General features: G+C 33.4%; 7 protein-coding genes and 1 long non-coding RNA gene across 8 annotated transcripts in view; 2 read left to right on the forward strand and 6 right to left on the reverse strand.

Annotated features, from left to right (window-relative positions):
- The first annotated feature begins 21,770 nt into the window (after positions 1 to 21,770).
- On the forward strand, positions 21,771 to 27,629 carry LOC105330277 (uncharacterized). The gene is made up of 6 exons (XM_066070007.1): positions 21,771 to 21,906; positions 22,246 to 22,304; positions 22,464 to 22,589; positions 25,269 to 25,380; positions 25,524 to 25,579; positions 26,034 to 27,629. Exons 1-6 carry the CDS (start codon positions 21,815 to 21,817, stop codon positions 26,504 to 26,506), a joined length of 918 nt encoding a protein of 305 aa, XP_065926079.1. The 5' UTR covers positions 21,771 to 21,814; the 3' UTR covers positions 26,507 to 27,629.
- A 1,397-nt stretch (positions 27,630 to 29,026) lies between these two features.
- On the reverse strand, positions 29,027 to 30,654 carry LOC117690397 (FMRFamide receptor-like). Its single transcript, XM_034474604.2, has one exon. It carries the CDS (start codon positions 30,585 to 30,587, stop codon positions 29,448 to 29,450), a length of 1,140 nt encoding a protein of 379 aa, XP_034330495.2. The 5' UTR covers positions 30,588 to 30,654; the 3' UTR covers positions 29,027 to 29,447.
- Positions 30,655 to 32,604: 1,950 nt separating this feature from the next.
- Positions 32,605 to 44,941, forward strand: LOC105330278 (protocadherin-like wing polarity protein stan). The gene is made up of 11 exons (XM_011431890.4): positions 32,605 to 32,767; positions 36,378 to 36,548; positions 37,444 to 37,608; positions 37,877 to 38,014; positions 38,237 to 38,359; positions 41,921 to 42,103; positions 42,817 to 43,013; positions 43,166 to 43,529; positions 43,667 to 44,021; positions 44,314 to 44,363; positions 44,734 to 44,941. Exons 1-11 carry the CDS (start codon positions 32,704 to 32,706, stop codon positions 44,784 to 44,786), a joined length of 1,863 nt encoding a protein of 620 aa, XP_011430192.3. The 5' UTR covers positions 32,605 to 32,703; the 3' UTR covers positions 44,787 to 44,941.
- Positions 44,942 to 57,618: 12,677 nt separating this feature from the next.
- LOC109619003 (probable G-protein coupled receptor 139) lies at positions 57,619 to 58,823 on the reverse strand. Its single transcript, XM_020068097.3, has one exon. The coding sequence runs from the start codon at positions 58,815 to 58,817 to the stop codon at positions 57,621 to 57,623; it is 1,197 nt and encodes a 398-aa protein (XP_019923656.2). The 5' UTR covers positions 58,818 to 58,823; the 3' UTR covers positions 57,619 to 57,620.
- Positions 58,824 to 64,577: 5,754 nt separating this feature from the next.
- Positions 64,578 to 67,482, reverse strand: LOC105332089 (uncharacterized). Its single transcript, XM_011434529.4, has 2 exons — positions 67,387 to 67,482; positions 64,578 to 65,511 (listed from the first exon to the last, which is right to left on the reverse strand). Exon 2 carries the CDS (start codon positions 65,498 to 65,500, stop codon positions 64,763 to 64,765), a length of 738 nt encoding a protein of 245 aa, XP_011432831.3. The 5' UTR covers positions 65,501 to 65,511; positions 67,387 to 67,482; the 3' UTR covers positions 64,578 to 64,762.
- Positions 67,483 to 73,923: 6,441 nt separating this feature from the next.
- LOC105345058 (adhesion G protein-coupled receptor L3) lies at positions 73,924 to 88,998 on the reverse strand. The gene is made up of 29 exons (XM_034473926.2): positions 88,354 to 88,998; positions 86,456 to 86,535; positions 85,643 to 85,759; positions 85,255 to 85,337; positions 85,098 to 85,162; positions 84,730 to 84,875; positions 84,362 to 84,616; positions 83,843 to 84,199; positions 83,643 to 83,744; positions 83,394 to 83,500; positions 83,108 to 83,305; positions 82,514 to 82,579; positions 82,096 to 82,207; positions 81,946 to 81,993; positions 81,783 to 81,849; positions 81,591 to 81,690; positions 81,367 to 81,419; positions 81,149 to 81,275; positions 80,553 to 80,662; positions 80,264 to 80,366; positions 79,219 to 79,375; positions 78,424 to 78,505; positions 77,985 to 78,051; positions 77,778 to 77,863; positions 77,205 to 77,328; positions 76,422 to 76,463; positions 76,178 to 76,231; positions 75,725 to 75,752; positions 73,924 to 74,484 (listed from the first exon to the last, which is right to left on the reverse strand). The coding sequence occupies exons 1-29, from the start codon at positions 88,728 to 88,730 to the stop codon at positions 73,994 to 73,996; spliced, it is 3,804 nt and encodes a 1,267-aa protein (XP_034329817.2). The 5' UTR covers positions 88,731 to 88,998; the 3' UTR covers positions 73,924 to 73,993.
- A 31,099-nt stretch (positions 88,999 to 120,097) lies between these two features.
- LOC105345023 (probable G-protein coupled receptor No18) lies at positions 120,098 to 121,924 on the reverse strand. The gene has a single exon (XM_011453007.4). The coding sequence runs from the start codon at positions 121,739 to 121,741 to the stop codon at positions 120,518 to 120,520; it is 1,224 nt and encodes a 407-aa protein (XP_011451309.3). The 5' UTR covers positions 121,742 to 121,924; the 3' UTR covers positions 120,098 to 120,517.
- Positions 121,925 to 141,620: 19,696 nt separating this feature from the next.
- Positions 141,621 to 144,179, reverse strand: part of LOC109620822 (uncharacterized) — a 7,165-nt gene continuing 4,606 nt past the window's right edge. The window contains exons 3-4 of the long non-coding RNA XR_010708915.1: positions 142,886 to 143,039; positions 141,621 to 141,842 (exon numbers count right to left, since the gene is read on the reverse strand). This is a non-coding gene — a long non-coding RNA (uncharacterized lncRNA). The remainder of the gene's footprint in view (positions 141,843 to 142,885; positions 143,040 to 144,179) is intronic.

The following is a 144,179-nucleotide window of genomic DNA, read 5'->3' on the forward strand; positions in this document are numbered from 1 at the left end:
ATATTGCTTTTGGAGCACCCGTATCCGATATATAATAATGACATTTAAATGAAACTTATTGTTAATTTAATATTGGTATAACAAATGCATCTGCATGCAGGATAACTTGAAGATAATTAAGTTCTCCCTCCTGCATAGTTATGATTTTTCCAGACGACTTCTCCATGATACGACTTCTCCAGCATCCGCCAGTAGGTGGTGGCATATAGGAAACGCGAAAACGAAAGTGGAAGTAGATTTAGAAATCTGGCGACAAAAAAGCGCTGCAGCTATGCTTAGCGCTTTAAAAATCCCTTAACATTCTTACATGTATCCCACATGAATCATCAAATAGTTTATACATGTATTTACATTATTCTTTTAACAAATTAATGTTTTGGCTGTAAAGAGTAAGTGAAAGTATCTAAATTATTGCTAACATTATTATATCAATACGTTAGATAAAAGAAATAGCCGTCTTATATAATACTTGAAGTCTGACGTCATAGTGATTATTAATTGCACAATCCGTTTTTCCCTAGTAAGATGCTAAAGGTTTTTACTGATAGAAATTGGTATAAACTGGATCGTGTAGTTTTCAGCCTGCAGGTTCCATATAATTATGAATCAGTCAGTTTTCTGATAAGAAATAGAACAGAAAATACTCCGTAGATTTAAATATTTAATTTCATGAAACAAAACGTATGATAACATTCGCTAAAAAATTTGACTGTAATGTTGATTTAAAATATGTTTAGAAAGGCTCTTAAACATTTTAACCTCGTGTTTCAAAATCTATTGTTGTTCTGGAAATTGGTTATTTAAAATCAATTAATGATGCTTTAATATTAATCAAAGGTCTAACTAAAAAAAGCAAACAAACACATTTCTTAGTAAAATAATTAATAACCGTATAAATCATTGTCTTGCAAGATAAAACCATCAAATTGATATAATGATATGTTGTTATAGTGGCTAATACATACATTCTAAAATATCATATTTTCATTTTTTGCATCTTGAATTGTGCAAGTTTTCATATGTTTTGTATAATTGATAAATATCCATTGCTGTATGAAATCTGTAAAAGATTGTAATAGGAAGTACAACATCGTTTACTGCTTTCAAGTAATTATCTCCATAAAAACTTTGTTCAATGTGCATAACACTATCTACCACTTTTCCCATGTAGCTATTCACAAGCCACATTATGATATTGATTGTAAACAATACACAGTGTACTTTATACACAGGTATGTATCTTGAGACATTTTGAAGATGGACAATTTTGTTCGATGAATGTTGTAAGATAAGTATTGTTTGGAAATAGATACAGGCTATCTCAAATATCTTTTGAATAACTAATACTATGGACAGCATCCTAGAATCATCTTTATCATACAATAATCCTGCAATTAATCCGAATGTACTATATGCAACTGCTCCAGCAGTACAGAAGATCAGAATAAACCTACTGCTATTGATTCTATCTATACTATAACTAGCTTCCTTATATTGTTTATTACATAGAAAGAAAGCCAACATAATGACAATAAAAAGTTCAAGTTTAAACATACATTGAATGATCTCAGATGAGAGCTGGTAATGGTAACTTTGGTTTTCCATTGCCGAGGACATTATTACAGTGGTTAAAATTGGCAGACATAATACGATGGCAACTAAGACGCAGATATATACTGAGGAACTCCGAACAGCGGATCTTAAGCTAAGCATTCGGATGATCCTTTTATGTATATTCACATGATTGCTTACTTTGGGAGAACTATCACAAAGCAAGGGGGTTCTTTCGTCGTCTAGAGGAGGAACAAAAGATGGTTGACTATCCTTTTTCTCGAGCGATATCCACATTCGCAGCATCAATGAAACAGCAAGAAGACTGTACTCTGTCAAGGTCGGATTGACGTATACTTCGACTGATTTTCGAAAACTAGTTAAATCTGAAGTCCAAAAACAATCGTTTAGGTAGATTTTGGAATCGTTTGTCAAATATATTAAGTCATTGCTTAAGAGTGACCTAAAAAGTGTTCGAAACCACCGTATCGCATGGGTTAAAATTATGGTCGAAATTCCGTAATTTACAAGAGTAGAAGACGTTAATCGATATGCAGAGTAAGAACTTATAAAGCCGAGTTGTCCTGTTAGAAATATTATCTCAAATGTATGCGTAACAATACTGACTACGTAATCTCCTTGAAATTGTTCTTTGCCTTGCTCGTCTATGCACTCAAAATTTATTGCCATATCGACTGCACAATGTAGAATATTAATGATTCCAAAGATCCAGAGAAAGCATAATTTCATCCGAATTGTGACATCTTCTGCGTTTTTTTCCAGGGACTGATCTCCATTTTTATGTACAACTATCCAGATAATGTATGTAAACAGCCCACTGATGGTTGTTAAAATGGCTTCTAATCCCCAGACTACAGGACTATGACCGGCATACTCTTGAACGGTTGAAAATACTATGATAATAACCAGGCAAATAGAACAGGCGCACGCCGAAACTACACCTGAAAAAATTCTTTTCCGTTGCTGACTATTCTCGGGTATCCTTTCCGAACTCATTATGTCCCTTAAATCGTCTAGGTTTGCCATTAGTAGAAACTCAAATCTTCTATTATCTTTTTTATCTGAAAAAAATGTAATGAATATGATCCATATTATTTAAAAGCATAATTACTTTGTGCCTTTGACTTACATAAAAACAAATTTTTAAAGAACGAGTCCAAATTTAATAGACATTGTCTCAAAATATAGAATAGCCTTACTTTAAAAAGTTACCTTGATTCTTGCTTCGCTCTGTTGTATGGTTGTTTTTAAAGTTTTCCTCATAAATGTTTTCACCTTTACTTAGACAATATATGGACACGTGATTGAAAAGGAAGTTAGTTGTGTTAAAGGAAGTTTTTGTATTCTAAATTCCTAATAAAGAAAGTGACAGTAAAAGAATCTGAGTAAATGGCAACATCTTTCTGTCGTTTTGTGGTCGTGAGCATACTTTTCAACTCTAAAGTTGTTTATACCCTTTCTTAATTTCAACAGAACTTTATACAAAACAGTGTTCTTAAAATGATTAATTTTCGGTGGGTTTCGTATACCCAGTTTTTATGAAATTCAAAATGCTTAAAATCAAATTCGAAAAAAAATTATAAATATCTTTTGGATATTTGAATTTTGGTATTTATTGAAAGGCGCGTATGGGGACCCATCATTGTGGTTTCTCAAACAAAATAAGAAAACACTGATAGTTTTCTTCTCAAGTTGTATGTATGAGAAAAATGTCTTATATGGTGTTATGTACAATTCCAATTTTGCTACAAAATTAATATCAATTGTTGGATTTGAACCCTATTCTTTGTTATAAACTGGGTATCTACATGTATACATTTGCGTTTTGAAACTTCTAATTTTATATTTTTAAGTACATGTATCTGTTAGTATCCCATTTTCTGGCATTTTTTGGTACATTTCATAAGGACATATTTTTGATCCAGATAAATTACAACTACTGAAAAATCAATAAAAATACTAATCTTGCCAAAATTCTTCCTCAATATTTCAATTTTGAGTGTTTTGAAAGTTCCTCTAGAGGAATAGTAAAAATAAAATAGACTAGGAAATATTTGAATTGACTTCAGTATGTTGATAACCGACCACGTTGACAGTTTAAATCAGCTTTTATCGGACACATTTCTCACTGTCTTTATATATCATTATAATATAGTTGATACAGTATGTAACGAATGAATGACATTTATACGGTAGTATCAGAAACTCGATCCGTATTGAATTATATTTGAATGAGGTTTAAAGTTTTTCAATAATATTATTATGTTAAAATGAAAAGGTGGCTTAAATGATATCCCCAGTGGGCGATGAACAAAGATGGGCGACGAACAAAGATGGGAGACCAATTCAATTTCAAGGACCAAATTTTCTTTTAAAGTTTAACTAGAAGAAATTTAGAAGCTATAGTAATGCCGCAAACTTTTTCTTTTTGCCGCAAGATTTTCTAAACCTAAAGGTATCAAATTTTGCAAAGGTAGAACTAAACTGACACAGACTGCTTTTTCATTTGGTTCAATCGATTTAAAACTCGCTCTTTACGATATGCTGAAAAAGATCAGACAACATCCCATACAAAAACATCTCAGCGACCTTTTAAGGTAGCAAGGGACAGTTTCGAATAAAGTACCCGTCAATATTTTTGTAAAATTGAGAGTTGCTGTACTTGAAGGCTTATGAGTGTTGCTAAAATTCATGAAATGATTTTTAATGAATATCATTAGTTAGAGGGGTGTCTCTTGTTGAAATTGATATGCAATATGTAGGCCCCTTATGTTAGGTACATGAGAATCAGAAGTAAAATGCGAAACCTGCGGCTTTGACTGTTGTGCTGACTTTACACAGTGAAATTGCTAGTTACAGACGGGAGGTAAAATAACACGAAAAGTAGGTGGATGGGACATTGTACACTATACACCGGTAAGTTTCTGACATGTGATAGTGCAGCATGCACGCGGTACGGAAGGTCAACCCTCTGCAGGGAATTAGCTGGGGGAGGTCTAAAGAGCTGAAAAATCATGAAAAATTAGCAAAATATGAAAGGGTCAAAATCTCATAAAAACCAGTATGTAGAGAATTTTACAGGTTTTGATTAGCAATTTTCTTCAGAAATTGGTGATTGGCCTTATAAAGAGTGAATTAAAGGTATTTGTGCTGAATGGGAACTGAGGAAACTCTAGTTACAGAGTTCCGAAGACATGCATCCCTTGGCTACAATGAATTGGATCAAAAAAACTGTCCCCTGCCACCTTCAAGACTACATGGTATTTTCATATTTCTCCTTTAAGTGTAATTTTGAGTGGATTTTGTACCATAAGTAATACATTTTGTGAAAATGGATGATTTTCTTGGCTATAGATGTCATGACATCATTTATTAGCTAAAATATTCAAGGGGAGTAACTCCCTCTTAAATGTGTAGAATGACCACCACTAGAGTAAATTGGCTTAGAGAGTAGGCATTTCCTATCCTGATGACAATTCATAGGCTTAAGTTAATTACTGAGATAAGAATAAAGACTTTAAAACAGTTTTTATCAATTAAATCATTAAATTCATGAATTGGCAGCCATTTTGCTGTCTGATTTTATGAAATAACATTAGTCCACCTGACTTATATCACCCAATTTTTTTAAAACAGCATATTTTTATTTCAAATGAACTTTACATGTAGACAAATGCAGTTATCAAAGTATACCATATGTCAAAAAACTCAAGTTTTTGCTCCTTCCTATCAAAAAATGGTATTTTAGATGTATTTACAGAATTGAAAAAGCCACCCCCTCTTTCCAATGGACTCCATTACCATTACATGTAGGATATGTAACTGTACATTTGACCTTGAAATAACATCTGCTATGATAATTACTCTTGAAATGAACAAAAAACAACATATGTTTACCCTTTTATTGTATATATGCATCAAAAATGTAGAAAAACATGTAAAATTTGAACCTTTTTCATGGAATTCTCATCCGTCCCCAGGTACCCGGGTGTGTTTGAATTTCATTTTAATTAAACGCACATGTCACACTTGTAGGTCTTACTAATTTACCAGGCTGAAGCTAGCAGCCACAAACAGCAGCCACTAAGACCGTAGAAGCTAGCAGCCAATAAGGAAATTCATCAAAGTACTGAGAGTACTCGAACAAAAGTTTTTATTTTACTTAATTATCGACATATTTTAATTAATATCAAAATGATTAATGCTCAATAATTTGTACGAGCATTGGCGACTTCCAAAGCAGTAAAGCTCGCCTGGATAAGAGTTATAAATGCGTCTTTGTTGGATAAAAATGAAATACGTTTATACGGGTCATAAGTTATGAAAATAATGTTATCCCAAGTGTAGTCTTATTGATACAAATAGAAAAACTATATACATCGTATAAAGTGATTAAAAATTAAAAAGACATCGTATTATTACAATATGAGACCATAGAACACCCAGCATTGTGATTTTATTCTCATAAAAAAATTATCATATGTATCAGTCAAAAACAGCGAAAATCATCAGGTGAAATTGGGAATTTTTTGTCTCAGCCATGTTTTGACGTGAACCTTCGAAGAATACAACAATGACAATGAAAAAGGTCGGTTTAGCTCACCCGAACTTTGTCATATTTTAGCATTTCACACTGCTATATGGGTGAGCGGCGGGCCATTATCTCTTTTATCTTTGAAGTGTGCATTAAACGGATACTAGGGCAGTGTAGGGGACCTATGGGGCTATTATTTCCCGGTCTCAAATTTGGGCTGTAGGGGTACGACCAAGTGGCTCCCATGGGTTCTGGCTCATTTCAGGGGTTTATATCTAACTTGAGATTGACCACAAGAACTTGATATCACTAGGATTAGGTAGATGACCTCAATAGGTATTCATAATAAGCGATAGAGGGCACCTATGACCCCTGCAAGGGTCCAGTTAGCTCACCCAAACTTTGTCATATTTTAGCATTTCACAATGATATAGGGGTTAAAAGTGGTCCATTATCTTCCTTATCTTTGAAGTGTGCATCAAACGAATCACAGGGTAGTGTAGGGGGCATATGGGGCTATTAATTCCCGGTCTCAAATTTAGGCTGTAGGGGTACCACCAAGTGGCTCCCAGGGGTTCTGGCTCATTTCAGGGGTTTATATCTCACTTGAGATTGACCACAAGAACTTGATAACACTTGGATTAGGTAGAGGGCCTCAAGAGGTATTCATAATAAGCGTTAGAGGGCACCTATGACCCCTACAAGGGTTCGGTTAGCTCACCCGAACTTTGTCATATTTTAGCATTTCACACTGCTATATGGGTGAGCGGCGGGCCATTATCCCTTTTATCTTTGAAGTGTGCATTAAACGGATACCAGGGCAGTGTAGGGGACCTATGGGGCTATTATTTCCCGGTCTCAAATTTGGGCTGTAGGGGTACGACCAAGTGGCTCCCATGGGTTCTGGCTCATTTAAGGGGTTTATATCTCACTTGAGATTGACCACAAGAACTTGATAACACTACGATGTAGAGGACCTCAATAGGTATTCATAATAAGCGATTGAGGGCACCTATGACCCCTGCAAGGGTCTAGTTAGCTCACCCAAACTTTGTTATATTTTAGCATTTCACAATGATATAGGGGTTAAAAGTGGTCCATTATCTTCCTTATCTTTGAAGTGTGCATCAAACAAATAACAGGGTAGTGTAGGGGGCATATGGGGCTCTTATTTCCTGGTCTCAGATTTGGGCTGTAGGGGTACCACCAAGTGGCTCCCAGGGGTTCTGGCTCATTTCAGGGGTTTATATCTCACTTGAGATTGACCACAAGAACTTGATAACACTGGGATTAGGTAGAGGGGCTCAAGAGGTATTCATAATAAGCGTTAGAGGGCACCTACCTATGACCCCTACAAGGGTCCAGTTAGCTCACCCAAACTTTGTCATATTTAACCATTTCACACTGCTATATGGGTGAGCGGCGGGCCATTATCTCTTTTATCTTTGAAGTGTGCATTAAACGGATACCAGGGCAGTGTAGGGGATCTATGGGGCTATTATTTCCCGGTCTCAAATTTGGACTGTAGGGGTACCACCAAGTGGCTCCCAGGGGTTCTGGCTCATTTAAGGGGTTTATATCTCACTTGAGATTGACCATAAGAACTTGATAACACTAGGATTAGGTAGATGACCTCAATAGGTATTCATAATAAGCGATAGAGGGCACCTATGACCCCTGCAAGGGTCCAGTTAGCTCACCCAAACTTTGTCATATTTTAGCATTTCACAATGATATATCATATAGGGGTTAAAAGTGGCCCATTATCTTCCTTATCTTTGAAGTGTGCATCAAACGAATCACAGGGTAGTGTAGGGGGCATATGGGGCTATTATTTCCCGGTCTCAGATTTGGGCTGTAGGGGTACGACCAAGTGGCTCCCATGGGTTCTGGCTCATTTAAGGGGTTTATATCTCCACAAGAACTTGATAACACTTGGATTAAGGCCCTCTACCTAATCCCAGTGTTATCAAGTTCTTGTGGTCAATCTCAAGTGAGATATAAATCCCTGAAATGAGCCAGAACCCATGGGAGCGGGAAATATTAGCCCCATATGCCCCCTACACTACCCTGTTATTCGTTTGATGCACACTTCAAAGATAAGGAAGATAATGGACCACTTTTAACCCCTATATCAGTGTGAAATGCTAAAATATGACAAAGTTCGGGTGAGCTAACCGAACCCTTGTAGGGGTCATAGGTGCCCTCTAACGCTTATTATGAGTACCTCCTGAGGTCCTCTACCTAATCCAAGTGTTTGCAAGTTCCTGTGGCCAATCTCAAGTGAGATATAAATCCCTGAAATGAGCCAGAACCCCTGGGAGCCACTTGGTGGTACCCCTACAGCCCAAATCTGAAACCGGAAAATAATAGCCCCATATGCCCCCTACACTACCCTGTTATTCGATTGATGCACACTTCAAAGATAAGGAAGATAATGGACCACTTTTAACCCCTATATCATTGTGAAATGCTAAAATATGACAAAGTTCGGGTGAGCTAACTGGACTCTTGCAGGGGTCATAGGTGCCCTTTAACGCTTATTCTGAATACCTCCTGAGGCCCTCTACCTAATCCTAGTGTTACCAAGTTCTTGTGGTCAATCTCGAGTGAGATATAAACCCCTGAAATGAGCCAGAACCCCTGGGAGCCACTTGGTGGTACCCCTACAGCCTAAATTTGAGACCGGGAATTAATAGCCCCATATGCCCCCTACACTACCCTGTGATTCGTTTGATGCACACTTCAAAGATAAGGAAGATAATGGACCACTTTTAACCCCTATATCATTGTGAAATGCTAAAATATGACAAAGTTCGGGTGAGCTAACTGGACTTTTGCAGGGGTCATAGGTGCCCTCTAACGCTTATTCTGAATACCTCCTGAGGCCCTCTACCTAATCCTAGTGTTACCAAGTTCTTGTGGTCAATCTCGAGTGAGATATAAACCCCTGAAATGAGCCAGAACCCCTGGGAGCCACTTGGTGGTACCCCTACAGCCTAAATTTGAGACCGGGAATTAATAGCCCCATATGCCCCCTACACTACCCTGTGATTCGTTTGATGCACACTTCAAAGATAAGGAAGATAATGGACCACTTTTAACCCCTATATCATTGTGAAATGCTAAAATATGACAAAGTTCGGGTGAGCTAACTGGACTCTTGCAGGGGTCATAGGTGCCCTCTAACGCTTATTCTGAATACCTCCTGAGGCCCTCTACCTAATCCTAGTGTTACCAAGTTCTTGTGGTCAATCTCGAGTGAGATATAAACCCCTGAAATGAGCCAGAACCCCTGGGAGCCACTTGGTGGTACCCCTACAGCCTAAATTTGAGACCGGGAATTAATAGCCCCATATGCCCCCTACACTACCCTGTGATTCGTTTGATGCACACTTCAAAGATAAGGAAGATAATGGACCACTTTTAACCCCTATATCATTGTGAAATGCTAAAATATGACAAAGTTCGGGTGAGCTAACTGGACTCTTGCAGGGGTCATAGGTGCCCTCTAACGCTTATTCTGAATACCTCCTGAGGCCCTCTACCTAATCCTAGTGTTACCAAGTTCTTGTGGTCAATCTCGAGTGAGATATAAACCCCTGAAATGAGCCAGAACCCCTGGGAGCCACTTGGTGGTACCCCTACAGCCTAAATTTGAGACCGGGAATTAATAGCCCCATATGCCCCCTACACTACCCTGTGATTCGTTTGATGCACACTTCAAAGATAAGGAAGATAATGGACCACTTTTAACCCCTATATCATTGTGAAATGCTAAAATATGACAAAGTTCGGGTGAGCTAACTGGACTCTTGCAGGGGTCATAGGTGCCCTCTAACGCTTATTCTGAATACCTCCTGAGGCCCTCTACCTAATCCTAGTGTTACCAAGTTCTTGTGGTCAATCTCGAGTGAGATATAAACCCCTGAAATGAGCCAGAACCCCTGGGAGCCACTTGGTGGTACCCCTACAGCCTAAATTTGAGACCGGGAATTAATAGCCCCATATGCCCCCTACACTACCCTGTGATTCGTTTGATGCACACTTCAAAGATAAGGAAGATAATGGACCACTTTTAACCCCTATATCATTGTGAAATGCTAAAATATGACAAAGTTCGGGTGAGCTAACTGGACTCTTGCAGGGGTCATAGGTGCCCTCTAACGCTTATTCTGAATACCTCCTGAGGCCCTCTACCTAATCCTAGTGTTACCAAGTTCTTGTGGTCAATCTCGAGTGAGATATAAACCCCTGAAATGAGCCAGAACCCCTGGGAGCCACTTGGTGGTACCCCTACAGCCTAAATTTGAGACCGGGAATTAATAGCCCCATATGCCCCCTACACTACCCTGTGATTCGTTTGATGCACACTTCAAAGATAAGGAAGATAATGGACCACTTTTAACCCCTATATCATTGTGAAATGCTAAAATATGACAAAGTTCGGGTGAGCTAACTGGACTCTTGCAGGGGTCATAGGTGCCCTCTAACGCTTATTCTGAATACCTCCTGAGGCCCTCTACCTAATCCTAGTGTTACCAAGTTCTTGTGGTCAATCTCGAGTGAGATATAAACCCCTGAAATGAGCCAGAACCCCTGGGAGCCACTTGGTGGTACCCCTACAGCCTAAATTTGAGACCGGGAATTAATAGCCCCATATGCCCCCTACACTACCCTGTGATTCGTTTGATGCACACTTCAAAGATAAGGAAGATAATGGACCACTTTTAACCCCTATATCATTGTGAAATGCTAAAATATGACAAAGTTCGGGTGAGCTAACTGGACTCTTGCAGGGGTCATAGGTGCCCTCTAACGCTTATTCTGAATACCTCCTGAGGCCCTCTACCTAATCCTAGTGTTACCAAGTTCTTGTGGTCAATCTCGAGTGAGATATAAACCCCTGAAATGAGCCAGAACCCCTGGGAGCCACTTGGTGGTACCCCTACAGCCTAAATTTGAGACCGGGAATTAATAGCCCCATATGCCCCCTACACTACCCTGTGATTCGTTTGATGCACACTTCAAAGATAAGGAAGATAATGGACCACTTTTAACCCCTATATCATTGTGAAATGCTAAAATATGACAAAGTTCGGGTGAGCTAACTGGACTCTTGCAGGGGTCATAGGTGCCCTCTAACGCTTATTCTGAATACCTCCTGAGGCCCTCTACCTAATCCTAGTGTTACCAAGTTCTTGTGGTCAATCTCGAGTGAGATATAAACCCCTGAAATGAGCCAGAACCCCTGGGAGCCACTTGGTGGTACCCCTACAGCCTAAATTTGAGACCGGGAATTAATAGCCCCATATGCCCCCTACACTACCCTGTGATTCGTTTGATGCACACTTCAAAGATAAGGAAGATAATGGACCACTTTTAACCCCTATATCATTGTGAAATGCTAAAATATGACAAAGTTCGGGTGAGCTAACTGGACTCTTGCAGGGGTCATAGGTGCCCTCTAACGCTTATTCTGAATACCTCCTGAGGCCCTCTACCTAATCCTAGTGTTACCAAGTTCTTGTGGTCAATCTCGAGTGAGATATAAACCCCTGAAATGAGCCAGAACCCCTGGGAGCCACTTGGTGGTACCCCTACAGCCTAAATTTGAGACCGGGAATTAATAGCCCCATATGCCCCCTACACTACCCTGTGATTCGTTTGATGCACACTTCAAAGATAAGGAAGATAATGGACCACTTTTAACCCCTATATCATTGTGAAATGCTAAAATATGACAAAGTTCGGGTGAGCTAACTGGACTCTTGCAGGGGTCATAGGTGCCCTCTAACGCTTATTCTGAATACCTCCTGAGGCCCTCTACCTAATCCTAGTGTTACCAAGTTCTTGTGGTCAATCTCGAGTGAGATATAAACCCCTGAAATGAGCCAGAACCCCTGGGAGCCACTTGGTGGTACCCCTACAGCCTAAATTTGAGACCGGGAATTAATAGCCCCATATGCCCCCTACACTACCCTGTGATTCGTTTGATGCACACTTCAAAGATAAGGAAGATAATGGACCACTTTTAACCCCTATATCATTGTGAAATGCTAAAATATGACAAAGTTCGGGTGAGCTAAACCGACCCTTTTCACTGTGAATGTTGTATTCGAAGGTTCACGTCAAAACATGGCCGAGACAAAATAATCCCAATTTCACCTGATGATTTTCGCTGTTTTTGACTGCGATATATGATAATACGATGTCGTTTTAATTTTCGATTGATGTTGTTTCCGGGGGAGTAAAAAGGCCCGAGGATAAATTTTTAAACACCCACATGTTCAACTTTGATGTAAACAATTTATCTTGCCACACTGAGTTGGCTTTGGGTTTTTATTGTATTTGTATCGTTTTATGCCTTTTAATTTACTTTAATTGATCATTTCTTTTATATCATAATACGCTTGCATATCACTTTATACGATGCATATAGTTTTTCTATTTGTATCAATAAGTCTTCGCTAAGTATTATTTTCATAACTTATCACCCGTATAGACGTATTTCATTTATATCCAACATAGAAGCATTTATAACTCTTTTCCAGGCGAGCTTTACTGCTTTTGAAGTCGTCAATGCTCGTACAAATTATTGAGCATTAATCATTTTGATATTAATTAAAATATGTCGATAATTAAGTAAAATATATTTTTTCTGTTCAAGTACCCTCAGTACTTTGATGAATTTCCTTATTGGCTGCTAGCTTCTACGGGCTTAGTGGCTGCTGTTAGTGGCTGCTAGCTTCAGCCTGGTTACTAATTTAGCAAAGTTAAAATGAGACTAGAAACCAGAATATATAAGATATCCACTAAATATGATTATAGGCTTAGTTTTTCATGAAAACAAGAAATCACATGTAGGGCGACATGACTTTTTGTGAATAAAAATGCTACGAATCATCCATTTACCAAAAAAGATCAATTTTAAATATCAGTGATGGTTGTTTTCAAATATGTGTAAGAAATGACTCAAGGAAACTGCCACAAGTTTCATAATATTAGGTTAAAGTGTTCAAACTAATGCTTCTTGTGAAAATCAAAAGATAGGGGGAGGGTATACATGTAAAGGGATTTCTAAGTGATGTGATGCTTTTATCATGATAATATCAAGCAGATGCATGTAGTATTCAATAAGGTTTCTTATTTAAGGAGGTTGAACAACAGTTGACCTCTAAAAGATTAGGTAAAGATGCTTTATTTATGGAGAGCCCTGTGAATCTGTGTTAAATAGAGGAAAGTGGAAATGGTGGGTTCACTTAAATGGCCATATTTTTCTTAAACCTCAATGGAATTGGCAAAATGTGGTGTACTTTTTTTCAGAATAGCATAAGCTTTGTAATTTTAAGACAAGATGACTTTTCAGAGAATGTGAGTGTATGTTAAAGGTAGCAAGGGACAGTTTCGAATAAAGTACCCGTCAATATTTTTGTAAAATTGAGAGTTGCTGTACTTGAAGGCTTATGAGTGTTGCTAAAATTCATGAAATGATTTTTAATGAATATCATTAGTTAGAGGGGTGTCTCTTGTTGAAATTGATATGCAATATGTAGGCCCCTTATGTTAGGTACATGAGAATCAGAAGTAAAATGCGAAACCTGCGGCTTTGACTGTTGTGCTGACTTTACACAGTGAAATTGCTAGTTACAGACGGGAGGTAAAATAACACGAAAAGTAGGTGGATGGGACATTGTACACTATACACCGGTAAGTTTCTGACATGTGATAGTGCAGCATGCACGCGGTACGGAAGGTCAACCCTCTGCAGGGAATTAGCTGGGGGAGGTCTAAAAAGCTGAAAAATCATGAAAAATTAGCAAAATATGAAAGGGTCAAAATCTCATAAAAACCAGTATGTAGAGAATTTTACAGGTTTTGATTAGCAATTTTCTTCAGAAATTGGTGATTGGCCTTATAAAGAGTGAATTAAAGGTATTTGTGCTGAATGGGAACTGAGGAAACTCTAGTTACAGAGTTCCGAAGACATGCATCCCTTGGCTACAATGAATTGGATCAAAAAAACTGTCCCCTGCCACCTAAGGGGAGATGTCCGGTTATCTTGTACACGTAAACTAATGTGTAAACATTTCAATTCTAAAACTGACTTATGTATACCAAATATTGACCAAAATTGCTTTCAAAAGTTCAAAAGCAATAAATATGTGGTTTAAAATGTTGTATTACACCCAAACTGCTCACAAGTGCAGAATTGTGACTTTAAAGTCACTTGGAAAGTTTTCGGCAGAAACAAACTAGTTCAAGAAATGTTTAATTTTTTGTCCTCATTGTACAAAATGGCAAACCTAAATAGGCAATGAAATCTATCTTGTTAAATATTGGCTGGTAGCTCGAACGTGTGGGATTTTTTTTATCATCGATAAACCTTAATCCCAGGGGTGCTTCGTGTAGTAAACAAGGTCATACAAGTGCATGTTTTAATTCTAAGTGGGTGTTTTTGTTGTTCACGAAAAAAATTACGTTGGACGAATAATACACACAATTTTGCCTCGAAAAAACTTAATTTCGCATGACCTAGACAGATAATTATTGGACTTATAAGGTCTATCAACTATTTCATGACAGTCACCATTTTATTGATGCTTGGATCTAACTGGTTGCCATTTTTAATGTATGTTCATAATTAAAGGTCGTTCTGAGATGACGTTGTTAAATCTTGCAACAGAGTGGGTTTACAAGTCTAAATTAAGTTCGGTGACAGTAGGGCAATTATTGCCAGATACAGTGTAGCGATTATTTTGAACATTGGTTAATATCCAATTTGAAGCGATTGCTGGTCGTATTTTACCAACATTAGGCAATTATTTTCTGCCAAAAATTCCGTATAGCAGAAACCACAATACAGATATATTCCCTCTGTCTCCCTATTTTCATTGACAAATAATTTTAATAGAAATAGCTTGCGTGATAACTTTTCAAATCAATATATCAAACATTTCAATTATGTTTATATTGTATACATGTTATAATAAAAAAATTAAACATAGTAGATATTTTAATATAATTTTTAGAAGTAAGCAATCTATGTAGTATAGATCTAAACCAGTAAGATTTCAACAATAATTTTTCAATTGAAAGCATCAATTAAACATGTGCGTTGATTTTCATTTCATTGGTATTGGAAGATCGAAATACACTTGCTAGACTTGAATCATTATGACAATTAACATGTAATCAGTGCATGATGAATCGAAAATCTTGCAAAATTAAAGCTTAAGGGTTTATATATTTTGTCCCCTGCTTTTTCTCTTACTCATTCTTTCGTTCCTTCTTTTTCGTTGTAAAAGAAATACCCTTCACAATATAAAAATATTTTTAAATGTAAAATTTTATGTGAACAATTCATTTAAAAAACGAATTTATCTTAATGTAAGAGTCGCATTAAAAAAAATTATAAAAAGTCATATCATCTTAAGTTTATCTATTTAGTCAATTCTAAATATTTTAATAAATCTCATACTTAAGGACATCTTTAAAAAAATATTTTGTGATATGTTTTAAGAAATATTCCAGATTCAATTCAGTAAAACACAAGATCAATTTTTGTTAAATCATAATTGGGGAACTCTTTGAATAATCTTTAAGATTTGAGCAACTGGAAATAAATCCTAGGAATAATCAAATCAGGCATAATTATTCAAAAGTAGCTTAAAATGTGGGGTTTGAGAGGGCAACTACCTTTTAATCTAGCTTTACGTCAATAATTAAAACAACTGTCTATTTTTTTCTTTATACTCTTATGAATGCGTATTCATGTTCATTACAGTATCAAGTTTAAATTTTACGGAATTGGTTTAGGATCAAAGACATAAAAAAGGATATCTTGGTTGAGAACTACTGATCAAAGTTGCCTATATTATACTTCACCGGAATGACACTTATCCATAATGATATTTCTACATATATTGTTTTGCATGTAATCTTTGCGTTTCCATTTTGTCAATAACAGTAAATTTCATTTTTAATAAATGGTTTTACTTTGTGGTCAATCATATAATTATTTACTTTTATTGATTATAATTCCAAAAACAGTCATAATGAATAAAATTATTTCCTGGACGTGATCGTGTATTTGATACAAAACATTTCCTTAAAATGTCAGTTTCTATACGCAACATAACGGTAATCTCGATTTTAAAAACTTTGAACTCTGGAAGTATTTTGTTAACGCCCGTCTTCTATGTTTGTGTCGACTATTAAAAATCAAATGTTTATAAACCATTAATGAAAATCGTCCATATTTGAAATTAAAATGTTTGGCTATAATTTTATATTAATATGCAGTACCGATCAGACTAAACCTAACAACATCAGAGTACTAGTAAACCTCAACTGAACTCCAGGTTTACTTTTGAGGTGTATTTGGAGTTTACTCTGGGTTTACTTTTTGAAAATATGGGTCCACTCGGTGCTTGCTTAAGGTTTACTCGGGGTTTACTTTGGGTTTCCTTGGAAATTGCTAGGGAGATCAACTGTACGTATTTAAGTATGAAGCAGACCCGTCTTTTATCTTACCATCCTACTTCCTGTACTTCTTGCCCCTTGTATATTCTGAATACACAGTTAGCGTCTGCTTTCAGGGGTATATTTCTTACCGTTTTTAAAAAATACACGTAAGAGAGTTAATTGTAATTGTAAATTATGTTTAAATTACAAAGAATTGAGAGCTCTGTGTTTTCCTTATATCTCTACGACTGACACTAAAATTTGGTAAACCGTTTGAAATTTATAAAGAAAACAGAAGAAATTGACCAAAATCGTGACCATGTTCTTTTGAAACCACTTTAATGCCTTAAATCGTTTGCAATGTTGCTTGGCAAAATATTAAATAGTGAATTATGATAGCAATACAACTGTCCCAATTACTCCAAAGAATAAAAATAAATAACTTTTAATGTGCAATTTTCGTACACATTTATAAATTCAATTAATAAACGAAATATATAAATAAGCTGGACAATGACTTTTTTTTTTTTTATTAATCATTCCAAACAGTATATTTATTTCAAGCGCAACTTACATAAATATAAATACATCCCATTTAGGAATATTAAAATAAATAATACTTATTATAATATCAATTATATTTTCTGCAGCGTTCGTAAAAGTGCATCGATGCGTGAAAACGATAGAAGATTGTTATTGGTAACAGGCCACTACGAATTCTGTTCCAGTTTTCCTTTCCAAAGAAACAGACCTCTATCAGCATAGTGCGGGTCTGAGTGTCAAAGAGAATGCTAACCACAAGCCACAGAACCAAGTTTATGAGACAAAGAGTTCCAAAAAGCCGTTTGATGGTTTGTATTTTCTTTGGATCTGTACATTTCTCCATGTGCCATGCCTGTCGAATAAGGATCGTTTGTAAAAGCATTGTGAGCAATTCAAGAATATTCTTTGCCAAAGCTGTTGAGCGAATTTTTGAAATGGATAGGTTAGGAACATCCTCGATGCATTCAGTCACTTCGATTGTAGCCAGAGTTTCAAATGTGCAATACACGATAGCACCTATCAAAGTCATTACAAGAAGAAAACTTGTATTCTTAGAAAAGGTTGTAATCCTGATATTTCTCCACTGGGAGAAGTTTCGTAATTGAACAAATGTTGCAACTATCAAAGCGAAGTGTTCAATGTAAAATATTAAAAGTATTGTGACAAATGCTTCGTAATATCTGAAACTGGATTGCTCGGAGTAGAGAATCACAACGCTTGAAACCACATACGGAAGACTTAGAAGAGTTCCAACTAATATACAAATGTAGAATGTGTTAGTAATTACGTATTGGCGCCGAGGTGTGCTCGATGAATTGTCAACAGGTTCACTAATTAGCGATGTTGTTTCATCAACTCCTGTTACATAGTTGAACTCGTCCTCCTCTTCGTCAGGAGTACCATTCCAGGAAGAAACTAGCATCATCATAAACAGTTCAGCCGCTAGCAAGCTAAACTCCGTGATGGCTGGTTTTGTAAAGGGGTTTAACTTATTTCTAAATTCTTGATTACTTTGCTGAAAAAAGCATGAATTTTGAAAAGTAATTGTTTTGTTGTCAATGTTCAGGGTTGTTGGTGTTGTCCTGTAAAAATTCAAAAACCATATAACTAAATGTGATAGGATAACACAAGAAATCATGTAATTCTGGATTATTGAAGTCACGAAGGAATAACTGGCAAATGAACTTAGAAAACCTAGCTGTGCCAAATAAAACAAGATTTTAAAAGAGTGCGTTGCAACCCCTAGTTCAAAATCTCCTTCAATAATGTATGGTCGATTTGAAATCAAACAGTCGACGTTTACAGCAACATCGTAGCACGCCATGATTATGCACATCAATCCAAATATCCACAGAAAAACGATCTTTATTCTATGGGTTAGATGTCTGTTTGAATCGTTTCGCAGTTGCCGTCTGTTCCGTCTGAGTACTGAGACCCATAATCCAATGGTCGAGAGAACTCCTAATGGAATCACCATTCCTTCTACAGTCCACGACTTGGTTTCGATCTCGCCGGGATGTTGAGAGGTATTGACAATGATAAAGACAACACAGAAAGAAGTTAACACTAGTCCGAAAGCACCCGATGAAAAGCGCCCATCTTGTCCATTAATGGCATGGTTTAGAGAATTAACGATATGCATTTCGTTTTTTGCGGAACTTAAATAAATGCGTTTAGTCTTGAACTATTGATTTCTTAAACTGTTATACTTTAACCGAGTGCCTTATTCATATTTCCCGTCTGTGAAATTCCTTCCTTCATTTTATTGTTTTTTAAAGCATGATTTATATCTATTGTTTAATAGAACCTAATAATTTCCTCTTTAGACTGTTTTATTCTGTTGTGTTTGTTAATCTAAATAAAAATGGTGCATAAACAATGCATAACCAATAAAATTAAGGACGTGACCAAAACATGTTTATAAACATTTCTCGTTTTAGATGCGTCGCAGAATGAATGGCGGAAGGGAACTAAGAACAGATGCTATAATTTCAATTAAAACATAATTTAACCCGATTTGTATTTGAATTACACTGTTTTACTAAAATGCAAGTAATCAAAACCCAAACAAAGCCTGAAGTAAATGTAACTTAAGATCCACCTCAATATGTCATTTGACGTATCTCAAGACATATCTTAAAACCACATGAGCTTTGTTTATATAACAAATATAAAGAATTGTGAGCTTTGTATCTCGCTTATAAATTCAAATTGACATTCAAATTTTGGATGACTGTTAGAAATGCTTTCAAAAAAACCTTTGTAAACTTTAATAACATAATACATTTTAACCAAAACTTGGACCATGCCCCTTTAAGTTTTGTCAAATTTCTGAAATAACAAAATATCAACAAAAATGTGTAAATAGTATTGTGAGTGTTTAACATTTGATATTACTTCAATAATCAATTACATTTTTAAAGACTATGTGACTAATGTGATGTGTTGATTTGATTCACCTATGGCGGTAATTCATTTTCGTATCACATATTACATGTGTAAATACGATCAGTAATATTCGTGCCTTAAAAATAACTTTAAAAATGTTATCACCCATTCTAAATCTCACTGAGCCATGACCACCTATACTAACAAAATGAAATTGTCCGAAATTGAGTTCCAAGCATTCAAACAAGTAGTTACATGTATAAGATACAAAATCAAACTCGAGTAACTGCAGGCCGGGAGGGGAATAGATTGAAGATTTTCAAAGCTAAGAGGAACTGTCTCTGTGCAGTGGACACTTTTAGTCCTACATGTGAAGACTGTGGAATTTGTATAATCATATACATGCACATGTCATAATGCTGTAGATACCTTGTTAAATGCGAGGAATTAAAATTCGCGTAAAATCGTAAGAGGCAACCATCACGAATTTTAAAATGTCGCTTTCATTCATCAGACATTCTTTTACTTTGTAATTTTTTTAAATGATGCTCGCGATTTTTATATTCTCGCAATTTGGTACAAAACAGGGAAATCGCGGAATTAAGAACCCAAGTAGAATAAGGAATTTACAGTATCTATCATGCAAATGACGAAAAGCTCAGTTAGATCTTGAAATATTTGATTATTTTAAGGAATTTAGAAAATGAGTTCTGTACTCACTGTTACGTAAGCCATGCGCAGATCGGGTGTTTGAGACCCCCCCCCCCCACCCCCCCAAAGTAGCTTCGTAAACATACTCACAGGATATAATAAGAAAAAAAAATGAGATAAAACTTTTTTTTAAAATTACTTAATGATACTCGTAGTACTTGAAATTAACCGTAAGTAAAATAACGGATCTAATTTTTCTTATTCAATTTATAGTTACTTAAACTTTCTTAAAACGATTTATAAATAAAAATACTGCATTGTAAGTATTAGGTCTCTCTCTCTCTCTCTCTCTCTCTCTCTCTCTCTCTCAAAATTTGCTTCAAAGAGTTACTAGTGATGGTGACAGAGGGGACTTTTCTTTTGATCCAACCTTAAGCTTTGTCCTTCTGTCATTGACGTAACCATTGATGTCAGATCCGCCGACTGTCGTTCCTTCCGGGGAAGCCGTTGTTGAAAAAGTCCCTGCTAATTATAATGAAAGAACTACAACAATTAGGTTGTTACAATCTCATAATTAAAGTCTTTTTCATAACTTTTTCATTAAAATTATATAGATTTGACATAATTAAACGAGGTTGTGACAGAAAGAGGGATTTCTATTTTTTAAACAATTAATCATGGTCATGTCAAAGTGTTATCATTTACCAAAATAGTAAGTTTTTAAAAAATATAATCTGATATTATTTGTAATTATATCAAATGTTCAGGAACTAAAGTGTATGGGGAAAAGAATGAGAGTTCTATATAAATGTTGTAGAGCAGTTATAAATTTCAAAACAAGTCTGACAATGGCTACCTTATTCCTAGCAAACTATCTATCTAATATCTTTCTTTACTTTTCATTTGATTCAATTTCTTGAACGTTTAGACCATGCACATACCATTGATTTATGATTGCTATTTACGATCATGATTTCAAGGAAACTACGGTTACACAAGGAAGACATGACCAGGAAACTATTGAAAATAACACTATTCCCTTTATAGATGAAAAATATATTAAGACTTAGTTTAGAAACATGGAGTGACTTTAATATGTACATGTATTGTGACCCTCATTGCAATCATGTTTGAAAAAAATCTGTTTATCTGTATAGATGGTATTCTCTAGTTACAACCAATTTTTACCCAGCGCTGTACTTGCATTGCTTTTAAAAATTGTTGCCGTTGTGTGAAAGACACGCTTAAAGGAAATTTAGTTAACATTGTCTTAATCATTAAATTTTACCGATCAATTTTTCGAAGAACTTACATCAATATTAAAAATATTTTACATGTTTGGCTGTTTTCTGTCTTTCTGTCAAACATGTTCATGACGTTGTCAAATTTTTTAAATATTGGCTTTCAACAAGTACATGCATCAATTTCAAAGAAGATTTGTGTTCTTTGATCGTTGACGGTTGATAGTTGGGTGTTATTTGTTTGATTGTTTTTTAATGTTTTCATTTATTAAAACTGGTAGAATGGTAATATTCATGCATATGCTTTGTAAAATTTCCGCTTTTCTAATTAATGCCTAAATGGGAAATGTCATCATTTCCTTCATGTACTTGTATGTTTTAACAGTGTTTTAATAATGTACATCATTCTTTGAAAAAAATGTTTGTAGGAGTAGAGATTTTACTTATTTTTCTTACAAAATGTTGCATTACCTTTAGCAATCCAGATCTAGGTGATTGTGATAAAAATAGGTAAGATCTATCTATCTATCTATCTATCTATCTATCTATCTATCTATCTATCTATCTATCTATCTATCTATCTGTCTGTCTGTCTGTATGTCGGTCGCTCGGTCTGTCTGTCTGTCTGTCTATCTCTGTGTCTGTCCGTCCGTCCATCTATCTATCTATCTATCTATCTATCTATCTATCTATCTATCTATCTATCTATCTATCTATCTATCTATCTATCTATCTAGTTTACTGTATCAGTAAGTGAATCAGTATGTTTTTAGTACTTCGCTTATTTTTCCGTTCAGTATTGTATCTACTAGTATTTCGAATAAAAAGCCGACTTTTTTGTGTTTTTAGAACAAAGTCCACTAAATGTTGTTTTAATTACTACATCTCTGACGATGAAACATGTAAAGGTAAGCTGTTTTTTTTCTTCTGGCCTTATTGAAGAAGAAGCTATTATTTTTTAAAAATTGTTTTTCGTGGTTATTTTTATATACATGAATAAAGATTAAATTTATGAGTTGATAAATTACAAAACCGAACTGGTAACAGCAAAAGCATGCTATTTATAGAGTGTCCACAAGGATGGTGGGGCGAAAACTGCTCCAGCCTCTGTCCTGTGGGAAAATATGGTAGACTGTGTTTACAAGACTGTCAAAGCTGCAACGAATCATGTGATCCAGTTAATGGTTGTCACGGTAACCACACTTTGATATCATCCAGTGGGTAACCAATATACATGTACAAAGTGATGTTTATCTTTCTTAATTTTAGCGATTGATGAAGTATTTTTATTTTATGTAATGTTGAATTAAACTATTTTTCTTAGGAACAATTCTTCAATCTATATCGTGCAATTTATTTATGAATGAGGAATTTGTTACAACAATTTATCCCAGAAGATAACCGTAATAATTTTCAAAAATGAGCTGGGCACAGCAGTTAGATTTACGTCGTTCCTTTTGGAAGCAATGCAACATTACATACGAGGAAGCATGCTAGATAGTGATTTCAGTTAGTTGAACAATTATAATATTTGATACTGACACAATGTTGTGGAGGGTTGTGCGTTTGCCAAGACACCAATCATAAAAGTGGTCATCGAATGTCTCCGGCCAAGTTAAATCTTTAAAATTGTAAAGATTTTACTTCAATAGCATTGCTGATAATTAGTTCACCGAGTAGGCATAGTAAGAGGAAGGAAGTGACTTATATCGTGACAGAGAATACATACAATTACATCCCTCCTTCAAAAAAAAACACTTCTGAACCTCTAATATGCAGCACTTGACTTCATTTGTTTGGTTAGTGACAGTTTTAAAAACCCTTAAAAATTAATTTTAATAAATCTGACTACAGCCCATAATGAAGATAATTGAGTTTGTAATCGAAATCATTAAATAAAGCATACAGTTTATGCCCATATACTGGCAAGGAGAACGATAGCAAGTTTATTGTCCCCATCGACAGCAACCAATGCTTGTACTCGGGAAATAGCTGCAATCTCGGGCGACAATAAACTTGCTTTTGTCCGAATAGTCAGTATATAATCATTTTATTGTACAGAAGAAAATATTTGTCGGAGATGCAGTTTGTTGATAGTTAAAAAATTCGAATTATCGAACATTGAACTAAATAGAGCCTCGAATAACTGGAAAGCTTTGTTGTGTGTTGTGATTTTTGCATCAATGCTGTATATTGTATATTGGGTAACTGTAGAATGCATTTACAAGTTCAGAAAAATTCCACATTTTACTATAAAACTAGCAAATATCTTTTCTTCCGGCATTTCGTTTGTACAATATGCAATGACATTGTTGTATTGTTAGAAATATGGTATGTTTCATTGGTCTTTGAATGAAACAGTATACCACAGTAGTATTTTCCTCAATAATGATTTTTCTTTGGAATTGCTGATCAAATTAATTCTTATCATTTAGAATATCCTTTTGCTGTGAAACTCTGGTAATAAACTCAGTAAATGGTACCTTAACTAGAGAGAACAATTACTAAAATACATCGTAGGTTAAATTGCAAGTGTATAAAATTAAAAGGTTTAATATGTACATTATATGAATACACCGAAGTAAAATGGCTCTCAGTACTCTCAATATTTTGTATAATTGAAGGTACACGTCCGGTATTGTAATAGTTTTGGTTACATGTCGTAAAGTGTCTCGCGTACAGTTAGGGTAACCGCTGAAAAATGAATGCCTATACTGGGGCAAATTGCACGGAATCTATTTTACGATTAGATAAGATGAAATAGCATGTTTTATTTATTTCATTTAATTATGTCATTATTTTACAGAAATAAGACAAATAGGTGGGATAAATTTTACTTCTCTTCTTTTCAAGACAACGTAACATGCATTATTAAAAAATTTAGTGGAAACGTAAAGTTGACAATAAATTAGGGCCCTGCTCTGCGGTCTGTCCGTCCGTCCCTCCGTCCGTCCTTCCGTCCATCTGTCCTTCCGTCCGTCTGTTCGTCCGAGATCTCTTGTCTGGACCATGTTCCTAGGTTAAAGCTGAAGAATTATAAATTATGAAAAATTCTTGTCCAGAATGCCCATGGTCAAAGGGTTTGCAGTGATCTTAAATGAAGTTTGTAGGTCAAGGGTCAAGGTTATATTGGATCACGCAAAATATTTTTCAGAGCATATATATTCTCCTTTTAGCTCTATTTTAATCATACTTAACATTAACAGAGCTTTTGAGTAAAGGTTGTGCAGTGACCTTGAACCAAATTATAAGTTCAAATGTAAAAGTCAAAGCAGAATTATATGAAAAAAAATTTCTGGAGCATATCTTTTCTCCCCTTGATCCAATCAACATGTAGCTTATACTTCATTCAAATAGTGCTTACGATCAAAAAGTGTGCATTGACCTTGAATGATGTTTGTTTGTCAAGTGTCAAGGTCTTTAATAGTTATTGGATCACGCGAAAATTCTTTTTACAGCAAGTATATACTCTTCATTTGGCCATACTTGATATTAAAAGAGCTTTTCGGTTAATGGCGTGAAGCAATTAAGTGACTTTATAATTTGAAGCAAGGCAATGTGAAGGTCACGGCAGAACTCTCTAAGTTTTAGGCCGTGAATTATTTACCATTTGCTTAATCTTGCTCAGGTTTAAAAAATGCCTGTATGTAAGGGGTAATGAGATTGAATTAAAAGTTTTATACAAGCTGGAAAATTTCTAATTTATAGGTCAAGGTCAAAGCAATTTTTTTCTAAAATGCGTTTAATCCTATTGTCCATTATTTAAGCAGGACCCTTTGAGATGGCCATGCTTGTATAGATGAGTAATTGATCGAATTAGATATCAATGTATATTGAATTAAAAAAATATAATCTTATTGTATAATTGTCAGAAAACGCAACCAATGGGACGCCTTTCTTCCAATCGTTTGAGTGGATAGCTACGTTTTCTGTGACAGGATGCATAGTCTTTATTGCAATATTCACTGCATCGTGTATGGCCTGGTACTGTTAATCACATATGTTCATAAATATTCTCCTTACTTTTTGTCATCAGATTGACTTTAAATGACAAATTAAATTTATAAATGTAAATTATGATAGCATTATCACAATGTAATGATCATAATGATTGTTGATCTTTTTAGTTCGTGTGTCAAAAACAAAAGGAAACACTCGTGGCAGCCGGTAAAATCTAACAAAGGTAACGTTGAATACTAGTCTCGACTACTTTCATTTTGTTCTTTTTTCCGTGTGGGTGTGCATGAAAAATCTATTTAATTGCAATAGACCAACCCACACTTGACAAAAGTTATGTCCCTTTGCCGCCATCTTCGGGGAAAACCCAAATATTTCTCACAGTAGTCTTAGTAGTTTGGAGTATTGTGACGTTGTCATTTGACATTAAATGAAACCCGTTTCCATTGTGTATTTTGATTGCCCCAGGATGGGACATTCCACACAACGAATGAATAAATTAAATTCAGAAATATTGCATCAAAGTACATGTACGCTCAAATGTTGTACATGTATAAAGAAGAGCAAAGTAAGTTTTTTTCCCTTTTGACCTTTGGGTTGACCCCACAATGGGAAACAATTTTTGCAAAGTGTGGATTGAATTATTGTTAACGTTTTTCATTTTTCATAAATGCTTTCAGTAGAAAAAAAGAGTGCAAAGAAACCACAGGGAACCTGTTGTGACGTCAAAAACAGGACAACTAGTACACGTCTACCGTGCAAGAACTGTGCAATGAACCCTACGGGAAAAGTGATTGTGAGTGACCTGCCTAATGTTCAAACGATGTCTCAAGAAGAGGCGCAAGCAGAGCTACCGACCCACCTCTACTCAACAATTGGAGCCGAGGAAGCAGTCAGCGGCTATCTTACACCAGCCAAAACTGCGACGTTCTCAAAAAACCCGTACGGGAGAGGAAAAGACAACTGCAACAACCAAATTCATTTAGAAATTGACGAAAAATACATAACGGTCAACAAGAACTCTGCCAACAATGGCCTTGGAACACCAGATGTATATAACACCTACTTTGTTTTAGAAAAATCGGAAAACCAAAACAAGAATTCACTTCAGGACCTTCGTTTTACTGATGACCTACCGCCTCCAAGATTTTAGTGCACGGGGTATCGTGTCTTTGAGAAACACAGCACTAATGACCGATAATGAGATTTTGTGTTTACGTGTAGATACTGGTTCATTAGAACATGAAACGTTTATGTCAGATGCATACATATATATCGAGTATGTTGACATAATCTAGCTGATATAAACTTATTCAAAATATTACAATATGTATGGAAAACCAAAAATATATAACTATAGCAACTTTGTTTACCGATGATATGTTCAAAAAATAATACATGTAGTATGTTTGGCATATTATTTTCTAATATCCTAAGGACGTTGTTTACTCAGGATTTAGGTTATCAAATTCGGATTGTTATAAAGTTCAATGTCTTGAGTAAAATGATCCATACACAAAAAGTACTAATGAATTGAATCATAATTGATATAACACTCGAATTTGGTGCAAACGAAATTGAGTTTTTAACAAAACAAAGAAAATTCGGACTAAATTTTCCAGATTTTGTTTTTCATCGAAATGTTTTTGGCAGTTCTGTAATATTAATAGTTAAGATTTTATATTTAGTCAACATTATTTTATATGTTTTCTGTTGGTTTTATCTCACCTTTTATTTAAGATAAACGTATGGCACGCTCTACAAAATTATTGAAAAATGCTGAAAAACGATTTAAGGCAGCATATCTATAAATTTTGATCATTGACCTCATATTAATTTCATAGAAGCAGAAAAAGGTTAATATAAATAATTTAATACTATAATAAGTGTTTAAGTATTATCGTCGTTCAATTTTTGTTAAATAAAATCAAAAATGGGAAGGGATTTGTAATCTGATAAAGGTATATGTAATTTGGTCTGGAATATTCATAAAAATTGCCAATGGAAACTTTAAAATGCCTTTTATCTATTTAGTTCCACTGCCATTCATAAACTGTATTTCATTTTTGAACAACTTTAACAATTTGTTTTAGTTTTACAATTAAGAAAATTTCAGTCATAGTGTAAAACTTCAAGGGATTTTAAATTTTCTAAAATTTGCCAAAAATATTCAATGGCCATTAACTAAAAAGGCAGGTCAATGATCTACTTTTCTGAAAGTGAAAAATAAAACTCTGTGAACAACTGTAATAATTAAAGGTCTGCAACACACAATATATCATCAATGGATTATTTTTTTCATTCTGAGTAAACATAATGCCAAGGGTCGACGAAAAATCACGGCTAGTCTAACTGTGGTTCTAGTTTTTCTAGGTTAAAGGAATAAATGTCGTTTTTGATTGCCTCCAACTGAATTACGAAAGGGAAATTGCATAACTCAGGAGTGTTAACACGTGCTCATAACCTCTCAGTGCCACCTTTTTATACTGATATTTATTCTGCATTTAATTTGGAAATACCAATTTTTTTAAAAGTTGAATTTTATCGTTTGTTAATTTAAAAAAATGATCATACAACTGGAGAGCTAGTTGATAATTTTAGATTCGGGAAGGAATGTTCCAGATTTCCGACGAAATTTTTGTTCCGCCATTGTTACGGCCTGGCTTTTTTACAAACTGTTCAGTGTTTTTATAAAATATATTTTACATTAACGTATCCAATATTCATTTTAAAAAGCACAAAAGACCCTGTATAATGAAATTGTGCAAAAAAAAAAAATATGGAGAATTTTCTCTATTATGTATAATTCTTTAAAAGTTACTTGAAGCAGCCCCTTGTACTTAAGAGTGTCAACATTTTAAGAAAAGTAATTATCCTTTAACCTTGTTGACTTTCATCAAAAGTATCCATAAAGGGCACGCGTCTTGGAAGTATAAACAAAACTTATCCATTTGCTTTCGTACCCCTAATGCTTTGATTGATTCATCACATATTTACATCGTTTCCATAAACCTAAAAAGGTTTCAAGATGGGTTTTCCTGCCCTCTCTGCATGGAGCAATCTTAAGGAGGTTGGTCAACAAATTAACTATATGCATCTGATCTTCTCTAGATATTGAATCCGATGTCATTCACTGTAAACTATCATATAATTAAGGAACATCCCGCTAATTTTAACATTGAAGTTTAATATTTTGCAACATGTATATAATTTCTTTTTAAGGATATTAGTAATGTGGTTTCATCAATATTCGTTGAATATAAATTTCTTGGATTTCATTGTTAAGTTGATCCATGAAATTAAATGTTCATTGAAGTGTCATTTCTGTTAACAGTTTGTATTGATTAGGTCATTGGCCACGAATTTACGTATCCTTGAAACTGTGATTTTCACTTTATCCACAAAAATTGATACCCTTGAATATTAATGAAACCACAGTATTATGAAAAAATTGGCCACGAACATTAAGCTCTCTTGAAACTCTGACACCATCTTTTATTGAATTTTCCTATAAAACTCTCTTCATTCAAGTTCATTTTGAAAACTAAATCTGCACAACATTACATGTATCAGCATAAAAACTTACCTAAGGACCACAATTAATGTCTTTACTACATTTCAACAGAAATTCCAAAATTCATTGCTTATACATGTACAGTATGCAATGGCGTCAGGCACTTTCAAGTTCAATTCATTTTTCTCTAATTATCAAAGATGATATTTTCATATCATAATTTTTCAATCTCGCATATACAGTTGAACTTTTGAGCAATTATTTTTCTAACCATGATGTGGTTAATGAATATTTTATGAACTAGTATTTAGAACCATTTTAACTTGGCCTTGGACTTTCAATAGGACGTGACTATCTATTTATTGCGTCAAAATAAGTTAAAATGACGCTGGTTTCAAACGAAATATACTTCGATTGCGTAACTTTCGCTCGAAAGCCAGACAAATCTTCTTGATTTCAAAGCGCCATGGCCGAGTGACATACAATGAAATAGACAGGCCTACGTCACATTGCCGTTTGACACAACTACCCAAAGTCCAAGCTCTTGTTAAAATGATTCTACATTGTAAAACAGGTATCATCAACAACCCGTCTCTTTGATGTTTATCATGATATTTGACTTCTTCCTATTTGAAGACTGCGATAAGGATTGATACCTTAATCTAAACGTAATCAATTTCAAAAATATTTCAGTAAAATTCTGCCCGCTGATACAGTACAGAAAAAAGTTAATGGAATGGTTGACATACATCAACAGCTCGCAGATGGTTCGCGCAAGAAGCAGTGCCGCTGATTTTCTGGGTGATGCGTTCTCTTGGAATAGAACCTCTGTCACCATTAAGATAACCATCGGAGTGGAAGATATACAGAAAGTAATAGATACAGTCAGTAACATTACATTCAATTTAATGTCACGCCACCTAGTGTTTTCCGAAGCAGTTGATGTTTTCCGTTTTGGATGATTTGGATGTTGTAGTGATTGTCTCTTTTTCTTTGCGGAGAAGACTTTTGAAATGATTGCCGAGTTAAGCACCGAAATGACAAGCAAAGGAAGAAGACAATATATGGTTGCATCAACCCAGGTCCAAACTTTTCTGATGAACATTTTGTAACCATCTAAGGCGTCACAAACTCTACCTTTGTCAACTTCGACCATCCCCGTTGTGAAGAGGAAATGTGCATTGAAGCAAAGGCTAAAAATAAGAAGAAAAGTTATGATTCTTTTGGCCCTGTTTTTGTTGCAAATTCTGTGTGCAGTCAGAGGAAAGCAGACGACTATAAATCTCTCCGCAGTAATGGCAACTATCAACCACACAGAGAATATACTGGAAGTAAATGCAATCACATTCCAAATTTTACACAAGATATCGACACTTCTGAAGATATCCACACCGCTCACTTCATGAACCCATGTGGAGAGCAACCCAAACATTAACACACTGATGTCCGCCAGAGCTAGTACCGACAAATAAGCATTGATGGACATTTTCTTCTCTTTGTCATGCCTCAGGATCACGAACGAAAGTATATTTCCAATCAGACCGATGACCAAAAGAACAGGTGAAACATACATTTTCAGGTTGTGCTGCAGATTTTGCATCCAGACGTAGTCAGTGATGCCCGCGTTGGTGAAAACTTTGTTATCCTGTGACGATAGTATTGCCTGCACTTTAGTGTGTACCTCCTCAAGTACAACTAGTGAAATATTTGGGGACATCATGTAGTCTTGAAGACGTTGAAAGATAACAGAAGTATTTTGATGGTCGTAGAGAATATAATCTCTTAAGGCACTGCTACTTCTGTAATAAGAATACAAAAACAAAGTTTTAACGTTAAGAATGAGATCTTTAGAACAAAAAAGTACTGTACAGCTATCGTTTAACGAATTTAATCTAATCGAATTAAATACACTAAAATAGTCGTGTACTTATTTTAATTTGATTAAATAAAATTGAGTAAACGACACAAAATGGTATAATTGTTAAACCGATTGGTAACGAATTCAATTCGCCCAGTTCCGAATAAGCCTGATTATATAATAATAAACTGGTTTCTACCTTTTCTGCATCATCTTCTGAAGTGTTTGTATGTTTCATTGACATTTTATCCTTTTATGCATTTCAATCGCCAGACGTTCACAGACATTAATTAAAAAGGAGAAATATTACTATCAATCAGTGTTAAACTTTCTACTTTCTTTATAGAACATGGTTTTTGATTGGATGATAGCATTATACAAGTACAATTCAATTTTCTAGGGTACACAGCCTGATGTTCGTTAAGAAGATGATCAAATGTCAAAAAATACTGAATGAAAGGAAGGGTCATACAAATTAAATAAAAATGATTCTTAACTAACACATCTATCAAAGAGTAATTCATTTTTTCGAGGAATATTTCAAAAGATTGATTCTGAGTAATATTCCGTCGCATCATTTTGACGTCTTTGCCGAGGTAGAACATTATGCTTTACAGGACAAAAAGCCGGACCTGCGTGAAGAAATTTGAAACATGCTTATTTTAACTTAAAAACTACACCGCATTATGAAGTTTACGTTTATTAAATGATACCTTATCAAATCTATGGAGATCCCCCTAGGAACTCACAAGAATTGATACCAAAATTCATTTTTTTTTTAATTTGGTATTGGTTTTATTTTTTTTTTCTTGCTCTTTTTAGAAATATGCAGGTCACAAAACCATATAACGTTAATATGTTTTTGTCATAGCCATTTTAGACATTTAAGTTATCATGACATAAAAGACAGAGTCATCTGGAATAACATTGATATATATATATATCCGACATGGGACTTTTAAAACTTCACATCGTGTATTGATAGACTCGCCTGGTTGATGATTTGGCTTGCCTTTGATTTACTTGCGCACTTTTAAAGTACATGTATCACGCCACTTATGGTATCTAAAGTCAAAGAGGAATGGCACATGTATTTCTTAAGAGGGTTAGACGGTAGTGGCCATTTTTAGACTGTTTTAATCTCACGTGGAAGAAGAGTTCTATATGAAAATAAAGGAACGTATCCAAATTTTAAAGGTGAAATATATGGACATTCCCTTACAAAATGATTACAGCTACATATGTAATAGCTGCAAGTCGTATCTTCAAATTTTAGGTAGATCTGGCGGTTAATTTGTTAATTACTCAGCCTCTTTAAAATTAGATTTAAATATTTAAGAGGATATTTTATTGATGTGCTATCCGTTTCACCAGCTAATTCTAAATAGGAACTCTCCAAATGGCGGTTTTTAATAATTAAGATGAAAATAGGTCTACTATCATAACAAGCGTTCATCGTTTATTTGTAAATAGTCTGCAAATTCTTTCAGTATTTCTTTAAATGCCATATCAAACGCGTTTTATATATATAAAATTTATATTAGGATATGTGATTTCTTAAAGCGATCGATCGAACTCCAATACACATCTTGAGCAATGACATCACAAAGGAGAAAGAAAACGTCTTTTAAAAATTCGTTTTATTTCTTCCTTTCTTTTTCCCTTACAAAAGAGGAACCATTTCTATGGTCATAACTTCTCTTCGCCAAGCGATTTCACTCGAGTAATGCAACAGGCATTCATCATCTTTTCAACACTACATTGAATTCCTTTTAAATACCATTATTTACCCTTTAACAAAAACCTCATAGATAGAAATGGAGTCAACAAATTTTCGTCAGTTTAAATCGATCGATCGAATAATCATCGGTGTAGTTTATTTCTATAAAACTTTTGATGACTTTATATTTAAATTTATTCTGAACTTGATATCACGACACCTAAAAAAACCCGCAAGGGAACAAGCAAAATTGTTGTGATGTTTAAACAAGGAATTTGTTTTGTTTTCATTATTTTCTTCTTTGCGGTATACTACAGTGATGGTAAGTAAATCTCACTAAAATACATGTAATATAATAATGTAATATTGTAACGGTATGATAATGTAATATTGTAATGGTATGATGACTGGCGTTTTTCATACTTGTTGTTTGGCCATTATCAATCACCAAATTGTCTATTTTTTTTTTTCGTTTTCTCGATTACGACAAAGAGCATACGGCGGGTGTGACCTGCTTACTCATCCATGGCACCTGATCATACCTCTAAGTTTTGTCGAGGTCCGTGTTGGCTCTCCTACTGTTTTGATTTTTCCTTTGGACTACACTGTTCGTTGTCACCGCCTCATTTCTTTTTGTAAGATTGTGATTGTATTTATGCGAAACAGGTGTACAGAAAATAGTGATGTGTAAGCAGTAGATTTCTTTGCCTTTTCCGTGTTCATCTCTGTGATAAACAACAACCGCAATTGTAAACAATTTGCTGTAGATCTAAAGCTTTTTAATTAAAAGATAAAAATGTTGTTTACACATGTAGTGACATTGAGATAAACACTTCTATAACAAAGATGGTATAGCATATTGCAAAACTGAAATGAAAACGTTAAAGAGCCTTAAAAGAACAGTGTCTTCTCGGGTAGGCATTTTCAGAGATGACTTGCCTGTAACTCAAAGGACGCTGACATTAATGACAAGATCAATAACTTTTGACATTTTAACCACCTACTAAAGTTCAAAGATAGATCGCTAGGCCCCATGATTATGAAGCAGTCTTAGACTTTAAGTCAATTAAGTCAAAACTTTTGTACTTTGTTTGTAATTTGATTAAAAACATCGAAAATATGAAGTAATATTAAACGTCTCCATATGTTACGGCCATTTAAAGTGTCATTTCTATGATTAATATTCATTTTATAAATGACTGAAGTCGTCTATGTTATATAAAATACTGCATACTCATAAAACAAATTAAATGTTTTTAAATTGACATACAAGCTATACTTGATCTTAAATGATCTTAAATGAGTGGGGTACCATGGTTTCCCTTGGACGTCTTCTTCTGCAGGTTTAGATACACGTACATGTAAAATCAAACGTTTTGGCATTTAAAGATTGAAAATTCACCGATATATCTGAAGTAAATCATGCAATTAACGCTAGTTAATTATTAATTCCAACATCAAATAATGGAAAGGAGTCGCAAATTAAAATTTTCGATTTCTTGTCCTAGTTTAAGTATCATTAGTATGTAGAGGATGACACAACTTGAGGGCACTAAAGGCAGCTAGAGCCTTAGTCACAATGTACGTGCGTCTACGGGTGGTCTACAGGCGGATTTTTAATGAAAATCTTGCTAGACACGTAAGTGCATCATACGATTTTGGAAGCACATACACCTCCCGTAAGCACGCAGGTGGCTGTTGGACACGCACAACAATCGCCATGACACAGTTTCCTTGTGATATCTGAAAACGTAATATGTTGGCTCTGCAATTCACTCCAGAAACCCGTAAGATAAGCTAACGACTTGACTTGCAGGAATGACGTAAGAAGATCTCACTTGTCCCGTGCGTTACACGTACACTGACTGCAAGTCGCTTGTAGACGCCATCATCATAAAAACTTAAATTCCAAAACAAAATACGTTCTTATCGACAAAAAATGGAAGGCAAAAAAGAAAAACAGAACAAGAAAGAACTAGATATTAAAGTTAATTGTAGAGATTAGAGAAAGGGCAAAAGATTGTCCGATCATTTTGACTTGCAAGCGTGCTAGGATAGAATAATATACATTTTCGAAATAAGGAGAAGAAAAATTATATTTACGCGCACAACGATATTTTTTAACTAAAACTACTACACAAACACTTGAACACATCCTACTGAAGAAAGTTGTATTCGTGAGGATGATGATTTTACTTTGTGAATAGAATACTTCCTCCATTTTGAAATATTCATTATCTTCTCATATGACCGCTAAAATTTTATAGTATCATTTTTATAATTGTATCAAAATCAGAATATACCAGAATTTTAAAAAAGTGTATGTACCTTGATTTTTTAAATGAATGAACGAAGCGTAAATGTGTTACTTTTTTAATCATAACATTAAAATATTTGTAAAAGCAAAGTAATTTGATTGAAAGTTTAGTCGAAGCTTTTTTGAAAATATTGTACAGTTAAAAAATAGTCACAAAATTGTAACTTATTTAAAAATATCACATTGGCCTGGAAAATTATTTTAAAGGATAATTAATTGGCTGAAATCAGATTTTTTCGCAAACTTTTTAAAAATAGATTTTAGAAAAGTTTTCAATATTCTATGGTATCAAATTTGAAAAATTAATTATGTTTTCAAGACAATTTTAATTTGTGTCGTCCAGTTAAGCTAGTCTAATCACCAAAGCAGCAATTTTAGAAAAATAGTTATAATATTTACCTGCTTACGGTAGATATATTTCAGTACATGTCAAAAAAATGATCTATTTTTAATATGAAAACCAAAAATTGTCCGTGCAGCTTTCGTGGGACACAGAGACACATCAGTACTATTGACTTGCAGGTGACCTACGACGCGAACGTTACATTGTATTTAAAATTACTGCCGTTCCCAAAGTAAACGTACTTGTACGTCTGGGGCATTTAATTAATTGTAAAACAAAAGTACGGTGCCTACAGGAATTGCACACTGCGAGAGCCAAACGTCCATTTGTCTTACATGTACGTTGCACTTTCTATAACTTCAACTGTTTCGATCATGAATAAAACAATTGTATACCGTAGACTGTATTTTCTAATAATAAAAAAAAATTAGATATTCTGTTGTTTCGTCCATAACTAGCGCAATTTTTTTTTTCGCCGTAGACTGCATTTTTTTTTTTATATGGGAGGCACTGTAGCTCCCAGGTCGTCCATCCAAATAATTTCAGATCAGGAGTTACAGACCTGCAGCTAACCGTGACCATTACTATACAAAAATGTACATTGTAATTATGGTTTTCTTGCGATAAAGAGCTTTGTCTGCATTCAAATTTCAAAGAGGGGTCTCTTTAAAGGGGCATGGTCACGATTTTGGTCAAATTCTGTTTTTTCTGTTTTCATTATTTACAATGCTTAAGGAAAGCATTTCTAATGATCAAATGAAATTTGAGAGTCAGTCCTAAAGTCATAAGCAAGATAGAACTGAAGGCTCACAATTCTTTGTCATGCAAACAAGGCTCGTGCCCTGTTTTTGTTTACATAGGTTCAATATACAGGTAAAAAAAATCTTTTTCAAGCTGATTTGTCTGTCTTCTTATTCATTTTAAGCATAAATAAACAGTTCCTATCGTTTAACACATACATTTTAGGTCTAAAATTGGAATTTTTACCTCAACATTCAAAATGCAAACAAAAGCTTTGTTTACACAGCAAAGAATTGCAAGCTCTGTAACTTGCTTATAACTCAACGAATGACACCCAAATTTTTGGTTACCTAGTAAAAATGCCTGACTGAAGCATTGTAAACATTACAATTGGAAAATAATTTTTGACCAAAATCGTGGCAATGCCCCTTTAAAACCCCAGTCACAACAGGAATCAGTTAAAAAACGCGAACATTAATGGAGCCAAAGTAACCACTTATATTCGAGAATTTTTTTTTTCATATTTTATAGCTCAGCCGCTTGCTATCACGAGTCTACCGACCGCCTATGATCTCCCAGAAGACACCATAGCGGAGACCCTTATACACACGGTGGTGTATTCCGGGGTCACCGCGGGGGACACCGTGACCTGTAGCATGAACACCGTGGCCAACTTCTTCATGAAAATAGTGTCCGGCTCAAGTAGGTGTTACTCTCTCTAGACCTAATAATAAACTTGTTCCTGACATCGTTAATTAATTTTGAGTTTTCATTATGTAAGAAAAAAAGATAAAATGGCATTTTCTTGTAAAGATGAAAATCTAAATCAATCTCAATGCCATACTTATCAATGCATAAAAATCAGCATTATCGATAAAAATATGAAAAATGAAAATTAATTATTAATAATTTAACCATAATTTGTGATAGATACTTTAATGAACGTATTTTACTGTTATTCAGTTATATTCTCTTTGAATACTTTTTTTTAATTTGTTTACCTGGAATGGTTGAAATCGTTGACGTTCATTTAGTTCCACAGAAGGAAAAGCCAAAACCTCCAAAAATGGTTAATACTAAAACTGCTATGTCTTTGGAGGTCTGATCTGAGTTCTTGTATTCAACGTTTTGAATGTAGCTGAACGTTTCAACGATTCAGACCTATATGTAAATACTCATAAAAACTTAAAAATACAAAATGAGATCTTGCCAACGTAAATAAATGATTTCAATATCATTTATTAAAAGTACTTGAATGTACGCTGTCAGTAAACTTAAGGTACTTAAGCTTAATACATGTATTTCCATATTCTTACTTATGATAGAATGTAATATTTAAAAGATAAATAAGGGAATGCATAACTACATGTATATATTTATTAAATATGCAGGCAAATAGCTTTATACTGGTAAGATACATTTATACATTCTGTTTTTGTGCATGTATAGTAAGACTAGTAGCAAAAAAAAAAATGAAGGAGAGGAAATGGAAGGACATTTAAAAAAACGGAGAAATTTTCAATGGAAAGAAAAGTCGTACATTAAGGCATTATAGTGTGGTATTTAGATGTATGATAAATGGTGTCATATTTTACAGCAAATTATGGCGTGTATGTAAACGCCAATCCAACGGGCCTGACTTATCCCAACCGCTACGATATAACGGTCACGTGTACTGGAGCGCCCTCTGGTAGCACTGTCTCTCAGATTCTACAGGTCCACATGACCAAAAACACTCCACCGACCATCAACAATGTCCCAGGTGGGCTAAAAAAAAGAATAAAATGTATAATTCTTGTTTTGGGGTTTTGATATATGAGGGGTGTTTTTTTGTTTGGTTGGAAGGGGGGTGGGAGCGATGGAAGTCAGGGTAGGTTGTCACAGTCTACGTTTCGTACATTATGAAATCAATGAATTTTTTTTGTACGTTTAATCTTTTGTTAATACAATTCATATATGTTTTCAAAATCGGTATATGTTGATACATGTGTACCAGTGAATAAGAATTGACTTTGATTTCATTAATTTAGCAAGCATAAGTGTCGATAGCACCACCACCGGAAGTGGCGTCACCATATTTACCATAAGTGCTTCCGACACTGAAGGGGATCAATTGTATTTTGAGATAATTTGCGACCCAACTGGATGTCCATTTGAGGTTTTTGCCTGTAAGTTTTAGCATTAAATATATGCAAAATGTACAAAAAATGTGTTTGCTTTTTAAAGAAATTCTTAGATTTTACATTTCATTTAGTATGGATTTGATACGCGACATTTACGTATCAATTATTAATCGACAGCAACCTTTCATAAGTGTCAGACAAATATATCAAGTTCATACAAAAACGATAATTATATAATAGTTGCTGTAATTCTTTCATTGTGATTAGCGGGGGCTATCTTAACGACGGCCTCTCTGGAAGGAACGACCGTCGGCGGATATGACATCAATGTTTACGTCAATGACAGTAGGACGAAGGTTGGCCCCAAAGTTCTCTCCGTCACCATTACTAGTAAGTAGATCCAAAGAAAAAGGAGAGAAATTTTCAATGAAATTTTGTTTTGTATTTTAATAGAGAAATACCGTACATTCAATTACCGCAACTTTTTTTTTACATGAGTGCACAAAATTTGAAATAATGCCGCTTGTCATACAAGTTTTGAAACAAGATCACCCCGTTTGATTAGCGAAATCGTTCGAGCGTATTCTGGCCAGGACCTTAAAAGTCCGTTCACTACATGTAGCAAAGTACATCATTATGATCTTTGATATCTTCCGCTATATGGTGAAGGTGATGACTTCTATTCAAAATTTTACGGTTTTTTTTATTTTGCTGATGGGAATAATTAATTCATTATACTCTGTCCCAAGATATCCTGGATTCACATTTGGCTTAAGGTCAGACGACACGTTCCTCAATTTTAGATAACTTTTTCCAGGAATTTGTTAATGGTTTACAAATACTTTGACAAGCTTTCTTGCAAAAAATTAGGGTACCTTACCAGGCATTTCTGCAAAATACTAGAATATGCAATTTCCTATATAATCTCCTTGAAGATACACTTGAATTGCTGATATGAAAATAAATACATCTACAGCAAAGCTAAATTCTCTAAAATAGAACTATATTTCCGCCGGGGCGGGGCTTTGAACTCACGACCTCTAGAACCTATACGCTACTGGAAGTGAGCGGCCACGGTTCTAACCACTCGACCATGTAGGCATATAACCAAATACAAGTAAATTTTGATCATTTTAAAAGTAATTATAAAATTAAAATTTTTTGTTGGAACTCTTTATGACGAGGAGATACAAAAAAGATTCTCGAGGAACGTGTCGTCTGACCTTAATTGCTTGATATTTATAAATACCTCAGGGTTCAAACGATGTTCTTTCAAAAGTATGAAAAATTTCCAAGATTACTCAATCGAAACGCCCCTGTTAGCTTATCAGGTTTCAATACAATGCTAAAAAATGTGATGTCTACGGGGATTTTGTATTGCAGCAAGCCCGGATGATAAAGTTGAAAAATTGCGCGATGTATTCCGAATGGAGAAAAGATGTAAACATTCCCCATTATAAATCTCCGTAAGGAATCTGTTTTCGCTACTGTGAAATTTTCCGAGTGAAGGCTGATGATGTAACAATGAAATTATCTTAGAAAACCTGAGGAAATTAATGAAAGGACAACCAGCTTCTTACCTTATCAATTTAAATAACTGAAAGTCTTTCTTAAACAAAGCTTCATTTGCCTTCAGTAGTCAAGTAATTAGAACTACTATTATACCTTTGAGTAAGATGACGAAATCCATCCTAAAATAGCCGCCTGTACAATCTACACTCAGTCTTTTTTTTCATGCAATTATAAGTTATGTAGTAACAAAATTATAGCCATTTTAACAGGAGATTGGACTTTGAGTATATTTGTCAAACAGCAATGTGACATAGGCCTTTCTATTTCATTACTGGCCACTATAGGCCATGACTCTTTGAAATCGACAAGATTTGTCTGACTTTTGAGCTATGACTATGCAATCTGTGTATATTTTGCTTGAAACCAGCGTCATTTTTAACTTGTTTTGACGCAAGAAAAAAATAGTTACACCCTTCTAAAAGTCCAAGGTATTGTTAAAATGGTTCTTCCTATAGAGCACGACAACAGTACTGTTACAAAGTTACGACTGAGGTTCTAGATTTTGTAGAAAACATTGTAATTAACATTTTCGTATGTAAGCGTTCAAGACCGCAGCTGGTTGCTATATATAGACTGCATGTCCTGAAGACATTAACACATGTAGAAAAAACATGTAAGCCCTGCCCCCACAAAATATTTTTACCAGCCGGTTCGACCTGCAACAGAAAAGAATTATCTGCTGCTTTGTGTCACACATTCCGTCAGAAATATTAAAACTGGGCGTAATTTTGTCTGCTGGTATTTAATTTCGACAGCCATCTGTCATACTATTATAATAACAGTCTTACAATTAACCCATTTACAGTAACTGCGGTACTGATCTTTTGCAGTGCATTGTTTCATTTAGTAAACGTCATTTAATTAACTACCTACTGAAATTTCGGCAAAGTATATGATTTTGCCCTGCAAGAGAGATGTACCGCAGTTATGTGAAGAGGTCTTTTATGAGGGCTACATGCACATGGTCGTGGTTATTTTTAGACTATATCGATCTCATTTAGAAGAAGAGCTCTGTAAAAAAATGTAGAAAAATCCTGAAATTATATTACTTAAATATATAGAACTCTTTTACGGTATAATTGATTAATGCACTTGTAGCCAGTCAAATGATATCAAAAGTTTAATGTAGATCTGATTGGTTATAACTGTAAACCAACTTTTATTCGCGTTTGAAAATTTTTCGCGAGGTTAGCGAGGGCCTTGTCGTCACGGATATTTCTCGCCGCGATGTCGTCTGGTTGTTATAACAAAACGGGTCTGGTTATGGCTTGATCGCAAACATAAGTCGTCGCAAACCATTTGTGCATGAGTAAATCGCAAAATAATGTCGTCGCGAATTATAGTTGGTTTACAGTATATTGATGACCACACAGCCTCCAAAGATGTAACAAACGTCATCAATTTTTATGATTTACAATATTTTGGTGAAAATCTACAAAGACTGAGCATAGAACCTCCGATCTTGGAATCTGCATAGTTACAGAATTAAATGGTATCTCCCTCCCCTTGGAAATTCGGACCCCATAAGTGAGTCTCCGTAGGACTTTAGGTGCATGGTACATGTATGGGGAAGAAAGTCCTCTCTGTGAAGGAGTCGGATTCACCAATATTGCATCCATTATATACGTACACGTAGCAAACTATACAACAAAAATGATTAAAACATGTTTATGTTGTACAAATTGTACACGCTAAATATTCCCATGTAGGACACGTATGTATAGTTTTACTGACACTATAGATAGGTATATATTTTACATGTGGTTTCAAAACACACGATCAGTATATCTATCCAGTATATACATGTATACTTCGAGTTTACTGAATTCCAAGGCAATGTAAAATGATAATTACCGACTACCACATCATATCAGCTAAACCTCAGAATAATTGATGGTTATATCATAAAAGAGACTCGCCCATGAAAAACATGCGGTCCAAAATGTACACATTTTTTTCATATTTAATTTTATCTCTCGCGTTACTCTTGATAAGACACACAGACTAACTTATTCACTAAACAACAAAAATGAATATATTTCGAATATCGTTTTTTTTTTTTTTTGCTCATAAAAACCCCCTTTGCCAAACACGCATTTACAAATTTTCTACACCAAAGCTGTCTTTTCTAATCAGGAGTTGAAAAGGTCGTACTTTATCCATATGATATAACTACCGGTACAGTATATCATTGATCATGATTTACTAAACATGCCACTAATTTTTCAACGGAATAAAAAATCTAGACCTTGGGTGTGCACAAACTTTTCACTAGATATTGTTATTTATTTATTGAAATAGCTTTTGATTTTATAAATGTTTTTTAATATATTTAGAGTGCATAACTTTTGATAGCGTGTATATAAATATATTTTAAAGATGTGAACTCGGCCCCAACGATCACCAACAAACTAACCACGCCGGTGTCAGTGTCAGAGAATGTGGCTGTGGGCACCACCGTCAGACAGTACACCGCCACTGACGTCAACGGTGGCACACTAACCTACTCCGCCACCTACAACCCCACCTCAGGGGGAACCTACTTCAGCATTGTGTCAACGTGTAAGCATTATTTATCAAATTTTTACCTATATAAATTGATAATTGAACACTTCGAGTCTCTTTTTCAAAAACAGGATTTGTTCGTAAAATTTAAGGTAAGAACATATACATGTTTTGTAGTGCTATGAACTGCTTCTAATATGTTTCACAATAGCCAATTCATTTCCATTCTGTTTATTTCTCGAAATGTAGGAAAAGATTGACAGCAATAAAAAGTAAAATAACAAAACTTACTATGATGTACATGTATAAATCTGACAGAAAGATTAGCCATGATAATAATAATAATGCCTGGTCTGATGATATTGCGTCTGACTGTTTATTTTTTATGTAATAAACAAACAATATACGAAAGTAGTAGCGAAGAAAATATCAAATATGACATTTAGACCTGACCGATGTTCCATACCCTTTGGTTTACATATCGAAACTTGTATAAACAACAAAAACACACCATAGGGGAAACGCAAATAGTTATTACTGTGTATAAACAACAATGCAAATGGTAATTACCGTGATTATTTTCTGATACATCAATCGTAATTCAATAAACAACTCAATCTTCACTACGAGTCTTACAACCTCGTGCATAGGTATGGCGGCCTTGCATCACATTACAAAATAAACAAATAACAGAATTGAAAATGTGTTCTGATAAATTTGGAAATTATGAAATCAATTCTATATGTTTTGTGCCGCTTTATTTCAAACAGCCGGTGTTGTACAAACTGCGAGCTCTATCAACTATGAGACCCTGACTGTGGCGGAGCGGACTGTGTTGATAACTGTCACTGTCAGAGACACGGGCGCGCTGTCAGACACAACAACACTCACTGTCAGCATCATCGACCAAAACGAGGCTCCTGCGTTTCCAAAAACCACCTACACATTAGTTACGGATGAAGCAGGGGTAAATTTATTTACAAACCTATATTAGTTTTTCCAATTTTAAAATCTGTTTTTGGTTGTTTATCTAAAGAAAGTTTTCACTGAATTAAGACAGACACGACTTTTAATCTGTTCCAAAAATCATTTTCTTCATTCATTCTCTCATTGCGTCAGGCGGGAGCTTCCATCGGGAATCCGAATTTTCAGGCTACCGATCCCGACGCTTCTTCTACGATAACGTACAGCACGACCTGTACAGAGGTGACAATCGACTCTTCAACCGGAGCCGCCAGTTTTACTTCGGCCTACGACATGGACGTGGCAGGAACAACTGGGTCAATCACGTGTCCAATCACTGTCAGTGACGGGGCTCTAACTGACACAGCTACACTGACAGTTACTGTCAACAACATCAATGACAACACACCGACTTTTGGTCAGGCGTCTTATACCTTCACAACAGCCAATACAGCAGCGGTTGGAACGACGCTGGGGTCTGTAGCCGCAACGGACGGAGATCTAAGCACATCTTCCTTTGGTTAGATCGTTTCACCTGATATTTACCTTGAAAATATAAACACAAATTAAATTTCAAATGATCATTTTATCAAAAAAAGTTGAATGAATATATGAGTATTTATTTTCAAAAGCAAAATTCTCATTTCTCTTAACCAGGTACAATAACATACGAACTTAATCAACTTACTCTTGGGGGAGACTACTTTGGAATTACAACGACCGGTAATTTGTACGTCAAATCGGCAATTACATCGCTCTCCCTGGGCGCCACCTACACCATGACGGCGACGGCACGTGACGGCGGGCTTCTGTCTGACACTGCGGACATTACCATCATCATACCGTCTACCACCACCACCACCGCCGCCACCACCACAGATAGATCAAAGACGTTCTTCGAGGACCCGCGGAATATCGCGTGGTTCACGGCAGCCATGGTTGTCCTTGCTTTAACGATTGGGCTCATTCTTTATATGTGTATACGATACGGATTCCAATTCAAAAAGTATCAGTAAGTATTTTACATATATACCTGTTTAAAGATTTCAAAAAAATAATGAACGTATACCTTTGTTGGATACTAATTTATTACATGTACAGTGTATATATTTATTCATTATTGTATATCATAAACCCAATGGCATGCATATAATTATGTAATTGTTTCGATATTGTTTTTCGCTTGTCGGTAAGAGCCGATAAATTGTGAAAGGAGACATCTGCTTTAAAAAAATTCGCTGTCACATCGAGTAATATTTTGATGCCTTCCAAGGCGAATAAATGAGATTTCATTTCTGTTTCAGGAAAACGTACAGATCTCGTAGAGTAGACCAGGACCGGGAAAGATTAGGCGGTAAATTTAATATCTTTTATTTGGGGGGCATGAAGTTTGTGTATCATCTCTAATATTATCGATGCATGTATGTATTTTAACTACACCTTTTTAATATCTTGGAGAAAAAAATAAGCATTTTCTTATTCGCCAACTGAGGGCAATAAGCTTCCGGCAGTTGAACCTCATCTAATGAGATATCATTGTACTTTTTTGTTTATTGGAAGTTTTTAATTTATTGTTAACGATTACCTCCAACCCTTATTTTAAGAACCATAAAATACATATTATAAGAATTTCCAAGTTTAGTAGATTTGTATTGTTCAACGAGTTATTTTGCTCCTTTTTTGGTTGGAACTTAATTTCTCGTTACTTGTATACATTTTTACAGAATTTGTCGAGGGAAAATGGAAACCTTGGAAAGTGTGGGATAAGCCGCGCTGATAATGGACACTGAAGATCAGATAATTCTTCAAAGATTAACATTCTTTTAAAACAAATATCATCGTAGATTCTTGAAATATTTAACTGGCTTTTGAACAAATTTGGATATTTAATACTAAGTCTTTTTGCCATTAAACAGCCATTGTTTTCAAAAAGGGTGTTGAGTGAAAGACAATGATACTAGTTGGTTGTTATTGTTTTACTTAATCAAACCAAACGAAAAGAAAAGTATTTTCGTTAAATGAATAATTATTGCTGCAGGATGCAATTGATATTTATTATGCAAACATGTCAACTGTGATTTGTGAAATGAATTGACAATGTGTCAAGATGGTTGCATAATTATATTCATGTTTATTTAGTTTTTGTTTTGTTTTGTTTTTGTTTTTGTTTTGTTTTTTATTATGGATTTTAAAATAATTTGATAAATACATGTAGTTAACAACAATAATCAAACTGAGCGGTTTTAAATTAAATTTTGATACATTTATTTCATATTCACTTTCAAACGTGTAGTTGGTTATTGGTTTTTGAATTTTATTGTTTTCAAATTGGTTCTAAACAATGTTAATTAATTAACACATGCATTTTTAAATAAATGGTGCAACAGCAGAACGTTTTAATATTTCAAAAGGATAGTATCAAAATCATTCATCTAAATATGATTAAAAATGAAGAATGAAATTAAAGAAATGGTCATGTCTATAATACCTTATTAAAACAAGGTGTGTCGGCCTTAGTCAATGATGTAGAAGATCATATTGCAGGTCATAAAAAAAAATTATACTGGGTGATGTGCATTGATTTAATATAATTTTTAACTTTTGGGTGAATAATGTTAACGAAGCAGACAGAACTTTTATTTACAGTGCAGGTGCGACAACTCTTTCATCGATGTTCACTGTCGTCAAGCGTAATACTATTTTGAGATCATGAAATTATCACTTTATACAATATACTAGAACCTCAAGTACAACTGATTTCTATAGACATTTTGTAGAAAAAACTAATCAAATGACGTCTTTATTATTCTAATATAGATGAAAACTTCAAGGTAATATTTCCTATATAATCGGATACTAGTATCATGTAACCAAACCAAAAAAAAAATCATTATGAGATACAGGCCGACTAATAAAAACGGCCAAGCTAAAAGGAAAGCCGATCCGTTGGATGGTCAAGTAACTTGGTGATCACCATACATGTACAAGTAAAACCATTTTAACAAGAGCTTGGTCTTTGGGTACACGTAATTGTAAGAAACAGCTATATGACGTAGGCCTGTCTATTTTTTTGCTGCCCACTCAGCCATGGTTCCTTGGAATCAACAAGATTTGTCTGGTTTTTTAGCTAAGACTTAAACAAATTCGTTATACATATTCCGCTTGAAACTTCGTCATTTTCAACTTTTTTTGACGCAAGAAATAGATAGCTACGACCGATTGGAAGTCCAAGGTCTTGTTAAAATGGTTCTAAAAGATTGAAAGATCAGGTCAGAGGGTCCACATAAAGAAAATCAAGAATAAGTCCCACAGTATCGGGCCGTGCTTGCAGTATATCAGTTCGTGGAAACGCCAGTGGTCATTCCCATGGTCGGTCACATGTAAGCGCCAGGGGTACGAACATTATGTTTTGAGGACCGTTCGTCTTCTGTTGAATCGACGGTGTAAAATCAGTTTTAAAGACTCTGATTTAAGAAATAAGAGCTTTCTCAATTAGGTTTACATGTACATGTAGATGCATGCTAGTCATCCGGCAACCAAGTCGAATATTTGTGACCGATGACCGGTATTCTACATCATCATGGGGGAGAGAGGGAGGGGATTTCAACTTGTTGGTAATGTTGCTTTCATTAGAAAAGGGGGTACTTGTAGGCCATTTTTTCATCCTTTTGACAGAGGACTCGAATTCAAACATACGTAACTAGCTTCTATGGGGCCGGATGATGACAAAAACCTTGATCAAAACTCCATGAAACGTGGCCAGTAGGCTTCTGTTTCGTTTTAATATTGGTCAAGTACGATCAATCCTCGCAAGTTTAGACACAGATGACAAGCTGAGTTGGCTCCACACTAAAATCACCTATTCAGCTAGTCAAGACTGATGTCCCTTTGTATGACCTTGCGACTACGATTAATATTATTTACAATGTGCAGTTTATTGATTAGATTCAGCTCAATTTCAGGGCGAAAAACCCCAAACTGTTACAAGAGTTTCTAGTTTGGTTACCCAAGACATGTAACGCAGCCTTACGCAAGTCAGAAAGAATTTATCAAGAAGCAAATAATCTTAAAGTGGCTTACCTTAAAACGTTTCTCAAATCAGCAGAACAATAAAATGACAGAGAGCAGGATAATAAGAAGTATTTATTACAATGTGATAAGTAAAAAAGGTAGAAAGTAGTCAATTTTGAATAAAAGATTATGGTAATCAGAATATATTTCGGTAAATGTAATTTGAAGGCAATGAAGGTGAATTTGGGTTTGGTTTTTTTTTGGTAGAAGTGAAGATATTTTCCACGAGTAGTGTAATATGGTTGTCATAGATTTGCATATTTCAATTGCGACTAGCATACAAACACACTGCATATTTTTAGACGATGCTACGTGCCTTTATCTGTGTGAAGCTACGTAGAAGACGTCTTGTTTACCCGGACGCTTTTAAAAAAAAACTCTTTTAAACTGATTGATCTCTTAGTGACCTGATACCGTTTTTTTTTTGTTTTTTTAGAAAAAAGTAGAACGTAGAATGTACATATGTATAAGTACAAAAATACTGTTAAATAAAAAAGTTTCAAAGCTACTTTATTAATGTGACGTATCGAATATAGGTCATGTTTTATGGATTAGATTTGGATTGATAAGGATACTGAGTTTCAAAAGGTGGAATAACACACCTGGAAAAGGTAACTGAAATTTACTGTAAATTACAAGGGAGAAATAAAAAAAATACGAAGACAATTGGGCTGTCCGTCATATATTTTTCATAAAAGTCATAAATAACAGATTAGGTTATATAACAACACATATTTTATTGATATACGAAGTTTCATTCCATTTGATGAAAAGGTATTTTTGTTACCCGATTTTAAACACAACATGTTTTGTCACCACGGCGCATGGTAGAGTTGAAACATATAAACGTCAATATGACGCATGCACTGTTAATAGAAGTATCCAATCTTTATACCACCCTTAGGCTTGCGCTCTTTTTCATACAATTTAGATCGGCAATATTTCATTTGACATCTAATTTGCAATTGTTCACATTTGGTTTTTTTGTTTCGTTTTTTTTACCGCATGCCTCTTCGTTTACAGTAAGAAAATCCTTAAATGTCAGATGACGTTGTTTTTTCTTTTGACAAAATATTTACATATATTCAGTTCTCTTTCGTTCTGTTTGATGTCCAAAATACAGCTACCACAACCCCCACAAAATGTGTAAGAGTTAAACACAAATGTGCAAATAATTTTTTCTTATTTTTTCCACCATTGAGCATTTTACAGTTTTTATCGACTTTTTTCCGAGTTAAATCTGTACTGTTCATACTTTTCGTTGCACCGTGGCGTCCGGGGTCTTCAATGTTTTTAGTCAAATTGAATTTTAAGGAAGACTATATGTCTTTAGTTGCTGATATCTGTTCAACAAATCTATATACCCCGTCATTATTTGGTACATAGAATATCATGACAATGCTTAATTTTAGGTTTCAATATTATATGATTTTAAACCCAATTTATGGAGATATTACTTTCAACATAATACGGTTTATTGTTGACAGAACACTAAGTTTGACCGTGCGCCGTGATCCATTTTTGCAGGATTAGATTCTAAATAGTTCTTGTAAATAAAGGAATACATGAACTTCTTTTATTTCCAAGTGTTTGAAACAACTGCTAAATCATGTCTACTAAATTTATTAGTTATGTGACGTTAGATAACATAGCTACGGTAAAAGGCTTCGTATTTTTTTTATCGACCCTCGTATTTGATTATGAAAGCTATTATAACGATAAACTTACATAAGTCAAATTAGCGAAAACTTTCCAGTTTGGAGATTAACAATAAATATTTTAAACTTCATTTCCGCATGTAACAACCAAAGTCCCAGCGAGATTAGAACTCGGGATGTACTGATCACAAGCTCGACAGTTTTTCTTTTTATCTTTTATCGATATTAAACATTATAAACAGATCAATTATTTAAAATGGCTTTGTCCAATAAACAAAGGAATTTATACAAGATGACATAAATTAAAAATTGAATATTAACACAAACCCTGTTTCTTTAACTAGAGGGTTTCTTTATAAAATTATAGAGAAAATATTTTTGTTTATTGGAAGTTTTTTATTTATTGTTAACGATTCCCTCTAACCCTTTTTAAGAGCCATAAATAAAACCATATTTTAAGGAATTTCCAAGTTTAGTTGATTTGTATTGTTCAACGAGTTATTTTGCTCCTTTTTTGGCTTGGAACTTAATTTCTCGTTACTTGTATACATTTTTACAGAATTTGTCGAGGGAAACTGGAAACCTTGGAAAGTGTGGGATAAGCCGCGCTGATAATGGACACTGAAGATCAGATAATACTTCAAAGATTAACATTCTTTTAAAACAAATATTATCGTAGATTCTTGAAATATTTAACTGGCTTTTGAACAAATTTGGATATTTAATACTAAGTCTTTTTGCTATTAAACAGCCATTGTTTTCAAAAAGGGCGTAGAGTGTAAGTTAATGATACTAGTTGGTTGTTATTGTTTTACCTAATCAAACCAAAAGAAAAAAAAAGTATTTTCGTTAAATGGATTATTATTGCTACAGGATGCAATTAATATTTATTATGCAAACATGTCAACTGTGATTTGTGAAATGAATTGACAATGTGTCAAGATGGTTGCATAATTATATTCATGTTTATTTAGTTTTTGTTTTGTTTTGTTTTTGTTTTTTTTTTAATTATGGATTTTAAAATAATTTGATAAATACATGTAGTTAACAACAATAATCAAATTGAGCGGTTTTAAATTAAATTTTGATACATTTATTTCACTATTTCAACTTTTAAACGTGTAGTTGGTTATTGGTTTTTGAATTTTATTGTTTTCAAATTGATTCTAAACCATGTTAATCAATTAACACATGCATTTTTAAATAAATGATGCAACAGCAGAACTGTCTAATATTTCAAAAGGATAGTATCAAAATCATTCATCTAAATATGATTAAAAATGAAGAATGAAATTAAAGAAACGGTCATGTCTATAATACCTTATTAAAACAAGGTGTGTCGGCCTTAGTCAATGATGTAGAAGATCATATTGCAGGTCATAAAAAAAAATTATACTGGGTGATGTGCATTGATTTAATATAATTTTTAACTTTTGGGTGAATAATGTTAACGAAGCAGACAGAACTTTTATTTACAGTGCAGGTGCGACAACTCTTTCATCGATGTTCACTGTCGTCAAGCGTAATACTATTTTGAGTTCATGAAATTATCACGTTATACAATATACTAGAACCTCAAGTACAACTGATTTCTATAGACATTTTGTAGAAAAAACTAATCAAATGACGTCTTTATTATTCTAATATAGATGAAAACTTCAAGGTAATATTTCCTATATAATCGGATACTAGTATCATGTAACCAAACGAAAAAAAAAATCATTATGAGATACAGGCCGACTAATAAAAACGGCCAAGCTAAAAGGAATGCCGATCCGTTGGATGGTCAAGTAACTTGTTGATCACCATACATGTACAAGTAAAACCATTTTAACAAGAGCTTGGTCTTTGGGTACACGTAATTGTAAGAAACAGCTATATGACGTAGGCCTGTCTATTTTTTTGCTGCCCACTCAGCCATGGTTCCTTGGAATCAACAAGATTTGTCTGGTTTTTTAGCTAAGACTTAAACAAATTCGTTATACATATTCCGCTTGAAACTTCGTCATTTTCAACTTTTTTTGACGCAAGAAATAGATAGCTACGACCGATTGGAAGTCCAAGGTCTTGTTAAAATGGTTCTAAAAGATTGAAAGATCAGGTCAGAGGGTCCACATAAAGAAAATCAAGAATAAGTCCCACAGTATCGGGCCGTGCTTGCAGTATATCAGTTCGTGGAAACGCCAGTGGTCATTCCCATGGTCGGTCACATGTAAGCGCCAGGGGTACGAACATTATGTTTTGAGGACCGTTCGTCTTCTGTTGAATCGACGGTGTAAAATCAGTTTTAAAGACTCTGATTTAAGAAATAAGAGCTTTCTCAATTAGGTTTACATGTACATGTAGATGCATGCTAGTCATCCGGCAACCAAGTCGACTATTTGTGACCGATGACCGGTATTCTACATCATCATGGGGGAGAGAGGGAGGGGATTTCAACTTGTTGGTAATGTTGCTTTCATTAGAAAAGGGGGTACTTGTAGGCCATTTTTTCATCCTTTTGACAGAGGACTCGAATTCAAACATACGTAACTAGCTTCTATGGGGCCGGATGATGACAAAATCCTTGATAAAAACTCCATGAAACGTGGCCAGTAGGCTTCTGCTTCGTTTTAATATTGGTCAAGTACGATCAATCCTCGCAAGTTTAGACACAGATGACAAGCTCAGTTGGCTCCACACTAAAATCACCTATTCAGCTAGTCAAGACTGATGTCCCTTTGTATGACCTTGCGACTACGATTAATATTATTTACAATGTGCAGTTTATTGATTAGATTCAGCTCAATTTCAGGGCGAAAAACTCCAAACTTTTAAAAGAGTTTCTAGTTTGGTTACCCAAGACATGTAATGCAGCCTTACGCAAGTCAGAAAGAATTTATCAAGAAGCAAAGAATCTTAAAGTGGCTTACCTTAAAACGTCAAATCAATGACAGAGAGAAGGATGAGTAAGAAGTATTTATTACAATGTGATAAGTAAAAAAGGTAGATGTGTATTCAATTTTGAATAAAAGATAATGGTAATCAAAATATATTTCGGTAAATGTAATTTGAAGGCAATGAAGGTGAATTTGGGTTGGGTTTTTTTTGGTAGAAGAGAGGATATTTTCCTCGAGTAGTGTAATATGGTTGTCATAGATTTGCATATTTCAATTGCGACTAGCATACAAACACACTGCATATTTTTAGACGATGCTACGTGCCTTTATCTGTGTGAAGCTACGCAGAAGACGTCTTGTTTACCCAGACGCTTTTTTAAAAAAAACTCTTTTAAACTGATTGATCTCTTAGTGACCTGATACCGTTTTATTTTTAGAAAAAAGTAGAACGTAGAATGTACATATGTATAAGTACAAAAATACTGTTAAATAAAAAAGTTTCAAAGCTACTTTATTTGTGTGACGTATCGAATATAAGTCATGTTTTATGGATTAGATTTGGATTGATAAGGATACTGAGTTTCAAAAGGTGGAATAACACACCTGGAAAAGGTAACTGAAATTTACTGTAAATTACAAGGGGGAAATAAAAAAAAATACGAAGACAATTGGGCTGTCCGTCATATTTTTCATAAAAGTCATGAAAACAAAAAACAACTGCTTAATCATGTCTACTAAATTTATTAGTTATGTGACGTTAGATAACATAGCTACGGTAAAAGGCCTCGTATTTTTTTATCGACCTTCGTAATTGATTATGAAAGCTATTATAACGATAAACTTACATACGTCAAATAAGCGAAAACTTTGCAGTTTGGAGATTAACAATAAATATTTAAAACTTCATTTCCGCATGTAACAACCAAAGTCCCAGCGAGATTAGAACTCGGGATTTACGGATCACAAGCTGGACAGTTTTTCTTTTTATCTTTTATCGATATTCAACATTATAAACAGATCAATTATTTAAAATGGCTTTGTCCAATAAACAAAGGAATTTATACAAGATGACTTAAATTAATCAAAGTACTGAATTACTGAAAGCCGGGCTCTTTTGGTGTTTCTTTTTATGCATATTGTGTAGTAAAGACTGAAAATCTCTCTCTCTCTCTCTCTCTCTCTCTCTCTCTCTCTCTCTCTCTCTCTCTCTCTCTCTCTCTCTCTCTCTGTCTCTCTCTCTCTCTCTCTCTCTCTCTCTCTCTCTCTCTCTCTCATGCTTTTAATGTCGGCAAAGCATCAGAGAGCGACTAAATTTTGTAAGCGGCTATAAACAAAAAATATGTCTGTCTAGTAGAAGTTAAAAAGTTCAACAGTTGCCGCCTTGAATTTTGCAACAAGCATTATATATTCAATCCCCGTTTCTTCATCGCGCAGCAAAGTAGTTCATGGAAATTCATGCGCATTGTATGTGTCCAAAATGCATAGTAATGTTTTAAAAACACGTTATTAAAAGAAAACTAAAAAAGATAGACAATTCATTAGAAATTTAAAAAAGAGAAACAAAATGCCAACACTTTTGACAAAACGTGGCTCTTTGTGTAACTATTTGGTATAGCGGAAGCTTAACCTTGACGCTGTTTGGTTTTTTGTTTATTTGTGCTATTTATAGTAACATTTGCGATTTGCCTGCCTGAAGCCAGGACTCTGCTTTCAGCAGGGCCCGGCTAAAAATTGAATATCAACACAAACCCTGTTTCTTTAATGAAATGAAATTAATTTTATGAAATAAATTGTCTTAACATGTATTTACAGAATCTAGTACATGTAACATCCATCTTCTGTTGACTTTAAATAAACAGTTGTCTACGTTTGTATATAATACTTAATCTACATATTGATAACAAAAAAAAAATGATGTAAAATGGACATTGATGAGAAAGACATCTAATCAAATCTTAAATTATTGAACATATTTTCATCTATATCTATTAATAATGTTTTTAAATGATAAACAATAAACTTGTTGATAAAATCGTGTTGGTCATTACAACCAATAAATAGATGCATTGAAATTTTTGTTTTGAAATGAGCAAAATGAACAACACCAAGATTCTTTTTCCCCATTTTAAACGATTTTTCATATGTAGATATTGCACTGTGAAACATTTGAAATAGCACGTTCAATAATTTCAGGTAGTTTTTAAGTCTCTAATTAGGTAGTCCGTCATTTGAAAAATACATCAGAATCATCGATATTAAATTTTTCTATCCAAAAATTATTTAGTACAGGCCTAGGATATTGGACAAATTTTTGTACCAGTAATTTGTTAAAAAAAAAAACTCACAGTAAATGAACTGAAAAATTTAATACAGATTGATTCACACAAAAGTCTGCATGAAAAGCAGTGTTGTGAAACACCTTTACGTATTCTTTCCATTCTGTCGGGATGCTTTCTAACAGAGGTCTGTAATTTTCTATGATTGCCGGTAAACTTACATCAGGGTCATACTCTTGAATAATTTCAACAATGTAAGAACTTGGTCAAAAAGAAAAAACTGATATAACTTTATATGTTTTACATGTCTAAATCCCGTCTGAATAAAATACTTCCACTTTAACATTTTATCATTTTTTTAATTAAGACAAAAATTATGCGTGTTACTTTCTTTTCCGTTGAATAGCACATAATCTTCTATAGTATACAATTCGCTAAATAGTTCTTTGTAAAACTGAATTAATGTAAGTTAGCCTTTACTAAACAATCTAAGTAAAAATATTTCTAATATATTTGCTCCTAAAGAACATATTTTTGACAGATCTGATAATAATTAAAAATGCGTTTCCTCCCAAAAGCATTCGATTTACAAAAATTTAAGCTAGATTTAAGTCTAAATGATAATATTTTGACAATGTGCACAATAATTCTACAAAAAAAGAAGTACTGTTTAACATTCTTTTTGTATTGAATCTCTTGCCCATTTGGGCATTGAAAAAAAGATAACGAATACCACAACTTTAACATCAGCATAGTAGCGGTATTTATATCAATTGCCCTTCCTTGAGTTGTTGGTTTAATATATTTGCGACTAACATAATTTTGATAGACAGATTAATTGCTAAAATGCTTATAGATACGTGCAAGTTCATCATATTTTATTGTTTTGAATTGTGTGTTGAGCACTCAGTTGTTTGTCGGAGCTTTCTGACGTTCTTGAGTGACATCTTATTCACATCTGAACATTGATTGCCAAGTATCTGCTTACCTCTTCTAAGTACACTTTCAGATAATTGAAATGTTTCTTTCATACCAAGACATGGAACAACCAAAAACAAGAGGCCCATGGGCCACATCGCTCACCTGAACAGCAGTTCCTTGTAACATTACATTTCGTAGCATATGCTTTTTCTATTTTAAATATTGAACCCCTTCCTGGGGACCCAGTATTGGTCTGAGGTTTATGGTTGGCTTGAACAACATAAATAGTAACATAGGAATGAAAATGTGTACCACTGCGGTGGGACCGCACGTACACAGCCTGAAAAACTGAACGTAGAAGAATTCCACTTCTATGACTTCTATGACTCTCAGACTGTACAGAACATCAAGAAAGATAACTCTTGGTTCCACTACATTAGAGTTTACACAATTTGAGGATCCTTGCATAGTAATCTCACAAACTGTAGCATTATAGTTCTCGAGAAAAACTTTTTAAAAAACATTTTCAATATATCTTTCTATGTTAAACTTTGAACCCCTCTTGGGGCCACAGTATTAGTCCAGTACTAGTGCTAAAGCTTTAATTATTTGGAATCTATATATTATCATATATTATTTAAGGTCAGACGACACGTTCCTCAACTTTATATAACTTTTTCCAGGAATTTGTTGATGAATTACTACTATTTTGACAAGCTTTCTTGCAAAAAATTAGGGTACCTTACCAGGCATTTCTCCAAAATACCAGAGTATGCAATTTCCTTTATATATATACTAAACGAATGCAAAAAGGGTAATGACTTAATTATTCAGCATTTGAAGTAAAAAAGAATCTTCTCCAGGAACCATTGATAAACTTTAATTATACATGTACGTGTATAAAACTTGCAATGCATTCTTCAAATATTAATAGAATGGACTAAATTTGGTATAATTCAAATATCTGCCCCCAATTTCAACCAAATAAAAAAATAGTATTGTATCAATATCAAAACTTCATTTAACATTATGCAGAAGATATCTATCACATTAATCTTCATATGAGTTATCATTATCCAATCATTGTTCATCTATGACGTCACAAAATTTGGCCAATTCTCTCAATTTTGCAAACAATTAAATGAAAGTATTGTCATCTTTCCTCCATATTTTGCCTTTGATAGTATAGAGCGCAGGTCTACTCAAATATGCTTTTTACATAAATTATGTTTGTAATTATACACACTAGTAAAACTGGTGCTTGAGCAAACATGCGCTCGGTGTTTCCCAGTCAAAAATCCGTCGAAAACACCCATTTTTTCCTCAAAAACGTTAATTTATCAAAATAAGATACAGTATACATTATGACGTAAATAGGGTATTCACATTTTACATAATTACTTATATTTATGATTTCAACTAACTAAAACATTATTTTTTGGGCAGAGAAATGCATAATACCGCAAATATCCCTATAAGGTCAAGATATAGTAAATGAAAGGTGCCTACAGGTTTATGAAATTCAATTGCAAGATATAAATTCTTTTAATGATGCTTCATAACAATATCTTTGTTTCATAGGGTGTGCCGGGGCGTAAATGTTTGGTAAATACAATGAAAAATTACGTTTTAAACAACCATTTTCTATGAAATATGAATGATAAAAGTAACAAATCTCGGAGTTTTGTCCATTTTTGACAAATGAAATATATCTGGAATGCCTACTGTCTCTCCAAAAACGACATTAAACAAGCTTTTTACCTCCTCTTTAAAATGATGTCAAATTGAATATAGATATCGGGATTACTTTTCTCATGATTAAATATAGAATGTCAAAATACTGTTAAATTTTCGACCTAATTCCTTTAAAGCCGTAAAGAACGGAAAAGATTCATCAAATCAATTATGAAGTCATAATAGTTCTAGCACCAAAAGACATCCTCTAGAATCATTTCCTTAAAGTATTTTGCTACACTATGATTTTGTCAATCGTTAGGTGAATATAGCATTTATCTCTCAAAATATGCATAACTTATGGAGACAGAGAAAATTTACCATCAGGTACTGGGAGTAAACGCTTATCATTTAGTAAACAAAAAATCCCTCTGTGTAAGTTTTTAAAATTGAAGAATCAAAGTACTGAAGTACTGACGGGAGTTGATTTTATCGATTATCATTTATTTTAAAATCAGCGATATGTGATTTTGCATGGCAAGTAGTGTCAGTAATTGAAATATTTCTGAGAAATTGTATGGATCCAGGCAAGATTGAACTCTAGTTTTGTTCAAACAAACGCTCGACTGTCTCCGTTTATCTCCGACAAGCAAGAGAGACTCTGTTTTGTCGGATATTAACTGAGACATCCGAGCGTCTGGTTAAACGAGACTAGTACATTGAAGTCTAGCGTATGAATACGTACCACTTCCAAATATATCTAAACTATTTGTACCATTTAAAATCTTACTATTTTCATGGTATTGATAAATATGTTTTCTTGAAAAACAATGCTTCAGAATACATTACATCTGAATTTATCGATTATTTTCAAGAACTAAGTGTTGTCAGCGGTATTAATTTGTGCTTAAGTCCAAACACTGTTTCACTTTCGGTTTTCCCGAGTACATGTAAGTGCATAGGTGATTGATTAAAATCAACTCCCAAAAACCATCGTGTGAATGTGTGTCTGTATCTGTTGTGGTCCTGTTTTAAACATATACACTGTAGGTGTTATATAATAAGATGCGAGACATAGTACGAAAGTGGAAAAACTTTTTTAATTCATTTACTAAATTTGTCTACATGATTATCAGAAACCTGTGTCTTTGCTCGTAATTATCACATTAGACCTTCTCCTGAAAGAATACTGTGACAGCGAATGATATCTTCCTCTACACGATATCAGCTTCATGAAAATTTTAGTAAAGCTCTGTCCACTAATACAGTACAGAAAAAAGTTAATGGAATGGTTAACATACATCAACAGCTCGCAGATTGTTCGCGCCAGAAGCAGTGCCGCTGATTTTCTGGGTGATGCGTTCTCCTGGAATAGGACTTCTGTGACCATCAGAATAACCATCGGAGTGGAAGATATGCAGAAAGTAATCGACACAGTAAGTAACATTACGTTCAGTTTGATGTCACGCCTCTGTCTTTGTTTTAAACCCATCGACGTTCCGCGCTTAAGATGCTGCAGATTCCGCCTCTTTTTGGTGGCAGTTATAACTTTTGAAATGATAACTGTGTTAAGCGCTGAAATAATGAACAAAGGGAAGAAACAATACGTAGTGGCATCAACCCATGTCCAAACTTTCCTGATAAACGTTTTATAACCATCCAAGGCGTCACAAAGTCGTGAGCTGCCAATGTTAACTATTCCCGTTGTAACCAGAAAGTGTGCATTGAAACACACGCTAAATACCAAAAGAAAGACAATGATTCCAATTGCCCTGTTTTTGTTGCAAATTCTGTGTGCAGCCAGAGGGAAGCAGACGACTATGAACCTTTCAGCAGTAATGGCAACAATCAACCACACAGAAAATATACTGGAAGTAAATGCAATAACATTCCAAACTTTACACGAGATATCGACACTTCTGAAGAAATCCACCCCAGTTACTTCCTGCACCCATAGAGAGAGCAATCCAGATATCAAAACCATGATATCAGCCAGTGCTAGTACCGACAAATAAGCATTGATGGACATTTTCTTCTCTTTGTCGTACCTAAGGATCACAAAGGACAATGTGTTTCCAATCAAACCAATGATCAAAAGAATTGGTGATATATACAACTTAAGGTTTCGCTGCAGTTTATGAATCCGGAATAAATCAGTGGTGTCCTCATTAATGAAATCTTGACCTTCTTGTGACGAAAGTATTGCCTGCAACTTAATGTGTACTTCCTCCAGAATATCTAACGAAATATTTGGGGACATCATGTAGTCTTGCAGGCGTTCAAAAATCACAGAGGTATTTTGATGGTCGTAAAGAATATAATCTTCCATCGAACTGCTGCTGTAATGAGAAATCAAAAACAAAATTAAATTAAAACAAAAAACAAAAAACACACCCTCCAAAAAAAACCAAGTATATCCATAAGGGAAAAATAAAATGATGTCGGTAGTATTGGTTATATTTGCACTTGTTCCAACATGCTAATCTAGTCTTACACTAATTTTTCAGATAGTAGCATGCATTTACCGATATTCATTAATTTTTGTTAATGATCATACGCAGTCTACAGGTAAATATATCTACCTATTCTGAACCATCTTTATCTGTCTTTGATAATAAACATTTAAACACGGCTGTCCTTCTTATATACAATTCTAACGCCAAATGTCGAAACTCTGCTTCGAAGTAATAACATTTGTGCCAATCAGGCGTGTTTCTGTGTGTCTCTTAATGTACTCGTTAATTGTTGATTGGAAGAAGATAATAATTATTCTTTACCTGGGTAGTTACGTGTGTATCTGTCTCGACATCACACACCTTCCAGAAAAGGAACTTATATGCAAATCTATATACAAGTCTAGATCTAGATTAATTTTTAATTGTCAAAAAGTCCATGACTAATGGGCGCATTGATGATTTAAGATCAAAAATTGTTAATTAGTAAAAGATCTAGACATAGACGTTATTAAATAATTTTACCTTACTGTGATTGCACCCTATTGCATGCAAGTTATTTTAACGATTACTACGTATCAAAAAGTTCCTACGTACATGTAACATATAAATATACACTAAGAAAAAGAGAATGCTTACACTCAATTGAATAATCTGTTTGTGATCATGAAATATTTTACTAAAAAGGGGGGAAAATACAGAGAGAATAAGAGAGTCTATTGTTTTAAAACTTATCTTAATTATTTATGAATTATTGTTTGTTTCAAAATAAGTATAACCAATAAAAGTTAGAATATGTTAACATAATTTACGAGCTGTTGATTTTGATAAGTAGATTATTGCGATGTTGTTGTTCTCTTTTAAACATAAATTGCTGCTTAAGATAGATCATATTAATTTGATATTTAAATTTTGTGTAATGTTTTCTTTCAAAACCAGGAGAAAATCTTATTTTATCTTTCTCGATTTTGTATTTCTCCTTTATACATTCGTGTGTTATAAAATGGCGGTTATTAAATGTAAAAAGGCATTCAAGGAATTATTTTGAAGTGCGATATTTAGTCAAATTAATGAGTTACACAAAGGACGAGGATCTGTAAAAATATGACTTTACATGTATATATCTGTTATGATTAAAAAATAGTAATAAGTTGGCCTTTTTGATATCGATATATGTATTTGTTCAGAAATTCAACAGGGAGTGAGAAGTTACCTATGAAAAACAATGACTGAAAACACACATATTTAATTCTAAATAAAACAAAATATTAATCTCAGCATATAAAGATGTAAATGGATCAGATAAAGCCTTATACAAATTGATATAAATTCAAATGAAGAAAATATTTAAAATCTGAGAACTAATGCATTGCGCTTCTCACATTCTCATGGGCGCTATATTATAGAAAACGAGGCATCAACATATTTTAATCATAGAAATTTTCATTCGAATTAAAAGCTTTATTAAGTATCATTTTAGAATTGAAATAATATCATAATTGTTCAAAACGTTATAATGTATGTTATATATATCGCCGCGACATAAATTAACGCCTAGTTTAATATCAGAAAAAAAGTCAAACTGTGAATTGAAATTTTCAATTTTTTGTTCAAATCTAAATATGGTAAATTTGCCTCTTAATTTATTACATATGTCATTCAAAAATCAGTACTAAGATTTTAAAAGTTCCCGACGGTTGAAAATTATATCAATTTTATAAGAAAAAGATAATGAATGCCTGTTCGAACACTGAATCGCGAACAAATGAAAAATGATGCTCTAACTTATTATCTACTTGGAAAATATAACATCTAAAAATGTTATGAAGTTTTATCAGATTTATTAATATCTATATGTAAAAAATATGATTTTGTCTTCATAAAACAACGTAATATGGATAATATAATAATAAGAATGAATAATAAGTATTTCATGATTTAAAACTAAAAGGTGTTTGTTTTCAAACATTTTTATTCAAAAGGGTTTTGAAATGACTATATAAAATAAAATGACTATATTAATATATATATATATATATATATATATATATATATATATATATATATATATATATATATATATATATATATATATATATATATATATATATATATATATATATATATCGTTAAATCGTGAAATTTTCGCGTTAATTCACGAAATAATTTTTATTTTACCTACGAAAATTAGCTCAATGGGCTTTCGTACATATGAAATATGTCCAGTTTTGTCCATGTGCGGTGTAATATATAAATAAGTGAGAAAACCGTACAAATCCCGAAGAAATAATTCTCTCCCTCGCAATATCCCTGTCTTGTATAATAACAACATGTACTGAGTGAATTTTTTATCCTTTGAAATTGAAAAATTGTATGTACTTAAAACCAGTGTATACCTAAGCTGAGAATACATCGCAGATTTCGCAAACCAAAACTCGGAGCAAAATGTACTTATACGGTATATGTATATTTGGCGCTTGACTTTGGTATGCATGTAATATTTAAGTAATAAGGAATCATTCTTTGATTATTATGAGGACTGGTGAAGGGCTTTATGATAGATTTGATCACAAGTTGTCATCGCATAATATTCACAGAACGATTCCTTTTTTTGAAGTAATGGGTTACATAGTACAAAATCGATAAGTAGCGTTATCACAGGCAAAGACACTGGTAAATGTAAAAATAAATGTAATCAAATGCTCAGTCAAGGAGGTTCACTTGGCTTTTATTCCATAAAACCTAAAATAGAAAAAAAAAACTCTTTATTTTTTAACAACATGTTAAATACACAAACTCTTGTATACTTGTGAAGTTTCATGAAAATATATAATACCAACTTGTTCTTTTAAGGTACTATATTAAATTAGAGGAGCGTAAACTGTATAAAGTCGAATGATAGTAAGTTTCTTATTTCAAATGTCGGCCACGTTAAGTCATATGGAAGGTAGTTGTTTTGGGGGGTTTTTTTTGTTTTGTTCAAATTTCATAATCACCTCTGTGAAGTCTTTTTTGTCTGTTAAGTAAAAAAATTAATGTTTGTCAAAGATGACTTTTAGAGGTGACATTTCCGCAGACAGAATTAAGAGAAATTAAATTTTTCGATCGACTATATCTTAAGATTAAAAAAACCGACCGAAATATTTCGTTTATATCAGTCATCTATAATTGGAACATCTGAAATGAGTTTTATAGTGTCAAAAATTTTCATTTCATTTTTATTTTGAATTTTCCTGATGAATTAAAAAAAAACCAAAGAAAGTATTAGAGCAATTCCAAATGACAGAAAATGGCTTCCATACTAATAAATGCAATTCGATACGTCTTAACATATAGTTTCACCAAAAGAAATTTCTTGTAACAGCATCTTAAGACAGGGCGAAACCATCTGCAAGTGTAGAGGGGCGAAAATAAAACGGGACGAAATTAAGTCTGTATACAGTTTTTGCTTTTTGGGCTATAACAACGCAAATATAAAAAATCGGCCTGTGGTTGTTTTGACAAAATACATGTTGTATATATAGCCTACAAAATAAGAGGGAATCTCTTTCAATAGTCTGAAACTTTACTTGACCATGTTCAAATGTTATGAAGTGTTTTTTTTAGTGTAAGTCACAATCATTAAACATTTTCACACTTGCCCTTAGATATTTTATTTATTCTGTTTAATTTTATTTGCAGTGAAAATATAACTACTGTCTTTATGGGAGACAGGCAACTGGTCACATGATGTTTGTAGATAATGTAATAGTCATTTAATTAAATAAAGCATTGCAGATGTTGAATTATAAAGCCTATCTCTATAAAGATATGCCCGCCTCCCCCCTAAAAAACGAAAAAACAAAACAAAACAACTAAAAAGCCTAAACACTTATAAACAAAACAAACATTAATTACGATTTTAAGTATGATGAAAGGTTCTAATAAATGTGTTTCGAGACAAAATATCCAAACTTTCGGTACCCATATTGGGAAAGTTTAGCATGATCATGAATCACGAAATCAGTTAATCTGTAGAAAAAGAAACATATGACTAACTGAACGCTCTACCGATTTCAACGGATTTTATTTTCATTTTGTCGCAATATATATTGAACAATGATATAGTTTCTTACAGATGCAATGAAAGAAAGGCTTTTTTCTTACTTTCATAATCAATTGCTAACATGTGTTACAAGTCCCTGTGTCTTCCAGGGCTGTTTAATTGTGCTCGACGTCAATATTTTATAAGTAACGTCTTATTATATCTATATCGACTCGTATTATGTATAGTCATTTATGAAATTCTAAATAAGATGTGTTCTGTGAATAAGTATTCCACAATGCATCTACAAATATCTGTTTAATTTTTTTTTTTCGTTATTTCTTTTTTGTTTTACTTCTTGCACTCCATTTTTCTTGGTGGTGAAATGGGTTATTCAAAACCCAAATTGAAAATGTATATTGTAAGATTGTAAGATTTTCCCTATTTTCTATAAGAATTAAGAATCATCTGTAAAGATGCATATTACCTGATGAGGAACACATATACAACCATATAAATAGTTCTAAATCAACCGCAGCTTTCATAACTGGTAAACTCGTCTGTCAGATATGTTTTAAAATGAGAGGAACGACCTACATGCGTGCTGTATCATAACAATGACTAGCTGTAATCTGAAGATGACGTGCAGATTCTACTTAGATATCGTGGGTCTTAATCTTGAAGTTAAGAGGGGAGAGAGAAAGCTAGGCACGTAGTAACAGAGATGAGGGACACTTTTTTCAACCGACCTTTTACATGTACTTATATTTATATACATTTGTACATAAAGTTAAAACAATAAGTGAACTGTTTGTTAACGTTTTCGTATAGTGCATTAATATCTACAGCACCCCCATTCCCGACCATTGATTAGGAGTAAGCGTTTCCTTTTTTTTTTTTTGTTTTTTTTTTTGGAGGGGAAAGGATGAGAGATTTATCATTCTTGCGCTTCCAAAACCGATGCTATACTTACGAGAGAGAGAGAGAGAGAGAGAGAGAGAGAGGGGGGTGTTGGGGGTAGGGAGTTCTAAACTTCCTTGTAGCTTGAAGGACTCATTGTAAGGAGACTGGGTGTTAAACAAATCAGCCAAGAGATTAACCTTCAAATACAGATACGCTGTCAACATGACGGAAATATTCAAATATCGATATCTATACATTGTTTAATTTTTTTCTTATCTTTACACATAACTTTTCGTGTATTCGAATAGCGTTTCGAAGATAATAAATATGATCTTACATCTGTCACCACTATCGGTCTCTCTTAAATTCAATTCATTCTAAAAATTATATGTACTATGTTTTTACCTTGTTCATTGCCAAGATAAACGTGTCTGAAAATAAAATATAGTGATGAACTTGCATTTAAGTTCTATCGTAAAGTAAAATATCGTAAAGTGTGTTTACATATTAAGCCATTCATCCCTTTTTATTGTGAATTTTCGTGGTTATGGTGACATACAATTTGTACATGTAAAATGAAAAAGCAAGATTCATATATATTGAATTCTTCATCATGATTTTTCTAACATGCAAAATAATAGTCTTTGAAATATGTTCTATATGATATATACATCTAAACACATAAAATACTAAAAAGAAAGTGAAAGTCGCATACATTGATTCTCCAGCAATTATAAACCAGTCCACTAACACGCGCGAATTCTGGAAAATGAATTCCAATATAAACGGTGATTTCATGCTGGAATTATTTCGGGAAAGGGATGGGGAAGGTACCTTCCACATTACCTATTCCGGATTCGCGCATCTGGATCAGCATTTACACAGTTTGGGGATTTAGTTCGTTTCAGGTGGCTTAGCGATGCAACAATTGAGTTGTGTACTCGTGTTTTTTGTATCACCTCCAGTTGTCAAGTAAAATTTATCTCCACACAACCCTGCATCGATATTCAACGTGGGCGTTGAACTGTCGGCAGTGAATGTCGCCTTCTGGCATTTACATTGGCAATCGTCTGCCTTGCTGTAACAGTCGCCAAATTTAGCGCTGCGAATTTCGCAATGACTGGCGCCGTCACGGCGGAAATCTTCTACGAATGAGTAAACTCCATTTAGCAATTCTCCGTTGGCAATCGTCTTCATTGTTGCCATATGAAACCAATCTGAAGAGTTCATTTTAACATAACAAGAGTAGGCGGTCCAGGTTCCATCCACGTCTTGAGCTTCCATTTTAAATTGCACAGGTTCGTTCAACTTCCACTCTAAAGGCACCATGGTCTTTCCACCTGTTCCTTCATTCCCGAACCGTGACACTTCAACTCCCTTGCCGCTGTAGGCCACCTGTACTCGTTGGTCCTCTGAGGGATCTGAATTTGAAGAGCTGTCCCAAACAGAGAAAATTGCCATTTTCCTCCCATCATACAGCTCTTGTATGCCGCTGTATCCACGACTGAATCCAATGACACAAAAATAGCTCCCTGTCTGTGATTCGGAGACGCATACTTCATTACAGACGCATTTTGCGTTCTTTGGCAAATCAAACCAAAGGTGGACGGAACGCGCTGCAGGGTGTGCCATTCTCACTGTACCTAAAACAGCAATTATATAGCGTCAAACATGAGTTCAACGGAAATACCATGCATGTGCCCGATCACTAAATCATTTTTCATGTTATTTATCTTTTATCAGATCATTTGGTGCTCTTATGAATAATTCTTGGCGTATTCAATTAAAAAGGTGTTTTGAACAAGGTTTAGTTGGGCATGCAAAATGTAAAGGAATAATTAAATGCGTATTATGATAATACATCATATATATTTCCTATTTCGAAATAGACCGAATTTTAAAATTTTGTATAAATTCATTTTTGAATAAATTAAAGTTTTTAGCTCTATCTTATAAATTAGTAAAACCTAAAACCAAGAAAGGCTTTTTTTATAAACTTATCAGAGTTTAGGGAGTTGATCTTGATTTTGCCTATTCAATTAAAAGGTGTTTTGGACAAGGTTAAGTTGGGCATGCGTAAGGTAAAGGAATATTTCCTATTTCGAAATAGGCTGCCGAATTTTAACATTCAGTTTAAGTTCATGTTTGAATATATATTTATTTAACGTTTCTGGCTTTATCTTATAAATCCAAGTAAACCGAAAACCAAGATGGCCTATTTATGAACGAATCAGATTTTTGGAATCGAGTTGTTTTTTATCAACTCTCCTATGCAGTTACTCTGACAGACCGGAAATATATAAAACAATGGTTTGACCTATGCACAAATCATCACTGCTGACAATACGTAGTACTTGAAAATAATCGATAAATTCGATGTAATGCATTCAGACGCATTGTTTTTCGAGGAAACTTTATTATAAATACCTTAGAAATAGTTAGATTTTAAATGGTATGAACAATTAAGATATTTTTGTATTCGTATTTATTTCTACGCCAGTTTGATTACAGTGGTAGCGTTTAGAATCAAGGGCATACTAATAGAATCCAATCTAAAGAAAGCACCAGTACTAGCGTAGACATGACTTTACTTTAATTATTATTTTTTTGTTAAAAATTGTTTTGATACACTTTTCCAGAAATATATCGATTACTGATACAAAATGCATCGTTGAGTTAGATGGCTTAATTTAATCTTTGAATACAACAAAACAAGCTTCATGGGGGGGGGGGGGGGGGGGTGTCTGTCTATAGCTCGGAATTCTTATTGGAGAAGCCCGATAATTTATATTAGAAAATAGTGTCCGTAGTTATTTCAATAGAGTTAAGAGATTACTTGTCATGCGAGGTAACATATCGTTGATATGAAAATAAGTTATAATATATTGTAGTCTATGAAATCAATCCCTGTCAGTACTTCAGTACTTTGATTAAAAAATTACTGTGTCAAATACACATTTTCCTCATCAAGAAGCCTCTCTTTCGATCACGATAAGAAATTCAACACGTGTCGATCATGATGTTTCGATTATGAATTTATAAACCCTGGATTGGCCGACTGAGCAGCAACACAACTTAAAGTAATACAGATAGAACAAAATAAGAACGATAACAGATTTTTTTTTTTCATCAAGAAATTTAAAACATCCATGATCGAGTAAAGCTGGGGAATGGGGGGGGGGGGTTACATTAATTTAGTTTTTGCAGTCGTTACCGTCTATATTACAAATTACATTTGGCAGAATTTGGCAAAATCGAAATCAATATCGTTATGGTTGAGTATCTACTACATGTACATGTAGTTCTAGTGATACAAAAATTATCAAATGCACAGTTTGTTTACACAATCGTAATAAAGTGGAAGTAAATCAGCAGCATAACTTTTGTTCTAGTCTGTACACGTACTGTCACGAATGCAGCGCGTGTATCTGATATGAACAGTACTTGTTGTTATGATAATAATTATAATCGTTACAACTTTGAAAACATTTACCTGATGCTATGATGATATCACTTACCTAAAGTGCAAAGACGTGGACTATAGATTGTTGTCGAGGTGTCGAAATACTACAGAACAAAACGAAAGCGTAACCCGTAATCGATTTAAAACTTCCTGTTGAATCAAAGGACTGAAAGGGCTCACAGGAAAATCTGCATAGTTTATTAGTGATTTAATTTACTGTAATCTTTTATTGCAGTAACTCAACAGAGAGTGAGAAATGTTGTGGAGAATTCTTTAAACCAACTAAACACGTTGTCAAATCAAGAGACAAGAAAATATTATCAGTAAAATACGTATATGACACGTAGGATTTCACATTTATTACTTTAATATCTTTTGGCAACATTTTTAGCCAGCTTCGGGCAGAAACAAGCCAGTTCAAGAAATGTTTACATATTCTTATCTTCAAATGTACAAGATAGCCGCACACCCCCCTTAATCTTACACATACTTCTCCATTTTTAGAGTTGATTATCGATTTTAATGAAATTTTCCGAGCTTTTATAAAATGACATTGCCTCAAAGTTGTAAAACTTTCAACGATTACGTAACTGTGGCAAAACGGAGGTGAAAAATGTCTGGACCTAAGCACAAATCATCAGCACTGACAAGACTTATGGTACTTGAAAATAATCGATAAATTCGATGTAATGTATTCAGAAGCACTGTTTTTCAATGAAACATTTTATACACAACAAAATAGTCAGATATTACATAGTACGAACAATTTAGATTTTTCGTGGTGTATTCCTACGCCAGCGGTTCGCTGTCACATTCGTAACTACTCGGACATTTCCGCTGGCGAAACCAGCGGAAATTACAGAGTATTTACGATTGCTTGGGTAGAATTTTCCAGAAATATTTCGATTTCTCATACATAATGCATCGTAGAGCATGCTGGCGTTAATTCTTTATAATAAGTCTATTTTCTAATCTTTAAATATTACACAACATGATTCATATGGGGTTTTCCGTCTCGCATTATAACTCGAAATTCTTCTCGACAAAGCCCGATCATTAATATATTATTTTTTTTTAATACAGCTAAAAAATTACTTGCCATGCAAAATTACATATTGTTGATTCTAAAATGAATAGTAGTTAATAAAATGAACTCCTGTCAGTACTTGAGCTCTTTGATTTTCCACGTTCCCCCTTGGTATGATGTGCATTTTAAACTATTTTTCTGTCGCTTCTTTCCCTGACAAACATTTCCATATTGCAGAGGAGTGGTCTTCAATTCTGTTTGATCTTTGAACAGGTGCTTTTAAATTCATTGCTTTACCTGGTATAATCTTCTCTCTATCTGAGCTGACGTTGGTGATGCTGGTGTTGGTGGATGTGTTGGTGGTGCGATAACTTCCTGTGCCATTGACGTCTGTGCTAGCATTCCTAGCTAGATAAAAATATGTCAATACATTCTGTCTCGCTTTCATTGATGTACCTGTATCTTGCAGCTACATCCTAAGAGATACATGTACATGTGATATATTAAATCCAGACACGTAGCATCAGAAAGGGGGGGGGGCGTGGGGGCAAAGTTTTTTCTTAAATTTATTTTCAATAAATTGATTTAAGAAGGAGATGGCTCCCCACTTTTATGAGACCATGTAAAAAAAAATTGAAAATAAGAAAATGAACATTGAAGTTGAAGTTAAAGGTGAACCATCCCCCCCCCCCCCCCCCGTGAACCATCCCCCCCCCCCGGTTTGGGATTTTCATGATTCTGCAAAGTAACATTTTCCCTTCTTTTTTTTTTTGCTTGTCAGTATTGTTTGGATGAGCCTGCCCCCCCCCCCCTACATATACCTGCCTGAAATCAACAACAAGAGAAGCTAATGTCTTTGTGCAATTAACAAAACGTATTCATCACAATGAAAGCAGAAATATCTGATTGAAAAGGTTTTTACTTTCTATGGGTGACAGCATATCATTATCGGTCCTCGCAATTGGTTATTTTGCCAAAAACCAGTAGTTCCTCACTAAACTGATTTGGGGATTTTCCATTTATTCAGTAAAAACGCGTCTGAAACTGTACATGACCATGTTCAAATTTGATGATGAAGTGTTGAATTGTCATAGTCCCAATAATTTAAAAGCAATTTATTTACAATACTTACCCTCAGTTATTTTAATTTAATCTGTTTTATGTGACCAAAAAGAATACTTTAGAAAACAGAGAATAGGTTTTAGTATATGCTGATGTCACACTCTGATCAATTTTTTTTAGACAAAATGTTTTTATTTATGGTAGCCATACTGGAAAAAGATTATCAATACCACAAATTCTCAAATCAGATGATATGTTATGATTTACTGGACGGCTGTTGAGCTTATTATCACTCTACCGATTTTGCTCGGATCGAGACTTAGTAATTATTCATTGATGAAAGAAAATCGAACACAATTTTTCTTACTTTCATAATCAATAGCTAACATATGTTACAATGTACAAGTCCTGTGATTTTGACGGTTGTTTAATGCGTTCGAGACATCAAGCAATATCTTAGAGAGGGTGACTGCTTATACATTGTAGGATTGGAATATACATCTTTGAAAACATTTTTTTAAATGTTATGCTTTGTAACAATCTCGCCAAGTACATGTAAAACACAACTTAACCAATAATGATTTTAGAATTCCAAGGCATTGGTCTATCATATCATACACCTGTGTGGATTTTTGGAAAATTGTTAAGGCTTTAAAGGGTGCCAAAATGCCACATTGGCACTGACATACTTGAAAGAATCGGGCACAAAGGTCAAACACTATGAAAGTAATGGTCATGATCTTGGTAAAAAAAAATATTTTTCGATTTCAATGTTACTAATGCTTCGGTAAGGCATTATTAATAGGCCACCAACATTTGAGAGTTATTCGTACAGTTGTAAGCAAATTATAGAGCTTACAATTCTTTGCTATGTAAACAAATCTTTGTTTACATTTTGAATGTTGAACTGAAAATGAATTCGTGGGAAACATGCTTACTTTTATATTAACTGTATAAAAGTTCTGCATGTTTCCATGTAGCGTAAAGCAACAATGACTGTTTCTAAATTATGTTTAAAAAGATAGTAAAGTTTTTTCGTTTTACAGAATTACTATTTTTTTCTTTTTTCTTGACTACAACAATACGAGTCATTTTTTTTTTACCTTATATGAATAATTTAAACACATTCATAAATATGAACTTGAATAAATAAACATTTATAGTGTAGAAACATAAAATATTATGTTTTAGCTCACCTGAGCCAAAGGCTCAAGTGAGCTTTTCTGATCACAATCTGTCTTGTCGTCGTTGTCGTCGTTGTCGTCGTCGTTGTAAACTTTTCACATTTTCATCTTCTTCTCCAGAACCGTTGGGCATATTTCAATTTGGCACAGAACACCACTAGGTGAAAGGAATTCAAGTTTGTTCAAATGAAGGGTCACGCCCTCTTTAAAGGGGAGATAATTGAGAATTATTGAAAATTTGTTTGGTTTTTTTCAAAAATCTTCTTCTCAAAAACTATTCGGCAGGAAAAGCTTAAAATTCCGTGGAGGCTTCCTCAGGTAGTGCAGATTCAAGTTTGTTCAAATCATGGTCCCCGGGGGTAGGGTGGGGCCACAATAGGGGGATCATGTTTTACAAAGGAATATATAGAGAAAATCTTTAAAAATCTTCTTCTCAAAAACTATTAGGCCAGGAAAGATTAAATTTGAGTGTAAGCATCCTCAGGTAGTGTAGATTCAAGTTTGTTCAAATCATAGTCCCCGGGGGTAGGGTGGGGCCACAATTGGGGGATAAATTTTTATACAGGAATATATAGAGAAAATCTTTAAAAATATTCTTTTCAAAAACTTTTAGGCCAAGAAAGCTCAAATTGGAGTGTAACCATCCTCAGATAATGTAGATTCAAGTTTGTTCAAATCATGGTCCCCGGGGGTAGGGTGGGGCCACAATGGGGGATAAATTTTTATATATAGAGAAAATCTTTAAAAATCTTCTTCTCAAAATTATAAGGCCAGGAAAGCCCAAACTTGAGTGGAAGCATCCCCAGATCGTATAGATTCATATTTGTTTAAATAATAATTCAGGGGTAGGGTGAGGCCACAATGGGGGATGAATTTTTACATAGATATATAGAAAAAAAATTTAAAAATCTTCTTTTTAAAGACTATTTGGCCAAAAAAGCTTAAACTTGTGTAGAGGCATCCTCGGGTAGTGTAAATTTAAGTTTGCAAAATCACAGTCCTAGTGGTTGGGCGGGGCCGTGATGGCGGTTTGAATTTTTACATAGGAATTTATAGAGAAAATCTTTAAAAAATTTTTGGGAAAGTTTTCGGTCCAAAACTCAGTACTTAGTGTGAAAGCACAGGTTAAGCAGATTTAAGTTTGATGAAACCATGATTCCCTAGAGAAAATTGGGGCCACGAAATGGGGGGGGGGGGTACATAGGAATAGAGAACAATCTTCTTACAGGTACAACAACAAAAGGGGCTTGGTATTTACCAAAAAAAAAAGAGGTGGATAAAAATTGACAGATTTTCAAATTTTTTTAAAGCAAGATCTACTGTACTTAGTTGTCAAGATATGTTGATACTGTAATGCTAATTTGATCAGAATTAAGGCAATTGTTGCTCAGGTGAGCGATGTGGCCCCTGGGCCTCTTGTTTTTTAAATCATCGGTTTCCATGGTAACATTCTTTAAATTTTGATTTGAGCAGTAATGTTATTATATTATTTGCAAATTCACCATGTATTTAATTTCATATTCTACATTTCATAGCTTAAAAAGCTGCCATTCTTTCATCTCCGATACCACGTCAACGTCGCCATAAACAGCAAATACATGTATCAATATGCTTCAATGTAATTAATTCGATTAAGCATAATTCCTTAATTTTGAAAGATATAATAGTTTCACTACTTCAATGGTGTGTGCCTACAAATTTAGTAAAGCGCGTTAGCACACATCGCTGCAATTTTGAGACTACATCTTTCAAAAAATAAGGATTTAATGCTTATACATGTATTTAATTTTTTTTAAACCTTTTTCCTTGTTTGTAAATGTGATCAGTAATGTTTTTAAAAAAATCTGTACGATCATTATCATCTGGGTTAGCTTAACAAGGTTGACTCTAATTTGTTCTGCCTAATTTTTTTCAGGGTTTTTGAAACCTACTGATATAATTATTATTTTAAGATTAAAAAGAAATAGACTTTTATTACCTCTTTTGTTTAGGGGGTCATCTCAAAGTGTGTTTATTTTAAACATAGGGCCCTGTGGGATTTTGCTTGGAATGTATCAATTTTGCACATTTTTTTTCATCTAATATGATCTTCTGTCTCGGGGATTTTTTTCTGTTTACATAATTGTGAAAGTTATTGCTAAAAAGCATCAAATGATCAAATAGAAAAAAAGCATTTTACCTCCTGGTTTGTTCATCTAATATTACCTTCTGTCTCGGGTATTTTTTTTCTGTTTACATAATTGTGAAAGTTTTTGCCAAAAAAGCATCAAATGATCAAATAAAAAAAAAACCTTTTACCTCCTGGTTTGTTCTAGGGGTCTTATCAAAGTTCTCTTTATATGCCATATTATCCATTTATAAATGATAATAAAACAAAGTAAAATTCGACATTTTAACCTTTCAGTACCCTGTGTGTGTGGGTTACAGTGTTATTTCCTCAGAGGTGTCGATAATAACACACGAGACGAGAAGATGCTTGAGAAGATTTGATTTAAATTCTTTTTTGCTTAATAAAAATTCTTGGGATTATATCACTATAATATATATGTAATAAATCATTATCATAAACGCATGTTAATCAATCTCTTAGCATACAAATCATCGACACGAACAAGTTGTACAACCCTCTCCCATCTGGTAGTGGTTGCACGAGACAAGAAAATCTCGTACTTTATAAGGGTATTGATTAAGGACACACGAGACGTTCCACAATTATATATAATTTTTCTTAATATAATAATCTTAAGTTTTTTTTTACATTCAAACTTCTTAATTTCTAAAAATTAAGGGTATATTTATTTACTAGGCTCTTTTCGGAGCTAGAATATTTAGAATTTTCCTTAAAATAGCATGCAAAATGCATTTTGAATGCTTATAGATAAAGTAATGTTAAATATTTTCAATTGAACACTTTGTATCTAAATGAGAAAAGTATCATATCACATGAAAATATTAAAATTACTTAGAGGAAATCTTCACATTGTGGAGATAAGAAAAATAGAAAAAATGGAAGATAGGTCGCGTCAGACCTTAATACTAGTAAAGCATATTCGGAGATTTGCCTTTGACGTAACCTTTTATCATCATATTGCAGTTTATGTTAAATATGTTGATTACTGCTGATGCATAACAAAGCATTAAAACAGATTTAACATGACGTAACAAATGACGCATAAATATTCAAATTTATGATATTTCACACCGGACCATGGCTTGCGACGATGCATTTGCATGTTAACAAGTTTTACTAACAAATATGTATTTATGTTTGTAAACAAGCTTATCAAAATTAGTTGAGATGGTTTGCACAACTATTAAATGACCATGTAACTCTTTTATTCACATTTTGTTAATGATAAAGATACAAACACATCTGAAATTAAAACCTTTTACATCACAATATGTAAGTCTGCATTGTGTATGAGCGCCTGATGAAGTTCCACAGCTTCGGTTATGTTTTCAAATCTCTGGAATGTTACACAGGTTTCTCCCTTTTTATTCACGTTCCTCCTTGGTATGCTGTGCATAGTCAAGTATTCTTCTGTGGCCTCTTTCCCTGCAAGGCATTTCTTCCCTTTAGCAGGCGAGTGCTCCTCCATGCCGTCTCGCCTTTCAGCAACTGCTTTTAAATTCATTGCTTTACCTGGTATAATTTCCTCTCTATCTGAGCTGACATTGGTGATGCTGGTATTGGTGGATGTGTTGGTGGTGCGACTACTTCCTGTTCCATTGCTGTCTGTCCTAGAATTCCTGACCCCACAGGCGAGTGAAGAGGTTCCTAGCAACGACGACAGCTCTCGTTTTCTTTTGTTTGTGTATTTTGTTTTGTTAACTTCGTCGTAATATTCTCTTGCATCTATTTCTGAGCGGAGTTTCCCATCTTCATTTTTTAAAGAAAAATACAAAACAAACCAAAACTACTATAAGACTGGTACGATACTTATTAACATTAGTAAATGCTAATGAAGAACATAATTTTAAACAAAAGGCCCATGGGCCACATCGCTCACCTGAGGATCAATAGGTATGATAAAATCAGCTTAATGGAGTCAAAATACAAACTATCTGGAAAATGTACAATAATACATGTAGATCCTGTATAAATAAAATCCATTTCCCCCCTAGATATTCTTATGTTTATAATCATTAGTCCCTTTTCTAACAGGATGATTTTATAGTCATATCACATGTTGAGTACTGCAGTTCTCAAATAGATCCTTAACAATTGTTTATATATGGGATATAAACCTACATCAAACTCTGAGCCTTCTTGTGAGGCCAAAAAATTGTCCTGGGGCCAAAGTCTTAACAATTATAAAGAATCATCTGGCTGATTAGTTTCTGAGAAGATTTATAAATATTTACTCTATACATTCCTATGTTTAACTTTGACCCCCGATTGTGGCCCTACCCTACCCCCGGGGATCATGATTTTCACAATTTGAATCTACACTACCTGAGGATGCTTCCACACAAGTTTCAGCTTCCCTGGCTGATTAGTTCCTGAGAAGAAGATTTTTAAAGATTTACTCTATATATTCCTATGTTAAACTTTGACCCCCATTGTGGCCCCACCCTACCCCGGGGGTCATGATTTTCACAACTTTTAATCTACACTACCTGAGGATGCTTCCACACAAGTTTCAGCTCTCCTGGCTGATTAGTTCCTGAGAAAAAAAATTTTTGAATATTTACTCTATATATTCCTATGTAAAAATTCGACCCCCATTGTGGCCCCACCCTACCCCCGGGGGTCATGATTTTCACAACTTTAAATCTACACCACCAGAGTATGCTTCCACACAAGTTTCAGCTTTCCTGGCTAAATGGTTTTTGAGAAGATTTTTTTTGAAAAATTTCTTAAAATATTTCATTAATTTCTAATTATCTCCCCTTAAAAAAGGGTGTGGCTCTTAATTTTCACAACTTTGAACCCCCTTTGAGTAAGGATGATTTGTGCCAAGTTTGGTTGAAATTGGCCCAGTAGTTCTTGAGAAGATGTTGAAAATGTGAAAAGTTTACGGACAGACGGACGACAGACAAAATGTGATCAGAAAAGCTCACTTGAGCTTTCAGCTCAGGTGAGCTAAAAACGATAGAGTAAATGCTTATCAACATACCAATGTTATTTTGTTTCCATGACTTCTTCTGAAAATCAAAAGTAAGAGAATTTCGGAACATTTCAGCTTGTCTGAATGATGTAAATTTATATTTAAAAAACCTAAAAAAAACTCTGTCTTTTGTTACTATTTGCTAATTTTTTTTTATATCTATGTGTATGTATTTATTTGCTGATATTTATCTTGTTCAATCACCATTACTTTGTTTATAGATGAGCCTGTTTAATTTACTTCGAGCCATTGATTGTATACAACTTTGTGCACAATATCATTGCATTGTATTATAGAACCTGACTGTTATACTGTTTGTGATTTTTATGTCCATATGTAATCATAATGTTATATGTTGTATGCCATGCCCAATAAAGCTCCAATTTAGAAATGAATTCTGTTCTAGTTCTATAATTTTTCTACAACGGCCAGTCTTAGTAGCCGTTTCAAATTTAGTTTTACCTGTGTAATATTATTTTTCAATAGCCACGTGTTTCGTACTGCACAATGCTTAATCTGAAAAAAAAAATTCCTCAAACATTATACCTTACCTTAAAAAATGTACATTGGCACTGATTTTAAGATGTGTAATGTCCAAAACATTGTTACCTATTACATTTTGTCTCTCTTTAATCCATCATAATGACAATATGAATAGGGGGAGGGGGATTTTTTATTCTAAAAAAGGTATATATGTTCCACAAACCTTGCCGTCTGATGCACATCTAGTGACAAAGACACAAACTACCTACAAAAGAAATAAAGCCCTAGATACAACAATTGTTTTCAAAATACATTGTTAAAATTCTACCATAAAATATCTGTGAAAAAAGTTAAAAGACTGGTTGTTAAAATGCGTACCATATGAATTTTCTTTACATTAAATACTTTACCAGGCTTTAGTTATAATTTTTTAAACAGGCTTTACAATAATGTTTAACAAGCCTTACAGTAATGTGTACACCAGGCTTTACAATAATGTTTAACAGGCCTTACAGTAATGTGTACCAGGCTTTACAATAATGTTTAACAGGCCTTACAGTAATGTGTACCAGGCTTTACAATAATGTTTAACAGGCCTTACAGTAATGTGTACCAGGCTTTACAATAATGTTTAACAGGCCTTACAGTAATGTGTACCAGGCTTTACAATAATGTTTAACAGGCCTTACAGTAATGTGTACCAGGCTTTACAATAATGTTTAACAGGCCTTACAGTAATGTGTACCAGGCTAATAATGTTTAACAGGCCTTACAGTAATGTGTACCAGGCTTTACAATAATGTTTAACAGGCCTTACAGTAATGTGTACCAGGCTTTACAATAATGTTTAACAGGCCTTACAGTAAAGTGTACCAGGCTTTACAATAATGTTTAACAGGCCTTACAGTAATGTGTACCAGGCTTTACAATAATGTTTAACAGGCCTTACAGTAATGTGTACCAGGCTTTACAATAATGTTTAACAGGCTTTACAATGATATTTTACCAGGCTTATCTTGGATATGAAGTGTAAAATTAGTATTGAATACTGCTTTCCAGTCATATCCATTCCTAGGAGGGATTCAGCCAACGTCAATACTAAGAGCGCAAGAGATTTCAGGAAAATTATTCTGAAAGTAAAAGTTTTCACAAAGTTTAATCAGCTGTAAACGACTTAAGATGCCTCGATGGTCGAGGCCATTTTCGACTATGTTTTATCTGCTTTAAAATATGAATAAAATATAGAAAATACAAAAGTATCAAAGGTAAAATAAATGGACTTTTCTTTAATAAATAGTAATTTACAGCGTAATAAATCATATCTTAAAAGTTAAGGTAGACCTTATGGTTAGTTTTGTTGACTATCCAGCCCCATTAAAAATACCTTATAATGCATATGTTAATCAAACTGTAAGAAGAATAATTGCATAATTATGGGATGTATTGACTGGTTATTGTAGCAGGCTTTGATGATTGTGATGTGATATATATATATATATATATATATATATATATATATATATATATATATATATATATATATATATATATATATATATATCGATTAAACGCCACAAACCTTAAGCGTCTTTTAAACACCATTTCGCTTTCTTCAGTAAGTTTCACTCGAATGTTCCAAACAATTGCCATAAAAATAAGGAAAGCCTGCAACATATATGAATTCGATTTAAGTTTAACAAATTTGATACAAGACAATTGCAAAAAAGTTAATGATTTCCCTCTTTATCTATATATCACTGAATCACATCGAATGCTCAATACTTACTGCAGTTATAAATGCAACCGGTAATATGAACACCTGGAATTGCCACGAATACTTAGAAATCCAGCACCTTTAAATTGAAGTAGTATATGTTATAAATACGCAATATATGCTTGTTTTTAGCATTTTAGTGCACAAAGTAAACGGATTTAAGGGTCGTTGTCATTCTAGAAATGTACTGACGTCCTTATGAAGAGGAGCATTATTTTAAAAATACAGAAAAATACCCAAACTTAAAAGGTGAAATGTATGATTTTTTTTCTTTATTAAAAAATAGTCTGTAGCTAAACAAATCATATCTTTAAATTTTAGGTTTATCTGATGGTCAACTTGTTGACCATTCAGCCTCCTTTAGAAATGTATGTAGACAAAGCATGTTGCAAACAGAGGAATACCGGATCAAATGTAGAATTGAATGTATGTATCAGAAAGATATACTTACACCATTCTTTTCTCAGCTGATGCTTCTTTTGGAATAGTTTGAGAGACAATGGAGAAAAAAATGGTAAGAACCAAAGGTATTCCTATAAAACACGATAGAATAAAAATTAAGTCATAAAATAGTTAATGGATTGCAACTTGTTTTTCAAATGACGACTTTTATGTCAGAAACATTAAAATTAAAATAAAATCTTAAATTACTTGAACTAAGCAATAGAGGGTCGATACATTACAAACCAAAATAATTCGTAAGAAAATTTTCTATGTCACTGGACGTTGTGATGAAAAGTTGTTCTGATACAAGTAACTAAGGCCGTTGGATGTCTGTAACGATATTCTTCACCCCCATTCAGAAATAATACCCTTATTTGCATCTTTTGTTTCTATCGAGGCCGAAACCTTTTTTCGAGATAAATTACTAAGAAATCATATTTTGCCATTTTTGAAACCCCCAGTGTTAAATCAGAAGAGAGTTTTGGTAATTCACACACTGTGCATGCTGCCACTTACATTTAAGAAACCATTACATAACTCTTATCTTTAATCCAACATTTATTTTCTGGTTTTAACTCACCAACCGGCTGTGTGAAGCTAAATAATGTTCGGTATTCCATTTTAACTATCAATCTATAGCAGCATAAGGATGTAAATCACCGAATAATTACGACACAGGTAATACACAATGAAACTTATCACATAACCATCAAAGGTAATCGATAAAGTGTTGTTGTTGTTTTTTTCAGTATGACTTTCCTGTGACTCTATGCAAAAGATAAGAATATCTTTTGAAACTCACCCCATCCAGTAATGATAAATCTTGAGCATCTCTTGTTCACCGAATATTCTTTGGATGTTAAGGTTAAGATGAAGAAATGGAACATTTCCATCAAAAGACAAGTGAATGCAGAAATGTATAAAAAATAAACTGCTATTTCTCCAATAATCCAAATCATCTATCAAAGAAAAAGTTGTAATTAAGATTTAAAAAAATCTAAATGAAAGTTCTACGCTTTTATTTTTCTAATTAATTTTTTTTAATAAATCTAGCTAAATTTTTTTCAATAAATCTAAATTTGAATTAATTTAATTGATTTTATTTTACATTTTACATATGAATCCTTTTTTTACATCAAGAGTTCTGCTCACTGGCATTATTGCTCAAACAACAAAAAAAGGCCTTCATTTCCAAGCAGTTCACAGCCCTAACTTCATCGATCTAACCTCAACACATTTTTTTTTAAATCGTTTTGCATTCATTTTTGGGAGTTGATTTTAATCAACTCTCCTATGCACTTACTCGGGCAAAGCGAAAGTGAAACAGTGTTTGGACCTAAGCACAAATCAATACCGCTGACAACACTTAGTTCTTGAAAATAATCGATAAATTCGATGCTATGTTCTGAAGCATTGTTTTTCAAGAAAACTTATTTATTAATACCATGAAAATAATAAGACTTTAAATTGTACAAACAGTTTAGATAATTTTTAAAGTCGTATGTATTCCTACGCTAGAGTTCAATGTAGTCATGTTCAACCAGACGCTTGGCTGTCTCCGTTAATATCCGATAAAACAGAGTCTCTCTTGCTTGTCGGAGATAAACGGAGACAGCCGACCGTCTGGTTGAACAAGACAAGAGTTCAATCTTGCCTGGATCCATACAAATTCTCAGAAATATTTCGATTACTGATACTACTTGCCATGCAAATTCACATATCGTTGATTTTGAATAAATGATAATCGATAAAATCAACTCCCGTCAGTGCATCAGTACTTTGATTTTTAAACGCAAATGAGCAATAATATATTATTATCACATGCTAAAAAGAATTATGCAATATACCTTGTCATGCAGTCTTAAGTGACAAACCAGGAACACGACGTTGTTCATCAGTAGAACAAGGATATAGTTTGTGTAGAAGACATAATGTTCACCAGTCAGGTACCTAAACATTTATCATCTCGATTTTAAATACGTTTTTTTTTAAACTAAACACTTTAACTTTTTCATTGAAGTTAATGAAAGACAATTATAACAGGGTTTTTTTTCTTATACTTGTTCTGTTTTGAAAAATTTATAAAAATCTTTAGAAAATATTTGTTTACAACACATTAAGTTGTATATGATGTACCTCCAGTTGACAGCAATGATTACAACACAGAAAAACAGGCCACATATTGAAACAGTATGACTCAGGATAATGCCGAGAAAGATATCAGTCTCTGCGTCATTGTTATTTACCTGAAAATATTTACATGTTTTTCATCTTTCGAAAATAGTTTTGGTCAGTTTTTGGTATAAATAAGGCAGATCAAGAAAAGTATACAGTTTGGTCCACACGTGTACAAGATGCCCGGACATCCTCCTTAAATCTTTTTGCTTATTATTTCATTCGTAACCGCCTCTTTGGCATGATGTTAATGTAGATATTTGTCATATGTAAAAAATATAAAGATACTTACTCAAAATCAAATGTGGCACTTAAAATCATTATCTCCCTTAAAAATCAAGGAATTGTGTGATCGTTGATGTATATATGAATTTCGTTTTACTAGAGAAATCACTTTTTGGGAAACACGTTTTTTATTTACTATAACCCAAATACTCTTGATGATGTATTTTTTTAATTGACGACCAATTGAATGTTAAGCATCAAAATTATTAAGTGGAAATTTGTCAAAATGTATTCAAGTATTCATGTTAAAAATGAATGGTACTTGTACCTACCGTGATATTTATGTCTCGTTCTACAATAATCACCTCTACCGGAAGTTGACAGTGACATGTGACAACTCCTGCATTGGCAGACACCACAGAACAGCTAGCATTCCCCCATGACGGATATGAAATACCCCTTGTAACAAGAACAAATGGGTTTTGAAGAATGCTACTTTTTTATTTCAAGAATAGATGCAAGTAAATATGATAAAGGTTTTGTTAAATACCTTTTCTTTCTAGTCCATGATACACATTCAAACTCCTTTGATTTGTTTTGTATCTAAATATAATAAAAACAGAATTAAAAATTGATTAGAATTTTTTTCAAGATTTTTTTCAGAGTGATATTAATGTCAATTACTTTGCATTATCTTGTTTAAAATCTATTTGATACAATGTTGTGATTGGAATTTTATATCGTTAGAATTGTTAATATGAAAGATTTTTTTACTAAATATATGGGTATGTCCATCGACTGTCCTTCCAATGATGATAAACTATGGTCTGCATAAACAGCCACAAGATCCGATGAAAACCTCATCATTGGATTTCTGAAACAAGAGCAAAACATGTCAAGGAAGTTATACAATATTTCTTAAATGTAATTAAGGTTGTTTTCAAATTGATCTTTGAAGAAACTTACTTGAAGGATGTTTTTGATGTCAGATGAGTATCCAAAGTTCGAAACGTAAATAAGGTAAATGTCATACCTGCGTAATTCATAAACTTTCAACATTATTTTGATATGTTATTATGCACATTGCTATCGAAAACAACAATTAAAATCAAATTAATATTAGTTTTACCATGTGTCTTTGAGGAACCATTTTCCCTGCTTTCTTGTTCCTTTACATCTGAAATTAGTTAACCGGAATTTAAAAATATCTTAATCAAGGTTAATATGACAGCCAGAAATATTTAACAATTTCATCTGAATTTTTAACAAAGAGCCTTACCAATAGTTTGTGTCTTCGTTTCCTTTTCTGTTTCGAATTCAAAAAGCGTCTTAAAAGACTTTTGAGACAGATAGGCAGAAATATGCAATATATTTTCCCCTAGAGTAAGTTTCTGCAAAAATAATACACCTGTATAAATTAATTATCAAACCATCAGTGAATAATATAATTTTGTAGCAGTGTCTCTATTGACTTAGGAAGTTAAGAAATCTTAACGCCTTGAAAAGCATATTTTTTCTTCCTTTTAAAGAAGAATTTGATCTTTTAATAGTATCTTATCACTGACCAATGATATGAGTAACTGTTGTTTTTGGCTCGTAACGAAAAATATGAATTACGCACATGACTCAGTTTCTTAAGAGGAAAGTGAATTATTCCTATTAACTTTCAACACTCATTAACAAATACCGTTTAATACCTGTTTGATATTCGATGGCAAATCTTTAGTCGCAGTCAAAATGCAATCCATAACTTCAATTATATCCTATTGAAAATTGAAATAAACGTTATACATGTTATGATATCTGTAAGGGATAAACAATAAATCAAAAAAAGGACATAATAAGATCATGGTTCTTAAAGCTGAACACCGCTCGTAAATAGCCACTGTCCGCCATATTTCTCTTTTATCACTGCTGTCCCTACAACCCTTATAATAGGAACAGACCTCTAAACAGTTCAAAGTACTTTGCTGTAGAGGTCTCGCCTGTGTGGACGTACATTTTGCCTCGCCGTGTTACTCGGTCGCGATTAAATTATCAAATTTTACGCACCTTTTTGAAGCCAGGAGAATACTAACATCAAATAAATTGGTCAATGCATTATTTACGAAAAGAAAATGAACATAAGATAGGAAAAAATTGCATAAAATCTAAAGACCACGAAAGGAATACTACATGTCGGCCACGAGGTTCAGGTGTGCAATCGGGTGTAACGAAATCAAAGGGTTTATATACCAGGTATCTGTGTGACGGTGCCTATTTACGAGCAATGTTCAGCTTTACAGACTTACTTTGAACGATACTTTCTCATTGCTTGTTGCTAGCATTGGGTATTGGCGTTGGTATTCAAAAATTCTCCGTAGAATGCTTATCGATAGCTCTGCATCCCCAACATGAATATTTGGATTTACCGTACTTATAAAGCTGTGCAGTTCATCTAAAATATGTGATATCGTAGACGACCTGTATCCATGGTAAAGAATTTCAACCTAAAATTATAATTTTTGGAGCTTTTAATTCATAGCAATAAAAAATATTTACTTAGTTTAATTTATTAGGTTATCTGCATGCAGCTACCTTGTCATATATTTTAATCAGCTGATTACACTGGCAATAAAGGAAGCTTGGTTCATTCCACTTGCAACCACTTCTAACGTCGCAATAACAAGATCGTTCGGCATATCCTGACATATTACAAATATGAAAAATTTAAATACATTGCGTCTGTCTTCAAAGATAAAAAAAAATGTTAATTTTCACTTTTCATTGACGTGTTTTCAATGTTAAAACTATATATTACAGAGTTATTTCATAAGTTTTAATTACCTCCAAACCCATCGGGACAATTTTGTTTGATCAAATGTCCATTTCTTGTGTCAGGCCAAAGAATGCCCATGTGTATCTCAGCATGACACATCAACTGGTTATCTTGAAATGAAATGATTTGTTTTTAATAAACGTAAATTTACCAAAGTATACGTCCTATTACTTTTTGCCACAAAAACCCATGCCAATAGTTTGGTTACCTTTTGCCACAAAAACACGCGTGGTTAGGTTGACCGCTCCAACCATGTTTGCAACCCTACAGGTAAAGTTTGTACTTTGTGATATTCTTTTAGCAAACAGTTGTGTTCCAGCTGGTAACAGACTTTCTACAAAACGATTGTGGGTATGCCACTGAATCTTGGCTCCATTTTCATACCACTCGTATTGGAAAGAGTTGTAAGGTTCGTTGATGGAAAAGCAAGGAATACGAACAGAAGCATTAGTTGACAGCACCATTTGCCTCTTAGGTATGTAAATCTGAGGTGTCGTCTGAACACTCACGTAAATAGATTGGTGTTTTTCAGAATAACCATCAGAGGCCACACAAGAAAAATAACCTAAAAGGATAAAAGACACCCAACATTTCATAAATAAGGTTCTTCGAACCAAACGTCAAATGCATGATATCTTAAGTTTAACTTTTTATGGTTTTAGCATTTACTGTTTGAATTGAAAGTTATACATGATTAGAATTTCAGACAGGTTTAGTAAATTCAGACCTTGGTCATACTTCTTTATTTGTGTATAATATAGAACAGAACGAATAGTCCCTTCAGTTTTAGAATGGACTGTAGTGACATATCCACCGCGTGGAGAAATGGAAAAGTCGATCTGCATGTCATCTTTGTACCACTGAAATGTCGTGGTGTTCCTTCCTTTTGCTATACAAGAGATAGTAAGGAACCCGTTTTCGTTGATATAGCCCATAGAAGTTGGACCACCATTGCCAACAACTAAGTCAATTATCCTTAACTCTACAAGAAAGGGGGAACCGTTACTTATATTTTTATCTTAACTTTCTTTTGGACAGTACGAACTTAAGATGCATGCAAGACTTTATTTACGATACAGTTAAAAGTTGTATTACCTTCTGCAATAGAAAAAGTCAATACAATTTTGCCACCTTCCTTTTCATAAATTTGTTTTGTTATATTTTGCAATAAGTCCACCGTCGAATGCATGCCTTTTTTGTTAATAATAAATTTTAACTCGATCACATCAAAGTTGTTTGACCTGAAATAGAACGCATTCATGTGAAACATGTAAGGACCAAAATTTTAGAATCTTATTGTACTGTTTGTTTAGTTTTGTTGTTCGAGGTTTTGTTTTTTTTTTTAATTTTTGCTTAAACAATAAAGATAATTTACAAAGTATCATAAACAATACAAATTCAACTTTTTCTTTTGCAGTACGACATTAATTATCAAAATGTTTTTGGTTGGTTATCAAACGTACCTTCCTCTGATATTCGTGACTTCGCTAATATTCTTGATATGCGAAAGGTGTAGTTCTCTGACGACCTTTTGAAATACACAAAATTTGTGAAACTCAGATAAAAAAATATTTATTTTTTATATCCATTCCTGAACGATTCAGCTTGTTTGTCACTTACATTGTTATAAACGGTTCGCCGTTCTAAAGATGTTGTCGGTTGCAATGAGGTAATATCAAGACGAACAAGTACAACCAAGTTTTCTGTTTTAATGATAGTAATTAAACGTGATCTTACAAACCATTAAAAAAACAAAATACGTACATATAAATTAAAAAAAAACAACAATGAAATGTAAACAGATACTAGTACCCTACGAAGCTTTTAGACAAATACCTTTATATTGTCAAGTCAAATCGGAAGGTGACTTAAAATTTAGATTTTAAATCAATAATAGTTTTGTAAAGAAAGGAAACCAAAGGATTATATACATTGTTATGCAAAAGCAAATAAACAATGTATATGTGATGTATAGCGTAACGCGCAAAATTGTCCCGTTGAACGCTACCTTTGGCGATGCATGACTGTCTGTCTGGTCCAAGCTGGTACCCTTGTTCACACTGGCATCCCTTCACTCCAGGTAATACTTCCACACAAAGATGTTCACAACCAAGATAATAACAGTCTGGACAGAAATGAAACAAAATCAAAATGCTTCTTATGACATTTAAAATAGCTCTTTGTAAACAGTTTAGTTACTTTATAAGAGAAAGATTTTATACAAAAATTGCTGTGAAGCTGAGTAATCGTTATGCTTTTGTAATATATTGTAATTGGATGCTGACAAGGTGCAAACTGTATGTATGACTTTGTAGAAATTAAAAATTAAGATGGTTTAGTTCACCTTAAATTGTTTCCCATCAGCATAACACTACCTGCATATCACAGATACATTATGTAGCATGATGCAAAAGAAGTATTTAAGTCAAACAGACGAACAAATACCATTTGCAATTTTTGATGAAACCAATTTCAATTTTCAAAATTGTTATATACGTATATACGAACAAAATCTCCATTCAGTTTCAAACTCATGAACTGTGGTTGACAAACCCGATACTTTACCTGCTGGACTATGATAATATTCAACCAAATTGATTAATACGAACAAGTGAACGAAACACTTTAATTGATATCTTGTGAGTGACGCAATGTTTTAAAAAGTACAAGTTTTGATGTAGAGAGGTACCTTAAACAGTGTATATATTATGATGAAGCGTACATACAGTAGTTTATACTAGATTTACAATCGATAGAGATTATGTCGATATTTTTTGTAGTTTAAGCCTTTTTTTAAAGGCTCAATTACACAATAACTCACCGTCTTGCTTAATTTCACACCAGTCCCCCGTGTAACCTGTAGGACATTCACATATATAATTCAGTGACCCGTTCAGGTAGCTGAAATCAACACAAACAAACAACATAATTCTCTTATAAAACAAACAAGCGTGTGGAAGAATACTTATTACAGTTGAATTCTTGTGGCTATTTTCAGATTAATATACATACATCTCCAGATGAAAATGAGCTTTCTGATTAAAACTTACCCCCCCCCCCCTTTTCCTTACGCTCGGCATGGTAATGTTTTTATCTCCTTTCGAAGATTTCCAATAAATTTATAGATTTTTCTAATGCAGTTAAAGCCCTCCACTGATTGGTCAGAAGTAAAGGTCATGTAAAAATGACCTCCTATCGACACCTGTCAGACCCGGACGAGCGTACGGAGAAGAGGAGGGGGGTCGGACTGAAAGTGAACTTTGTAAAAAAAAAAAAAAAATATATGGGGAAAAATTTCAATTTTGAAGTTGAAATACATGGATTTTTTTCTTTACTGAATAATGGTTTAAAAAAAACGAAAAGTTTTTTTTTCTTTATTTATTTTTAATGTAGATCTCATGGGTGAGGTTTTGACCACCCAACCTTCAGAAGTTCAGATAATCTGATTTTCTGAGTAATTAAAAAAAGAATAAAAAGTAGACTGCATTAAAGATAAACCCAAGTAAAAAAAAAAATAAGAAGAGGGGGCATTTTAATGTCCTATCTACATAAAGAAAAGACCGTATTGCCTCCATTAGTTCAGATGATTTGATTTTCTAATTTCATCAAAAAAAAATATTTTGTGGACTGCATTTCAGATTAACCAAAGTAAAATATGAGAAGACCTATATAAGTTAAGAATTATTGAAGTTAGAATCCGGTTACACCTATAAGGTAATAGGTGCAAAATAACTCAGCTCTCTCCCTTCTATTTAAAGCAATATGAGCTGCAATTTTCATGATGATTGTTTTTTAACGAAAATGTTATTTTCTACTAAAATGACAAAATTATCATGATTTTTAAAAAACAAATTCGCCAAAATTTTGTGAAAAGGGCCGTTAAGGAGCCTTAATTGGAGCGAAATTGAATTATTGTCGTCCTGTACAAAAATTGATGTGCTATATGTTCATTACAAGAGATACCTTTCCTCTGACAAAAATTAATGATTTTTTCCAACGTAATTTATCTTAAAAGTTTAAGCAGGTTTTTACAGCAAAATAAAATTCTAAAAAATACAGCTTATATTGCTTTGAATGAAACACATACTGCCCTACTTGAATGTTTCCTATTATGAATATGCGTAATTGCAGTAGCCTACTTTAGCAATGACCCGCTGGTTCAAGCAAATTGTTTAAACCTGCCTTAAGACAATGTGACATTAGATAGATATTAATGAGGTGAACTCGCCGGAGAATATGGGCATCATATATATCAACTTATTCAATTATTCATGCGAATGTTGTTACATTAATAAAAACAAAGCTACTTACGAGAAGACAATCTCTGCAGAGACAGTGTATCTATGATAAATCTAAAAGCATAATTTGCTATAACTTAATTCGAAATCAAGAGAGGGACAGGGCCGCGGGTCTTCTTTACAAAAGGCCAGTTTGTAAAGTAGATTGATCTTGATGTTTGCATTCTAACGTAAAGAAAATAATCAGCAATATTTGTTTTGCTACATACTGTTCATTTTTAATACAATACTGTACGGAAAAATTATTTAGATTCGTTTACATACCAGCATTTTTTTAAAATTTCATTTTAAATTTAATTATCATACATTTTTTTGGTAAACGACAGACTTAATTACGTATCATATCTCTAAATAAAAAACTAAAACATGCGTAAATCATGTCCATTGATATAATAGTTAACTATAATAAACTTCACGTTACCTGCAGATTCCTCCATTTTGACACCTATTGGTCTTAGTTTTGGGGTTGCAGTCTGGCCCATAATGGCAATAGTCTCCAAAGAAGTTGTTAAAACAATGACATTTGTATTCCGAGAAATCATCAGAGGCGATGCAATGTCCAAGGTAAGAGCAGTGGTACGCAGTGCATGTTTCTTTGTGATAATCTGTAGTTGAATTAACGAATTCGTATGTAATATTAAAACCGTAAACGTCGGTCAAATGTTCCAAGACCCGGATATTTATGTCACTCATTTCATGGACTCCAAACCGCAGAACGGCATACGGAGCCGGAATAACCATTGTGTACACGTCATGGTAAGCGTTTAACACTTCCGGTCTTGATTCGTTTCTGTACATTTCAGAATTCGTATATTCCTGAAAGAACTGGACGGTAAAATGACTTTTCAAATAAAATTGAGTAAGATGGATCAATGTGAACTTTGTCTGGCGGTTTAGGATAACCCATTCGCACAAAATTGGTGTAGGAAACTCATTTGGAAAGTTCGGAGATGTTACAACACCTTTCGGAGCACGGACGATTCCTCCGCAGTTCCTATAAACACAAAATGCTAAACAGAGCAAATTGAATGCCACAATTACTCGCACTAGAAGTCTTAGGCCCCACATTTTACAACTGACTACGTAAGATTATCAAATTGTATTGTTGTGGTCTTAAGTTTTCTCTTTAATATAATCTAATTTTCCTGTAGTTTATTTGATGAAGCGTATTAAATTTTAATGGGAGTTTACCAATAGGCAGTCGTTCCCTATTAGCATTTTTTGTGTCATTTTCGGAACACATTAATTTTCTTGGTTCATGAAAATCCTGAATTGAAAGTAATTAAGCTCAAAACTGATATCTACTTCACCATTTCAGAAGTATCCTGTGTCGTTTAGGGGATTGTTTTCGGCCTGGTTTTGAATGTATACCTGCCCTACATAGCAAATAAGATGAACTATTTTTGAACATCCCGACACACTGCACTTTGACACTTACAGATGTTACATATGCAAAATCAAGTCACCGTAAGCATTAATATTATTCAACCTGGCTTTATTTTAATGAAAATATGCAATTTTCTGAATAAAAACATGCATAAAGTTAACATATGCATAATTATTCATGATGAACATATGATTAAAACCTAATGTTCTTGCAATTTGAGTAAATACAATAGTGATTTTACAATTATATTTCAGAAACAGATGAACAGATAGTTTTATAGTCAATGACCCCGTCGCACTAAAAGCTGTGCCAGCGAGAGAGATTAATATAAGTTGTAGAACTTGTTTTATCAATCGTTGTAAAATGAATTAAGTTAAATATAGTTTTTGTGTGTTAATAAAAGTATGTTTATGAATCAGGTGCTATGAATTTTTAGAAATCCGTAAAATTGATTCATGAACTTGAGAAAATACAAAAATCAAATGACAATTTATGTTTTATTGAATGAAGACCATAGATAACACAACACAGTCACTAAGGAGGGTTTGATGGTCGTGACCATTTTTAGACTTTAGTGACCTTCTTTATTTAGAAGAGTTCTATGTTAAATTAAAGGAAAATACTAACATTTAAAAAATAAGTAGATTTTTCCTTTACTAAAAAATAGTTTATTACTTAACAAATCATATTTTAATATTTAGGCAGATTTGGTTGGTCAATTTGTTCACAATACATCCTCCTTACCTTAAAATAAACAGAACAAATGCAGGTGTGTTGTTCCCTACAAAAAAACAAAAAAACTCATCTTCATTCGACGAACAACATACAACTAGAAGTTTTTGTCTATCAATAATTTAAATAGAACATGAAAAAAAACGGAAAATATTAATCATTAGGACGTTTAAAGTTTGTGTTTTGTTGTCAATTGATTTCAGATAGTGCAAAAATCCTTTACTGTTGGTATTAAGACTTAAACATCTTAATTTTTCTATCATTGATAATAATTTTATGATAAAATTTTCGGCATTAAAAATTTCATCCACTATTGTTGTACAGATACACTAAAATTATTTTAACCAAATGCTGAAAAATTAATTAACTACCTTATGTATTAAGGAAGATAAGCATTGTTATGTTAGGCTTATAATAAACTTCCTAGTATTTTCGTATTAAATGTTCACATTTTTCTCAAGCTTTGTCAACATGTGATGAATTTTCATGTACCAGGTATACATTATATATTTACATTCTCTGCTTCGTTAGTTTTTGGAATAAAAAATTTTAAATGTAGTTAAGACATACAGGACCTTGTCTTTAACATTGCCTTATTCTATTACCTTGGCATTTTCAGCACATGGCTTTGTACAATCATAACAGGGGATATTAACAATAATGTCATTTCTTTTGGTTTGCATTTACTGTAGTTATTCACATAATCTGCCGATAAGAAATGAATTTTGCAATATACTTTTTTTTGTTATTTGAATTTGTGACATCCTTGCCAGATAAGATGTTTAACAAAGAAAAAAAATAATACTAACTAATGATTTTTATTGATTATATGTGGTAGTAATAGCAATGTGATTGACAAGATCTGAATCTGTAAATTGTTTTGTTATTATCACAATCTATTAAATTTAAAGTTGAAGCTTTAAATATATAATTGACTATATAATTTTGATACTGTGTACAGAGTAATATTCGCCCCGTTTTATTTTTGCCCCTTTCGCCTTCGTTGTCAGGGGGCGAATTTAAGACTGGGCGAATTCTAATGTCTTATATTATATTTCTTCAATACAGCTTTGTCTGGGAGAATTCAAGACAGGGCGAAATTTCTAAAGTGCAAGAAAATAACACATGGCAAAAATAACCTTGTATATTATGGTACATTTTTGAAGATAAGAATTACACTATCATTCTTCAGAAAAAATGGATTGCAGAAACTTGCGTTGTCTTAATCAAATACAATCTAAACGGTCAATAGAATGTTAAAAACATACAGTAAACGTCGTTGGTTTTTAAATGGAAACAAACTCCATTACGTATAACTGTGATACAACTTTATGTACAATAATGATGTAATTCAATATTAAGGAAAAAGAAATGTATCAAAGTTAACCATGTCACTCGATATTTTTAAGAGATTTTAATACGTAATATGAGTCATTTGATCCTACCTCTAAATGGTACTACAGCGGGTTGGCCTATGTCTGACTTAGCATCGGGTGTCGTCGGCTACCGGTTTCATCGTAACCTTTGACCCAGACAAATAAATAACGTGTATAACGTTAACGAATGAACCTAATCAAGACATATAAGTCGTTTGACCGATGTCGAATTATGTAGGGTACATGGATAAAATGATAGTTTAAAGAACTCGTGATACCTCAGAAAAGGATAAAATTTGAGCATTATAAATTGTTTGAGAGACCAATGTCCTCGTCTTTTCTATTGTTCTGATGTACATGAGAAATGGCACAGTTCGAGATTGATTACACGAGTTTATATGTACACGTGTTCTCATCGCAGTAATCTTTGTTTCCGCGAGTTCGTAAATTACTTTTTAAGCTTGCATTTGTTTGAAAAGATATCAGAACCATTAAGTTTAAACTTATATATAAATATAATTTTTAAAATTACCTCAGTAAAATAAAATAATTTTCATAAACCAATGGGATTTAATTAGCTCAGTTGAGTAAGGGAAAACGAAGATATTGTTTCATTCTGGTCTCTTCGAATGAAATTTTCTATCATCGTGATTACTTTAGTTGCAATCATGTCCATGGTTCGTTAAGGATAAAAAGCAAGACTATTGTTCGACTTGTCCACCTATCTCCCCTTCCCGCCCGCCGAGATTATAACACTTATACAGAACCTCGTCAATCATACGTTAGTGCTTATGAAGAAAAACTCATTCTGACTTTTCCAAAGACAAATGAGTCTCAGCTTATTTTTTCATATTAAGTTTTTAAAGAAATAAGACAAACATTATCCGGAGGTCAGCTCCTTGGGGACTATGTTTATGGACAAAGATTTTAATGCTGGTTCTGGACATTAAAAACTGAAACAATTAATTTAACAACCTTTTTTCTGTGTGTTTGATATACTCATGGCATCTACAATGTATATATCTTCAAAACTATACCATAAATAACATCTATTTTGGGTACCTGGAAAAGAACAAGTAACCACACACACACACACACACACACACACACACACACACACACACACACACATATATATATATATATATATATATATATATATATATATATATATATATATATATATATATATATATATAGGTGGTTACTTGATCCTTTCCAAGTATCCAGAATTAGCGGCGACACATATTTGGCTCCAGGTCTTTAAAGCATATCCAACCTCTCTAACATTTACATGTGAAAGATATTAACTGCAGGTGTATAGCTTTCGGTCTTAAAAAATCGAATGGACGACCTGGGAGCTACAGTGCCACCCAAAAAATGTGTGTACATGTATTTAAATTGCGCACAAAAACGTGCGCTAGTTTTTGGACTGATTGACCTTCTTAATATGCAAATTCTGTGAAAACAATCAGAACCATTTAATTCTTCATCTAATGTACTATTTAGAGTGAAATAAAACATGTTGTACTTCAAATGTCAATGTGTTTGCGAAATCAAATAATTTTAGCTAGCAAAATAAAGGAACAAGCAAACAAACAAACGATGGCTGTTTTTAAAAACAATATTCTCCCGGTAGATATCATTAACACTTCTGTTTAGGGTGTTTAGTTATAAACCTTTTCTTCAATCATTGACCTTTTCTTTACTGAAAATTTGTTTATGGTTCACGCAGGTTTTGCAGAGAGAAACGCTGTCTTTTTATATGCCAAATGACCCTTTGGTTACTGTAAAATTGTTCTGCAAAATGTAACTAAACCAAGGTACTTTTTGCATCTTACATGTGTATATGGCTTAGGATTGAATCTAAATTTTCCTACTGAATTGCGCTTTTTCTGTAAGTATATGCATTTCGACAAAATATTTCCAAATTTTCATTCACAATCCAAATCCCGTCGCTTTGTCAGTACAAAGTAGTTTGGGCATTCATGGTAATTTTTACTTTTCTGTGCTTAGCATTGTTAATATACATTCATCATGACAAGAAACCGCGAAGGGTCGTCACCAGATACAAGTCTTACATAAATGGTCAAGTATCTTTAAGTATCGATAGTTGTCATGCATTGTAAAGTAGATACCAAAACTACCAAAGGCCTTGTTCCCTCGCTTCTTTAACTTTTTTTCTGTGTGTTTGATATACTCATGGCATCTACAATGTATATATCTTCAAAACTATACCATAAATAACATCTATTCTGGGTACCTGGACAAGAAATATATATAAATATATATATATATAATATATATATATATATATATATATATATATATATATATATATATATATGTGTGTGTGTGTGTGTGTGTGTGTGTGTGTGTGTGTGTGTGTGTGTGTGTGTACCTGGGAGCTGCAGTGCCACCCGTTTTAAAATTTGTGTAGATGTATTTATTGCGCACAAAAAAAACGTGCGCTATTTTTTGGACTGATTAACCTTTTTTATACGCCAATTCTGTGAAAACAATCAGAACCATTTAATTCTTCATCAAATTTACTTTTTTGGTGAATTAAAATATGTCGTACTTCAAATGTCAATGTGTTTGCGAGTTCATATAATTTAAGCTAACAAAATATAGGAACAAGCAAACAAACGAACGATGGCTGTTTTTAAAAACAATATTCTCCCCGTAGATATTATTAACACTTCTGTTTAAGGTGTTTAGTTATTAACCTTTTCTTCAATCATTGACCTTTTCTTTACTTTAAATTTGTTTATGGTTCACGTAGAAATGACATTGCAGGTTTTGCAGAGAGAAACGCTGTCCAAGTCTTTTTATATGCCAAATGATCCTTTGATTACTGTAAAATTGTTTTGCAAAATGTAACTAAACCAAAGTACAATTTGCTTCTTAAATGGCTTAGGATTGAATCAAAATTTTCCTACAGAATAGCGCTTTTTCTGCAAGTATATGCATTTCGACAAAATATTTCCAAATTTTCATTCACAATCCAAATCCCGTCGCTTTGTTAGTACAAAGTAGTTTGGGCATTCATGGTAATTTTTACTTTTTTATGTTTAGCATTGTCAATATACATTCATCGTGACAAGAGACCGCGAAAGGTCGTCACCAGATACAAGTCTTATATATTTAAGTATTGATGGTCGTCATGCATTGTAAAGAAGATACCAAAACTACCAAAGACCTTGTTCCGTCGCTTCTTTATAAGGTGAAATAATACTGTAGTTCAGCCAGCAGTTATTCTTCTATAGTGCAGCCCATTGAGGGTTATCTTTCGTTATAGAGAGGTTCGTTTTGATTTGAAATAAGTTTTAATATGACTTTGCTATCAGATAAGTTAAGACGTCACTTATCTACTAATTACAAATACTTAAACCTGTAAACCATTTAGCATTAACAGTGGCTCCATTTTAATGTATTTCATGAGTAACTCTCACATTCAAATTAAAATCCCAGAATTACTTGACTCAAGAATCTGTAATCAACGATCAGCGTAGAATATTTTTTTCATTGTCTTTCTCTTCGATATGGTTTAAAATCATATTTTATCATGATCACGTAGCTTTAATGTAGAATTAAGGGGAAAACGTTCAAATTCAAAAGCTAAGATATTTAGAGTTATTCGTTATAAATAGATTCATTTTATGGCTAGAAAAGTGTGAAATCTAAAATTTTATAGTAGATCATATTGATAGTATGTTAATTCTTCATCAAATTTACTTTTTGGTGAATTAAAACATGTCGTACTTCAAATGTCAATGTGTTTGCGAGTTCATATAATTTAAGCTAACAAAATATAGGAACAAGCAAACAAACGAACGATGGCTGTTTTTAAAAACAATATTCTCCCGGTTGATATCATTAACACTTCTGTTTAAGGTGTTTAGTTATTAACCTTTTCTTCAATTATTGACCTTTTCTTTACTTTAAATTTGTTTATGGTTCACGTAGAAATGACATTGCAGGTTTTGCAGAGAGAAACGCTGTCCAAGTCTTTTTATATGCCAAATGATCCTTTGATTACTGTAAAATTGTTCTGAAAAATGTGTAACTAAACCAATTCAAAATACTTTTTGCATGTAAAATGGCTTAGGATTGAATCAAAATTTTCTTACAGAATTGCGCTTTTTCTGTAAGTATATGCATTTCGACAAAATATTTCCAAATTTTCATTCACAATCCAAATCCCGTCGCTTTGTTAGTACAAAGTAGTTTGGGCATTCATGGTAATTTTTACTTTTTTTATGTTTAGCATTGTCAATATACATTCATCGTGACAAGAGACCGCGAAGGGTCGTCACCAAATACAAGTCTTACATATTTAAGTATTGATGGTCGTCATGCATTGTAAAGAAGATACCAAAACTACCAAAGACCTTGTTTCCTCGCTTCTTTATAAGGTGAAATAATACTGTAGTTCAGCCAGCAGTTATTCTTCTATAGTGCAGCCCATGGAGGGTTATCTTTCGTTATAGAGAGGGTCGTTTTGATTTGAAATAAGTTTTAATATGACTTTGCTATCAGATAAGTTAAGACGTCACTTATCTACTAATTACAAATACTTAAACCTGTAAACCAATTAGCATTAACAGTGGCTCCATTTTAATGAATTTCATGAGTAACTCTCGCATTCAAATTAAAATCCCAGACTTACTTGACTCAAGAAGCTGTAATCAACGATCAGCGTAGAATTATTATTTTTTTTTTATTGTCTTTTTCATCGATATGGTTTAACATCATATTTTATTATGATCACGTAGCTTTAATGAAGAATTAAGGGGAAAAAGTTCAAATTCAAAAGCTAAGATATTTAGAGTTTTTCGTTATAAATAGATTCATTTTATGGCTAGAAAAGTGTGAAATCTAAAATTTTATAGTAGATCATATTTATAGTATGTTGAACATCCAGCCTCCTTAACCTATTACATGTAGTTTGTAATTAAGAATGCAAGTGATCGAAGTTATGGTTCTTCAATAACATCAATAGTTTGGTTTTCTACCGTCTCTTACAAATTTATCGTGGAAACTAGATCCGCTCCCTTCCTTTGTTAGGCTGGTTTGTTAAAATATCATTGCTATTGTCATTAAACTCACACAAAGATCTTTGCTAATTACTGTTTTGTTCATATATCCGTTTGGATTTTTAATAAAAGGGAAAGGAATATGAAAATATCTTTCAGGCTCAGAAACACCAAAATCCCAAAAGTTATTTGCTGATTTGGTGTAGCAATACCTCACCCGAAAATATCCTCACTACCTACCTCCATGAAAGCACAGTCAGCACCTTGATGCATTTACAGCTCTGACTCTACTTGTTTGCCGGGAAAATGCACTTAAGGATGTTGGCACCTGAAATAATAGTAATGTCAATCATCCGAAAACTACTTGGATATAAAGGTAGGGACCTAAAATATTCATTTATGTTTTTGTGACCCATGTCACATGCCATTTTGGGAAATTAAGGACCCCAAACAGAAACAATAATTTTCCTGAAATTTTTGCTAAAATTTGACATTTGATATTTAAAGAAATAAAATGAATATTTAGAGTTTGAACAATTACTTAGATATGATTTTAATACAGTATGAAGTTGAACACATGAAGTGACTATAAAAGTAAAATCTAAGTTTAAAAATTCTTGCTTTACTGGTGGCTTCAAAGGCCAGTCCATAATGAAAACAACAACAGATGTTACAAAATTTTAGAGTAATCAAATTATAACGCAAATAAAAAAAATATAGTAATGTCATCTTTTCAAAACTTTGCATACAAATAGAAATACATTAAATGTGTCATTTAAAAGTAAAACAAGTGGGTCACATCTTAAAATGTTGAGATATAGCATGAAATGAGCTAATTTTAGGCCAAAGTTGGAGTTAATTTTATCTTAACTTCTATAAAATATGAGCTAAATATGCCAAAATCTATCGATAGAAATATCAAAATTTTGTTTAAATATGTTTTTAGAACATCATGAATATATTGTACTATACAAACTATCTAGTCGTTTGATCTGCGCTGAAAATTAGGGAGCTTAAATAACAGTACTCCAAAACTAGTGAGTTATGAAAATTGTTCACTACCTTCTTGAAAACCTTCCGCCACAAAATATAGTCCCTTACTAAACTCTGTAAAAAATGTAATTTTTTTAAAACAATTTTATTTAATAAAGTTTATTTGGCATTGTAAACTATAAATATATTACTAGAATTAATATGTGATTCAGACAACATTTAGCCCGAAATTCGTCTCTGACAGCTGCTTACTTTGATTGAATTCAGGTGAACTTATTCAACTGTTTGCTTCAACTTTACCTTTTGGACATCCTTGCAACTCGCTATTTTTTCAAAAATTGTTTGTTTCTTACCTTTACAAGACCTTATTCCAACAAAATATCAAGTTGTTGATTTGAAATATTGTCAAGTCGTTTGTAACATTTTTATTTTAGATGTTGTAATTAACGATATGTTGATAAATAGTTCACAGAATTACCTAAAAAATAAAAAGACTTATAAAGTGTACGAAGTTTGATAAACATACATACGAGGGTTTTCTTTGAATTCTGCTGAGAAGGCTGATATGGACTAACATACTTGTATATACACACACACACGCACAGCAGCGATACTATATTCCCTTATCAACAAGTTGCGCGAGGGGATAATAAACAGTTCCCAACGTTTAACATTCATTTTAGGTTTAAAACTATAATTTTTACTTCAACATTCAAAATGTAAACAAAAGTTTTGTCTACTTTGCAAAGAATTGTGAGCTCTGTAACTCGCTTATAACTCAACGAATGACACTCCAATTTTGGATGCCTATTGAAAACGCTTTACTGAAGTTTTGTAATCATTAATATCGGAACAATAGTTTTGACCAAAATCGTTACCCTGTCCTTTTAATACTTCTTTTTTTACTTTTGCTGTTATGATAATGTGTTGAACGATATTCCATTGGCCTTTGTAATCACATAAAAGTGGACAAAATGTTACGTCAAGAGTTAGCGGATGGATACGTTTTGGCAGTTAGTTTTACTGTGATGCAGGCAATATGCTTTTAATAACACGAAAAAAACTCTACAACCATCACTCAATTTTTACAAATATGATACCAATAAAATGTCTCAGCGATCTCGAGCGGTTTCGAAGCCCTCAGACTTTGCTTAGATCCACCTGTTATTTTTATTATTCGACCTTTTTAGGAAATGTCAGACATAACGTCATTTGGAGGTATTGACTCAGCTAATGTTACTTTTCAATTTTAATTTCTCATTTGCAATCTAAACCTGTTAATTTTCTTGATTCAAAATTTAAATTAGAGTCTAATTATACTCTGAACAATTAATAACCTTAGTTTCTGTATGCATATATGTAGCGTATACGTATATTCCGATATACACGGTTGAAATCTATCTTAAAAGAAATATTTATCTACCTGGGGGTTTTTCTATGGAACACTTGGATATTTTTAAAACCTTTGCACAATTATTCAACGTTTTCACCCGGTTGCTTTCATGTGGCTTTCAATTTTAAATCCCAATAAACTCTTTAATTTCGGTTCGTATGAAAAAGGCCTTGTCGGTTGTCCAAATTTATCCTTTACAGATAAATACAATTACACAAATGTGTTGATAATATATGAGTAAATAAAAATCTTTTTTTTTTTAATTACGCAATATTTCCGGAATTTTTTGTCTATACATCATGACTCAATACTTCCGTTATTATTGAGCATGCGTTCTTTGCCTGTTCAATTCAATCCCGGCTGACTGCAGAAGAAAATCTGTTATACTTGATTATGACTACACGTATGTTCGGTTTAAGTTTGGAAAGAGAAAAAAGATGCATGTAAGTGAAACAAAAACAGAAAGGCATCTTCTATAATGATTTTATATTCTGGTGATTGATTAATGTTCAAATGTAATAGTTAAATGAACTGTAAATAAAACAAAATAAACAAATAAATTTAATCACCAATTTCAAATGATCGAGGTTAGATCATATAATGTTTAATTCATCAAAGTCAAATGCTAGCTGCTCCCTCAAGAATTGTTATTCTTTCAATATTATAAGTGCGATGAGAGAAACCATTAAAGAGTATTTGCTAGACACTCTCGTCGGAAATTAATAGTTCTTAAGCCGTCATTATCGTAATTTCGTCGCGTAAATTCGGAGAAATTCCGGATCAAGAATCTGTCGATGACCTCTGTTTCAACTTTTCATTCACAAAAAAGAAGTTTTTGTTGTAAAACTGAATCCATAAAAATGCCTGCTATTCCCTATCCTGGATCGATGCCTCGTTTGCATAATTGCCGCAAAAAAAAAACTTTTCGAGTACTTCATTCATGGATCTCGGCTCTGAGATTTTTAGTTAATGGTCTCCTTGGAACGTCTCATAAATGCGCGACCCGTGTACAATTAGTTCTCCGCTGAATTCATCACAAAACTCGCTAAAAAAAATTGAAAGAAAGAGGTGCTTTAGTAGGAAGAAACATCGGTAATGAGCATATATACTGGTCAAATTCTTGCATTGGATTGAACGAGTGTCACGTGATTGAAACGTAACTGAAAGCGCATTGATAGCAAAAAATGAACAACCATTTAGCGCTGCTCACATTAAACTGATTTTTAAAGAGAACATTGAAAGATTGATTGTAACCAACATACTTTTAAACATTGGCATGTAAAAAAAATTTAAGTACAATTAATTTAGTCCGTATGTTGTTTGTATATGCTATTTTCGTGTGCTGAGGTCATCATTCACAATGCTAGCTGGTTTCAGCAGTACAGCTAGTCACTCTCAGAAAAAAATGGTCCCGACACTTTAAAAATGTTCAAGTGATTGTTATCATAATGATGGATTTTTTTTTACACGTTGTCTTCATGTTATTCTTGCCAAAGAAATCTAAACATTGCATGTAGAAATAAGTTAATAAGGATTTGCTTGTGATAATAGTTTTGTGTGTAGGGACTATAGATTACGACTTTAAATACCACATGCAGTCATTAGCATAACCATGAAAAGATTAAAATCATTCTTAGAAACTGGTATACGTCTGTTGAAGAATTTTATGCCATAGTCTAAAGGCGATGACAAGAACATTCCAAAAGAAGTGGGAACATATTTAGATTAAGGGAACCATATAATTACACAGAGCAGCTGTGAGTATAGAATTATTAAAAGAAACTATCTCTGCTGTGATCGAAAAAATGCGCGGAATTAATCCTAAATTGAATAAACCTTTTTTCAGTCCAAAGCAATGAATTATAGCCTTTGGACTCCGTCACATAAGCCCTTACTGAATAAAATCCTGTTACCATGGTGACAAGGATAATGGGCAACCATTTTTGGTTGGGTTTGAACACCGTCCCTTTTTTTCAAGACGAAAATAATATATTTCTTAAACAATACACATAAATTTTTTCAAAGTATCCAGCAACCAGGTTATGTAAAAAAAAACCCAACAAACACGACTATATAAAATTTAGTTTATAAACTGTATGCAACCAATAAAGCAAAAAACACCCGTAACCTAGTCTTAATTAAATTTGGATTTTTTTATATAAGCAAGGAAATCCACTCAAACGCATTAAAAAATCAGGATTTGGTTAAAAGTTTCACTAGATGGTTGGTGTTTTGTAATTTTGCTTCAAAACAACATGGTTATTGGCATTTGAATGAAAAATATTTTTAACATAGATTTGATCATGACATGGAGATACATAAATGTTTTATGAACTACTTCTAGCGATCACCACAGAACCGCTTCCATCACTTTTCCAACTCGTGCCTTCCTCTCCGCCGATGGCCTTTTGGAGGGAAAACTGTGAAAAATATTGAATATTATGCGGTTATAATTGGAGGAATCAAGCGGGAAAACCTGCACTATCTCTCATGAGATTTCTTACAAGATTTTCTAGATATTTATAAGCGGCTAATTACGAGCAAAACACATCTGTATATTATTCCCTAGATACTGAATTATGAAGTTATCGCATTAGGTGTAGAATATTGATAAATGATAAAGTAGAGACAGCGATGGAGAGTGGACGGGGGTCAACTGGGCTTATAACTTCGTAACGCTCCTTTCAACTGGACTGTAGGGTGAATGACATTTTTGATACATTGCAGCCATTTGAACTGTCTTATACTTATTCTTCACCCTTCATGTCAATGTTGGAGAGAGAGAGAGAGAGAGAGAGAGAGAGAGAGAGAGAGAGAGAGAGAGAAAGAGAGAGAGAGATGTGTACATATGGTTCTTTTTTTAATAGCAAGCATTGTCCTTTTTCATTTTTGACTATCAAATCACAACTTAAGATAATCAACTGCATTAGGAAAACTAATCTGATGATCTTTAAAGAAGAGTATTAAGCTTGTTATATATATTGATTTCTCCATTTCATTTTCTCCTTCAATGAGTTCGCTTTTCTTTATAATATACCTTAGTTTATGAATGATACAGGAATGATACAGGAAAAACTATCGCCACAGATAGGGCATCGATTTTTTAAATCTCTCTCTCTCTCTCCATCCCTCTCTCCAATCATACCTATGATTATCTTTAAGTTAATTTAAGTACAGATTACTAATGAGACGATGTTGCTTCTGGTTTTCACTTAAACCAACAAATTATCGAATGCACAAAGTGTTAAAAGCTCGTCCTCAGATATGAAGCTTAGGAAACCGTTACAAACTCTTATAATTTTTGAAGTTATATCTGATCAGTACTCAAATAAAATTGGTATCAACTATTCACAAAATTAAAATGAAGTTGATTTTTGTTTTTGGCGGGGGGAGGGGGAGGGGGGTATCAAAATTTGTTCAAAATAATTAATTGATAGCCATATCTAAAATTCAATTTCGCTGATACATGTCAATTTGATTACAGTTGTGAAAAAAAATAGTCTTTATAAGGTGCTATCATTATCTTGCATGTTCCCCAATCGTCATGATGGCCAGGATATGTGAATGTACCAAACAGTAAACCTTCGTGAATCGGGAGACTGTGTTTGTTGCTGATTCAGGAAACCCCTTAATAAATCATTTCTGTCATGCAAGACATTTGAGTTATTTGATTATCAGTTGTTTAACACAAAACACGTCACTTTTGTTGACAATAATTAGATTCTGGATCGTCCATCGATCGAATTCGTTAGAAACACAAAAGATGTTGTTAGTTGTCAAGATCATAGTCAGGGATTGTTAAACAAAATTAGAGCATGGTCGAACAAGGAAAAGACGGTCTTCCAAATAATACCAGATAAATCAATGGATTCTACACGGTGAACAATTGCACGAGGTTATTCATACTATTCATGCTTGCCGTTTCAGCCATTTTTAAAATCTACACATTGCAGAATTCGAATTTACAAAAAAGATTTATCGAAATTTTACTATTTGACAAACATTTATTTTTTGTGTTTCTCAAGAATCTTCTTTTAATACTACTTTCTTAAGAAGGCTGGCTGGCCATGGCCATTTTCGGACCATATTAATCTCTTTAAAAGGAAGAGTTTTGTATGAAGATAAATGAGAACTTTAGATTTCAAAGATATAAATTGTGTCTTTACGAAATGAAAGTTTATGGTTAAAAAATTTATATCTAAAATGTCATAAAAGATCTGATGGTTAATTTCTACACTATTCAGCCTCCTTAAACATGGTTGAATCTCTAAAGTGACTATAATATACAAAAAAAGTTGTCTTTGTTTTACTCAATCGTTTCAGTATTTTATGTACTGTGCGTTTATAAACTGGAAAGCATTTTCTTTTCAATTTATTTCATTTTAATTTTTATAGTTAATATGCAAAGGTAGTTGTCTTTGTTTTGTTCAGTCGTATCAGTATTTTATGTACTATAGCTCTAAAGAATGAAAACTATTTTCTTTACAATTTTTTTTTTGGGGGGGGGGGGGCTGTTATGCAGGAATGTTTTTGATACCAAAAAAAATGTCTTGAAAGTCCAATTTTAAAGAATGTCAGGTCTCGCGATTTGAAGTTTGAGCTGTCTATGAATGTTCCTGAAATATGAATGGCGAGGATTCTTTTCATAAAAAATCATTACAATATTTTACCATTTAGAAATTAACATTTTTGTTTCTTCAAAATATGTTTTTGACATTTTTATACATGTTAGATATGGGCGCCTTGGCATATATTTTATTGAAACAAATTTGATATTTATTTTTTTCTTTTGAGGTAAACCCGTTCGAGGAGATAAACATTTAAACATTTAGTCTTAAGTTAGAATAGAATGCAGAAAAAATATAATTCTTTTAATTGAGGGTATTATATGGTTAGAATGGTCAACCACGGAATACAGAGAGAGCTACCATAGAAGACAACATGCGTGTACCTCGACAGGACATTGTCAAATTCGTGTTACATGTAAATGTTGAGCAGCAGCAACAGACACAACTACGAAAGCCGAGAAGGATCATTCGAGATTCGAGATTCGAAATACGAGATTCGAAATACGAGATTCGAGATTCGAAATTCGAGATTCAATATCTAAATTAACCAATCAAATCAAGGATATGAAAATATGTATCCTAGCGACATCAAACTGTTCTAAATAAAAATCATACGTACATGCTTTTATATACAAATAAATGCTATGTTCTTTTCTCCCTACCTAACTAAATAATTATTTGTATTTACTTTTACACAGAATATCTAAATAGACTAGTAATAATGCAGTGTGCTTCGCGGATCTAAGTGATTTTGTTTGCCCTGGTGCATTTCCACCTGATGCGTTTGAACCCTAAGGTATTTCACCACCAGTAATAGTTTAAAACCCGGGTTTATTCACCCCTTTTGTGTAAAAATGCGGTTATGGTAGAGAACTTCATAAGCGTAGCTAATTTTTTCTGTAGGGGGTCCTAGGCCAATTTTAAAAAATTTTACTATGCAAATTACATAAGCTCCAATTTTCCCGAGGAGGGGGTCCAGATCCCCTGACCCCCTCCTTTCTAGATCCCCGCATAAAGATTAGTACATGTATCTAAATAATCTAAATATAAATAATCTGTCCTGTTTCACTAATAAATATAAGCATTACTTATCGTTTTTAGGTATGCATACAGTGATAGACTAGTACTATGATTATAAACAAATCATTGAGATATTATCAGATCATACGGAATTATTAATAAATACAATTTTTTTTCCTTTTCCTCAGTAAACAACTTATTATAAGTCTTACTTTTGGAATTGTTTTCAATATAGAAGGATACCTACTCTCTACAATTAAAGGTAGGGATGATAGGGTGCCAATTTGTTCACATTGCCGATTTCTTGTGCAGAGAACAGTAAAACCCTTTATTTGATTGTTCATGAATATTTCAAAATTAATTTTTGTACATATATTTTGTTATAATTCATTCATTGATATATCAACAAGAAAGAATAAAAGCATATGTTTCACAGCCAAGTTAAGTTTCTCTGTAGTTTCCTACCCCCCCCCCCCCTCCCCCCCGCACCAAAATTGACAATAATTACATTTAAGTCATACAAATGTTTATTTTTTTGTAAGTAAATCTCTAAAGATGTAAATAAGCACTGCAAACAAAGATGTGTGTATTTAATATACTACTACATTACACTTAGCCAGATAAAATGTAATCAGGATGAAGCTACAAGGGGTGAGTGGTGCAAATTTACCAATTTGTCGCCATACACACAGAACACCAAATAAAGAAACTGTGAGTGGTGGGTGGAATGCATAAAGATGGCGGCAAATTATCTCAAATAATCAGTGCAAAAACCCACAAATAGGCTGTTATTTGTTACATATCCTGCAAAAACATTGATAAAAAATGTTATCGCCCCATATCATAGCCGATTAAGTTAATGTATACATATGGTCAACGTACATGTAATTCTAATATACTAGAAGGCGGACGTATCAGGTGGGGATCCAGAAAATTAAATTTCAAAAATGATCGGTTGAATTACATTAAATGCTTTGAAAATTGTTTTAAACTATCGCACGGGTCAAAATGCGTGATAGAAGCTATGTACAGTGTAATTGGAAACTTTAATTTTATATCAATATGTAGTATTACCTATTTTAACAAATAAGAGTATAGCACAACTGCCACAAGCAATACATGTCCTTTACCGGCACCACCTCCCTCCCCATAAAAAAATGAAGCAATTGTCGTTTTAATTGCTAAAATGTGTGTGGTTCAAGATTTTTCTAAAGGACATACCCGATTAGAATTGAAAAAAAGAGTCGTACGTTTAAAACTAATTTTGTCAAAACCTTTAGATTCATTTGGTTATATTTTGGTCCATTTGGGTAAATATATGCACCAGCGCAGCTCTAATTTATATATAATCAGGCCAGGTTAACTGACAAATTAATTAGGACTATATAGCCGCCCCCCCCCCCCCTTGAAATGTATATACTGAAAACAGATTATTGGCATACAACATCCGCACACAATTTAAAGAAAATTTCATTTTTTTTTATCATTTTCGCTAGCTAATGTAAGACATCACAAATACCCCAAGCCGCCTCACGGAAAAGGAAATGCTAGGAGTAGTGAGAGAGAGAGAGAGAGAGAGAGAGAGAGAGAGAGAGAGAGAGAGAGAGAGAGAGAGAGTCGATGTAAATCACAGGTGCGCTAACACCGTTAAAATTAAAGCTTGCTAGTTGGTCTGCCCTACCCTAGCTACCTCCTCTCTTTTTTCGTTTTAGAGGCTTAATTATTGTCTATAAATGCTTGTAACAAATCAAATCAATTTCAAATTCTAAATCAAACTGAATTTGACACTACAAAACTCTCTGTCTGTCTGTCTGTCTGTCTGTCTGTCTGTCTGTCTCTGTCTCTCTCTCTCTCTCTCTCTCTCTCTCTCTCTCTCTCTCTCTCTCTCTCTCTCATATCGACAATGGCATTGCCATACCCTACAATACACTATTCTTATCTGGATTTTTGTCTTTGAGGTTGTAAATCATTATATCTTCTATGGTTTAGAACTTTATCATAACCTATATTTTGACATATGTCGATTATTTTTTTAGTTTCGTTTCATAGCTAAAACATTTAGATTAAACAGATCTTTCTTCGCGAGCCGATTTTACACAGTTGGGGCGAATACACTTCGGGTTAGAATTGTTCGGAGGGAAATACATACAGGGCAAACAAAACCACTTAGATTCGCAAAGCCAACAGTGTTATTTCTAATTTAATTGTTTATACTGTGTGGGGTTAATTCATCAATGTTAATTTAACCATTTTATAACCACTATATAAGAGCTATTAAGACATTTATTTGTAGGAAAGAGCATGTACGAATGATCTTTATTTAGAACAGTTTGATGTTGCTAGGATACAGGTTTCAGATCCATGATTTGATTGGTTAATTTAGATATTGAATCTCGAATTTCGAATCTCGAATCTCGTATTTCGAATCTCGAATCTCGAATGATCCTTCTCGGCTTTCGTACACAACTATATATATCAAAGTTCTTTTTTTTCTAAAGCAGTCGATCTTGAACAGTGATCGAGATTTATCAACTGCATTTGAAATATTAGCCATAAAATTTTACCACTCTTAAATAACGATGGTGTTACGAAGTGGAGATTAGTGTAATGAGGTCACTGTAGTAAAATTTTGATTGGGGGATGTCATTACATGTATAATACCACCGAAGAGTATTAGTAGATAATGTGCAGTAACAATTTTTCATTCACAAAACTGTTGAATAGTGATAGCTATTGTATAGTGACAAAACCGATATGTTAGATGCGATACGTTAGAAATGGTGAATATGCAGTGCTTTGTTCACCTTTCATTCATATTAGAATAAGTATATGGAAGTAATTGTATTATAAAAAGACAAGTTTATAAGACAACTAGTTATTCTTGGGTGATGCTGGCTGAAGCTCTGTCTAAGAAAGATAAGTATAAAGCGCAGTGGTAAACGCACTCACTTCTCACCTATAAGACCCAAGTTCAAATCTCGTGATTGGCATACGTTGTGAATGTGAGAGGGTATGGTAGTCACGTGTTAAGTTCTCTCTAAGTTCAATGGCTTCTCTCCTCGTTATTGACCCCCTCAGCGATGTATTAATATAAAGTTGTTGAACTTGTTTATCAGTTGTTTCAAAATAAAATTTGAATAATAAAAATTCAATGTTTTAATGCTTTTTGTTTTGTGGCAACATTTCTGTCAAATCTTCTTAAGGTTGTATAATAGTGATTGATCTAAATTTGGAGTGGTAATTAATATTCTAAAAACATTTTAACGGGTTGATGACATTAAATGTGTAGGGTAAATGTTGAAAGCATTGTACGATAGCAAAGAACATTGTTTTGTGGTGACATCAGACAATATAAGGACGTGTTTATGGTAAAGATTGCGTCTTGGCTATGGTAGATTAGCGGTTGATCCTTTAAGGTGACTATGATATGCAAAAGAAGCTATCTTTGGGTTTTTTCCAGTCATATCAGTATTTTATATACTGTGTCTTTATAGAATGAAAACAATTTTTTTTACAATTCATTTCATTTATTTTTTTTTTCAGCTGTTATGCAAAAGAAGTAGTCTTTGTTTTGTTCAATTAAGAAATAAACAGCAATTTAAAAAGTTTAACGGGATATGAAGTTAGTTATTCACATGATCAAATCCTGTGAAGCCTTACGGGCTTCTCCGAAGGTTTGATTACGTACCAACCAACTTCATATCCCGGTGAACTTTTTTTAAACATTGCTGTTTATTATTATATTACGTTTAAAAAAGACAAATCGTCCAGAACCGTTCAAATTACCGAGATTTTAAGTTTGCAATAATCCAAGCGACAAGCGATAAGCGCGTGCTAAGATCATTGTAACGTCATGAAAAAGTTCATACAGAATTGAACGTTTTTGCTATTCTATAGGTTCATATAAGGAAACATATTTGCAAATGTGAATATACAGAACTGAACGTTTTCGCTATTCTATAGGTTCATATAAGGAACATATTTGCAAATGTTAATATTTGTATCAGTATTTTATATACTGTGCGTTTATAGAAGGAAAACTATTTTTAATTGATTTCATTTATTTTTTAGCTGTTATGCAAACGAAGTTGTCGATGTTTTGTTGAATTGTATCAGTATTTTATGTACCGTGCCTTTATAAAAATGAAAAGAATTTTTTTTTTATTTTTTATTTTTTTTAGGGGGGGGGGGGTGTTATGGTCTGTTATGCAGGAATGTTCTTGATACCGAAAAAAATGTCTTGAAAGTCAATGTTGAAAGCATTTGTACGATAGCAAAGGACATTGGTTTTGTGGTGACATCAGACAATATAAGGAAGAACAAATAATTCTTTTAATTGAGGGTATTGTATGGTTAGAATGGTCGTTGTAACCACGGAATACAGAGAGCTACCATAGAAGACATGTACTTCGACAAGACATTGTCAAATTCGTGTTACATGTAAATGTTGAGCAGCAGCGACAGATACAACTGGATATGTCATAGTTCTTTTTTTCTAATGCAGTCGATCTTTAAAGTGATCGCAATCTATCATCAGCATTTGAAATATTAGCCATTAAATTTTACCACTGTGAAATTATAATGGTGATACAAAGTGATGATTATGTGTAATGAGGTCACTGTTGTAAAATTTTGGTTGGGGATGTCATAATAATACCACCGCAGAGGGTTAGTACATGTAGCTACTGTGTAGTAACAATATTTCATTCACAAAACTGTTGAATAGTGATAGCTATTGTATAGTGACAAAACCGATATGTTAGATACGATACGTTAGAAATGGTGAATATGCAGTGCTTTGTTTACAATTTATTCATATTAGAATATGTATATGGAAGTAATTGTATTCTAAAGAGACAAGTTTATAAGACAACTAGTTATTCTGGGGTGATGCTGGCTGAAGCTCTGTCTAAGTAAGATAAGTATAAAGCGCAGTGGTAAACACACTCACTTCTCACCTAGGAGACTCAAGTTCAAATCTCGTGATTGGCATACGTTGTGAATGTGAGAGGGTATGGTAGTCACGTGTTAAGTTCTCTTTAAGTTCAATGGCTTCTCTCCTCGTCATTGACCCCCTCAGCGATGTTATAATATAAAGTTGTTGAACTTGTTCATCAGTTGTTTTAAAATAAAATTTGAATAATAAAAATTCAATGTTTTAATGCTTTTTGTTTTGTGGCAACATTTCTGTCAAATCTTCTTAAGGTTATATAATAGTGAGTGATCTAAATTTGGAGTGGTAATTAATATTCTAAAAACATTAATTTTAATGGGTTGATGACATTAAATGTGTAGGGTAAATGTTGAAAGCATTGTACGATAGCAAAGGACATTGTTTTGTGGTGACATCAGACAATATAAGGAAGCTATCTTTGGGTTTTTTCCAGTCATATCAGTATTTTATATACTGTGTCTTTATAGAATGAAAACAATTTTCTTTACAATTCATTTCATTTATTTTTTTTCCAGCTGTTATGAAAAGAAGTAGTCTTTGTTTTGTTCAATTAAGAAATAAACAGCAATTTAAAAAGTTTAACGGGATATGAAGTTAGTTATTCACATGATCAAATCCTGTGAAGCCTTACGGGCTTCTCCGAAGGTTTGATTACGTACCAACCAACTTCATATCCCGGTGAACTTTTTTTAAACATTGCTGTTTATTATTATATTACGTTTAAAAAAGACAAATCGTCCAGAACCGTTCAAATTACCGAGATTTTAAGTTTGCAATAATCCAAGCGACAAGCGATAAGCGCGTGCTAAGATCATTGTAACGTCATGAAAAAGTTCATACAGAATTGAACGTTTTTGCTATTCTATAGGTTCATATAAGGAAACATATTTGCAAATGTGAATATACAGAACTGAACGTTTTCGCTATTCTATAGGTTCATATAAGGAACATATTTGCAAATGTTAATATTTGTATCAGTATTTTATATACTGTGCGTTTATAGAAGGAAAACTATTTTTAATTGATTTCATTTATTTTTTAGCTGTTATGCAAACGAAGTTGTCGATGTTTTGTTGAATTGTATCAGTATTTTATGTACCGTGCCTTTATAAAAATGAAAAGAATTTTTTTTTTATTTTTTATTTTTTTTAGGGGGGGGGGGGGGGGTGTTATGGTCTGTTATGCAGGAATGTTCTTGATACCGAAAAAAATGTCTTGAAAGTCAATGTTGAAAGCATTTGTACGATAGCAAAGGACATTGGTTTTGTGGTGACATCAGACAATATAAGGAAGAACAAATAATTCTTTTAATTGAGGGTATTGTATGGTTAGAATGGTCGTTGTAACCACGGAATACAGAGAGCTACCATAGAAGACATGTACTTCGACAAGACATTGTCAAATTCGTGTTACATGTAAATGTTGAGCAGCAGCGACAGATACAACTGGATATGTCATAGTTCTTTTTTTCTAATGCAGTCGATCTTTAAAGTGATCGCAATCTATCATCAGCATTTGAAATATTAGCCATTAAATTTTACCACTGTGAAATTATAATGGTGATACAAAGTGATGATTATGTGTAATGAGGTCACTGTTGTAAAATTTTGGTTGGGGATGTCATAATAATACCACCGCAGAGGGTTAGTACATGTAGCTACTGTGTAGTAACAATATTTCATTCACAAAACTGTTGAATAGTGATAGCTATTGTATAGTGACAAAACCGATATGTTAGATACGATACGTTAGAAATGGTGAATATGCAGTGCTTTGTTTACAATTTATTCATATTAGAATATGTATATGGAAGTAATTGTATTCTAAAGAGACAAGTTTATAAGACAACTAGTTATTCTGGGGTGATGCTGGCTGAAGCTCTGTCTAAGTAAGATAAGTATAAAGCGCAGTGGTAAACACACTCACTTCTCACCTAGGAGACTCAAGTTCAAATCTCGTGATTGGCATACGTTGTGAATGTGAGAGGGTATGGTAGTCACGTGTTAAGTTCTCTTTAAGTTCAATGGCTTCTCTCCTCGTCATTGACCCCCTCAGCGATGTTATAATATAAAGTTGTTGAACTTGTTCATCAGTTGTTTTAAAATAAAATTTGAATAATAAAAATTCAATGTTTTAATGCTTTTTGTTTTGTGGCAACATTTCTGTCAAATCTTCTTAAGGTTATATAATAGTGAGTGATCTAAATTTGGAGTGGTAATTAATATTCTAAAAACATTAATTTTAATGGGTTGATGACATTAAATGTGTAGGGTAAATGTTGAAAGCATTGTACGATAGCAAAGGACATTGTTTTGTGGTGACATCAGACAATATAAGGAAGCTATCTTTGGGTTTTTTCCAGTCATATCAGTATTTTATATACTGTGTCTTTATAGAATGAAAACAATTTTCTTTACAATTCATTTCATTTATTTTTTTTCCAGCTGTTATGAAAAGAAGTAGTCTTTGTTTTGTTCAATTAAGAAATAAACAGCAATTTAAAAAGTTTAACGGGATATGAAGTTAGTTATTCACATGATCAAATCCTGTGAAGCCTTACGGGCTTCTCCGAAGGTTTGATTACGTACCAACCAACTTCATATCCCGGTGAACTTTTTTTAAACATTGCTGTTTATTATTATATTACGTTTAAAAAAGACAAATCGTCCAGAACCGTTCAAATTACCGAGATTTTAAGTTTGCAATAATCCAAGCGACAAGCGATAAGCGCGTGCTAAGATCATTGTAACGTCATGAAAAAGTTCATACAGAATTGAACGTTTTTGCTATTCTATAGGTTCATATAAGGAAACATATTTGCAAATGTGAATATACAGAACTGAACGTTTTTGCTATTCTATAGGTTCATATAAGGAACATATTTGCAAATGTTAATATTTGTATCAGTATTTTATATACTGTGCGTTTATAGAAGGAAAACTATTTTTAATTGATTTCATTTATTTTTTAGCTGTTATGCAAACGAAGTTGTCGATGTTTTGTTGAATTGTATCAGTATTTTATGTACCGTGCCTTTATAAAAATGAAAAGCATTTTTTTTATTTTTCATTTTTTTTAGGGGGGGGGGTGTTATGGTCTGTTATGCAGGAATGTTCTTGATACCGAAAAAAATGTCTTGAAAGTCAATGTTGAAAGCATTTGTACGATAGCAAAGGACATTGGTTTTGTGGTGACATCAGACAATATAAGGAAGAACAAATAATTCTTTTAATTGAGGGTATTGTATGGTTAGAATGGTCGTTGTAACCACGGAATACAGAGAGCTACCATAGAAGACATGTACTTCGACAAGACATTGTCAAATTCGTGTTACATGTAAATGTTGAGCAGCAGCGACAGACACAACTGGATATGTCATAGTTCTTTTTTTCTAATGCAGTCGATCTTTAAAGTGATCGCAATCTATCATCAGCATTTGAAATATTAGCCATTAAATTTTACCACTGTGAAATTATAATGGTGATACAAAGTGATGATTATGTGTAATGAGGTCACTGTTGTAAAATTTTGGTTGGGGATGTCATAATAATACCACCGCAGAGGGTTAGTACATGTAGCTACTGTGTAGTAACAATATTTCATTCACAAAACTGTTGAATAGTGATAGCTATTGTATAGTGACAAAACCGATATGTTAGATACGATACGTTAGAAATGGTGAATATACAGTGCTTTGTTCACAATTTATTCATATAAGAATATGTATATGGAAGTAATTGTATTCTAAAGAGACAAGTTTATAATACAACTAGTTATTCTGGAGTGATGCTGGCTGAAGCTCTGTCTAAGTAAGATATGTATAAAGCGCAGTGGTAAACACACTCACTTCTCACCTATGAGACCCAAGTTCAAATCTTGTAATTGGTATACGTTGTAAATGTGAGAGAGTTCTCTCCAAGTACTATGGATCTCTCCTCGTCATTGACCCCCTCAGTGATGTATTAATATAAAGTTGTTGAACTTGTTCATCAATTGTTTTAAAATAAAATTTGAATAATAAAAGTTCAATGTTTCAATGCTTTTTGTTTTGTGGCAACATTTATGTCAAATCTCTTTTAAGGTTTTATAGAAGAGATAATTATTTAAATTTGGAGTGGTAATGTCTAATAATATTTTTATAGGTTGGTGACCACAAAGGTGTAGGAAAAATGTTGAAAGCAGTGTACGATAGCAAAGGACATTGGTTTTGTGGTGACATCAGACTATATAAAGAAGTGTTGATGGTAAAGATTGCGTCTTGGCTATGGTAGATTAGCGGTTGATCCTTTAAGGTGAATTAAATATGCAAAAGAAGTTGTCTTTGGGGGGGGGGGGGGGGGGGTTCAGTCATATCAGTATTTTATGAACTGTGCGTTTATAGAATGAAAACAATTTTTTTTACAATTTATTTCATTTATTTTTTTTCAGATGTTATGCAAAAGAAGTGGTCTTTGTTTTGTTCAATCAAGAAATAAACAGCATTGTTATACCCCTGTAAAACAGTTACTATAAATGTCTATACGAAAAAAAGTCCAGCATTTTGACTGTAAGACTAGAATATTGGATTGGAACTGTTAAAATCGACTGTTAAAAAAAGACTGTTGACCGGTGACGTCGCATTCCGCAAAAACTTGTCATTGATTAGAAGGGGTATAACAAAAACAGTTGTTGACTGTGTCTCGGGCAAGAGTTGATCTGTCGAACCGGTTTGCAAACTGTTGCTTGCGGCCTTCGGCCTTGGGCAACAGTTTGCAAGCCGGTCCGACAGATCAACTGTTGCCCGAGACCCCAGTCAAAAACTGTATAATGTTAAAAAGTTTACCGGTATATGACGTTGGTTGGTCACCTGATCAAATCCTGTGAAGCCCGAAGGGTTTCCCAGTAGATGTGATCTAGTACCAACCAACTTCATATCCCGGTGAACTTTTAAACATTGTTGTTTATTACTTATATTTACGCTTGAAAAAGACAAATCGATAAGAACTGTTAAAATTACCGAGATTTTAAGTTTACAATAAGCCAAGAGACAAGCGATAAGAGCGTGCTATGATCATTGTGACGTCATGGAAAAGTTCATACAGAATTGAACGTTTTTGCTATTCTATAGGTTCATATAAGGAAACATATTTGCAAATGTTTTTAGGGGGGGTGGGTGGGTTTAGGGGCTGTTATGCAAGAATGTTCTTGATACCTAAAGAAATGTCTTGAAAGTCAAATTTTGAAGAATATCAGGTCACGTGATGTGAAGTGTTGAGCTTTCTATGAATGTTCCTGAAATATGAATGGCATGGGTTCTTTTAATAAAAAAAAAACCATTACAATGTTTCTAATATTTTACAATATAGAAAAAAACATTTTTGTTTCTTCAAAATATGTTTTTGACATTTTTATACATGTTGGATATGGGTGCCTCGGCATGTATTTTATTGAAACAAATTTAATATTTATTTTTTCTTCTGAGGTAAAACCGTTCGAGGAGAAAAACATTTTAACATTTAGCCTTAAGTTAGAATAGAATGCAGAAAAAAATAATTCTTTTAATTGATTGTATTATATGGTTAGATGGGTCATTGCAACCACGGAATAGAGAGAGCTACCATAGAAGACAACATGCGTGTACCTCGACAGGATATTGTCAAATTCATGTTACTTGTAAATGTTGAGCAGTAGCGACAGACACAACTGGATATGTCATAGTTCTTTTTTATTAATGCAGTAGATCTTTAACAGTGATCGCACTCTACATGTACCAAAAGCATTTGAAATTTTAGCCATAAAATTGTACCACTGTGAAATGATGGGTAATGAGGTCACTGTAGTAGAATTTTGGTTGGGGATATCATTATAATACCACCGCAGAAGGTTAGTACATGTAGCTACTGTGTAGTAACAATATTTCATTCACAAAACTGTTGAATAGTGATAGCTAAAACCGATATGTTAGATACGATACGTTAGAGATAGTGAATATGCAGTGCTTTGATTACATTTCATTCATATCAGAATATGTATATGGAAGTAATTGTATTCCAAAGAGACAAGTTTATATGACAATTAGTTATTCTTGGGTGATGCTGGCTGAAGCTCTGTCTAAGTAAAATAAGTATAAAGCGCAGTGGTAAACGCACTCACTTCTCACCTATAAGACTCAAGTTCAAATCTTGTGATTGGCATACGTTGTGAATGTGAGAGGGTATAAAAGTAGTCACGTGTTAAGTTCTTTACACGTACTCTACCTTCTCTCCTCGTCATTGACCCCCTCAGCGATGTCTTAATATAAAGTTGTTGAACTTGTTCATCAGTTGTTTTAAAATAAAATTTGAATAATAAAAGTTCAATGTTTTTATGCTTTCTGTTTTGTGGCAACATTTCTGTTAAATCTCTTAAAGGTTTTATGATAGAGATAATGATCTAAATTTGGAATGGTAATGTCTAAAAACAGGTTGATGACATTAAATATGTATGACAAATGTTTAAAGCATTGTACGATAGCAAAGGCCATTGGTTTTGTGGTGACATCAGACTATATAAGGACGTGTTTATGGTAAAGATTGTGTCTTGGCTATGGTAGATTAGTGGTATTAATTGTGTATGATAGTATACTCTGTCGTAGGTCTCTGCTTCCACCAGTTTTTGCTTAAAATATAGATAATCATAAATACCTTTGTGTGAAAAAACTACATGATCATCCATTCACTAGAAGGAAAAAGGTCCTTTCATGAATTGCCCCTCTACCGCTTCAGGTTTCAATACACACCAAAAATAGAAAGTCTACAGACATTTTGCATTGCAAACGATATTAAGGTCTAGATCTAGTAAATGAAAGGTGCCTACAGGTTTATAAAATTTAAGATATATTCTTTCCATGATGCTTTATAACAATAGCTTTGTTTGATAGGTGTACCATGGCTAAAATCTTTGGTAAACACAATGAAAAATCATGTTTAAAACTGTGATTTTCAATGAAATATGAAAAAAATAAGGTAACAAAAATTCAGAGTTTTGTCCATTTTTAACTAATAAAATATATCTAGAATGCCTACAGTCTCCCCAAAAACGGAATGAAACAAGCTCTTGACTTCCTCTTTAAAATGATGTCAAATTGAATGTAGATATCGGGATTACTTTTCCCATGATTTAACATAAAATGTCAAGAAAATGTTTAATTTCCTACATAATTCCTTTCGAGTCGTAAAATACAGGGAAACGATTCTTCAAATAAGTTATGACGTCATAATGGTTCTATCACCAAAAAGACACTCTGGAATCATCTTTTCTCCGTACGATGTTTCGTTTATTTTTTTTTCATTCGAAATTCTCCGTTATAAACATATGATGTTTACATGAAGAAATCTTGAAATTTTTTCCCTTTTATCGACTTGAATTGTACTTCAATGATATCTTAATTGAAAATCATCAACAAGTGACGGAAGCAATAACTTGGGACCCTCTATTGTTGTTATCATGCGACGGCAGAAGTAACAATATCTAAACATATTGTACGATAGAATTGGGCATTGATTATATAATGACATTATCTTTAACATAACGATAGGTTAGGTAACAGGAAATTGAAGGTTATTATATTATCTTGTAACGGTTGTAATTTTATATGAAAATCGAAATGGAAAATGTTGTTTGTTGCTTAAATTTATCATATTTTAACTCAATGTGCTGTGTTCGTGTAATATATATATATATATATATATATATATATATATATATATATATATATATATATATATATATATATATATATATATATATATAAAACAGTGTGTATTCTTACGTCACGTGACGTCATAATTGAACACTTCGTAGCTCTTTGTCGGACGATTTTTGCAAATTGAAAAAGTAACTATAGTCAGGAGTTATAATTGTAAAGTATATAATGCTGTTTCATAAATTTTCTGTCCAAAAATTGAATCGGAATATGTTCAAAAATGAAATGTTTGTTAAGCTTGATATTTTTTTTTCATGTAAAGATGTTGACGTTTTGTAGTAAATATCTTTTGTGACTCACAATTATGATGTTTAAGAAGAGAGGTTGTAAAACCCGTGATAAAAAGAATCTCTCAGAATATGCAATGGTATTTGATTTTTATTCCCGTGACCTTCTATAAATGAAATGGATAGAATTTTTTTTTTGGGGGGGGGGGGGGTTCTTATCTTATTCTTTGTATTGATTTATGGGAACGCTAACGATGAATTTAAGCAGCTTTATAGGAATAAAAATAAATAAATTGACATTGATGCGCTGCAAGTCTCAACAGAAAGGCTGTTTATAGAGTTTTATCCATTTCCTGTTAACCGTATAGAGCAGGCTTTGTGGCAGTGACGTTCTGTATTAGAGGCATACCGTTCATGCGTTAGACATAGCTGCACGAGACCCACATACTATTACTAGTTTACCGTATAGCGAAGCTGCTTTTAAAGGAGCATGGTCACGATTTTGGTCAAATTCTATTTTTCTGCTTTTTATCATTTACAATGCGTTAGGAATGCATATTAAATGATGAATTGAAATTTGAGCGTCAGTCGTAGAGTTATAAGCAAGATACTGGGCTTATAATTCTTTGTCACATAGACAAGGCTCGTGCCCGGTTTTTGTTCACATAGGTTCAATCTATCAGTAAAAAACTTTTTTCAAGCTGATTAGACTATTTTCCTATTCATTTTAAGCATAAATAAACAGTTCCTTACGTTCAGCATATTCTTTGTAGATCTTAAACTGGAATTTTTACTTCAATATTTAAAATGTTAACAAAATCTTTGTTTATAAAGCAAAGAATTCTTAGCTATGTAACTCGTTTAAAACCCAACGAATGAAACTCAAGTATTGGTTGCATACCAAAAATGCTTTACTGAAGCATTGTAAACATTAAAATCGGAAAAATAACTTTGGACCAAATTCGTGCTCCTTTAAGGTGCTTTGATAACCGTTATTCGTGAGCAAAAGTTGTATTTTTTACTTTTAATTAATGTGTATAGCAGAGCTGCAGCACTGGTTAAAAAATGAATGAATTGATTGTATGCATGAAGTTTAATGTTAGTATGATTTTCTTTAACAAAATACTATATACAGGAAAATTATTCGCCCATGTTTTATTTTTCCTTCTTTCGCCTTCATATAAACATAGTTACTATCGTAACTAATTACATGCACATAAATTGATGTTTGTTCAATTATCCATTGATATGAACTTCGATTTGAGCTGCAATTCCCCTATCAAAATTTACACAATATGGTATTCTAGCTTTTTTAAATTGATATATTTTACAATTAATTACTATTGATCATACTTATCAACACAGTACTTTAGTTATACTCTGTCCCGAGTTTTTGCTTCCACCCACTTTTCGCTTGATAGTTCGATAATAATGAATACCTTTGTGCTTAAACTACGTTCATCCCCTAATATGAAAAATATCCAGATTATCTGTTTGAAACGCCCCCTTTACCGCTTCAGGTTTCAATACACATCCCAAAATAGAAAGTCTACGGGGATTTTGCATTGCATCAGCCATTAATAAGCCTGGATGATAATGTTGAAAAATTGCGCGAGGCGTCCCGAGTACTTCCGAATGGAGAAAAGATTTAAACATTTCCCATTATAAATCTGCGTAAGAAATTTGTTTTCGTTACTGTAAATTTTTATGAGTGAAAAGGGATAATTTGTTAATGAAGATATCTTGGATATTTACCTTTTTATCGATTTCAAATGTACTTTTTTCACAGATATGTGTATTTTTATTAAAAATCATCAAAAGGTGATGGAAGCAATAACTTGGGACATACTATAGCTACTTGTTTGTTAATTTGAAATTCATCTCATGCAACAGGAATTATTATATGCTTGGGAAGGACGTTGTAATATAAGCACAAAAACGAAGAATAACTTGTCAAAAATATTTTTCCTGGAACATTGCATAATTAATTGCAATTACCCTAGATCTACATGCATATTTACCATGATTTGCTACTGAAAAACGTGAAATATGACAGCAGTGTAATTTTAAAAAAACCCAAAGTTTCGTGATATAAATTGCTTAAATGCACACCATATAGGCCATTGCATTTTGAAGGTTGCCGTGCTCCAAAAAATAAAGTTCGCAACTTGATTAATGCTAATTGTTAAAACACCATATACATGTATCATTTGATAGAATATTCTTCCCTTTCAGAAATTCAATTCTAACATATCACGGTTTTGTCGATTGAAAACTTACCAAATTAAATGTTGTTCTAAAATTTCTGGTTGATCTGAGCAGTTCTAATTTCAAACACTTCTATCGAATACAGAACTTTCTTAATCTTGGGTCCTATTATCTCGATTGCAAGTAACGTTATTTGCGTGAGAAAAATTAAAAGATAAAAAAGCTGATGAATTACAATATAATAAAAAAAACTAACGATTGGCTTTTTTGTCCTTGGGGACCGAAGAGAGATATGCGAAATCTCGCGATGATACCATTAATCAGCATTTGATACTGGTATATTCTTAAACCCAGTGTTTCACATCAGAATCCTCTGTTCTTGGAGTGAAAAACATCATTACTGGCGGAGTTCCCCCCCCCCCCCCCCATTTTTACTATACTCACGGGGCCGAGTTTGGGATGAACAAGTTTATGAGATTGTTGTGTTTTATTGAAACATGTCCTCAATTTTATCGCCTCGTTATTTTTCTTCCTTGACAATATAATGCAGAGAGTGCCCAGGGCAATGTACACCGATTGGTAATTTTAAGATTTTCATTAAAGACCTCGGTTAAGTGTTATGCTAAAATGGGATATTATAAATATTTGAATGGGGTTTTTTTCTTCAAATAAATAAGTACTAAAATACATTTGATACTTGGTCATGGTAAAAATAACACAAACAATAAAATAACGAATGTGAGAGTCGATGCATTAATTATTATTACTAAATTTTATTACAAATATAATATGTTTACTTGCGTCACATTGATTTATGCATTTCATAATATTTGAGGTATATTTCTCCATAAACAAATACATCAAAATAAGAAAGAGAGATTCAGATATTCTAATTAAAATATTTTACATGTTCGATATTCCGCTTTCATAATATATCTTTTAGTAACATATTAAATAAATTTCATCTAACTTCTCATATTTACCACATTTCGATGCAAATTTGCATTTCGTGAGTTCCTCTGGCATTTGATGTGCTTCCCAACTAAATATGTAAATGCTTTTCTAAAGTCAACATTGAACACGGTATATATGACGGGATTGAGAGCTGAATTCACGTATCCGAGAAATGTCATCCCCAGCTCCACACCTGGAGTCAAATTGCAAGAGCTACAAAAGGGAACAGTCACATACATGATGAAAAACGGCAGCCAACAAAGGATGAACGCTCCCACTATTATTCCAAGCGTTCTTGCAGCTTTTCGCTCTTTTGACAAAGATATCTTTTGCCTTTGGTCAAAAAAGTTTTGCATGGTGTTGGCATTTTCGGTTATTCTTTCGTTTAGAAGCAGGGCTGAGTGGTTTGGCGTTGCATTGTAGCTAAACTCTCGGTTGTGGTTCTCATTGTTTTCATTGCTGTCTTCGGATAGCTGCTCCACCGTTAGATTCGGAGATGGTAGGGATCTGGTCTTTAAAAGCGCCATCTTGGAAGCAGCTGATGCTTTGGCCCTTTTTCGTAGCCGCTCCCTGGTCGCAAAGAAAATTTTAATGTAAACAAAAGTCATAATGGTGAGGGGAATGAAAAATGATCCGAAGGAGGAGTATATTATATATCCTCTTTCGGCGGTTAAGCTGCACTGCTTCGTCTTTTCTTTGTATAAACTATTCTCTGGACTGTCTATCCACCCGAATAGAGGTGGCACGCTGATGATGGAACTGGCTACCCAGGCTGCCACTATCATGAGCAAAACGCGTGTAATTGTGCGTTTCTGAGCGTAACTAAGAGGGTCGTGAATGGCGAAGTACCTGTCTAATGCAATAACACAGAGGTTCAAGATCGACGCGGTGCACAATAATACGTCACAGGTGACCCAGAAGTTACACAAAGGTCCACCAAAAGTCCAGTTCCCTTGCAGTTTGTTGGCGATGTGTAGGGGCATGACTATGATAGCCACGGCCAAATCTGCCACCGCTAGAGAAATCAAAAACAAGTTTTGCACGTTGCGTAAAGGTTTGTATGTGAGGATGGCCTGGACCACGAAAATATTGCCGACTATCGTTACTGCTATGGTCACAATCATGAGAAATGTAAGTATGTAGTCTTCACCAGAGTTCACAAAAGTAGCATCGTCCGTCATATTGGAAGCCGAACCGTTCCCCCCAACCATGCTGGCTTCTTCTCTCGTACTCATACTACAGGAAGGAGGCAGCAGCTAGGCGACAAATCGAAACTTATTACATGATAATTAGAGCCCAGACAAACCCTTGGAATGTTTCGCCAGTGACAGCCTTCTCTCCGTCTAGATTAGCGGAACAATGCTCACCTTCTTAAGTAAGCCTGCTATTGATTGAAGTTTTGTGTGATAAAATATATCTCCGGGTTTTTCCCCCTCTCTCCAGCACTTTTAACAATCGGACACATGAGCAATCGGAAGCATCTCTGTGATCAAATTAATCTATATACCGAAAACACTAATGCAGACTTTTATTCATGTTTTCTCCTTCTAATGATTTTGTAGCAAGATGATTTTTTGTCTAGAAAAAAAAATCTTTATTATTATTATTACAAATTCTATTTGATTTTTTTTCTTCAAAAAATTAAAACTTTCACGCAGGAGAGAGTAAGCGTTTTACTTCCGCGCGGTTAATGAAGATCAATAAACATTTTAATTTTATTTTTTTTTTTCACTTTATGAATAATTTTAACTATCTATTTGCTTTCTTATTACTTCTAGCTATTTTTATTCAATGTATCTGATAATATTTTCATATTAGTAAAAATTAATTTTAAAACTATGTGATCTAATTTGCATTTGAAATGATCATGAATGGACATGCATGAGTAAATGTAAACCGGCAATTTGAAATATCCCAGTTTCCTTAGAGTTTGTTTGAATTGCAAGTTGCAAAATACATTAAAAAGTTAAGGAAATATACAAATCCGTTTCCAAAAAAATATAAATATTTCATCAGGTGCAATATTGAATATAATGGTTTTCATGGCAAAAAGCATGTTTGGTTGGTTAAGTGTGGTTAAAGTGCTATTGGAGTTATTCCTATCTTCATTTGCATGCTTTTTTTCCAATCCCCATCATCGGCCCCGTAGAGAAAAAGAGGAAGGTTCTACTTTCACACAACAGATTGGCATCAGATTGACGACAGCCTATTGCCTAGAAATAAACACGTAATAAAATGTCTCCCAAGAGAATTTTAGAAATTTAAGGTATTAAATATTATGGCAAGCTTTTTTTGAACAACTTTATAAACCTTTGTTAAAAATACTTTTATTGATATAGATTAGATTGGTATTATAAATATGTTTACATATAAGGAAATTAAAAAATGTTTTCTATCACCTCTTCTTGCATTTTTTCCCGTGAAATTGCAATCTCTGAATGTAAGAGAGATAGGGTATAGAAATAAACGCAATCCACGAAACGCTTTCTTATCGTAATTAATGACTAAAACCATTTCATGACCACTAAAACACCTTCTATTGACTACTTTCTAGGTCTAAACGAGTGATCATAGCGAGAGTTTGACGTGTGCGGCGCATCACGGGAATAGAGCGAGATTTCAATTAGAAAGCACTACCGTGGCTTTAAGTCATGGATCCTGCGGAACATGGCTGTGTGTTGACCCATTAGCAATTTCCTACACGTCTTTCAGGTTTTGGATTGACTTTTTTTTCATTCATACAAAGGTTCGTAATAGTTACCAAGTGTACACGTACAATTCTAGTGGGGTTTTTTTAATCCCTATAGCATTATTGTTTCCAATTCATACTAAATGTTGAAAAAATACGTCTTGCCTGATGTTTTGGTATTGTAGTACGAAAATTGATGGTTCTGTATTTTATGACATGTTCAACACAAAATCAAACTATATGAAATAAATGCATTTTTGTATATTTCCTCTTAAAGGCAATATGTAAGATTAATTATTGTGAACTTGCTTCCATTTATTTATGGTATAACCTAAGATTCGGCATTTAATAAGATATTGATTCAGTACTTAATGTTCAATCATATATAGATATATTGAAAGAGTTATTGCCAAATGCACTACAGTAAATAAAATTAATAACATATACAAATAGGGTGTGTTTGTGTAGTTTCCCCCTTTTTTATGTATTTGTCTACTAAATTATTTTATTCAAACTATGAAAAAAGGACCAATGCATTTCTCGAAAAGTGACAAAAAATTTCAAAATTTGAAATAAAAACATGTACATGAGAAAAATAGACCCCTTATTTACACCTTGATATAAAGATAAAAACTTTATTAATTCCATAAATTTCCACCCGACATGAGTCTGTACTAATGACTGATTCACGAATTTCCTCACATACTGAACAATTGACATATCGGAAGACTGACTGACAGAGTCTCGTCTTGTCACTGAAATCTCTGCGACCAATGTTGGCGCATGCTCCGTGAAAGGTAAGGTTATTTACTGCTCAGCTTCCCTTAATGAGTCAGGGGAGATGAAATTGGAGCCAATCTAACACAAAATTGAACTTTTCAACCGTGATTCGAAGGACCAGAATTGTCTAGTTAGACATTTTCATGTAAATAAATTTCAAATCAATCGTTAAATAATTTGATCAATGAAATCATCGCAATGAATAAAAGTTTTACAGATGATGATGTCCTGAAATTTTCATCGGGTCGGTAAATGTGTAATTTAGAATTTTATTTTTATTTCACATTTTATTCTATAAAAAAAAATATATTCAATACGTTTTACGCTTTAAGAGGACAAAATAGCAACCGTTACGACGTTTGTTCGCAAGTATGTCGTAACGCAAGAACAAGAAGTTTTGGTTGAAATGCATGTAGCATATGTATATTGAATGTATTAACGGAAAAAATCACAAATGACATACGTGTATAAGCGATGACATTTAATCAGTCGATCCTGAGGGATTGTGTTGGTAGAATGTTGTATCTAATTAACTGAAACCACATAATATTAGTTATGTTAACGATGCAGTTAAATTGCGGATTATCAGATTTTCATCAAATAGCGAAAGGGTTCCATTATATGTTTACTTTTTTTATGGTACCGTAATGGTTTTGGTGTCTGAAGTTGTCGCCAAAACTTGCTTGGCGGTCATATTTTAATGACTGAACGACTTTTATCTAGATAATCAAATCAATTCCTTGTTTGTACGGATGAAATATTAAATAAGAAAGAATATTCAATATTTTTAAAAGCATTTATTACTTACAAGCAACACCTCAGCAGCTTTATCGGTACTTTATACACTTTTACAAAATGGCTTTGAATATATTAACTGTAAGAAAATTAACTGCTTAATAATACAATTATTGAAATGTTATTTTAATTTTAATTCTAAACGAACTCCAAATGCTACATTCTTTTTTTTTAATAAAGCATTTTAAACTATCCTGTTTATAGCCTGGTTGTTTTTTGCCCCCCCCCCTTTATTTGCCCTATAACACCTCACTTTCAAACAGTTTCGCCCCATCTTGAACTCGCCCAGACACAGTTGTCTTTAAAAGACAGATATTTTTTAGAAATTTCTCGAATTAAATAATAACGGGGCGGTCATTTTCCACTTTATAGTGTTGCTAGACACTGCATGCATCAGTGATTTGTGGGGATTTAACTGACCTGGGGACCTGAGGACTGATGAAGACACATGTACACTAGCTAAGACCGTCCGCCAGTAAACGATGTAGAAGTCAATCAACCTCCGGTATATGAACCTTTTGAAATTATATCATAGATTTGGGGGGGGGGGTGTTTTGTTTAGAGGGTTTTTTTTATTTTGGGGGGGGGGGGGTTATTGTTGTTGTTGTTGTTGTTGTTGTTTTGGCAAGGTTTTTTTGAAATAAGTAAAATATAAATTTAAATTCTTGTCAACGAAAAGCAATTTTTAGCAAGGTGGGTTGGTGGGTCGAAGTTTTTTTGGTTAGAACCCAAAGAGTATCCCCTCCAACCACCATACCACCCCTTCCCGCTTTTTCCTCCTCCAAGTCCCCTTTACCATGACTAGCAAAATAAACGTTTATAATTAAAGACACTATTTGTTATCTCCATAAAAGATTTGAAACAAAATCAAATAAAAATGCATGGTCAGGGAACGCGTAGGTTTTTTCCCACCATTTTATCGCTTTCCGTGAAATCAGATAGATATTGGTTCAATAGAAATGTGATAGAAAGCGTGATGGACACAACGAAATTGAATATTCTCGGTTCGCTATATAAGAACGACATTTCTGTGGGTCGAATCTTAGACATTATTTTTTTCTGTATCCCCTCCAATATACATATAGAAAAGGCAAACTTAAGGCGCATTGCCGGTTTGAATGCGATCCGTAAATGAACATGAATGAAGTGCTTCGTGCTCGAAGGCAAAAGGTTGAGCTGTTGAATGCCCTTCCGGTGGCTGCAGTGACAGCATAGTCTTTATCGGTGCTGTAGTAATTAATTGAGTACATATTAATACCATTTGATAGTTTTCGCTTGACCGAACGCCTTCTAATTAATTTCCTGTAATTTTATCCCCAGCACAAAAGTATGCCATGAGAAAGAGGATCTACTATCGCCTTGATTGCGCCTTATGCACTGCTGATATTATTAGCCGCCTAAGTTCAATGGTAGGCCAATAAAAAGACACACACAAAAACAGCTCACCAAATGAATAAAGAAAACTTATGATACAACTTGTCACTCGCGGTATTTCTTCGAACCATCTCGCTAGCGTGTTATATGACAATTATCATATACAGTCTAAGTTGATTTATTGTCCAACTGGTTGACAATGAAGATAGGAGAAAAACAACAAATTATTGTCTAGAAGGTGTAAAAACGATCCTCAAAACACAACGAGTTTTTTTTTTTTTTTTTAGTTTTTTGGTCTATTCGATTAGGCGCGTATTCACGGCATGTTGAATCAGATTAGTCAATATTTGGCAGGTTAATTCGGACGTGCAATTTATTTTTTTCTTCTTCTTTGTAAATTGGATTTTCTAAGTTGTTAATGACGATGGGAATTTCGGGGTCTGGTGTGTGAATACCATACATAAATTGCTTTAGGAAGGGATTAAAAACCATTCGTTCTTCCGGGGTTAAGCGCAGGTCAGAGTCAAAACAACGTTGTATCAGTGAGGCAATAACGTAAATTATTCTTGGTTTGTGTTGCTCGGTGCCTCTGTTAGTCTCAGCACGTTGTAATTTCCAAGTTTTTGGTCCCCTTTGTCTCTCATGTCATCAATCAAACCACAACCTTTAACACGCGGACGTCAGATCACCGTAGAAGGTCTGCTCTCGCTGCTGACAATGGTCGTTTTTAAACGTATAGTCCCAAATGATAATCTTTACACACATTAAACATGATTTTTTTTTTGTTTACTTAGATACAAGCTTAACAGAATCTTAAATGTTATATTATATCCATGGACCAGTCCGACTGTATATGGATACGCGTATTTGCATTTTGTTATGGACTCTACTTCTGGCATTTTTTTCAAAAATTCCTTTTTGAGTGCATATATTTTTTTTAAAGAAAAAATGGGGGTAGGTCTTTTTTGAAAATGAATGAAAAACACGGAAAATACTCCTCTAATTTGTTTATAACTGTGTATGTCTATCATATTAAGAAGTCATGATATACATCTTAGTTGATTGTAGCAATAATGCAATTACGAGACAATGACGAACACAAATAATTTATTTAATAAAACCCACGGAGCGTTTGTCTAGTTCACCCAGGAAAAACCGATCCTCTCAATTTAAAGAGAAGCTACATTGCCAATATACATAACCATCTGATCTACCTTATAATTTAAGACACGATTTTCAGAGCAACTATTATTTAGTAAAGTAAAAATTGTATTGCATTGAATAGATTCCCATATCATTAAATGCATATATTCTCTTTAAGCTTTTCTTCTAAAGGAGATTAATATGCTTTAAAAATGGCCACGACCATATGCATCTACCTCTCTTAATGGATAGAACAAATAGTGAGAGTTTTGAGATAAATTATTTCATGATGATTCAAAATTAAGATTCAGGCAAATCTATTTTTAAAGAATTATACTTGGTCATTCGATGTTGATGTACAGTGTACTTAGTAATTTATTCAAATCCACGATCATCTAATATCGTTTTCTTTCATTGCATTTATCCGTCAATAAATGCAATATAAAAACATGTAATTTTTTCAATAGTAAATGGAAATTTGTACACAATCATACCCATGGTGGTATTAAAAACTTCCCTTCTTGTGTTCTACATGGATGTTTTATCATACGTTCAGCTGTATCTATTTATAACATTAGTGATATCGAATGCACATTTATACCAGCGTTTTATCTTTATATTGGTATAACATAACTGTCGTTCTAACAATGAAGAATTTTTTTTTTAATTAATCTATGAGCTCCGTTTTTTGAACCAGGTACGTACATTAATCAGAACTTAAGGTCAAGATCTAGTAAATGAATGGTGCGTAAAGGTTTATGAAATTCAAGATATAAATTCTTTTAATGATGCTTCATAACAATATCTTTATTTCATAGGGTGTACCGGTACCGGGCCTTGAATTTGTTTGTAAACACAAGGAAAAATCATGTTTTAAACAACCATTTTCTATGAAATATGAAGTAACTAATCTCGGGAGTTTTGTCAATTTTTGACTAATGAAATATATCTAGAGTGCTACAGTCTCCCCAAAAACGGCATTAAACAAGCTCTAGACCTCCTCTTTAAAATGATGTCAAATTGAATATTTGTACCGGGATTACTTTTCCAGTGATTAAATATAGAAGGTCAAAATATTGTCTTATTTTCCACATAATTTCTTTAAAGCCGTAAAATACGGGAAAAGATTCAACAAATCAATTATGACGTCATAATGATTCTAGCACCATAAGACAGTCTGGAACCATTTACTAGATCTTGACCTCAACTAACTAGTTAGACAAAGGCAACTTTATAAGAAATACGCTGTAAAATTAGAATGGTTATACCCCATGGCAATTATTATTCTTGATTTTTGTTTGTACTTAATACAAATGACTACGATCAAAGTATGAAAATAATGAGGCTATTCAATGAAGTGTCATCGTGGAATTTTTTTTAATTTGGTTATAAATTACTCAGTGCTTCAAATTGAACAATATTAAAACTGAACACCGCTCGTATATAAGCACCGTCACACAGGTATATCCAATCTTCGATTTCGTTACAACTAATTGCACACCTGAAACTCATGGCCAACGTGAAGTATTCCTTTGGCGGTCTTCGGATTTTACGCATGTATTTCTTATTTTATGTGCATATTCTTTTTGAAAATAATGCATTGCCCTGTTTATTTGATGTTGATATTCTCTTAACTTGAAAAACTGCGTAAAATTTAATAATTTCATTGCGAACAAGTACACGGCTATGCAAGATGTACAGTGAACGTCCACACAGGTGAGACTTCTACAGTGAAATACTCTAAACTTTTAAGAAATTTACGGCTTATATGGGGGTTGTAAGAGTAGCGGTAATAAAAGAGAAATATGGCAGACAGTGCCTATTTATGAGCGGTGTTCAGCTTTAACAGTCAGATATAAGTATCCTAAAAGGGAACAAAATGAATTACAATGATTTTTCATTTTCTTCTTATAAATTCTCAGTAAAGTTATAAAATTCTGATAAATGAACGACTTCGCTATCAATACTCTCAGTTATTTGATTTTTTATTTACATACCGTTTGCGCACAAAGACACTTGACGTTATGAATATATTTTCCCACAATGTAAAAAGTTCACTTTCTACCGATTTATACTAGCAGGTATATATTTTTCATAATGATAAATAAATATAACGTTAAGTGCCCTTGTTTGCATAGTAAAACTATCTCCCTTCGCTCTCATCGTCAACTAGTAAATGAATGAAAAAAATTGTATGCGGAGTCAAAGAGAGGCCCCTCCAAAAAATAAGAAACGAAAAGAAAAGGAATGCATGCACTTTGATGAAGAGAGTCTATTTTCCTAAAATATCTAAGCAAGTCTTACTTTTTCAAATCCAGAAACATTTTAATATCATCTCTTATAATAATGTAAGGAAAGATATTAGACATTTGCCCATCTCCAATGCTTCGTATTTCACAACAAAGTATACCATGTGGTGTATTATTTTGAGCACCGTGGTCCTCTTGGGGAAGCTTCAAATGATGAGCAGGACTTTAGATGAGGTGAAAAATTTCACTCCCGTTTTCTTGTGGGGATTCGTGAACTAGGTTTTTGTTCAATGGCCTTTTTTATTTTGGAGGTAGCACTCTTAGGTTATGTTAAGTTACCCCCCCCCCCCCCCTCTCTTTGCCAATGTTATACGCTCGTTATGATGAATTCAATTACAAGTTGCTTTCTTGCTGGTGATTTCATTCCTGAAACTGGACATAATTTAGAGGGTGACCATCTCAAAGGGCCCGCTTAAATTCAGAAATGAACATTAGGAAATACAGCATTTATGAAGACTTGCATTGACCTTAACCTATGACATTTTTCAGTTAACATAGAACTTTAACTTAAACTCATTGCAAACCTTTGCTTTAATCTGAGCAAAATTGATATAAAGGGAAAGAATTTATGAGTCAAAACTGGATTTTGAAGATATCAATTACGATCTTCACTTTTGACCTAAAAGATATGGTTCAAGGTCACAACAAACTCTTTACCGGAAAGCTCTGTTTTTGTGAAGAAAGCACTAGATAGGGCTACGAAAGGAAAATATATAGTATGGGGAAAAATATATAATAACCTTGACCTTTGACTTTAAACTTTGTGCAAGGAACATGCACACCTTTTCACCAAAGACACTCGGAAAGAGAATATGTAATGATTTTCCACATTATTCTGCTGTGATCTTAACCTTAGAAACTTTGTTCATGGTTTGCCAAAATGCACTCTGTTAGTAAATTATGAGCCAAATTGAGCCAAAGAGAGAGATTTTTGTGGTATTTCTCTTAAGAATACTGAAAAATAAATAAACTTAATTTCGTAGGAATTACACTGTTGTTAATCAAATATATCAATAATGTATGTCGCCTACTCTACACATATATTGTCGAAGTGTTTGGGTATTTCCAAACGTTTCTAACCCCTTTAATGTTGTAGCTTGTAATAAGTAATTGTTTGCTTGCGTACAATATCTCTGGTAAACTGAATTTATTTCTGACTACACCAGTAGGTCTTCGGATACTTTCTGCTGAACTTCCTTTGCTTCGAAATCACGATCCCCGCACCAAATGGGCATTTGTACACGGTGAATACTATAATCAAAACCTTCAAACTCCTTTTTTTGTTCTCCTTCAGAAGGAAGTGGATATGTCATTGTCACTTATATTATGAATATTTTGAACTAAAAAGGGATAATTTCTTGAAATTTGAGAAATCATTCTCTTATGTTACGTTTTGAAGAATGATATATTGATAAATGATCGGTAGGAGGCATAACATTAAAACGTAAAAAAGGTTAAGTTTATTAACACCAATTGAGATATTAATGTGTCAGACAGGGAATTAAAAAAAGATTTTCAGCAAAAACACGGTGTATAATTGTATTAGTATTTCAGCTGCACGTGGGAAGGTAAATTGTCTTAGAAATTCAACGAACCCCCGCCTTTTTTAAAATTCCTGTCCATTCCGTTGCTACGTATATTTACATTTAATACATGTAAATATTTCTGTTTAAAAGCGATAGCCAAATGTATTAACTTAACTGCACAATACTTTATCACCCCCCCCCCCCCCCTTCCTTCAGCACACCCCCCCCCCCCAAAAAATGATGGGCCTAATAATGAATTAAAATATGACGAAAACATTAATGTTAGGCATTAGTTTGTACTGGCTAGTTGTTTGACATGAATGACATTATGATATGTGACTGACGGGAGATATTTTTTTATATGTAAAGGTAGATAATTTGAACCCTTAGATGTGTTGTACATGATATCTAAACTTAAATTTGAAAAGTTGCTATTATAATAGAATCTATCGCAACAAAAACTAGAGAAATAAAAGCAGAATTACAAGCAAAAACGACAGGAATATTTCCTGATGTTTTGGAAATTTTGAATAGCATTGTTCGCCTAAGGCAGTGATTGTATCCTCCCTAGAAGTGTGGAACTCTTATAAAAATGAATATTGTTATAATCAGGTATTTTCAGCCCCATGTCAAGAACAAAAAATATTTTTTCCCTTATTGATTTTACCTTGATACAATACAGTTGTTGTTTTTTTAACAAATAATTCCAGGTATTTGTTATTCCATGTATTAAGTAGGATATAAGTTTTCATTTAAGGTGGATCGAATGCTGCACAAAAATTTAATTTTATGAACCTGTTATTAATCAAGCCACAACCTGTAACATGTGGATGTTAAATCGCTGTAGAAGGTCTGATCTCGCCGCTTCTGGCAATGGTAGTTTTTAAACATCTAGACCGATATGATGATCTTGACAATATTAAAATGATTTTCAGTTGCTTAGATACATGTAGAAGCTTACCAGCATTTTAATGCTATATTATATCAATAGACCTATATGTCAGCAAAAAGACACAGGAATTTGCATTTTGTTATGAACTGTATCAATTTGTACTGGCAATTTTTGCAAAAAATCATTTTCGAGCGCATATATACCCATCTGATCTACTATAGGGTTTAAGACAATATTTTTAGAGCAATTGTTATTAAGTAAATGATCCCCCCCCCCCCCCCCAAAAAAAAAAAATTCATCTCTTAAAGTAATGTCAGAAAAGATATATTATTTGTCCATCAGCAATGTTTCGTATTTTAGAACACGGTGTATCAGGTTGTATAATTTTGAGTATCGTGGTTCTATAGGAATAGGCGACGGAAGCGGGAAGGGGGAGAGAGATTGGGGGCTTAGTTTAAACATTACCACTACCTGTATTCTTTTTTCTGATTTCTTAAAAGTCTAGCCCTCCCTTCCCTTTAATTTCCACTTTCAAATTGCTTCCGACGCCACAAGTAGGGGAAGCTTTAAATGATGAGCAGGGCTTTAGATATGGTGGAAAAAATTCACTCCCGTTTTCTCGTTGGGAATCGTGAACTAGGTTTGTGTTTGATGACCTTTTGTATTTTGGGAGTAGCGCTCTTAAGTTATGTTACTAAATTTTCCACTTTTTGCCAATGCTATATGCTCGTTTTGATTTATTCTTTTTTGGTCATTTCATTCCTGAAACTGGACATTATTGAGATGGTGACTTTTTTCAAAGGGCACTAATCAAATAATGGACATTAGGATGAAAATCATTTCAGAAGACTTTCTTTCATTTTAACCTTTGAATTAAAAAATGTTCAGTTGGCATGGAACGTTAATTCAAACTCAATGATATTGCAAACCTCGTAGGCATACTTTTGCTTTAATCCGAGAAAGATTGGGCCACAGGGGAAGATTTTATGGTCTCAAACTTGATTTTAAGGAAAATAAAGAAGAAAATATAAAATCTGTTAAAATTGATGTACATGTAGTCTAATATGACATTGAACTTCGACCTAAAAACTTTGCATTGTTCAAGGTAGCTGCACACCCTTTGATCAAAGGCACTCCTAATTTCCCTAATTTCCCCGCTTCAAAATCACGATCTCAGCGATACACCAATCATGGTCGCCGTATATGCGATTGTACACGATGAATACGACATTTCAACTTTCACTATCAATTTTTATAAAAAAAATTTCAGAAGAAAGTGGAAAGGCCATTGTCTCCTATAATATTAAAACTTTGAACTATAAAGTATCAGTTTCTTGGTATTTGAGAATTCCATGTCTATCGCATCTATATGCCATTATTAAGATGTAATCATTTTTTATCTTTTTTTACGTTTGAAAGATTGGCCTCCCAGTACCAACTTAATAAATTATCGGTAGGAGGCACAACTTAAACGTAAATAAAGGTTAAGTTCATTAACAACAGTTGAAATATTGATGTACAAGACAGGGAATTTTTAAATTTTCGAAATGATTTCCCTGAAAAAAGAGAAGGTGTATCATTGTATTTTCTTAGCTGCCCGTGGGAAGGTCAATTGTCTTGAAGATTTAACGGAGCCCACCCCCATCCGCCTTTTTAGTCCTTGTCCTTCCCATTGCTATATGTACGTATCTGTACATCTTAATACATGTATATATTCAATTGCTCAAAGAAGAATATATGATTTTTAATGTTTTATGCAAGTATTTTTTTTGTGGGGTGTCTTTTTTTAAAAGAGAAAGTGGAAAATGTGTTTTTGTTGCAAGTAACACAATGTAGAGTTAAAATTTTGGTGTAAATAAATGCACGATAATGATATCTAATAAATCATGTCCGGTAAGGTCAAGAAGATGTTTCTTTCTTTTTTTTTAATATTAAATTATTTATAAAAATAACAAAACAGCCTTTGTTCATATTTTAAAAACCTATGGATAAAGCTTTTAAAGAGATGTGTGTTATAGGGAAGAAATATAAGACAATCATTTAAATCAAAGCGGAATCAATGACGTCACTGTGGTATATGTGATTATATGTAACCCTCATATTGTGAGAAAATTGAAGCAAAATTATTTTCCCTCTTAAATTCTGCATACGACACACGGAATCCGTATAATTATTCCTTAAGAGGAAATGGTCGAGGGGGTGTGGGGGATACTTTGTTTTTGTTTTTTGTTTTGTTTTTTGTTTTGTTTTGTTTTTTTGGTTTTTTTTTGGGGGGGGGGGGTGTCTACATTGTAATTAACTGTGACATACAAGCAACACTGTGACAAAGAGTATTAATAAAATGATTGACACAGAACGACTCAGACAATTGGTTACATATGAAAACAGTAACCGATCCTCTTTCTTAAATCAACAAGTTTTAATCAGTTCTACTAAAACAAACAATTAGTTGTTCTCCGTTATATTCTAAATGTTTCTGTAAATATTTACCGGTATCAGCCGTTTCATCTTGGTGCATATATACACATTGATATTTCATAAATGGGCTACCTAAAAACAGGGTATTTAAAAAGTAATCAAAATACCAGTGATTTGAACTAATTTTGAATGCGTAATATGTAGAACCAAAGGTTTACAAAGACTGATTTGTATTTCACCTGAAATTTCAAAAACGTCCGGTGTTATACTATTCATTATTATTTAGATTTTATAATAACGATATTTTTATATCATATGTATACATGTTATTAGTCCCCTACCGGTTTTCACCGGAGGTGACTATAGCTTTCCTCTGCGTCCGTCAGTCCTTCTGTCTGTCCGTCCGTCTGTCTGTCCGTCCGTCCGTCCGTCCGTCTGTCTGTCCCACTTCAATTTTCCACACTTTTTTTCTTTATGCGTTTGAGGAATAATATGAAATTTGCTGAACAGCTTCAAAATGTCAAACTACAGATCAAGTTTACACTTTTGTAGCGTCTGGTTGACATATTTTCGAGAAAACTAATTTTTTATATTCCAATTTTTTAACGTTCGGGTTCGATATTCTCCATAACAGTGCATTGTTTTCACAATTTCCACAAACCGGCAGGGGACGTGTGTTGCTTATGCAATACTCTCAGAATGCTTGTTGTTTATGTCCCAGTCGATTGATCACTTCAGAGCCATCAGCAGCATGGCCAACAGTAATTACAGAACTACATGACATCATTAGTTGCTTTTGTTTGGTAGTTTCTGTGGGAGATTTTGTTTTGTCTATTTCTATTTCTATTCCATGTAATTTATTTTTGTATGTGTGTGTTCTGATAAGGGGACTAATTGTCCCTAAAAAATTGAAAATGTAAATTTTTCCTGGCATTTGCCATTTCCTGTGCTATTTATTAAATATCAATTCCTTTGTATCTATATATTACTATTTATTAGATCCGATAGTTTTAGAATGCGTAGCATTTTGAATTTCTCTTTTTGTTTTTTTTTCTAATATATGTGTTCATTTATATAAAGAATTATTTCATATGATTCCATCGCGCATCAATTATTTAATATGGTATGTTTCATGTTTGGGTGATATCCAACCCTTTTTAATGCTAGTGATAGCATAAAATTGAGAACGTTTTTCCTTCCGCGCGATACTAAAGGTAAGCTAATACTATCATTATTACACGAGTAAGTCTGAGAATATTGCCGACCAACTTTCTTAGCTTCAAAATCACAGTCCCCGCGTTATACCGATCACAAATACCGTATGTGCGATTGGACACGGTGGATACTATTCTTTAAATTTTATTCTTCTTCATATGTGGAATGATCATTGTTACTTATAACAGCGATGCTTCGAATTATAGAGCGGCAAGTTCTTGGAGTTTGAGAATTCCATGTCTATCACATCTCAATGTCATCATGTAAAGATTTTCTATTTTCGTTACGTTTTAAAGATTGATGTAATAAAGTATCGCTAGGAGGCATAACTTCAATACGTAACAAAATATTAAGTTCGTGATAACATTTGAAATATTAATGTGGTAGACAGGGGATTTTTAAAAATGATGATAAGATTCCCCGCCATATAAATGAGACAGTGCATCATTATTATATCAATATTTCTGTTGCCTGTGGAAAAACCACCTGTCTTCGACGCAGACGACCCCCTACCTTTCTAAATGCCTGTCCGTCCTATTGCTACGTATATGTACACCTTAATGCATGTATATATTTCTCTTTATAAACAATACTGGCACTGTACCAGTTATCGGCTAAAATTTAATGTTTTCTTTTCGTATTTTCTTATTTCTTGATATTTTTGGATAAAACTTGCCATACTTTAAAAAATGAACTCCTTATTTATCAATCTGTTAGTTTATATCATTTTTTAGAACCGCAAACATCTTGTTTTGTAATTTTTATCAGGCTCCGAATTTGCCGAGTTTTTCCGATCTACTGTACCAGTTATCGGCTTCGTGATAATAACATAGTAAAATCCCTGTACATGTTGATTTTATACTCTGCTAAATGAAATTTGAATCATGTCCCTTGTGGGGTCAGACTAAAGAAGTCGGGGTTGTGATACATTATAAACAAAACTGATAAAATTACTCGTTTATTATCATACGGTATTTCACCAAATCGTACACTATTCAATACATAAGTGCGCAATCAGGTGTTCAACTGCGCTACGAATCTCTCGGAAATTAATAAATTCCTTTTGTTTATACATGTTATATGTATTGATATTATATGTCAAATCAAAGAAGGGATATAATAACGTATCACAAAGAGGTAATATTCTATTTTTAACTTATTACGTCATTTTCCCCACTGCTGAAAGTGCAAAGATGTAAAATCAGCGGTGAACAATGATCGTTTAAGCTCATGTATAAAACATATTCAAGAAAGTTTTCAAGCAAACCTACTTTTCTTTATTCGAAAAAGACGACTGAATCAAAAAATCTTGGATTGCCCCGTGCTATAAACCCGAACTCTCAGTTTAGCCGATAACTGGTCTTAGCCGATAACTGGTACAGTACCAGTAACCAAAAGAACTTTACTTGTTTGCTGACTAAATTTATCCTCTAAAAATGATGGAAATGAAAATAATCTATACTACTATATAAAAAAAATAGACTCAAATTTTTGGGCTTTAATACCGAGAAATCGGAAGAGTACTGTCATTTGCTTATATATTTCAAACATTATTGGCACTTGAAGATTACCAATTTGTTTAAATTTTTTTGTCAATCAAGTTTCGCTAATTAATAATCAACGAAAATTCCTTTAAAAACCCCGGAATCTTATGGATTTTTTCGGATTTTACAATCTTGCGCATGCGCATTACATTTACGCTAAATCACGGGTTGCTCTGTAGTTTTTGTTTCCACAATATCATATTTGCATGGATAAACTCAGAAACAATATTATAAATACGAGTAAATTTTCATTGAGAATTATTCTGTTCATTAAACGAAATACGGGAGATAACTCTAACTCGGTGCAATCCCGATATGCACTATCGAAATGTCAACTCGATGCGAGTGAAAAAAGTTGCTGGAGAAAGTGTTGAATTTTTCATTAATATGAATTAAATTTTTAGATGAAAGGTTTTTACAGTCTCAAAATGGTTTATTATGAATAATTTGACCGTTATTTTCAATGCAGCTTCATTAATTTTCGCCAAAATCGTTTCGGAGCGATTCTGCAATTTTTTGCTACATTACGGGTGTATGGGAGGCATTTTAAGTGTAGTATAGGCCTGTCCCGAGGCACAGTTAGATTATTCTAAGCAGAGTGTAGTGGATTTAGTGGCTTAATTGTGGGCCTAAAGCTTCATTATGTAAATGGCAACAAAACGGTGCGTCGATGTACATGTATCTATTACGTAAACAATGGTAAATGTCCGATATCATATACAATGTCAACCCGTGCACGCACGGGTCAAAGTCTAGTTAAATTATTTTTAGTAATGTTATGTGTTTTGTATTGTTAATTCTGCATTGGTATTATTTTCGACCTGCACCTTGATTTATTGATGGACAGATTTCAAACAAATACCGGTATTATCATAATGTAATTCTTCCCGTATATTATAAATGCAATTTACATAATGGAAAATAATGTAACCTTTTCGCCTTAATGAGTTCGTATAAGATAGGATAAATTCGATCTGGTCTTTTATAATTAAATTCTGGTAGCGAATTTATGCTTGGTAAACCTGGTAGCGGTTATTTTGAAAGAAATCAACAACCAGATAATAAAGGTTTTATAATTATATTCTGATGATATTTAATTTCAATTAACAAATCAAGAAACAATAAATAACCAGTTACGCAGCGTCACTTTCTAGATTTTATAATAAATCCCCCGAAATTCAAATAAAGTTTAATTAGAGTAAATTTTCCTATAAATAATTTCTTTAAATACACAAATTCAATTACCTTGCCATATTGGGCTCGTCTTGGTTACGACTTTGTAAAACACTGTCTGGTAACGACTTCTAAATAATCTGACTTCTAAACTTCCAAAACTCAACTCTAAAAACTGACTAACGTCTAAAATGCTCACGTTTATATATGACGTCAAACAACCTAACGTGACGTTGCGCAACCCATTTGGTCGACTATTCTAGGTAAAAGCTACACATAAGTTCCCGCAACCGGAAGTATGAGAAAATGAAAGTACAAAACATACGATAAACATTGGATGAATTTCAAGGTAAAACAATGATATACTATAGCATTGAATGACTTATTTTTGACGTCGTCGTGTCAATAACTGCCGTCAGGTGAGCAGACAAATTGAATAACGCGCGTTAGCGCGTTATGATAATTTGTCTGCTCACCTGACGGCAGTTATTGACACGACGACGTCAAAAATAAATCATTTAATGCTTATATTTACATTCCCTTACTGAAGAAATCAATTGTTTACTAAATAAATCGATATAAAGTGCAGATCACGGAGGGAGTTAATAAGTAACAGCAAGAACAGCTGTTTTGTAAAACCGGTTTAAACTGGTTTTCACATAGACTGTTGAGATAAGATCGACGAGCATGAAAATATAATCCATGATAAATAACTCTTGAAATGTTGCTTTTAACAATAAAGTCAACTTTTTTGTTGAATAAATATAAAACATGGTGTTTTGACAACATTCATGAAATACATTTTTTAACTGATAACATAGAAATCACTGTTTGAGAACTACTTATGTAAATTACTCGTAAATTCATACGCAGTGAATAGGTGTTGCATTTAGAGGCATTTAAACATCACGGAATTTAATGGAAAAACACAGTAGAATGTAAATATAACAGATTAAATACATTTTAGACATATAATAATGATGAACAATGCTTCCGGTTGTTACTAAAATCGTTAATAAATACAAAATGCATTTTATGAATACAAATAAACAATCATACATCAAAAAACGTTACAATAATATATTGTCTCTCTTACAATAATAGTATTGCTGGGTATCAGTTTACAGTCAATTTGGCTATATAGTTGTTTGACAGGAAAGACAACTCTCTGAATATCAGGATTGGGTCTTTTCTATAGGTTGCACACCACTATTAATTTTTACTATATATTCTTACCAAAATTACGCAACTTTAGATACGGGTAGCAAGTTTAAAACAAACTTCTGGGAAAATTCCTTTTTACAACTTTTAAAACAATTGTTCCTAACCAATCTAGTAGCAAAAACGCACAGCCATCCACAAAGGCACGAGTGTTTGTTTACATCAAACTTAGACATGTGCTTGAAAATCATGTCCGAGCCCTTTCACCCCCCCCCCCCTGCCTAAACAACTGGCATCAAAAATTCAAGTGACCTCGTATTTTTACAAAGGTGGGGAAAATCTGGCATTTTACACGTTGTTTTTTATCTCATAAAAAAGTACAGTCCGTTTCTCTGGCGGAAAACTCCTAAAAACGAAGGGGAATTCGGGAATTATTTTCACTCAGCCATGTTTTGACGTGAACCTTCGAAAAAATAGTGTTGTGATACCTGCAAGTAATCTATTATTTTACACTCGCAAAAATAAAATCTGAAAACACAAAATCATTTATTGTGGAACACATGTGGAAAATTTTACTAAATTCTGTAGCTATATCAAAAAGTTATGAGCGATTGTTAAAACCATTGGGCTCGCGGTGGCCTCTGATTTATGAAAACATGTTAAAAGTTATACTGTATGTAATTTCACGGCGTGTTAATTTTGAATGATTTTCTTGGTTCTAATTTGTGCAAATATGCATGTCTATTCACAAGACAATGCAAACTTGTTTATATCATGACGACCTGAGAATATATACATGTACAAGTTTAGGGAATCCTGCCTTTAAGGGGAGGGGTTGAAAAACTGCCGTTATATTATTCAATTTTAAAGAATTGGCGTGCATTTTCATATAAATTAGCATTGTCAGGTTCTAATAAAACTAATGCGGGTGCTGAATCATAGCTAAATTCATATTTCACTTTAAAATTGGCGTTTTATGGGCATAATTTTATAGATTCTGTATACCATACAAGCGTCTAAATAACTCATTTTACACAAAATTCGTATTACATAGAAGCTTTTTTGGTTTACGACGATAAAACCAACTTTAAATTCCTCTTTACAACTTTTTAAACAATTGTTCCTAACCAATTTAGTAGCAAAAAACACACAGCTATCCACAAAGGCACGAGAGTTTGTTTACATCAAAGTTACACATGTGCTTGAAAATCATGTCCGAGCCCTTTCACCCCCCTGCCTAAACAACTGGCATCAAAAATTCAAGTGACTTCGTATTTTTACAAAGGTGGGAAAATCAGGCATTTTACACGTTGTTTTTTATCTCATAAAAAAGTACAGTCCGTTTCTCTGGCGGAAAACTCCTAAAAACGAAAGGGAATTCGGGAATTATTTTCACTCAGCCATGTTTTGATGTGAACCTTCGAAAAAATAGTGTTGTGATACCTGTACGTACAGGCAGATTTTGTCATTGTTGTACAAGAAATCAAAATTAGAATAAAACTCTCTTTTCAAATTTTCTACAATATTGACAAATAATATTGGTCGCTACAAAACACTAGAAAAATGAATGCCAAAAATGATTAAACGTAACACGCAAAATTTCGAGGTGTTTTGAAAATTTTTGAACGTTTTGTTACCCTTAAAGTATTGTGTACAAAATTGAAAAAAATATTATCTTTCATCTTTACATTTTAAATATGATATTATTGTATATTAATATATTATAAATATTCTTATGTCCATTTACATCGTAATTAACAAACAAACATTACGGTGAAAAACACGATTAATGAAAAATATCAATACCAAACAAGTCGAAAAATAAATAAGATATAAACCATCAATCATCCTCTATAATAAATCAACAATTTAAAGTTGAAACCAATCAACCAACACAAATAATAAGCTTTCCTTCATTATATCTTTAACGTGTCCGTGAATATTTACCAATATCAGCCGCTTCATTTTAACTGTGTGTGTGTGTGTATATATATATATATATATATATATATATATATATATATATATATATATATATATATATATATATATATATATATATATATATATATATATATATATGAAACACATTTTTCACATCATGAAGTAAACATTCAAATTAAAAAAAATAATGGAAATAAATCCTTCTCACGACTCAGCAGCTGAGACCGAAAAGCCATCTTGCTAAATGCTTGATATAGTACAGGACGAGTATTCCGCCAATTTCTTACGAGTTATTTCTTAATTCCTGCCGAACTTCTTTTGAGTATCATTGTTTACTTCTGACATGTTACTGGCCGTGCATCAGTAGCTGAAACTTAGATATTGAAAAAATATAAGTTTCTTTTCGATGTTATGTAAATCATAAAAGAAAGATACCATACACTACATAATTCTTATCGATTCAATTTGTTTTTAATTTTAACTTTTTTTAAATTCAAAGTTTTTAAATTTTCCTAAACCTCAAAACTAGAGATACTGTGAGCAAGCTCACAAATAATATCCCCTCCCCCCTCCTCGTTAAGAAAAAATCATAACTCAAGTATTTTTCAATTTAAGAAAATGATGGATGCCATCTTATTAACCATGCAATTCTATCTATGACAACTGCTCTTTTTATTTAATTGTTAATGCTAATATAAGTACACAAATCAATTTGTATTCTTTAAATTTCATTTTATTTCAACTTAACTGTTAATGCATGAAGACATTTGCATCATTACGATAACAAACATGACTGGAACGGTTATCAAACTGTTAAGCAGCCATTCGATGTTTTAAATTTTGGTGCACAGAGCGCAGTTATTTTCCGAATAGGTTTTTCCTTTTTTTTTCAAAAAAGATAAAGTACATCGAGACGGGCCATTTCAGAGGGGCGGACGGAGAAGATAATCTAACAACTAAATTTATGTGGCCTGACAAACCTAAGCTATGCGTAAAATTTTACCTTTTAATCATTTCCATTAATACAAGACATGAGACAAACAGGAATTAAACCTTTTTTAAACAACGGCCTTGAACTTGCCGAAATGACCTTGGGTCAAGTTCATAACACACCTTTGGGTCATAAGCAATCTCGGTGTGAAGTAATGACTTCTAATGTTTCTACATAAAAAGATATAAACAGGACACAAATTTTGCACTTTTCCTATCAGTGACCTTGATATTGCCTTGATAATGCCAAAATGACCTTGGGTCAATGTCATGACACACCCTATGATAATAAGCAATCTTTGTGTGAAGTACTTAGAACTTCCAATATAATGTTTCTCCATAAGAAAGACATGGACCGGACACGAATTTTGCACAGACAGACGGACGGACGAAGTTTAGGGGTGGAGGTATAGAAAATTTTATTACTGAACTCCGTAGAAAGAAGCAGTTTGATTGGTCCAGACGTTGGTCCACACTAGCTGCACCAGCCAGCGCACAGGAAGGATATCTGAGAACCGTCAGCTGATCTGATGAAGTCTTTCATTTCAGCCTTATAATCGAAAGTTAATCCAAATGTTATCTGAAATCGGTATTGATTTACTGGATATCAATCATCGAATAACATATTTTACAAGACTTACATCATAAATGTTTTCTATAAAATCTAAGATAGTCACTGATGATGATATAATCAAATATACGTATGCTACATGAAATCCTGCGCAAGCGCGGGAATTAACACTACACATAAATATAGTAAACTGCTTAATATGATAAACCAGATTGTTTTAGAATCATTTTTAGACGGTGGCTATAAATAGCCACGGTCTATTGCTATCGTCCTGACCGGAAGAGTATTTCTCACAGGGACCCTAGCGGATAAGGAACGATAACTCTGTTAGGTATGCAGTGTTAATGCAATGTTACAGACAACGTTTTTTCTATGTGTCGATTTCAGTATGAGAACTAATTTTAATCTTATCAGATATTTTAAGCATTATAGCTGCTAATTATTTTGTACATGTGTTTAAATAATTTATGAAATTGTGTTTTATTTTAAATTGGCCGTTACCCTGTCTGCTTACGCGGTATCGATAATTTATGCACCAACTGCCAGTTGTGAAGTTAAACTCTGTATCAGGGCTGCATAAACTATATCACTGCGATAATTTGCTAAGAGATCTCACAATAACCGCTTCTTGTTTTTTATGATGTAAACAATTGTCAGAAACACACTATTTAAACAGGTTTGCCATTTCATATTTCAGCAATTTTTCAACGCATTAATTTTAGTTGAGGCAGAATATTTATTTTGTTGTAGCTTATTCCAAAGAATTCACAACAGATACTGACAATGAATATTACATAAATAACATTTTATTGAACTTCAACCGATCAATGGCACACTTTCTTCTACAAGTGTGCATGTGTTTTCAAACATACAAAAAAACTTGAAATGTGTTTTGGACTGACCTGTGATTTACATGAACCTTATTTTGTAACCCCCTCAGTCTGTAGGAACATTAATTTTATTACAGGTACCTCAATAATCATCAGACAATATTTACTACTGAATTTGACGCTTTACTTGCTGCTGACTTTCTCTCAAACACGCTAATCGATCGACTGCGGATTGTAAAATTCACGTGCAAATCGAGTCGCCATTTTACAATTTTACATATATAAACAAACCACATTTTACGATGTTTCTAAGATTTTC

This window comes from Magallana gigas, chromosome 8, assembly GCF_963853765.1.
Source record: "Magallana gigas chromosome 8, xbMagGiga1.1, whole genome shotgun sequence".
NCBI classification, from domain to species: Eukaryota; Metazoa; Mollusca; class Bivalvia; order Ostreida; family Ostreidae; genus Magallana; species Magallana gigas.

What these genes read in the sequence shown, in the direction of transcription:
- LOC105330277 (XM_066070007.1), top strand. Translation starts at nt 21,815, where the DNA reads ATGTTTGTAGGAGTAGAGATTTTACTTATTTTTCTTACAAAATGTTGC. An exon ending in TGACGATGAAACATGTAAAG is followed by an intron (nt 22,305 to 22,463) that starts GTAAGCTGTTTT and finishes TGCTATTTATAG; the next exon opens with AGTGTCCACAAGGATGGTGG. An exon ending in ACTGCATCGTGTATGGCCTG is followed by an intron (nt 25,381 to 25,523) that starts GTACTGTTAATC and finishes TGATCTTTTTAG; the next exon opens with TTCGTGTGTCAAAAACAAAA.
- LOC117690397 (XM_034474604.2), bottom strand. Translation starts at nt 30,587, where the DNA reads ATGATGTCCCCAAATATTTCACTAGTTGTACTTGAGGAGGTACACACT.
- LOC105330278 (XM_011431890.4), top strand. Translation starts at nt 32,704, where the DNA reads ATGTTTAAACAAGGAATTTGTTTTGTTTTCATTATTTTCTTCTTTGCG. An exon ending in TCTAAGCACATCTTCCTTTG is followed by an intron (nt 43,530 to 43,666) that starts GTTAGATCGTTT and finishes TCTCTTAACCAG; the next exon opens with GTACAATAACATACGAACTT. An exon ending in GGACCGGGAAAGATTAGGCG is followed by an intron (nt 44,364 to 44,733) that starts GTAAATTTAATA and finishes ACATTTTTACAG; the next exon opens with AATTTGTCGAGGGAAAATGG.
- LOC109619003 (XM_020068097.3), bottom strand. Translation starts at nt 58,817, where the DNA reads ATGGAAGATTATATTCTTTACGACCATCAAAATACCTCTGTGATTTTT.
- LOC105332089 (XM_011434529.4), bottom strand. Translation starts at nt 65,500, where the DNA reads ATGGCACACCCTGCAGCGCGTTCCGTCCACCTTTGGTTTGATTTGCCA.
- LOC105345058 (XM_034473926.2), bottom strand. Translation starts at nt 88,730, where the DNA reads ATGTACAGAAACGAATCAAGACCGGAAGTGTTAAACGCTTACCATGAC. An exon ending in AACGAAGACACAAACTATTG is followed by an intron (nt 81,994 to 82,095) that starts GTAAGGCTCTTT and finishes AACTAATTTCAG; the next exon opens with ATGTAAAGGAACAAGAAAGC. An exon ending in ATCATTGCTGTCAACTGGAG is followed by an intron (nt 80,367 to 80,552) that starts GTACATCATATA and finishes ATAAATGTTTAG; the next exon opens with GTACCTGACTGGTGAACATT.
- LOC105345023 (XM_011453007.4), bottom strand. Translation starts at nt 121,741, where the DNA reads ATGAGTACGAGAGAAGAAGCCAGCATGGTTGGGGGGAACGGTTCGGCT.